This window comes from Staurois parvus, unplaced genomic scaffold (genome assembly GCF_062004578.1).
Source record: "Staurois parvus isolate SC_StPar_1 unplaced genomic scaffold, SC_StPar_1.0 ptg000248l, whole genome shotgun sequence".
In the NCBI taxonomy this organism is placed as follows: Eukaryota; Metazoa; Chordata; class Amphibia; order Anura; family Ranidae; genus Staurois; species Staurois parvus.
The window spans coordinates 2,354,206-2,476,101 of NW_028318044.1; the positions used below are offsets into that span (position 1 = coordinate 2,354,206).

Below are 121,896 nucleotides of genomic sequence, written 5' to 3' on the forward strand. Positions count from 1 at the left end.
CATTAGTGTCGTCTACTTTACATGACAAGTCCCCACCAGAGTCCTCTCTTACAGAGTCCCCCCGTTACATAAGAGTCCCCACCAGACTCCCACTTACATTGAACTCCCCCCTTACATCCAATTCCCCTCTTACATCGAGTCCCCCTTACATTAGGGTCCTCTTACATCAGAGTCCCCATCAACGTCACCATTACATCAGAGCTCCACTTACACGAGAGTCCCCATCGGAGTCCCCTCTTATGTCAGAGTCACCCTAACATCATAGTCCCCCTTACATGTCAGTTCTGATCAAAATTCCCCCTTACATGGGAATCCGCCCTTACATTAGAGTCCACCCTTACATGAGGGTCCCTATCACAGTCCACCTTACAATAATGTCCCCCTTACCTGAGAGTCCCCATCAGAGCCTCTTTACATCCCCCTTACATTGTAGTCCCTCTTACATCAGAATCCCCCCTTACATAAGAGTCCCCACCACAATCCTGCTTACATTGGAATCCTCTCCTACATGAGGGTCCCCATCACAGCACCCTTACATCAGAGTTCCCATCAAAGTCCCCCTTACATTGGGGTCCCCCATAGAGTCCCCTCTTACATTGGAGTCCCTCTTGTAGCAGAGCCCCCCTTACATTTGAGTCCACCTTACAAGAGAATCCCCATCAAAGCCTCCTTACATCAGAGTCATCCCTTACAGAAGAGTCCCCACCAGAATCCTGCTTACATTGGAGTCCCCTCCTACATGAGGGTTCCCATCAGATCATCCTTACATCAGAGTCCCCATCAAAGTCCCCCTTACATTGGGGTCCCCTGTAGAGTCCCCTCTTACACTGGAGTCCCTCTTGTAGCAGAGCCCCCCCCCCCCTTATATTAGAGCCCACCTTCCAAGAGAGTCCCCATCAGAGCCTCCTTACATCAGAGTTCCCATCAAAGTCCCCCTTACATTGGGGTCCCCTGTAGAGTCCCCTCTTACATTGGAGTCCCTCTTGTAGCAGAGCCCCCCATACATTAGAGTCCACCTTACAAGAGAATCCCAATCAAAGCCTCCTTACATCAGAGTCTCCCCTTACATAAGAGTCCCCACCAGAATCCTGCTTACATCGGAGTCCCCTCCTACATGAGGGTCCCCATCAGAGTCCCCATAAAAGTCCCCCTTACACCAGAGTCCCCATAAGAATCACCCCTTACATCAGTGTCCCCATCTGAGAGCCAGAGAAAACAGACTTGGCCCCTGGGCCGTAGTTTGGAGACCCCTGCTATAAACAATAGTAAATAGGATAGGACATTGCAGACGCTGTATGTGGTGCAGCCGCCTCTCCTGCTGCAGCAAAAGAATAGTTAATAGACGGCAGAGTAGAGGCAGGCGGCTCTCAGGTACAGTTCTAAGTCCACGCAGAATTTCATGGCCTGGAGGATGAATCTCTGTGCTTTGCATTCATCACAATCCAGATTGGAGCCCGGCCACCCCATACAATGCCAGGAATCTGTGCAATGTCTTCCACGCTGGGGCCTAGGAGCGGCCATGGCGGAGTCGTGTGTACAGGTAAGACCCACGTCTGGCATGCTGCGACTTGCTGCTGCTGCTGGGAACACTGGGCGGGGGCCATTTATACTTCCCTCACCTGGAAGGTGGCCCCTTCCTCCGTCACAGCTGGGTGGAGATCTGCTCATTCCTGGAGTCCTGTTGTGTCTCAGGAATCCAGGTAGACGGACTGACGGACGGTGCAGCTCACAGGAGGCCAAGGTGAGTCCACTGTACCTTTCTAGAACTTAGCGAGAGAACTGACCCTGGCTGCATCGCCTACCAGAGTTATCGTATTTTAATCTGCCAATACACTATACAATCTGATTGTACAATCTCCCTTAGATCTACCACAAACTGTGTGCAAAGGCCTGCCTGACTTGATACAATGTGAATGCATTGTATAAATGTGTCCTCCTACTGCATAGAATAATAAATCGAAAGTACAGTAATTGTACAATTAGATTGTACAGCCTAAGGCTGGACATAAACTATACAATTTTCTGTAAACTTTTCCTTTAGGTTTACCTTCAACTATGTAGTGCAAGGGCCCGCCTAATTGGATACAATTGAAAGCAGGGGTGGACTGACCATTTGAGCACTCGGGCACTGCCCGAGGGCCTGGGGTCAGTAGGGGGCCCCATGAGATGCCCCTGGTACCTTTCATTGGCTTTTTCATAGGCTTTTTTGGGTGTGGGCGAGGACACAGGGGCCCCAAGATCCCCTATTGCCCAGGGGCCTCATGATCCCCTATTGCCCAGGGGCCCCAAGATCCCCTATTGCCCAGGGGCCTCAAGATCCCTTATTGCCCAGGGGCCCCATGATCCCCTATTGCCCGGGGACCCCATTGTTAGGTTTGACCTCCTATTATATGATTTTTGGTAAATCTAAACCAAAAAGCAAAAGAAAATTGTATAATGTATGGCCAGCCTTAAGCTGACCGAACATTATATACAATCTGATTGTACAATCCCCTTTACGCCAGGTTCACACCTATGCAGGTGGCGTTTGAGCCGATTGTTCAGATGTGTCCTCATGAGGGGCGGACTGATCATTCGAGCACTTGGGCACTGCCCGAGGGCCTGGGGTCAGTAGGGGGCCCCATGAGATGCCCCTGGTACCTTTTTCATAGGCTTTTTTGTGTTTGGGCAAGGACACAGGGGCCCCATGATCCCCTATTGCCCGGGGGCCCCATGAGTTGTCAGTCCGCCCCTGGAGGCAACAGACAGAAATTACACTTAGTGCTCTGGATTGAAGCAAGTACACACTATAGAAGGACATGCTTTGTTCATATTTCATGTCTGAGGTTACAGCCACTTTAAAGAGGAGACAATGGGGTCAGTTTGCTAAAGCCAAATAGATTGTACACTTTGCAAGGGAATTTTCCCCAAGCTTTGTGAATGAGAGGGAGCTCTGCAGACTTCTGTCCTCCAAACATATACAAGTGAAAATTCTACTATTTTTTTTTTTTTATTTACACACTGCACCTCGTTCACTAACCTATGGGGGCAAATTCTCTTGTAAAGTGCAGCTTCCCTTGCAAAATGAACAGCCTATTTGCCTTTAGTCAATCAACTCTAAGGCTATGCAGGTTGCGTTTGAGGCGTTTCTGCATTGCATTTTGCACTTGCGTTTTTGAATGTTTTTGATGCATTGTGTGTTTGTGTGTGTGTGTGTGGGGGGGGGGGGGTCATTTTTTAAATTACTTTTCTTGTTGCTAGGCGGACTTTAAACACAAAACTCCTCAAAAACGTGGCAAAAACGCATCAAAAATGCAATACATGCTTTTCTGCAGCATTCCCATTGAAGTCTACAGAACCAAAAAATGCAACATATTGCGTTAAAAAAAAGTCCCGACCCTTTCCAAAAAAAAAGCACCGGGTGAAAACGCGGAGATGTGAACGTGTCCCATAGGAAATCATGGTAAATGGACTGTACTGCATTTCTGCAAAATGCGCCAGAAAACGCTTAGGTGTGAACCTGGGATAATGGGCTTGTTTTATTACTGCAGCAGGAAATGCTGAGCTTTCTGCACACTGTGAAGGTGTCTTCTCTTGAAGGCCTAATTGTGCAATTTATCTTGCATTTAAAGCAAGCCATAGATGGTTCGATTCTTGGTAGCTTCTGCAGGGACCGGCCATGTACAGTTGTGACCAAAATTATTCAACCCCCACTGAAATTGAGTGTTTTGGCCAGTTTGACATTGCTTTTGATCATTCAGTCATCTTGCTTACATTTACATTAAAGAGGCACTTGTAGGTCAGACAAATATAACATAACAGTTATAATGAAATAACCACAAATGTCTTTTCTGTGCTCACAGCATTATCAGTTTTATTCAACCCCCAAGTGACATTCAATCTTAGTACTTAGTACAGCATCCTTTTACAGTTATAACAGCTTTTAAACGTGAAGCATAGCTTGACACAAGTGTCTTGCAGCGATCTACGGGTATCTTCGCCCATTCTTCATGGGCAAAGGCCTCCAGTTCAGTCACATTCTTAGGCTTGCGCACTGCAACTGCTTTCTTTAAGTCCCACCAGAGGTTCTCAATCGGATTTAAGTCTGGTGACTGCGATGGCCACTCCAAAATGTTCCAGCCTTTCCTCTGCAACCATGCTCTAGTGGACTTGGAGGTATGCTTGGGATCATTGTCCTGTTGAAAGGTCCAACGTCTCCCAAGCCTCAGGTGTGTGACGGACTGCATCACGTTTCCATCCAATATCTCCTGGTACTGAAGAGAATTCATGGTACCTTGCACACGCTGAAGCTTCCCTGTACCTGCAGAAGCAAAACAGCCCCAAAGCATGATTGACCCTCCACCATGCTTCACAGTAGGCAAGGTGTTCTTTTCATCATAGGCCTTGTTCTTCCTCCTCCAAACATAGCGTTGATCCATGGGCCCAAACAGTTCTAATTTTGTTTCATCAGTCCACAGAACACTATCCCACAACTTTTGTGGTTTGTCCACATGGCTTTTGGCATACTGCAGTCGACTCTTCTTATTCTTTGGAGACAGCAAGGGGGTACGCCTGGGAGTTCTGGCACGGAGGCCTTCATTACGCAGTGTGCGTCTTATTGTCTGGGCTGAAACTTCTGTACCCACATCTGACAAATCTTTTCTCAGTTCCTCAGCAGTCACACGGGGACTTCTCTCCACTCTACGCTTCAGGTAGCGCACAGCAGTCGAAGTCAGCATCTTCTTTCTGCCACGACCAGGTAGCGTTTCAACAGTGCCCTTTGCCTTGAATTTGCGAATGATGCTTCCTAAGGTGTCTCTTGGTATGTTTAACATCTTTGCAATCTTCTTATAGCCATTGCCCTTCCTGTGAAGAGAAATCACCTCTTCTCTTGTCTTCCTGGACCATTCTCTTGCCTTCACCATGTTTGTAACCACACCAGTAAATGTCTAGAAGGAGCTGAGTATCACAGTCATTTTAAAGCTGCCTAATTGGTGCTTATTATGCTTGATTGCTGCTCGGTGACATCCACAGGTGTTTTCAATACCTGATGGAAAGCACCTGTATGAACCTCTGTTCTTCAGAGTGGTAGTCTTTAAGGGGTTGAATAATTGTGGCAATGAAGAAACCACATAAGAACCATTTACTACTGTATTACATAAACAATTGATGTCATTTTAGTTGCATTTGGGTAGTTACAACGTCCTTGTAGGATTTGATTCTGAATACAATTCCAAATGTACACTATAGTCCCTAAACCCCTTTACAGCATTGGGGGTTGAATAATTTTGGTCACAACTGTATGAGCAAGCTGAATGTACCCAAGTTGATCGACCAACCAGCCTGTTGGATTTCTCATGCGAGTATTGCCAGCGACTATAGCCACTAGTAATGATCACTGTGGTCGCAACCCATGGTGCCTCAGTGCAATGCTCTATCCAGGGCCGTGGATAAGGGGGTACCACCAGTTCTACTGTATGGGGTCCAGGCCCACAGGGGGGGGCCCACGCAGCTGGTTGAATCAGATGTGGGTAGAGAGGGTGGCTTCTTCTCCTTTCCTGCCTGCTGGCTGTCAGCTACTGCAGAGAGCCATACAGGGGATTGGTTCCAGTAATTTCCCCCGCTGCACCCATCACCCTCCCTGTGCACCATACATTTCCCCCTGCTGCCCAGGCCCCCCCAGTGTGCCTCGACCCTCCTCTCCTTTCCACAGGCAGCTGCAAGCACACAATAGGATCCTTCAGGATGGAGAGTGGGGCAAGGGTCCGGTAAATATGTCACATTTACCAGCCCCTTCCTTTCCTGAATGAACAAAATGAGTGATTGGTAATGATCACTGGCTGTGTTCATTCATAACTGAAGCATAGTAAACTATGGTTTGTTTGGGGTTTTTTTGGTGGAGTGGACCTGTCAGGTTTGCTGTATGGGGCCCCGTGGTTTCTAATAGCAGCCCTGGCTCTATCACCGCAGGTTCACTATGCAAGAGCTATATTCAAAGATTAAATCTAATTCTGACCACTCAAGCAATGGGGATTTTACTGCAAAGGTCATTAGTGTTTGGAAAGAAAAAATCAGGGACATTTTCACCCGTAAAATTCTAGGGACAATTCTACAAAACATGAGAAAGTCCCTGGAAGAACCACAATGAAGGTGTCAGGGAATATAACTCTTACATTAAAAACTGGTAAGAGTAAGGGGTCCCCAGGTTGCCAGCAAATGGTGGACTGATGACCTACCTGGGCGAGAATCCAAACCTCAGTAGACTTTGTTCCTTCTATACATTATTATGTCTGAGTTTCCTTTTAACTACTTGCCAACCGCAGATAGCCGAATGACAGCTGCACTGCGGCCGGCCAGTTCTGGGTGGGCGTCATATGACGTCCTCCCAGAACGCGGTGTGCACCGGGCGATCTCCATGATTGCTGTGTCCTATGGACACAGCTGATCACGAGATGTGGTAAAAGGCCAATCACAGCGGCCTTTTACCACATGATCAGCCGTGTCCAATGACACACTGATCACAGGGAAATGCAATTGCCGGTTCTCGGCTGCACTTTCCTCACGCTGTCAGATCGTGAGAAAAGTACTGCCGAGAACCACCAGTTGTCAGAGCAGGGATCAGCACCGATCATCAGGGCACTGATGATCGGTGCCTAGCAGTGCCACCCACAAGTTCCGCCCACCTGTGCCCAGCAGTGCGCCCACTAACTCCGCCCACCTGTGCCCAGCAGTACGCCCACTAACTCCGCCCACCTGTGCCCAGCAGTGCATCCACCTGTGCCCAGAAGTGCACCCACCTGTGCCACCCAGCAGTGTCACACAAGTGTGCCCAGAAGTGCCACCTACCAGTGCCCAGCAGTGCCACCCACCTGTGCCCACCCACCTGTGCCCAGCAGTGCCACCCACCTGTGCCCACCAGTGCCCATCAGTGCAGCCAGTCAGTGGCACCAGTCAGTGCCCAGCGGTTGTGCCAGTCAGTGCCCAGCAGTGATGCCAGTCAGTGCCACCTATCGAAGCTGTCTATCAGTACCCATCATCAGTGTCGCCTATCAGTACCGCCTATCCGTGCCACCTCATTAGTGCTGCCCATCAGTGCCACCTATCAGTGCCCATCAGTGCCACATATCAGTGCCCATCAGTGCTGCCTATCAGTGCCCATCAGTGCTGCCTCATCAACGCACATCAGTGAAAGAGAAAAATTACCTGTTTGAAAAATTTTATAATAGAAACAAAGAAACTTTTTTTTTTTCAAATTTTTTTGCAATTTTTTTGTTTATAGCGCAAACAGTAAAGCGCCCAGCGGCGATTAAATACCATCAAAAGAAAGCTCTATTTGTGAGAAAAAAATGATAAAAATTTCATATGGGTACAATCTTGCATGACCGCGCAATTGTCAATCAAAGTGCGACAGCGCTGAAAGCTGAAAATTGGCCTGGTAAAGAAGGGGGTATAAGTGCCCGGTAGGCAAGGGGTTAATTTGTCTTTGTATACTGGAAGATGTTACAGATCAATATGTAGCAATGTTAGTATTTATATAAATGATTATAATTGATAAGTGATGTATTAAGTGATGTATTATATATTATGCATATATATATTATCAATATGCATCAATGTATCACTATCAATATGTATTGCTAGAATTGATTATAATTCATATATTGATATAATACGTATTCATATAATATCAATATGTATCAATATATAATATGGATCAAATAGGGTCAGCTCAATAAATGGGATAAAGTAAAGTCATAACAACTAACCACCAGTTTAACCAAACAGCTACACAGTATTGTAACCTTTGTATGAAGTATATGAATTGTTTAAAATACTGCGCAGCGGACCTTTTATACCGGTGATTCGTTTTTATGGCCTATTAGTCACACTCTCTTTATAATCTGACCCTATGTGACCCATATAAACATACTAATCCAGAACATTTTCCAGTATACTGAAACTAAGGGGTCTACGTATAAAAATGTGTTTTGAAAATGTTGCAGTATTCATACGGAAAATACGAATACTAACATTTGTTCCCAAGAGACAAAAAGCCATAAAAACATCCAACCTAAAGAACATTCGACCAATGGAGAAAATAACCTAACACTATAGGCTAAGAACATTCGACAAGTAGGGGAAATAATATGAGGGAGACCTCAGCAATGTGTACAATGTTTATGAGCAGGGCCGGTGCTGGACTATTTTGTGCCCTAGGCAAGACCAGCTACTTGCATCCTGCCCCCCCAAAAAAAATAAACAGTAGAAAATTAAATCAGCACAACATGAAATTGCCAAATTTCTTTTAATTTGCAAAAATAAGTGCCATAAGATGCCACCTGCACCAATATTAAAGACAAAATATATATTAACCAAATATACATTAACTGTATTATACAATCAGACAGAGAAACAAAAAAACAAAAGAGACAGTTACAAAACTCCACAGTGATCAGCAGCCAGGCCGCTTGCAGTAAGGGACTGGGTCTGAGAGGAACACTGGAAGGAGCTGCAGCTCAGCTGCTACACTTTCCCCGGACACCTGGCATATTCCTCTGTCCTTTTTTCCTCCCCTCTGCTGCTCCTCCCCTCAGCTGAAGGATCATTCATGACATGCTGGCGTCCCACACGATCAATCAGAATCTGCTCCCCTCACACCCAACCATTGTCTGTCCCCCTCCTCCTCCTGTTACCTCCATGACCCGCATTCCTCCTAGGCTCAGCTCACCTCTGATGTCTCCTTCTGGGGTGCGAAGACCAGGCTGCGGCTCTCAGTGAGGACAGGCGGCCTCTCAGCACTGCATCGTTCCTTCTCATATACATCAAGCCCTGACCATCCTACTCACATAGGGTTAATCCTGAAACCAGAGCTCATCCCTATTGATTGGCTCCAGCTGTGTAGAAGATGGTGGAGCCAGCACTGGGCATGCCCCATTCGGTCAGTAGTCGGCTCCCTGTTAGAGCTGGAAAACCGTGTGTGCCAGTGTGTGTACCAGAGATGTATGGACTGATACTCCGAGACTTCTGACCGCCCATATATATATATGTACAAAATGGTCATGTGTGTCCATAGGCCACACAGAGTGCCGGCCTGTGCTGCCCCCAGGCACTCCTAGGTGGCAGTACGCCCTAGTTTGCCTAGTGGAAGCACTGGCTCTGTTTATTTGTTGCAGGTTCATTGACTATTTGGGAGCTTCAGTAGGGTTGCTACGTCAGTAGGGGGGGGGGGGCAACTTGTCGCTGGCCAGATTAAAAAGTGCAAAATGCAAAACAAATTAAAAAACGCATGATAAATACGCCAAAAACACACTGCATGCATTTTTTTTGCAGCATCTGTAATGAAGTCTATTTAACCTCCCTAGCGGTATTCCCGAGTGTAGCTCGGGGTAAAGTTTCAGTACCAAAAGCGGTAACCCCGAGCCAGGGGAGGACTGACAACTCATGGGGCCCCTGGGCAATAGGGGATCATGGGGCCCCTGTGTCCTTGCCCAAACTCAAAAAAGCCTATGAAAAAGGTATCAGGGGCATCTCATGGGGCACCCTACTGACCCCAGGCCCTCGGGCAGTGCCCAAGTTTCCAAATGGTCAGTCCGCCCCTGCCCCGAGCTACACTCAGGCTTACCATGCGGCGTTGCTCAGGGAGTCCCTGCAGCGCTTACCTTGTCCTTCGCTCCCGCGATGCGTCCCCTGCAGCATCCCCGGCCATCTCCTCCGGCCGATGCCGGCATCCGGCTTCCGTGTTCCGATCCCTGTGATGTCAGGACGTACGGGCGCCGAAACCGGCGGCAAATTTGAAATTATTTTTAAAAATTGCATTTTTTTTAAACTGATTATTACATAGTAAAACATTGCTGTTTCAAAACATTTCACATACATTTTGTCCCGAGTGCTTTGTCCGGCGCCCTGCCTGCATTTTTACTGTTCTTTCTGCCTGGAAACTTAGAAAAGTCCATGGCGTCCAAAAAGCGTCCCTTTATTTCAAAAGTGGTTTTAGACCGGCTAGAGAACAGCGATAGTAAATCAGAACCACTTGCAGAATTGAGTGATAATGATTTGTGAGGAAATTCGTCATCAGACACTGAAAACGATTCTGCGACTTTGCTCAGCGATGTGCGAACTTGGCACTCTATTTCACATTTCAGTGTTTTTGGTTTGATTATATTATATAATTAAATGTACTATTATTATTATTTTTTATGATTATTTATTAAATTATAATTTATGATTTTGCGTTTCAAGTTTTATCCTACCCGGGATGTTTACTAGACTCTTGTTCGGACAGATTTCAGTGAGTTATTCCTAAAACTACAGGCCTACAATAAAAAAACAACATATTTCCATGCAAAACAATGGTACCGCTTTCAGCACCAAAAATCTGAAATAATCAGACCGCCAGGGAGGTTAAGCAAAAATGCCCCACTCTGCGTGCAAAAAAAGTAGAACTTGGCCAGGGTGCAAGGAAGCTGTGGGATACTCCAGGAGCACAATGTAGTAACATGGGGACACTCTTCACTTTGTCAAAGCTTCTTAGTAAGGTCCCTCTAGCAATAACTAAGGGATTGAGCAACACAGGGACACCATAGGAAATGTCCCGATTCAAGCGAGCTCCGGCACTGATGCACAAGGGAGGGATAGTAGCAGCACACAGTCACTAGTGTCCTACACTTGGATGCCTCCTTCCAATATCAGCCAGACATTTCTCCTGTGAACTCTCCAGACCAGATCCTCAGTGAAGTCCCTTAATCAGTTCCAGCAAGTTTCAGCAAAACAGGCCCCCTGATGAGCACATGTAGAACTACAGCTGGACTGCCCAGAAGGGCAGCAGCCCTTCAGGCTGGGAACTTCTCCTCCCAGAGAAGAATAGGTCTGCCTCAGAACACAGACTATTTATGCACTCCCCAGCCACCTACTGGGCACCCTTTCTAAGGGACCACACAAATATTCAGGCTGAAGATCTGTCTCTTCCAGCTCGCAACATTCTGGAATCCTCCAGGAGGCAGGGGGAAGTAGTCAAACCTGCAGCTGGAGAAGCCTACAATGGTCCAAAGCAATCACAAACTGCTCCACGGATTACAGGAGAGCCAGAAAATTACTAATTTACTTATCTATCTAGGAGGGTGCTACAGTTACAAAAAATGTAAGAAGGTGAACAGAGGGGCAAAGGAGCTGGCCAAGAGGGAGGGGGCTGTGCTAGAGAACTGACCCACCCTGGAATTTTTCTACATTTTCTAGCAAGTTCAAAGACACATTGAAAGCAACTAAAATAATTTATGGAAAGGAAAAACACTGCTAGTAAGCATTTATCATATTTGATTTTTTTGTGCTTTTACCTGCAATTATATAAAGCGGAGGCCCAGTTAGAATTAAAAAAATAAACGTCAGCAGCTACAAAATTGGACATTCACCTGTACCTCGATCCCGTGGTGTCCTTACACCGGCCGGGTTGACCAACCATCCTGTCTCCTCAGCGCCGGCATCTTCAGTGTGGGCACCCGGCTGTGAATGGCCCCGTACTCTTCTGGGACCTGTCACGTGTCCCAGAAGACTATGGGGAGGAAGGGGGGAGGACAGCTTCCACTTATGATCACCTGGGCAATCGCAGCGTAAGTGGGAGCGGGTACCTGTAAAATCCGGGTACCCGTTTCCCCCCGCTCCCCAAAGGTGCCAATCCCCTACATGAGGAGAACCTTACGTTCTTCTTCAGCATTAAATCTGAAATCGGTCTGCATTTATCACACATGACGTAAGCCAACAATCGCTGTATCTGTCTCCTGATGATCTGTATCTGTCTCCTGATGATCTGTATCTGTCTCCTGATGATCTGTCTCCTAATGATTTCTGTCTCCTGACGATCTGTATCTGTCTCCTGATGATCTTTGTCTCCTGATGATCTGTATCTATCTCCTGATGATCTCTGTTTCCTGATGATCTCTGTTTCCTGATGATCTCTGTTTCCTGATGATCTGTATCTGTCTCCTGATGATCTGTATCTGTCTCCTGATGATCTGTATCTGCCTCCTGATGATCTCTGTCTCCTGATGATCTGTATCTGCCTCCTGATGATCTCTGTCTCCTGATGATCTGTATCTGTCTCCTGATGATCTGTATCTTTCTCCTGATGATCTCTGTCTCATGATGATCTGTATCTATTTCTGTCTCCTGATGATCTCTGTCTCCTGATGATCTGTATCTGCCTCCTGATGATCTCTGTCTCCCGATGATCTGTATCTGCCTCCTGATGATCTCTGTCTCCTGATGATCTGTATCTATCTCCTGATGATCTCTGTCTCCCGATGATCTGTATCTATCTCCTGATGATCTCTGTCTCCTGATGATCTGTATCTATCTCCTGATGATCTCTGTCTCCTGATCTGTATCTTTCTCCTGATGATCTGTATCTATCTCCTGATGATCTCTGTCTCCTGATGATCTGTATCTATCTCCTGATGATCTGTATCTATCTCCTGATGATCTCTGTCTCCTGATCTGTATCTTTCTCCTGATGATCTCTGTCTCCTGATGATCTGTATCTATCTCCTGATGATCCCTGTCTCCTGATGATCTGTATCTATCTCCTGATGATCCCTGTCTCCTGATGATCTGTATCTATCTCCTGATGATCTGTATCTATCTCCTGATGATCTGTATCTATCTCCTGATGATCTCTGTCTCCTGATCTGTATCTATCTCCTGATGATCTCTGTCTCCTGATGATCTGTATCTATCTCCTGATGATCTCTGTCTCCTGATCTGTATCTATCTCCTGATGATCTCTGTCTCCTGATGATCTGTATCTATCTCCTGATGATCTCTGTCTCCTGATGATCTGTATCTATCTCCTGATGATCTCTGTCTCCTGATCTGTATCTTTCTCCTGATGATCTCTGTCTCATGATGATCTGTATCTATCTCCTGATGATCTTTCTCCTGATGATCTGTATCTGTCTCCTTATGATCACTGTCACCTGATGATCTGTATCTGTCTCCTTATGATCACTGTCACCTGATGATCTGTATCTGTCTTCTGCAGCTCCAACTTCTCCCTTCTTCCCAGTAGTAGCTGCTGGACTCCGTATTTCACTGTTCCGCTACAAGCTGCGGCTTGTTCTCCTGGGAGGCTGAACACACAATCCTCGCCCTCGGGGGGAGTTTTTAGTGAATAGGAATGTAGATAAACCTGTACGGGGATTTTTGTGTTTAGATATGAAATTCCAGATTGTCAAAGCAGAGGCAATCACACGTTTTATCTGTAGTAGAGTATGGTCATAGGTCCCATGTAATATTACAGCTGTATTCTACTGTATGTACTGACACCAGACAAGCAAGGACAGTGTATGGACCATAGTGGATATTCAGTCACTTCTATCAAGAACTGCCTATGTCAATAGCGTCAATAATTTTTTGAATATAGGGTACATCACAATATATGTTTGTATTTCTGTATGTATGTATATGTGTGTGTATATATATATATATGTGTATATATATATATGTGTATATATATATATATATATATATATATATATATATATATATATATATATACATATAAAAATTCAATGTGACTAGCACACTAGAGCGGAGGTCTCCAGACTTTTCAGTATGTGACTACATTATATATTTTACAAACACTGGCAGGCTGAAAAAAATAGTGTTAAAAATAAATGAGTGGCCTTTTACATCAGCATCCCTATCAGTCCCATTTACATCATGGTCCCTCTTACATCAGAATCCCTATCAGAGTCCCTCATACATCAGGGTCCCCCTTGCCTCAGGGTCTTCATCAGAGTCCCCCTTAAATCATGGTCCCTCTTACATCAGGGTCTACATCAGAGTCCCCCTTAAATCATGGTCCCTCTTTCATCAGGGTCTTCATCGGAGTACTCCTTACATCCGGGTCTTCATCAGAGTCCCCCTTAAATCATGGTCCCTTTTTCATCAGGGTCTTCATCAGAGTACCCCTTACATCCGGGTCTTCATCTGAGTCCCCCTTAAATCAGGGTCTTCATAAGTCCCCCTTGCTTCAGGTCTGTCATAAGAGTTCCCCTTACATTCGGGTCTTCCTCAGAATCCCCCTTGCATCAAGTCAAAGCGGAGACCATAGGTAGCCTCTGATAACCTGAATCCTCAATCTTTGCACATACCACTGACCCTAACCTTGTAGTGGGCCAGATGTGGCTTATAGTTTGGAGATTCCTGCAGTAAAGTATGAAACATTAGCTATAATATTCTAAATTACTAGACATGTGTAGCTAGTGTGTATAGTTTATTTTATATATTCCACAATGTAATGCAGCTTATCAATGCCACCTATTAATGCCTCATCAGTGCAACATCATCATTGCCCACCAGGGCAGCTCATCAGTGCCCATAAGTGCAGCTCATCAGTGTCCATCAATGCCCATCAGTGCCCATCAGTACAGCCTCATCAGTGCAGCCTTATCAGCGCACATAATTGAAGCAGGAAAATTAGTTATTTGTAAAATTTTAAAACAGAAACAAAAACTTTTTTTCTCAAAATGTTCAGACTTTTTACATGTATTTATCAAAAAATAAAAACCCCAGTGGTGATTGAATACCACCAAATAAAGCTCTAACTGTCTCAAATTCAAAATGCGACAGCACAGAAAGCTGAAAATTGGCCTGGGCAGGAAGGGGTTGAAAGTGCCCAGTATGGAAGTGGATATACATAGTTACATTGGACTAGCTGAACCAATATTATTATGTAAAAATATCAATATCTGGAATTCTTCTTCAAACGTTCTTTTTTTTCTAAAAAATAAAAAAGCGTTGTAACTGCAGTGTTGGCTGGAGCTGGGCTCTCAGTTTTTGTCTCTTACTTAAAGTGCATTGAAAACTACATAGCTGTCTAATTATTCTGTATGCAGGGTGACAACACTGCTGTGCAATTTCCCTTTAGAAGTGTAGCACTACCCCCTTAGGAGTTGCTGATGATTTGGGTCCCCCTATAGTCCTGCACGGCCAGACAACACGCATTGTCATTCCCCCCTTTATCCAGGAGCCAGTAAGAAGTCCCTGAGCTTGTTTTGATGTTTTATTAGGGGATAATAAACTTGGATGGGGTGAGAGGTGTAGGGGGATGCCCAATGGAACTGGAACTGAGGACAAACTTCCTGAAACTATTTACAAGTCTTTACAGCAAAAAATCCTCTTCTGGAGAGCTAACCAGTCTTTCCTGATGTACCACCCTAGACCCCAGATTCTCCTTAATCCAGCAGCTCTGGGTGAATCCGTGGGCAGGGGATCCAGTGTCTGTCTCTTTAAATAATGAAACAGTCCTGGGTAGCAGCTAATCCACTTTCCCACCAGAGTGCTCTTTCCCCTAAGTGGCCCAGGTAGTGCAGGTCTACACACTTGGTCCCTCTCCTGTGCTGCTAGTGGGTCAGTAGCTGCTACCAGGCCTTCTAGCTGGGCTGCTCCTTCCCTGCCATACAGGTGGTCCTCTCTCAGGGGGCCGGTGAAGTCCCAAGCTTTCAGCCTTCCAAGATCCTCTGCCTGGAGGTGAGCCCCTCTTCATCTGGGCCCCCTCACAGGCTCCTGCCTCTCTTTCTCTCTCACATCTTCCACCTGATTCCCTCTCCAACCTCTCCCCTGGCTGAGCAGGCTTAGTTACTCTTAAAGGTTGTCCTTGCCCCTTTCCAAGCCTCCAGTTGGGGATTGGCCAGGATCCTTCAAGAGTACAAATAAGCCACTCCTAAGATTTACCCACTGCTTCTAGACCTTTTCCCAACATTCTAAAGCAGGGGAAAATTCCAGAAAGCTGGGCTGCAGAGCCTCTCAGCTCTTGACCAATATTTGACCCCTGCTAGCTTGCACACCCAGGCTGCTACTCAGCCCTAGCTAACAATTGGAGTCTAGCTCCCCCTAGCTAACTAAGAGGTTGTTACAGAAGAAAAAGGAGGAGATTTACTAAAACTGGAGCACTCAGAATCTGGTGCAGCTGTGCATGGTAGCCAATCAGCTTCTAACTTCAGCTTGTTCAATCAAGCTTTGGCAATAAAACCTGGAAGCTGATTGGTTACTCTGCTGAACCAGATTTTGCACTTTCCAGTTTTAGTAAATCTCCACCAGAGTGTTGTAGGAAGTAGAAAAATAATGGATCTAACGGTAGGTATAACAAGTGATAAAACTATATTATGAGACTCGGGTACAATTCAACCAAGGCTCAGTAGAAACATGTTAATGATTATTATTATTTTCCTGGGAACAGATTCACTTAAAACTGTTTCTCTATTGCTGTTGCAGAACTGTGAGCATACCACAATGGCATACACGGCGGCGGTGGGTCAGGCTTCCTGGGAACTTCGTGTAACAGTGGATCAGCAGAATGAGATGGAGAACCAAGATGTCACCATCCAAGTGGCAGGAGACCTTCATATTGGAGGGATGATGTTCAAACTTGTAGAACAAATTGGTGAGTTGATATTTTGTATACAGCAAGTTGGGAAATGTTTCAGTAATTACAAAATTAGATAATTAACTGAACTCAAACAAAACACGTCCATCACTTCGAATTCTCACAAACGGCAGTGGAAGGCCAGACAACTTCCATACAACGGACATCGGGGCCAACCTGCCGCACATAAGAAGAAACATACAGCGATGGTGTGCATTGCAATAGCCAGAAATTGCACCGGCTGTGACGTACTGGAATCGGAAGTGACGTCTGGAAGTTCCGCTTCTACGCGTTGCGTCTGAATGGCATCATCAGGAAGCTCACTTGATTATGTTTGATGAAGACAGTAGCATGTAAAGTGGGCTGAGTTTGCTGCATGGTTGAATATAACGGCAAGGTTGCCTTTTAATATGGCTAAATGACTGTTGGCCTACGTGAGGTGTAGTATACAGCCAACACCTTGGGAATTCATTTAACAGCCTGTTCTGGGAGTTTCTGGTGGCTGGGTGATGGCTGAGGTTGGTGAGGTTCCTCTGAGGCATCTGCCGTGTCAACTATGTCCTATGTCACATGGACCCCAGGTTGGGTTGCCACCTCATCCCTTTAAACCCAAACACATATTAATTACACAGGTTCTGAGGCTAATTCAATGCAGATAAGGCACCAAGTGAGCTTTATTGCCATCTTAATCAGCCACAGGACCTGTGTAATTCATATGTGTTTTTAAAGGGATGAGGTGGCAACCCTAGCCCCAAGTGAGAGATATGACCTTCTTAGAGACTGAACCTGGAACTATGGATACAATGGAAGCCTTCCATGTGAAGTTTAATAAGTGACACCTATCCCGGTATACAGGTGAAACTCGAAAAATTAGAATATTGTGCAAAGGTTCATTTATTTCAGTAATGCAACTTAAAAGTTGAAACTAATATATGAGATAGACTCATTACATGCAAAGCAAGATAGTTCAAGCCGTGATTTGTCATCATTGTGTTGATTATGGCTTACAGCTCATGAAAACCCCAAATCCACAATCTCAGAAAATGAGAATATTACATACAATCAATAAAACAAGGATTGTACATAGAACAATATAGGACCTCTGAAAAGTAGAAGCATGCATATGTACTCAGTACTTGGTTTGGGCCCCTTTTGCAGCAATTACTGCCTCAATGCGGCGTGGCATGGACGCTATCAGCCTGTGGCACTGCTGAGGTGTTATGGAAGACCAGGATGCTTCAATAGCAGCCTTCAGCTCTTCTGCATTGTTCGGTCTCATGTCTCTCATCTTTCTCTTGGCAATGCCCCATAGATTCTCTATGGGGTTCAGGTCAGGCGAGTTTGCTGGCCAATCAAGCGCAGTAATCCCACAGTCATTGAACCAGGTTTTGGTGCTTTTGGCAGTGTGGGCAGGTGCCAAGTCCTGCTGGAAAATGAAGTCAGCATCCCCATAAAGCTTGTCTGCGGAAGGAAGCATGAAGTGCTCCAAAATCTCCTGGTAGACGGCTGTGTTGACCCTGGACTTAATGAAGCACAGTGGACCAACACCAGCAGATGACATGGCTCCCCATATCAACACAGACTGTGGAAAATTCACACTGGACTTCAAGCATCTTGCATTGTGTGCCTCTCCATTCTTCCTCCTTGGTTTCCAAATGAGATGCAAAAGTTGCTCTCATCAGAAAAGAGGACTTTGGACCGCAGAGCAACAGACCAGGTCTGTTTTTCTTTAGCCCAGGTAAGACGCTTCTGACATTGTTTCTTGTTCAGGAGCAGCTTGACAACAGGAATACGGCATTTGAAGCCCATGTCCAGGATCCGTCTGTGTGTGGTGGCTCTTGATGCACTGACTCCAGCCTCAGTATACTCCTTGTGAAAGTCCCCAACACTTTTGAATGGCCTTTTCCTGACAATCCTCTCCAGGCTGTGGTCATCCCTGCTGCTTGTGCACCTTTTTCTTCCACACTTGTGTCAATGATGGTTTTCTGCACAACTGTCAGGTCAGCAGTCTTTCCCATGATTGTGATTCCTACTGAACCAGACTGAGAGACCATTTAAAGGCTCAGGAACCCTTTGCAGGTGTTATGGCTTAATTATCTGATTAGAGTGGGACACTTTGAGCCGAGAATATTGCACCTTTTCACAATGTTCTCATTTTCTGAGATTGTGGATTTGGGGTTTTCATGACCTGTAAGCCATAATCATCACAATGATGACAAATCACGTCTTGAACTATCTTGCTTTGCATGTAATGAGTCTAACTCATATGTTAGTTTCACCTTTTAAGTTGCTGCACTGAAATAAATGAACTTTTGCATGATATTCTAATTTTTCGAGTTTCACCTGTATTGCCTGGCAGATGGAACCTCAATGTGTGGTGGATTTGGAAGAGCAGAGCCAGGGATACATCTCCTGCAAGGCTTTATCATAGATCTCTGTCCAAGAACTGGCTTTAAAACCCAGTTGCCAGGGGATCCCATCTAACAGGTGAATAGTAAATACTGTGAAGATACAGTATGGTTGCCTGGCATGAGGAACAAACCTGCACACAAGCTAAAGCTTTTTTAAAATAAGGTCCAAAGAGTAAAAGGCAATCAAACCACGCGCTCTTTCAGAAGACTGTACACCTGAGGTGACCTGCTGTTTCTTTGTTCTTTACACACCCACTTCTACGATGCCACTCTTTCACCTTAAATCCTGTTCCCTTTCTACTTCTTATCTTTGTCATACAAAATCACACCCAAGGTGCTCCAAGAACAGAACCTTCTCTTTTAAAGTCAAAAACCAATTCAGACACTTTCCTGGTTAGAGGCAGAATGTACAAAGCATTTACTCAAAATTCATTTTGTCATTTGTTTTCTATAAATTATTTAGTAGTTGTATGTCATTCCAGTAGGACATGATTTTTGTCAGAGGACTAAATTATGCATGAAGTCATTTGAAGGAGCAACTAATAAAACTTGCAGATATGTATGTGAAAGTTCTCATACCTGTAGAGATATGACATTGGATTCTCACTTGTACTGCAATTGAACAATACTTAAGCAGCCCATACATGGAGCAAATTCCTTTCCTGCAACCACATGTGTGGACAAGGGAATCCCTCCCACTGGGAGAGGGGGGGGGGGGAAGCTGTCCTCACTGGGAGAAGACCGTGATTATTGCTAGCGACTATACTAGGGATAATCGCATGCAAAATTTGGCAGGCTGGTTTTACCCAAGTTGATTGATCGATCAACTTGGTACATTCAGCCTGCCCATACTTGGTTCGAATCTTGGACGTTTCCTCTATGACCGGCCTTAGTTATTCTCTGGAAAGAAAGGTTCTTGTTGAAGCATGGGGTTTGTTAGATGGCCTAAGGACATCTGGGTTGTTGAGCCAGTTCCGAAAAGTACAAATGGCAACCACCCCAATCTTTACCTAGCCTTTGCAACAAGGAGCTCATGGAGAGGTGAGGCATGTCAAAAAAACAACAAAGAAAAATTCCCAGCCCACTTACCAGCCAGCCTGTAACAAATCGAATTGTCCTGTCTAACAATTCATGTTAAAATCAGTAAGTTAGTTTGTACACATATGTGAATATATATGCGCAATCTGCAGAGGCCACTTCACGGCACCTCAGTGTACTGCAGTCCTAACTCTGTCATTTTGAGAGCCTCCAAAGTTGGAGCACATACTGTATATAATAATGGATAGATTAAGGGCAGGTGCAGTATGCCTGGATGGAGCTCACCCCTTCTTAAAGGTATAGGGATGCACTGGACACCCAGCAATAGCACAATGGCAGCAAAGGTGTCCAATGCAACCCCTCACCAATTAACCAGTTAAGCCAGTTCCCAAAGTGAGGGGCTCACAGTTTTGCAGGGGCTGACTTTTCCCTGCCAACTCCAAAAAACACTCGGGTTCCATTTCTTCGGCCCCAGGCCTGAAGAGTGGATAACTTCATGCACTCACATGAGAGGCCTCCTTTGTACCTGTGGTTCCCGGCCCAGTACTTGTGGTTCCCAGCCTCTCATGCACTCACACGAGAGGCCTCCTTTGTACCTGTGGTTCCTGGCCCAGTCCCAGAGAGGGTTGTGTTCCATAACTAAGGCCAATGTGATAAGGGGCCCAAGTGGTGTTTCAGTTACACTAGAGCAGGGGTGTCCAAACTATGGCCATCCAGCTGTTGAACTACTACAAGTCCCATCATGCCTCTGCCTTTGGGTGTCTTGCCTGTGGATGTCAGAGTCTTGCAAGGCCTCATGGGACTTGCAGTTCCTCAACACCTGGAGGGCCATAGTTTGGGCACCCCTGCACTAGAGGAACCTTACCAGCCACTGTCAATGAGTGACCCACAATCCCCTAATTTCCATACACTTCTATCCAGATCTGGCTGCTACAGTGAGTTCTCCCGGTATTGATTGTGTACAGGGGCAGATTGACCATTTGGATACTCAGGCACCGCCCGAGGGCCTGGGGTCAGTAGGGGGCCCCATGAGATGTCCCTGGTACCTTTTTCATAGGCTTTTTTGAGTTTGGGCAAGGACACAGGGGCCCCATGATCCCCTATTGCCCAGGGGCCCCATGAGTTGTCAGTCCGCCCCTGGTTGTGTACCATGTTTTACGGAGACCTATGGTCAGTTCCATACATTGAACAGCAACTTTTCTGACTGCCAGGAGACATACCGCTAACTAAACCCATTTTACATGCTGTTATCATCAACTAAAGTGGATCAAAACTCCACAAAATACTCACCTCCACCTTCCAGCGATGCGGCTACGCCCGGGTGCCAAGTTTTTCAGCCTCTTGATTGACCAGTGATGGTATGACTTATCCTGCACATGTGGGAGTCAATCCTTCCAGCATGGCCAGAGTGTTCCAGGAATGCATACTGAACTACCCATGAGCAGATCATTGTGCATTCTATAGAAGACTTCAAGCAGGTAGGTAGGAGTTTGTTATTGCAGAAGACACACTGCATGCCTCTTTTGCAATGAAGAGCCACCTGCTCATAGTTTTTTAATTTAGTTCCTTTTTAACATAATCATCAATCAAATCTTCTTTTTCTTTCTAATGCTTCTTTACTGAACGATAAGTTGGATTTATGAACATCTGAGCATTTGAATAGGTACAGACAAGTAAATTTACACAACTGTCCCAATGTTGGGTATCTAGGAGGGGTGCTGTGGTGCTCACATACTATGTAATCCTAAATGTTCCAACTCAGTCACCCATCACCAAAGCCCAACTGTGACCCCCTCCCTTCTGCAAGAGAATGCATTCTTAAGCTCCGTACACACGATGAGAATATCGGAAGAATGATTGTCCGTTTTGCTTTGCATGCTAGACTCATATTGAAAATGAAGAGATTACTCAAGTTACAAAAATTCTTGTAAAACATTAGCAGACTTGCCTACTAAAGTCAAGGTTAACTCCTTTGAGGTGGCTCCTCCTGGCGCTTTAATGGGTTTTGGATGCTGGGAGGCGGAGCAGGGTTTGTGATCATGTGACTGCCATGATTGGCGGTCACATGATCATAAAGCTCCCGACTGCAATTAGAGATCTCTCAGCACCGTTGTTTATTTTGGGTACACATATATATATGCAGCCTCTTGGTGGGCCTTATCATATATATCAGGAAGGAGTTAAGTTTACGTTTTTAGCTTTGGGCAGAGTAGAGAGGGACAGGGGCGTCCTGAGGCAGATGCGGGGGGTCCGCTCCACAAAAAGGTAAGTTGTAAAGCAAGCCGACGATCCCCGCAGGATGGGGGTTAGCATTTCAGGGCATTCAAAGGGTTAACGGTGTGCCTAAAAATGTTTACTGTGTGTAGTATGTATTGCTTTTGGTGAGCGATGTGCCAGTTTTAACTCCCTGCTTTCAATTCTGTCTGTGGAGAGTCCTCTGATGTTTACCAACACAGGGCTCTTTTCTTGCATTCACTCAGCCTATCAGCGGGTCCCAGACATAAATTATTATTATTATACAGGATTTACATATTATTATACAGGATTTATATATTATTATTATTATTATTATTATACAGGATTTATATATTATTATTATACAGGATTTATATATTATTATTATTATTATTATTATTATTATACAGGATTTATATATTATTATTATACAAGATTTATATATTATTATTATTATACAGGATTTATATATTATTATTATTATACAGGATTTATATATTATTATTATACAGGATTTATATAGCACCAACAGTTTGCTCAGCGCTTTACATTATAACGGGAGACAATACAGCAACAATACAAGAGGGATTTGAGGGCCCTGCTGCTTGGAGCTTACAATCTAGGAGGGAGGGGCAAATCATTGGCTGGGACCCGCTGATCGGCTTGTGGTGTAATAAATGACAGCACAGCCAGGGCGGTGGGCGCACAGTACCTGGAAATTTATTTATTTCAGGTACTTATATAGCGCCGTCAATTTACACAGCGCTTTACATATATTTAGTACATTCACATCAGTCCCTAACCCTCAAGGGGTGTACAATGTAAGGTCCCTAACTCACATTCATACATACACATACTAGGGACAATTTAGACAGGATCCAATTAACCTACCAGCATGTCTTTGGAGTGTGGGAGGAAACCGGAGTACCCGGAGGAAACCCATGCAGGCACAGGGAGAACATGCAAACTCCAGGCAGGAGGTGCCATGGTTGGGATTCAAACCAACGACCCTAGTACTGTCAGGCAGAAGTGCTAACCACTTAGCCACTGTGCTGCCCTAATATACCAAATCATGTACATTTACAAAATTTGGTGCAGCGGGGGCGCCCTGCCACAGTATAGGACAGTCCTGAAGTGGTTAACCCCTTGGCGCAGGCATCTCCCAGCCCTTTAAGGAGTTTGTGATGTCAGGAGGTGGGGTTTTGGGTCATGTGACCACTGTGATTGGCTGTCATGGTAGTCACATGATTAGAAAGCTCCTGACTGCAAGTAGCGATCGGGACCTGTCCGTGAGGCACCAGTAAATGTGCCGGGAACACTCTCAACACATGAGATATTTGTGGGGGGGGGGTTTTAACCCTTCGTTCTATAACAATTTTTTTTTCTCAATATATACATATACTCACAGTTCCCATCTTTGTGTTTTGCTTTAGGTATTGCTAGGGACTGGTCAGACTATGCCCTTTGGTGGGAACAGAAGAACAGCTGGCTGCTGAAGACACATTGGACCCTGGATAAATATGGAGTACAAGCCAACGCAAAGCTATTTTTTACCCCTCAACACAAGCGACTGCGGCTTCGATTGCCAAATATGAAAACGGTGCGGCTAAAAGTTAGTTTTTCAGCGCTGGTCTTCAAAGCCGTTGTTGAGATCTGCAGAACACTAAGTAAGTGATCAAAGATGAACACGTCAGGTTCCATTATCAGTATGGTGGCCGAACCTGCTTCTCAGTGGCGATTGGTCAGATAACTGCCATGGAATTGTTTGGTATCAAACTTTCCTATTGGTTTTTCCATTGTGTGGAATATACAAACATTTAGAAATCCAACTTTGACAACTTTGTTACAGCCTTGTGGGCAGGGAAAGAAAAACATTAAATTGTATCAATACTTACGAAAATTTTCCTTACCTGGTGCCTATCCATGGTGGCATCCCTATTCATATGCTGCTGTGTAGGCACCAAGAAAGTAGAATACGTCCAGGAAATCCCACCACTGGAGTCCATATAAGAGGAAACCAGCGTGTGACTCAACTTGCTTGGCCAAAACTAAGAAGTTATATTAAGGCAGGCCATACATGGGTCGAATTCCGAGCAAATTTTCAAAAATCAGAAATTTTGTGCATTTTGTAATCCGATAGGGCTACCATCGGTCTCGAAATTTGACCGACCAAACCTTCAATTGCACCTCTTGTAGCTATTATTATTATTATACAGTATTTATAAAGCATCGATAGTTCGCTCAGCGCTGTACATTACAAAGGGGGACAGAACATGTGACAGAATAACAATACAATGCAAAACATGGGGGGATCGAGGGCCCTGCTCTTTCGAGCTTACAATCTAGGAAGGAAGGGATGGTGGCACAGGAGGAGATAGCTGTGGGGGATGGGGTGGTAGGAAGAGTGGAGAAGGTTGGCAAGTTAGCAGGGGGTGGGGTAGGCTTCCCTGAAGAGATGGGTTTTCAGGGTGCGCCTAAAGGAGAGTAGAGTAGGTGATAATCTGATGGGTTGGGGCAGGGAGTTCCAGAGGATGGGTGACACCCTGGAGAAGTCCTGGAGGCGGGCATGGGAGGAGGAGACCAGGGAACTAGAGAGAAGGAGGTCTTGTGAGGAGCGGAGAGTGCGTGTTGGGTGGTACTTGGATATTAGGTCGGTGATGTAGTTCGGGGCAGTATGGTGGACAGCTTTGTACGTCAGTGTTAGGATTTCCATAGCTGGGAATCTTCTTTTATTTCCAGGCTCGTTTCTTTTTCCATTGTATTTCTCTCACGATTCTTCCATCAATGATTAGAAATTTGTTCATTTTACAATTAGCAGCATGCCCGATCACTCAAATTCGATGGCCGCATAAGAATCGGCTGATACTGCGGCCTACTAATGGTGCGAAATTCAAATGAAAATCATTTCGGAATTCGACCCATGTATGGCCTGCATAAGTTAGGTTGACTCTTTATTTATTTATTTCAGGTACTTATATAGCGCCGTCAATTTACGCAGCACTTTACATATATATTGTACATTCACATCAGTCCCTAACCCTCAAGGGGCGTACAATCTAAGGTCCCTAACTCATATTCATACATATACTTGGGGTAATTTAGACAGGATCCAATTATCCTACCAGCATGTCTTTGGAGTGTGGGAGGAAACTGGAGTACCTGGAGGAAACCCACGCAGGCACAGGGAGAACATGCAAACTCCAGGCAGATGGTGCTGTGGTTGGGATTCGAACCAACAACCTTAGTATTGCCAGGCAGAAGTGCTAACCATTTAGCAACTGTGCCACCAACTTTGAATGGCTTGTACATATACTGCAGGTGGGCCGCACAGCCAGGCAGCACAATGTACTTGTACGCCACGGCATACTTTCTGGTTATCAGTATATTGACTGTACAGATTAGTATATCACGAGCAGAACTACTATATGCTAGTGTCCCCAATAGTATAGTATTCCCAAAAATGCAGTTTTGGGTTTTAATAAAGACATGTAGAAGAATACATTTTGACCAAAATTTATGAACAAATTGTAATTTATTTCTAATTTAAATTTATTTTATATGTTTTATGGAATGTAATAAATATTGGGGGGGGGGGGTTGTGTGATAAAAATTAAAATATAACAGTGGGGATCAAATACCACCAAAAGAAAGCTCTATTTGTGTGAAAAAGTGTTGTATGACGGAGCAGTTAAAGTAGTGCAGTGCTGAATAGCAAAAAAATGCCCTGGTTAGGAAGAGGGAAAACCTTCCAGAGGTCATGTGGTTAAATTGGTGTATAGACCGGTAGATTATTATAAGGAAGTTCAGTAATGTCAACAGAGACTTGACAAAAACACTTCAAACTTTCATTAGATTTTAACATATGATTTTGGAATGAATGGAATTTCCTGAACAAAGACCACATATATTGTTAGAAATGTGTTTGTTCAAGAAAAATGTTCCATCCTGTAGTCTTCAAATTTTGTTGTCAAAAACGATCATCGATTTGATCTCATTAACAAATGGAAAAATTGAACAAATGTTCTGAAAATGACGGATGAAATGAAGGATGTGCGCAGTTACTTTTCTCAAAGTGTTACTAAACCCGGGATCCTGCATTCACTATATCCGGTCTCCCCGGACCCTGCATTCACTATATCCGGTCTCCCCGGACCCTGCATTCACTATATCCGGTCTCCCCGGACCCTGCATTCACTATATCTGGTCTCCCCGGACCCCGCATTCACTATATCAGGTCTCCCCGGACCCTGCATTCACTGTATCCCCTCTCCCCGGACCCTGCATTCACTATATCCGGTCTCCCCGGACCCTGCATTCACTATATCAGGTCTCCCCGGACCCTGCATTCACTGTATCCCCTCTCCCCCGGACCCTGCATTCACTATATCTGGTCTCCCCGGACCCTGCATTCACTATATCTGGTCTCCCCGGACCCTACATTCACTGTATCCCCTCTCCCTGGACCCTGCATTCACTATATCTGGTTTCCCCGGACCCTGCATTCACTATATCCCCTCTCCCCGGACCCTGCATTCACTATATATGGTTTCCCCGCACCCTGCATTCACTATATCTGGTCTCCCCGGACCCTGCATTCACTATATCCGCTCTCCCCGGACCCTGCATTCACTATATCTGGTCTCCCTGGAAGCTGCATTCACTATATCTGGTCTCCCCGGACCCCGCATTCACTATATCTGGTCTCCCCGGACCCCGCATTCACTATATCTGGTCTCCCCGGACCCCGCATTCACTATATCTGGTCTCCCCGGACCCCGCATTCACTATATCCGGTCTCCCCGGACCCTACATTCACTATATCCGGTCTCCCCGGACCCTACATTCACTATATCCGGTCTCCCCGGACCCTACATTCACTATATCCGGTCTCCCCGGACCCCGCATTCACTATATCCGGTCTCCCCGGACCCCGCATTCACTATATCTGCTCTCCCCGGACCCCGCATTCACTATATCTGCTCTCCCCGGACCCCGCATTCACTATATCTGCTCTCCCCGGACCCCGCATTCACTATATCCGGTCTCCCCGGACCCTGCATTCACTATATATGGTCTCCTCAGACCCTACATTCACTATATCCGGTCTCCCTGGACCCTGCATTCACTATATCTGGTCTCCCTGGACCCTGCATTCACTATATCCGGTCTCCCCGGACCCTTCATTCACTATATCTGGTCTCCCACAGTACACACAACATGGAAATGCAATTATTTTAGTAAATATAAACTGCTAAATACCTTTTCTCATCAGCAGTGTATAGTAGTCTTGTGACTTCTATCAGTGTCCAGCAGATCACTGGTTAAAGCTTGTAAGTGGAGTTTTCATTCTCCTCTGATTGTCCTATGAGGCTGCATAATCCCTGGCTCTCTGTCTGGACAGTGCTGATTAGCCCAGTGCTGATCACATGCACTCTACCCAAAAAAAAAAACTCTGCAGCAATACACACCAAACTGAGAATGTGCAGAGTGAATTCTAGAGCTCCGTACTATTGGCTGATTGATTGGGGAACAGTAGAAGAAGGGGAGGATCAGAGAAAACAGGATCAAACAGCCTTTTTACACAATGCGGAGGATTAACCCCTTAGGCCCCACAGTGAGTATAACAAGCATGCTTTACTGCATCTACAGACTGATTGTACTGTTGGGGGTTTAGTAACACTGTAACCAGTAATATAAACCCTTGGCCTCGTTAACCCTTCTGTGGACCCATCACTGTCTAGTAAACACATTTCTGCCAAGGAGGGGTTGTATATACTGCCCTTGTTTTCAATTTTGGATGTGGATCTGAATTTCGAAAAGTGAAAATTTGTTATGTCATAGGGAAATTTTAGAAATAATAATTGTGCCTAAGTAGCATTCTGAAAATGTACCTTTTTGTCTGGAATTTGTCCTGAAAATTGGTGACACATCTCATGGTATGTGAGTGTGCCTAGGCACTCCTGTCCCTACAGACTCATAGCTGTATATCTGTTGTGTGAGATCTAAGGTACTGTTGCCTCTGACTGTTAATTTCAGGGGACTTATAGTGAGACTTGGTGAGGTCACTACTGTGCTGATCACTGTTCTTGCTGGAGGCTCTGACATGAGGAAGCAAAGCCCTGCCTCTACCAAAAATGGCCGCCTCCACACAGAGGCACAGTGCAGATTACGGCATGGTAAGTCAGCAATGGGGAAAAGATCATCTGAAGGTAGTCTTTGTGAAATACTGGTGACTAGTTCTAGGGGGCGGACTGACAACTCATGGGGCCCCCGGGCAATAGGGGATCATGGGGCCCCTGTGTTCTTACCCAAACTCAAAAAAGCCTATGAAGAAGGTACCAGGGGCATCTCATGGGGCCCCCTACTGACCCTGGGCCCTGGGGCAGTGCCCGAGTTTCCAAATAGTCAGTCCGCCCCTGCTAGTTCTTTGTCCTGCCCTTTTGTGGGCAGAGTTCAATTTCTCTATTGTAAAGTGAGACCCTACAGTCAAACATGACCAGGACATTTTTTGCTTTACTGTACTGCACTACTTTAACTGGTAATTGCGCGGCCATGCAACGCTGTACTCAAACTACATTTATATAGTTTTTTCACACAAATAGAGCCTTGTTATGGTGGTATTTGATCACCACTGGGGTTTTTATTTTGTGTGATATAAATTAACCGCTTCCCAACCACCCTATAGCAGAAATACTGCTACAGGGCGGAACGGGTGCATAAAATCACACACATATATATATGATTTTGCATTTCTGGGGCCGCAGCTGTCAATCACCAGTTCCCGGCCGGTAATTACTCACCGGTGCCCGGTGATTTCCAAGTATCTCTGACGGGGAGGAGAACTGTTTTGTTTACTAACAGTTCTCCTCCCTGTCAGCTCGGGCACACTGCTTTGGATGGCTGTGCACGAGCACAGCCATCCAAAGCAGTGTGCTTACAGTGAAGCACGCTGACAATGCCCCCTAATAAAACACTCCCTACACACATTTAACCCTTTGATCACCCCTCATGTTAACTCCTTCCTGCCCAGTGCCATTAGTGCCCAGTGTTAGTGCATTTTTTTTTTTTTAGCACTGATCACTTTATTGGTGTTGCTGGGGATGTCAGTGACAGCCAGTCAGTTCCCCCCAGTGTCAGAATATAGCAAATGCAGGGTCTGGGGAGACCAGATATAGTGAATGTAGGGTCCTAGGAGAGCAAATATAGTGAATGCAGGATCCATGGAGACCGGATATAGTGAATGCAGGGTCTGGGGAGAGCAGATATAGTGAATGCAGGATCCGGGGAAACCAGATATAGTGAATGCAGGGTCCGGGGAGACCAGATATAGTGAATGCAGGGTCCGTGGAGAGCAGATATAGTGAATGCAGGGTTCCGGGGAGAGCAGATATAGTGAATGCAGGCTCCGGGGAGACCAAATATAGTGAATGCAGGGTCCGGGGAGACCGGATATGGTGAATGCAGGGTCCGGGGAGACCAGATATAGTGAATGCAGGGTCCGGGGAGACCGGATATAGTGAATGCAGGGTCTGGGGAGACCTGATATAGTGAATGCAGGGTCCGGGGAGACCAGATATAGTGAATGCAGGGTCCGAGGAGACCTGATATAGTGAATGCAGGGTCCGAGGAGACCTGATATAGTGAATGCAGGGTCCTGGGAGACCAGATATAGTGAATGCAGGGTCTGGGGAGACCTGATATAGTGAATGCAGGGTCCGGGGAGACCAGATATAGTGAATGCAGGGTCCGAGGAGACCTGATATAGTGAATGCAGGGTCCGAGGAGACCTGATATAGTGAATGCAGGGTCCGAGGAGACCAGATATAGTGAATGCAGGGTCCGGGGAGACTGGATATAGTGAATGCAGGGTCCTGGGAGACCAGATATAGTGAATGCAGGGTCCGAGGAGACCAGATATAGTGAATGCAGGGTCTGGGGAGACTGGATATAGGGAATGCAGGGTCCTGGGAGACCAGATATAGTGAATGCAGGGTCCGGGGAGATTAGATATAGTGAATGCAGGGTCCGGGGAGACCAGATATAGTGAATGCGGGGGCTGGGGAGACCAGATATAGTGAATGCAGGGTCCGGGGAGACCAGATATAGTGAATGCAGGGTCCGGGGAGACTGGATATAGTGAATGCAGGGTCCGGGGAGACTGGATATAGTGAATGCAGGGTCCGGGGAGACTGGATATAGTGAATGCAGGGTCCGGGGAGATCAGATATAGTGAATGCAGGGTCTGGGGTTTAGTAACACTTTAAGTAGCAAATGTGTATGGATTATTTGGGGAGAATGAGGATATGGTTTTGTATCGCTGTAAACTCCCAAGTCCCAATATTGAAGTCTCAAAATGATGTTCCCTCAGGCTCAGGATAAATGAATGACGGCACTACCTTCCAAGCGGCTTATACACGTAGTGTGGAATGAAGAGCGCATAGTATAGGGCCCCATTGTTTGAACAGAATAATATGGAAGGTGTTGCACATGGAATGGAAGTCTCTGGCTGGTAGTGATTCTGGCAGGCAGTGTGGATGTGGCTCGGGGCTCTGGAATGTCTCTGAGTAGAGCAGACATCTCTCCGATCTCCAACATGACTCTGCTTGTGCCTTGTAAATAGAACAGTAATGAGACGCCTTATCTGCATGCAGAGCTGCCTACAGAGTACACTGGTCTGGTGTCTGAATGCAGAATATATACAAAATACATTGAATTACCGTTTTCTTATAAACGAAGGATAAAAGTGACTTAAAGTGTTACTAAACCCACAACAGTACAATCATTCCGTAGATGCAGTAAAGCATGCTTGTTATACTTACTGTGGAGCCTAAGGGGTTAATACTCTGCATTGTGTAAATGGCTATTTGATCCTGTCTTCTATGATCCTCCCCCTCTTATCCCCTGATAAGATATATCATGTGGCGTCACTCTGCACATGCTCAGTTTGGTGTGTACTGCTAGAGAGGTTTTTTTGTTTCTTGGGAGATTGCATGTGATCAGCATAGGGCCATTCACCACTGGCCAGACAGAGGTCAGGAGTTCTGCATCCTCCTAGAGCAGAAAGAAAACTCCTCCAACAATCTTTAACATGTGCTCAGCTGGACACTGATAGAAGTCACAAGACTTCTATATACTGCTGATGAGAAAGGGTATTTAGCAGTTTATATTTACTAAAATAATTGCATTTCCATGATCTGTGCACTGTGGGAGACCAGATATAGTGAATGCAGGTTCCGGGGAGACCAGATATACCGTATTTTTCGCTCCATAAGACGCACCTAGGTTTTAGAGGCAGAAAACAGGAAAAAAAATTCTGAACTAATGGACTGCAGACACAGTACAGGAGATGACCAGAGACTGCGGACAGCACAGGGATGACCAGAGACTGCGGACAGCACAGGGATGACCAGAGACTGCGGACAGCACAGATGACTGCTGACCTTTGGGGAGGGGGGGAGCGGGTACCTGAATTTGACAGGTACCCGCTCTTACTTCCACAGAGTTTTTGTTTGATCTTACCTGTTCCTCTATCCAGCCGCGCGCTGTCTTCCCGGCTTCTGTAATGGCGCTCGGCATGACAGCCGGGTGCCCAGTGCGCATGAGCGAGAAGCACTTGCGCTTTGTGATTGGTCCGGCGGCTTCTGGGATCTGTCATGTGTCCCAGGTACCGCCTTACCATTCACAAAAAGCACCGCTTCTTGCGCATGCGCATTTGGCACCCGGCTGTCATGCCCAGTGCCCACACTACAGAAGCCGGGAAGACAGCGCGCCGCTGGATAGAGGAACAGGTAAGATCAAAGAACAAAGAAGTAAGAGCGGGTACCTGTCAAATTCAGGTACCCGCTCCCCACCTCCCCAAAGGTCAGCAGTCATCTCCATAAGGTCCCGCTGCAGAGCTGAGCGGCCGGCCCGGTATTCTGACACGGCCGCGGTGGAAATACCGGACCGGCCGCTCCATATTCGCTCCATAAGACGCACTGACATTTTCCCCCCTTTTTTGGGGGGAAAAAAGTGCGTCTTATGGAGCGAAAAATACGGTAATGAATGCAGGGTGCAGGTAGCCCGAATATAGTGAATGCGGGGTCCGGAGAGACCAGATATAGTGAATGCAGGGTCCTGGGAGAATGGATATAGTGAATGCAGGGTCCGGGGAGAGCGGATATAGTGAATGCAGGGTCCGGAGACAACGGATATAGTGAAGGCAGGGTCCGGGGAGACCGAATATAATGAATGCAGGGTCCGGGGAGACCAGATATAGGGAATGCAGGGTCCAGGGAGAACGGATATAGTAAATGCAGGGTCCAGGGAGAACGGATATAGTAAATGCAGGGTCCGGGGAGACCGGATATAGCGAATGCAGGGTCCGGGGAGACCGGATATAGTGAATGCAGGGTCCGGGGAGACCGGATATAATGAATGCAGGGTCCGGGGAGACCAGATATAGTGAATGCAGGGTCCAGGGAGAACGGATATAGTAAATGCAGGGTCCAGGGAGAACGGATATAGTAAATGCGGGGTCCGAGGAGACCGGCTATAGTGAATACAGGGTCCCGGTAGAGCGGATATAGTGAATGCAGGGTCTGGGGAGACCAGATATAGTGAATGCAGGGTCTGAGGAGACCAGATATAGTGAATGCAGGGTCTGGTGAGACCAGGTAAAGTAAATGCAGGGTCCGGGTAGACCATATATAGTGAATGCAGGGTCTGGGGAGACTAGATATAGTGAATGCAGGGTCCGGGGAGACCGGATCTAGTAAATGCAGGGTCCGGGGAGAGCAGATATAGTGAATGCAGGTTCCGGGGAGACCAGATATAGTGAATGCAGGGTCCGGGGAGACCAGATATAGTGAATGCAGGGTGCGGGGTTTAGGAACACTGTAAGGAAACTAGAATACCTAAAGGGAATCCACACAAGCAAATGGAGAGCATGTATTCCACTGGTGTACAGAACACCGCACAGAAATTTCATCTACTGCTTGTGTGATTGGCTCACTAAATTTCACTAAATTTCCCAGAAGTCTGCACTGGGACACTAAGTCAGATTTTGGTGAGATGCTCCCCAAGAGTTAAATACTTGTCAAGGGATGCCGACCCTGCAGCTTTTCACATTAGAACACTAGAGAGAGTGCAGCAGTTGATGAACCAGAGCCTCCCATTCAGAATCAGCCTGCAGAAGACATAATAGAACAAACCAGGGACAATGTGGTGGCTCATTGGAATATATGGCACAGTTCATTGTACAAGAAATAAAACTTCTTTAATTACCATGCCACAAGCAAGAAACTAACAGGGGTCAGTGGTTTATAACACTCAGGGGTCAGGGGTCAGGAGTGCATAACATACAGCCAGTAGACAAATTACAAGTAAATATTACCTCCATTCCAAAGCCAAAATTCCCCCCATCACAGATCTCCCTACCTTCCCAGTACAGCCTGCTCCCCAGTACAGATCCCCTTTCCCCCAAATACAGCCCCCCCCTTCCATACAGATCTCACCTCAGTACAGATCTCCCCAACTCCCCAGTAGAGAACCCCCTCCCCCTTCCATACAGATCTCACCCCAATACAGATCTTTCCGCATCCCAGTACAGTTCCCCTCCAGTACAAATCCCTTTTCCCACAGTACAGCCCCCTTCCATACAGATCTAACCCCAGGACAGATCTTCCCACCTCCCCAGTATAGCCCCCCCTCCAATAACCCCCCCTTAGAGATCTTACCCCAGCACAGATCTGCCCACCACCCCAGTGCAACCCCCTTCCAGTACAGATCCCCTTCTTCCAGTACAGCCCCCCCTTCCTTACAGATCTCACCCTAGCACATATCTCCCCACTTCCCCAGTACAGTCTCTCTCCAGTACAGATCCCCATCCCCCCACTACAGCCCCCCCTTCCATACAGATCTCACCCCAGTACAGATGTTCCCACCTCCCCAGTACAGCCTCCCTCCTCATACAGATCTCACCTCGGTACAGATCTCCCCACCTCCCCAGTACAGCCTCCCTCCTCATACAGATCTCACCTCGGTACAGATCTCCCTACCTCCCCAGTACACTGCCCCTCCAGTAGGGATCCCCCACTACAGCCCCCCCCCCCCTTCATACAGATCTCACCTCAGCACAGATCTGCCCACCTCTCCAGTGCAGCCCCCCACCAGTACAGGTCCCCTTCCCCCCACTACAGCCCCCACTTCCATGCAGATCTCAACCCAGTACAGATCTCCCCACCTCCCCAGAACAGCCCCCCTCCAGTACAGATCCCCTTTCCCCCCAGTACAGCCCCCTTTCCATACAGATCTCACCCCAGTACAAATTTTATCCCCAGTACAGATCTGCTCCTTCCATGAAGTCCACCAAAGCAGGCAGTCTAGAGGGGAAGTCCTCCCTCAATTGCGTCAAGTGACTGGAACCAAGGAGGAGCTTAGAAGAGCTTTCCTTGCTCTGAACTGCCGCTGCCTGTCTCTGAAGTCTGACAGGCTGAAGGACTGGGGCTGCAGTGCTTCAGGTGTACAGCAACAGTTATTGCTAGCTGAGGCACCCTGGGGATGGAATTTGGACCCCCTATCTCCCCCCATATCTACGCCCCTGAAACAAACAGCTATTTTTCCAAACAAGAAAATGGTAGGTCTCTGCTACAAAGTTTGTTAAAATCCCTGCCATGTAATTGATCACCAAGGGGGGGAATGTTTTTTTTCTCAACAAAAGTGGAGTTACTCTTTAAAGACTAGAACAATCCTCTGCTTACTATATCTACATGTTAAGTGACCTTGTCATCATTTTTAGATATCAGGCACTCTGAAGAACTTTCCTTGTTAAAGCCTCTGGAAGATTATGTAAAGAAGAAAAAGAAAAAAGAAGCAAAGGAACCAATTTTAGAAGAAATTATCAACTTGGACGGTTCACACGGCAGCTCCGGATCATTGGGTAAAAATAACTACTCTACATGGATATATCACAGCTGTGGATTATTATTATTATTATTATACAGGATTTATATAGCGCTAACAGTTTGCGCAGCGCTATACAAAATGAAGGCAGACATTACAGTTACATACAATTTGGTACAAGAGGAAACAGAGGGCCCGGCTCGTTAGAGCTTACAATCTAGGAGGAAGGGTTGAGTGATACAAAAGGTAATAGCTGTGGGGGGATGAGCTGATGGAGGAAATAAATGGCAGTTTACTAGGTAGAAGCAGGATAGGCTTTTTTAAAGAGAGAGGTTTTTGTCTAAAGGTTAGGAGACAGCCGAACAGATTGGGGTAGAGAATTCCATAGGATGGGAGAAGCTCAGGAGAAGTCCTGGAGGTGAGCATGGGAGGAGGTGACATAGGAACTAAAGAGCAGAAGGTCTTGGAAGTATTGAAGAGAGCGGTTTGGTTGATATTTTAAGACCAGGTTGGTGATGTAGCTGGGGGCAGAGTTGTGGATGGTTTTGTAAGTTGTTGTTGGTATTTTGAATTTTATTCATTGAGCGAGTGGAAGTTAGTGGAGGGATTGGCAGAGAGGGGTGGAGGACACTGAGTGGAAGCCAGTGGAGGGATTGGCAGAGAGGGGTGGAGGACACTGAGTGGAGGCCAGTGGAGGGATTGGCAGAGAGGGGTGGAGGACACTGAGTGGAAGCCAGTGGAGGGATTGGCAGAGAGGGGTGGAGGACACTGAGTGGAGGCCAGTGGAGGGATTGGCAGAGAGGGGTGGAGGACACTGAGTGGAAGCCAGTGGAGGGATTGGCAGAGAGGGGTAGAGCCTGGCAGCAGCATTCCTGATGGACTGGAGGGGGGATCGCCTATGTAAAGGTAAGCCAATGAGGAGGGAGTTGCAGTAGCCGAGTCGAGAGATTACCAGGGAGTGAATTAGGAGCTTTGTGGTATCTTTGGTTAAAAAGGGGCGTATTCTGGAGATGTTGAGGTGGCATGGGTTGGTTGAGGTTGAAGTGCACACTCACCGGCCACTTTATTAGGTCCACCTTGCGAGTGCCAAGAAAATCTCCCCCACACCATGACACCACCACCATCCTGAACCGTTGATACAAGGCAGGATGGATCCACGCTTTCATGTTGTTTATGCCAAATTCTGACCCTACCATCTGAATGTCGCAGCAATCAGTCTGTCCATTCTTCTCTGACCTCTGACATCAACGAGGCATTTTCGTCCACACAACTGCCTCTCACTGGATATTTTCTCTTTTTCGAACCATTCTCTGTAAACCCTATAGATGGTTGTGCATGAAAATGCCAGTAGATGAGCAGTTTTTAAAAAACTCAGACCAACCAGTCTGGCACCAACAACCATTCCACATTCAAAGTTACATTGTTCCCCATACTGATGCTCGGTTTGAACTTCAGCTAGTCGCTTTCACTGTGTCTACATGGATTGAGTTGCTGCCATGTGATTGGCTGATTAGCAATTTGTGTTACCAAGCAATTGAACAAGTGTACCTAATAAAGTGGTTAATCCAAAAACCTTTTTTCTAGTTTTGGATGGCATTGGGGTGGATTAAAATCAGTGTTGGGTTTTTATTGCTATCTGGTGCTCTGTTGGAGAGGTCAGTGCAGGCCATACACATATGAACATGAGAAATCCATCAGTCCTATATTCATGATAAGCAGTATGGATACAGAAATGTCACCTGCTGGCTACTGTGTTGGAAAGCAGTTGCTAAATACCTGGACAGTTCTTGTGTCTGATTGGATGCATGCTTTGTCCGGCCAAGAATTTTTGGACCTACATCTTCATCACAAGTTGATTTTTCAATGGGGGGGGAAGAGGGGCGTTGTGTTGCCAATGGGGCCAGCAGTGAACAGTGTATGGCCAGGTTTAGCCTCATTAAAAAGTTGACTTTTGCCAAAGAGGTCCAAAATTTCTTGGACAAACAGAGCATGAATGCAATCAGATGCAAGAACTGTTCTGGTATTTAGCAACATTTAATGAACTTCTCGTGCCGATATTGTCTTCTATTGTAATAGAATGTGGAACCAATGTTGGATAAATATCTATTTTTATGTTGCAGCTAGCCCTGGTTTATATAGTAAGACAATGACACCCATGTACGACCCCGTCAATGGCACGCCCGCCTCTGCCACCATGACTTGGTTCACGGACAGTCCACTGGCAGAACAGAACTGCAACATCCTAGCGCTCAGCCAGCCCATCTCCTCTCCGGAAATCCTGGCGCAGATGTATCAGCCCAGGACGATGGTGGATAAAGCAAGGCTTAATTCAGGGTGAGTTCATGTACATTTACAATGGTGAGGTTCAATTATTTAAATCTGGTCATACATAGGTGATTGCACACAAGTCAAATGTACAACATTCAGGGTTTACATTGAAGTCTATGGCCCTCAAGTCACTTGAAAGTCAGGCCAAATTAGTGCAGGAATTTATTTGAAATTGCTGGGACTTGAAGTCGTACAGATATGAATGGTACTCATTGGGAAACATGGCGTGCAAATTGTCATGCAACTTTGGACCCGACTCGTCATTCGACTTTGGACTTTTACATTGAAGTCTATGGCTTTAAGACTCATAAAAGTCAGACCAAAGTAGTGCAGGAACTACTTTGAAGTTGCTGTGACTTGAAGTCGCACAAATATGAATGGTACTCATTGGGAAACATAGGGTGCGACTTGTCATGCGACTTTGGACCCCAAAGTAGGGTTGCCACCGCATCTCTTTAAAACCAAACACATCAATTATACAGTTTTTGAGGCTAATTTAATGCAGATAAGGTGAGTTTAATTACCACCTTAATCAACCACAGAACCTGTATAATTAATATGTGTTCTGTTTTAAAGGGATGAGGTGGCGACCCTACCTCATAGTTGCATGACAAGTTGCACAAGCGTGAATGGGCTTTTAATCAATCAATTACAGGCGTACCTCAGTTTACGAATTTAATGCATTCTCGGGGACGTTTCGTATTGCGAAAATTTCATAAACTGGAACGTTGTTTCCCATAGGAATGCATTGAAAACCAACTAATCCATTACGGAGGTCAGAAAAAAAGTAAAAAAAAGTCTTTTATCTGTTCAAGACTCTTTATAAAGTGCACTTTAAAGGCATAAATACTGTACAGGAACGTGATTAAAAATTTATTTGTAAATGCATTGAAAACCAATTGATCCGTCCCGGAGGTCAGAAAAAAGTAAAGGTTTTATCTGTTCAAAACTCTTTTTGAAGTGCACTTTAAAGGCATAAATACTGTACAGGGACATGATTAAAAATTAATTTGTAAATGCACTGAAAACTAATTGATCCGTTCCAGGGGTCAGAAAAAAAGTTTAAAAAAAGTTTAAAAAAGTTTCAAAAAAAGTCTTTTTATTTGTTGAAAACTCTTTATAAAGTGCACTTTAAATGCATAAATACTGTACAGGGACATGAAAAACATTAATTAGTAAATGCATTGAAAACGAAGGAATCCATTCCAGAGGTCAGAAAAAAGTAAAAAAAAAAGTATTTTATCTTTTCAAAACTCTTTATAAAGTGCACTTTAAAGGCATAAATACTGTACAGGGACATGATTAAAAATGAATTCATAAATGCATTGAAAACCAATTCATCTGTTCCGGAGGTCAGAAAAAAGTAAAAAAAAACATATCTGTTCAAAACTCTTTATAAAGTGCACTTTAAAGGCATAAATACTGTACAGGGACATGATAAAAAATAATTTGTAAATGCATTGAAAATCAATTGATCAGTCCCGGAGGTCAGAAAAAAGTAAAGGTTTTATCTGTTCAAAACTCTTTATAAAGTGTACTTTAAAGGCATAAATACTGTACAGGGACATGATTAAAAATTAATTTGTAAATGCATTGAAAACTAATGAATCCGTTCCAGAGGTCAGAAAAAAGTAAAAAAAAAAGTTTAAAAAGTTAAAAAAAAAATCATTTTATCTGTTGAAAATTCTTTATAAAGTGCACTTTAAAGGCATAAATACTGTACAGGGACATGAAAAAAAATAATTAGTAAATGCATTGAAAACTAATGAATCTGTTCCAGAGGTCAGAAAAAAGTTAAAAAAAAGTATTTTATCTTTTCAAAACTCTTTATAAAGTGCACTTTAAAGGCATAAATACTGTACAAGGGACATGATTAAAAATGAATTCATAAATGCATTGAAAACCAATTCATCCGTTCCGGAGGTCAGAAAAACGTAAAAAAACCCGTATCTGTTCAAAACTCTTTATAAAGTGCACTTTAAAGGCACGGGGCCGGCACTATAAACCTCCCAGGCGTAGTGCATCTCGGGGCCGGCACTATAAACCTCCCAGGCGTAGTGCATCACGGGGCCGGCACTATAAACCTCCCAGGCGTAGTGCATCACGGGGCCGGCACTATAAACCTCCCAGGCGTAGTGCATCACGGGGCCGGCACTATAAACCTCCCAGGCGCAGTGCATCACGGGGCCGGCACTATAAACCTCCCAGGCGTAGTGCATCACGGGGCCCGCACTATAAACCTCCCAGGCGTAGTGCATCACGGGGCCGGCACTATAAACCTCCCAGGCGTAATGCATCCTGGGGAACTTACTTCGTATTGCGAAAAAAATCAGTAAACCGAGGCATTATTTTCAATGGATTTTCATTCGTAAACTGAAAATTACAATAACCGAGGCGTTCGTAAACCGAGGTACGTCTGTAATTTTAATTACCGGCAAGGCTAGCTGCTGTGACACTTATAAAAGGCAGAGGTGGCGAATCAACAGATCGATATGTTGAGTACCTGAAATAGCATATATTGTATATAGAAGTCACAGAAAAGTTGCATTCTGCTGAACAATGCAATAAAGATTTAAAAATATGTTTTCACAGAAAAAAAGACATTTACTATACTTTGCCTATAATTTCCCCTTTAATAAAAAAAAAAAAAAAATCCCTACAGCACATGTACTATATATAATGCACTTGGTTGATAGACAATTCTTCTGGGGCCAATTCATGAACATTATTGTCCTATTAGACTTAGTGAAGTATACCCAGCATAGAGCAACCTCACTTGTGTGACATTTACTGCAGATGACCTATTATTCTGAATGAGTCAGTCATAGGAATTTGAAACATTTATTTTACCCACTTGCCGACCACCAGCAGTACATTTACTTCTGGCAGCCAGGCTCCCTGGGACGCACAGAGGCGCAATCCTGTGACCACTGTGTCTGGTGGATCACATTGCTCGTGACCTGACTTCTGTAAACATGTTATCATGCTTACATATTAACCTGTGAGCAAAACCCACCGTTTACTATTGTGATGCTGCGATTGACCCACAGGTATCACATGGTAAAGGGATCTGTGATTGGCCAGGGTATGTGATGACCATGTGATAATGTGATAACTGTGGGTCAATAACAGCATCACAATAGTAAGCAAGCTGTCATGAATGAAAGCCATTCATGACAGCTTGCTTACTATTGTGATGCTGTGAATTGGCCCTCGGCTATCACATGGTACCTGGGCTAATCACAGACCCCTATACCATGTGATAGCTGTGGGTCAATCGCAACATCATGATAGTAAACCATGCGTCATGAATGAAAGCCATTCATGACATTTATATATTTCAGGTACTTATATAGTGATGTTAATTTACGCAGCGCTTTACATATATATAGTGTACATTCACATCAGTCCATAACCCTCAAGCGGCGTACAATCTAAGGTCCCTAACTCACATTCATACATACACATACTAGGGCCAATATAGACATGAGCAAATTAACCTACCAGCATGTCTTTGGAGTGTGAGAGGAAACACACGCAGGCACAGGGAGAACATGCAAACTCCAGGCAGGTGGTGCCATGGTTGGGATTGGAACCAACGATCCTAATACTGCCAGGCAGAAGTGCTAACCATTTAACCACTGTGCTGCTCAGCAATCACCACCGTAACAAGCAATCACACAAAAAACATCCCTGATTTTCCCCCCAGAGCAGTACAGTATTACTATGGTGACACTGAATTACCCTGATGACAGTATGTTAAAAACAATTGTAAAATAAAAAAAAGTTTTAAAAATTGAATTAAAAATTATTTAATTTGTTTGGGTTTTTTTTTATCATCCCCCCACACCAGTCATATGAAGATGCTGTACTGTACCAGTATGTTAAAAAAAAAGATTTTGAAAAAAAACCCCAAATTTTATTTAATTTCTTAATTTTCAAAAAAATTGTGACAAAAAACGACAATTTAAAAAAAATTGCCATGCCTCTTACTAAATACCTTAGCCCAGGGGCGGACTGACCATTCCAGCACTCGGGCACTGCCCGAGGGCCCGGGGTCAGTAGGGGGCCCCATGAGATGCTTCTGGTACGTTTCATTGACTTTTTCATAGGCTTTTTTGAGTTTGGGCGAGGACACAGGGGCCCCATGATCCCCTATTGCCCGGGGGCCCCATGAGTTGTCAGTCCTCCCCTGCCTTAGCCTGTCTACTTTCCAAAAAGGGATAATTTGGGGGGGCCTCAAGAAATGAGATCGCCCCTCAGTACATCAGGATTGATTCATTTTCAAACACATATTTCCTAGTTTTTGGACTCTATGACTTTCACACAGAATAAATAATATACACTGATTTGGGTTATCATGACCAAAGAAATGTAGCAGAATATAATTTGGCTGAAATTTATGAAGAAAGATTATTTGTTTGCAAAATTTTGTAACAGAAACTAAGAAAAAAACGTTTCCCCCCCCCCCCCCCCCCCCCACATTTTCTGTATTTTTTTATTCATATAGCAAAAATAAAAGAACATTGGTGTTTAACCCCTTCATGCCGGATCGTCCCGGCGTGAAGAGGACTTCCTGCGCCAGGAGGTGGGCGGGGCGGGGCTTAATGTCAAGTGGCCGCCATGACGTCACGTCCGGTCACATGATCGGGAAAGGTCCCGATCGAAAGAGCGGACCGGGACCTTTCCGTGAGTACCACACATGTGTGCTGGGAGCGCACAGAGCGCGCGCTCTCAGCACATATGTGTTTTGTTACAGGAACGTAAATGTGCGGCCGCTCGGCGTCCTGGCCCAGACGCCGGGAGGCCGCATGGCGTGAAGGTTTTTAAATACCCCCAAAGAAAGCTCTATTTGTGTTAAAAAATGATACAAATTTCATTTGTGTACAGTGTTGCATGACCGTGCAATTGCCAGTTAAAGTAGCGCAGTGCTGAATACCAAAAAATGCACTGGCCATGAAGGGAATAAAACCTTCCATAGCTCAAGTTCTGTATCATGTTTATTTCATTTTGTGATTTTGTGTAGATGGCTGGACTCATCCAGATCGCTGATGGAGCAAAAGATCCAAGAAGAAGATCTACTGTTTCTGAGATTTAAGTACTACTCCTTCTATGATCTAAATCCAAAGGTAGGAGCATTTAAATATGAATAGATTCTCTTTCAAATGCCACTTTATGCATTGACATACCTTCTTAGACCCGATCTGTTCAGACAGTATTGTCACCTGCTGACTTGGCAACATCCACAGGCAGCTTAACTCTTCAATAAGACACAGAAGCTGATTCCAAAGCAGTTTCACTTTCGCCAGCTGCAGTAGAGGATGCTTTTCCAGTCTTTTGTGGTGTAAACCTGGGTGCACAATTTACAGTTTGTTTGTTTTTTTTATTCGTTCAGCCAGTGGGCTCAACAAAAAAAACCTGACATATTGGTGCATTAACACAAGTGATGTTGATACAGCAATCTCTCCTGCTAAGACATATCCTGACAGGGGGACTCCCCAACTCCTAGAGTACACTGATCAGCACTTGCACCCATTGGCTGTGAGCACTGATTGAATTATTATTATTTAGGATTTATATAGCACCAACAGTTTGCTCAGCTCCAGGGGCGGAATGACAACTCATGGGGCCCCCCAGGCAATAGGGGATCATGGGGCCCCTGTGTCCTTGCCCAAACTCAAAAAGCCTATGAAAAAGGTACCAGGGGCATCTCATGGGCCCCCTACTGACCCCGGGCCCTCAATAGTGGATCATGGGGCCCCTGTGTCTTTGCCCAAACTCAAAAAAGCCTATGAAAAAGGTACCAGGGGCATCTCATGGGGCCCCCTACTTACCCCGGGCCCTTGGGCAGTGCCTGAGTTTCTAAATGGTCAGTCCGCCCCTGCTCAGCGCTCTACAGAATGAAGGCAGACATTACAGTTACAATACAGTTTGGTACAAGAGGACACAGAGGGCCCGGCTCGTTAGAGCTTACAATCTAGGAGGAAGGGTTGAGTGATACAAAAGGTAATAGCTGTGGGGGGGATGGGCTGATGGAGGAAATAAATGGCAGTTTACTAGGTAGAAGCAGGATAGGCTTTTTTAAAGAGAGAGGTTTTCAGGGATCGTCTAAAGGTGGATAAATTAGGAGACAGCCGAACAGATTGGGGTAGGGAGTTCCATAGGATGGGAGAAGCTCAGAAGTCCTGGAGGCGAGCATGGGAGGAAGTGACACGGGAACTAGAGAGCAGAAGCAGAAAATAGAAAACATATCAAATGTTTAACTCCTTGGCGCTGAACGTACGCATATATGCAGCCTCTCTAAGAAACAGGGTATAGCCAGGACTGAACTAATCAGCACTAAACAGGAGGGGAGAACAAAGGGAAGGACCAATGAAACAAACAAGTTGTAGTGGCCCAAAATTGGCACTATATGTCAGCATGCATCAAAGCATTGGTAACCTGATGCAGTTCAATACAACACAGAAAAATTTATATACACAGAAGAGAATCAGGGGCGGACTGACCATATGGAAACTCGGGCACTGCCCAAGGGCCTGGGGTCAGTAGGGGGCCCCGTGAGATGCCCCTGGTACCTTTTTCATAGGCTTTTTTGAGTTTGGGCAAGGACACAAGGGCCCCATGATCCCCTATTGCCCAGGGGCCCCATGAGTTGTCAGTCCGCCCCTGAACAGAATATAATTTTACTGGGATGGTGCAGAGATTTTTGTTTACCCAGGCGAAGGTGTATTTTTCTGCAACACCCCCCCCCCACCACTCCCCCCTCCGCACCACAATGCAACCCCCCCCCACCTGGTAATGTGATGGAGTGCAGTGTGAAGGACATTTGTGGCTGAACTGACACTAGTCTGCAGTGTGTAATGAGAAGGCGGGGTTATGCATTCCCCTCTTCCTCTCACTGGCTACAGACAACTAGCAGGTGGGGCAAAATAAAACTTCCACGCCGCGCCCAGTAGAAGAGGACACAGCATTAGGGAACAGAAGACAGGTATTTTTTTTAAAAATCCAAATCCCCAGTAAGTGGCTGGGGATTGGGATTTTAACCACCCATCCTGTCACATAGTTACATAGTTTGGCTGAAAAAAGACAAAAGTCCATGCAGATCAACAATTAAATAAAAAAGTGATAATCCTACACCCACAGTTGATCCAGAGGAAGGCAATAAACCCAGCAAACCACAATCCAATTTGCTCCTGCAGGGGAAACAATTCCTTCCTAAGGCAGCTGCCTAAACAGCCTTTTGCTGGTGCTGGTATTGCTCTTTACTGAGCCTCTGCAGAGAAATCTGTTCAGATAGAAGGCTGCCATGGCCACACCTGAAGATGCTCCTTGCCTAGCTGTGATGCCAGTCAAATGGTGTCAATAGTCTGTCACCTATTGGTGTGCAAAAAAATGAAGTCAGATCTTTTGATGCAGGACAGTAACCCAGGAACAGCTAAAGTCATTAGATCAGCATGGCAGCCAGGCAACTAGCATTTCCAGATGCATATTTCAGTAATGTGTGGTTGTAAGGTTGAGGAGATGGATGAAAACATTGTATGCATTTATGGCAGGGGTCTCCAAACTTTCTATACAAAGGGCCAGTTTACTATCTTTCAGACATTAGGGGCCAGTGGGAGTAGAAAATGTCCTGGCATTAGTGGGACTAAACAATGTCCCATCTTTGGTATTAGGGAAAGGAATTGTGCCTCAGCGTTGGTGTCCGTGGGAGGAATAGAACCCCAGTGTTGGCATCAATGGGAGGAATAGTGCCCCATCATTTGTGTAATTGGGAGGAATAATGGCCCATTGCTGGTGTCAGAAAGGGAAATAGCGCCCCTTCATTGGTGTCAGTGGGCGGAATAATGGCCCATTGTTGGTGTCAGTGGGCGGAATAATGGCCCATTGTTGGTGTCAGTGGGCGGAATAATGGCCCATTGTTGGTGTCAGTGGGCGGAATAATGGCCCATTGTTTGTGTCAGTGGGAGGAATAATGGCCCATTGTTGGTGTCAGAAAGGGAAATAGCGCCCCATCATTGGTGTCAGTGGGCGGAATAATGGTCCATTGTTGGTGTCAGTGGGCGGAATAATGGCCCATTGTTGGTGTCAGTGGGAGATTATTGGCCCATTGTTGGTGTCAGTGGGAGATTAATGGCCCATTGTTGGTGTCAGAAAGGGAAATAGCGCCCCATCATTGGTGTCAGTGGGCGGAATAATGGCCCATTGTTGGTGTCAGTGGGAGGAATAATGGCCCATTGTTGGTGTCAGAAAGGGAAATAGCGCCCCATCATTGGTGTCAGTGGGCGGAATAATGGCCCATTGTTGGTGTCAGTGGGAGATTAATGGCCCATTGTTGGTGTCAGTGGGAGATTAATGGCCCATTGTTGGTGTCAGAAAGGGAAATAGCGCCCCATCATTGGTGTCAGTGGACGGAATAATGGCCCATTGTTGGTGTCAGTGGGAGATTAATGGCACATTGTTGGTGTCAGTGGGAGATTAATGGCCCATTGTTGGTGTCAGTGGGAGATTATTGGCCCATTGTTGGTGTCAGTGGGGGGAATAGTGGCCCATTGTTGCTGTCAGTGGGAGGAATAATGGCCCATTGTTGGTGTCAGAAAGGGAAATAGCGCCCCATCATTGGTGTCAGTGGGTGGAATAATGGCCCATTGTTGGTGTCAGTGGGAGGAATAATGGCCCATTGTTGGTGTCAGAAAGGGAAATAGCGCCCCATCATTGGTGTCAGTGGGCGGAATAATGGCCCATTGTTGGTGTCAGTGGGAGATTAATGGCCCATTGTTGGTGTCAGTGGGAGATTAATGGCCCATTGTTGGTGTCAGAAAGGGAAATAGCGCCCCATCATTGGTGTCAGTGGACGGAATAATGGCCCATTGTTGGTGTCAGTGGGAGATTAATGGCACATTGTTGGTGTCAGTGGGAGATTAATGGCCCATTGTTGGTGTCAGTGGGAGATTATTGGCCCATTGTTGGTGTCAGTGGGGGGAATAGTGGCCCATTGTTGATTTCAATGGGGGCAATAGTGGCCCATCTTTCACGTCAGAGGGAGGAATAATGGCCAATCATTGGTGTCAGAGGGAGGAATAGTGCTTCATCATTGGTGTCAGTGGGAGGAATAGTCACCCAATGTTTGCATCAGTGGGAGTAATAATGGCCCATTGTAGGTGTCGGAGGGGTGGGAATGGTGCCTTTCATCAGAGGGAAGAATAGTTCCCCAAGAGCCAGATAAGGATAAGCAAAGGTCCACATCCGGCCCCAGGGCCACAGTTTGGAGACCCCTGATGTATGGGATGGACTGAACAATCCTCTACTGGAAATGTGAGAAACAATAATAAATATGTGTCTGTCTCCATCCTTCAGTATGACGCTGTCCGTATCAACCAGCTGTTTGAACAAGCACGATGGGCTATTTTACTTGGAGAAATTGACTGTACGGAGGAGGAGATGCTCATGTTTGCAGCTCTACAGGCAAGTATCCAAAACCTGGTCTGTGTTCCCAGACAATAACTCATATGTCCAATGTAGTGGGAGTTGTGTACTTCAAATAATCCTCCCAGGATCCTGATATTATCTGAGCAGTCAAGAAAAGCTTGACTCATAGAGCTTACCAAGCGTGGTTGACAGGACTGCTGTTAGAAACCATGGGGGCCCCATACAGCCAACCTGACAGGGCCCCCCTCCCCCCCCCCCAAAAAAACACAGTTTACTATGCTTCAACTATGAATGAACACAGTGAGTGATCAGTACTGAGGGGGCAGGTAAATGTGACATATCTACTGGACCCCTCCCCCACTCTCCATCCAGAAGGATCCTATTGTGTGCTTGTAGCTGCCGGTGGGAAGGAGAGGAAAAAAGTCAGCAGCACTGTGGGGGGCACACAAGCAAGGCCTGCGCAGCAGGGGGAAGCGTAGAGTGAACAGGGAGGGTGATGGGTGCTGCGTGGTGGGGTGGTCAAATTCTGGAACCCATCCCCTTATGGCTTGGTGGCTTTCAGCTGCTGGTTTTCAGTTGGTGCAGAAAGAGCCTTACAGGGGATCGGTTCCAGTAAATGCCTCCCTGCCGTGCTGATCAACCTCCCTTCCGATTCGCCCAGCTGCTTGGGCCCCCCTGCTGGCCTGGGCCCTGTACAGGAGGACCGGTGGTACCCCCTTATCCATGGCCCTGGTGGTTGCAATACCATACAATGATCAGGTTGGAGCAGATTTGGAGTCAGTGGAGCTTGCACTAAACCGAAAGGTCCACTTATTACATAGTGCTCCCCCCCATCTAAAATCACCCCATGCTGCAGAAACAAAAAACAAAAAATATACAGTACTTACCTTACACTGCACTGGAGAGGGTGACTTTACGATCCTTCCAACAAGATCCAGAGAATACTGGGTATCCCGGATCATCCCCCAGTATAGTGCAGGAGCATCTTCTGATGTGAGTTGGAATCCTCAGCGTTCTCAGGATCTCAGCAGAGGGACCATGAAGTCACTATGTAAAGGAAGTATACACTATATTGGGCCGCCTGCCTTTACACGCACATGAACTTTAATGGCATCCCAGTCTTAGTGCCCCCCATAGCAAGCGCAATGCTTGAGGGGGTATTCGTGTGGGCTTGCACCCAAGTCAGTTTGTGTGCATCCATAGACACACGGCGTGTGGCTCGGCTTTCTCCTCACAGGATTTGACTGACAGTAGCAGGAGCCAATGGCTATAGTAGCCGGTAACTCAGTCACAATTAAAAATATACGATCCATGAAATCCTTACATAGAAGTGACCGAGTTGCCGGATATATTACTATATACATACACGATATTGCCCCAAGTATTGGGCCGCCTGCCTTTCCACGCACACGAACTTTAATGGCCCCCCAGTCTTAGCCCGTAGGGTTCAATATTGAGTTGGCCCCACCCTTTGCAGCTATAACAGCTTCGACTGGGAAGGCCGTCCACAAGGTTTAGGAGGGTGTCTATGGGAAGGTTGGACCATTCTTCCAGAAGCACATTTGTGAGGTCAGGCACTGATGTCGGGGAGGAGGCCTGGCTCGCAGTCTTCGCTCTGATTCATCCCAAAGGTGTTCTATGGGGTTGAGGTCAGGACTCTGTGCAGGACAGTCAAGTTCCTCCACCCCAAACTGGCTCCTCCATGTCTTTATGGACCTTGCTTTGTGCAGTGGTGTGCAGTCATGTTGGAACAGGAAGGGGCCATCCCCAAACTCTTCCCACAAAGTTGGGAGCACGAAATGTCTTGGTATGCTGATGCCTTAGGAGTTCCCTTCACTGGAACTAGGGGGCCAAGCCCAACCCCTGAAAAACAACCCCGCACCATAATCCCCCCTCCACCAAACTTTACACTTGGCACAATGCAGTCAGGCTTCACAGTGCCGAGGTAGTTCTTTGAGGACTACAAGCTGACAGCCGCTAAGGCTGTTGGGACTTGTAGTCTCTCATTCACAGATGACTGTGAATGAGTGACACAGCCATCTGGGCAGACCCCTACATGGCCTACATGACCCAAGGACCAGTAAAGAACTGGCTTGAGTGAGGACTGCGATAGATTCTTGGACAGGTGAGTGTCTGCTTATTAAAAGTCAGCAGCTACAGTTTTTGTTTTTGGAACCCTGGCTGATGCTCCTCTTTAATGTAGAAGTACTTGTCTTTGGTTGTGTAATGAAGTAAATCCATTCTCTATCTCTCTTAGTGGTTGTCAGGTCCTCCCCTGCCAGCAGCCCAATTTGTGGCCATTCTTCTTAGCTCAAGCAGAGCTCTGCTACTCCCACCACCTTGGCTGTTAGCATGCCTGAATCCTGGCAGTGTGGCATATGGAAGTGAGCTACAGTATGTGTACTGAAAAGCTATTTTACCTTCCATCAGGAAAGTTTGAAAACTCTGTCCAGCTGCAGCTGTTTTGACCAAAGCCCCATACACACCGAATATTGTCTGGTATCGGTCGGTTCAACAGAAACTGTCCAACGTTCAGCCCATGTGTACACCAGCGAACAGTTGACTTCTGTCGAACAGGCATGCTGGAAAACCAACATTTGATCAGTCCTGGCAGCCAATGGCTGCGAGCACTGACCAGTGCAGGGTGGACTGACCATTTGGGCACTTCCCAAGGGCCCGGGGTCACTAGGGGGCCCCTTGACAAGCCCCTGGTACCTTTCATAGGCTTTTTCATAGGCTTTTTTGGGTGTGGTTTGAGTGTGGGTGAGGACACAGGGGCCCCATGATCCCCTATTGCCAGGGGCCCGGGGTCACTAGGGGGCCCCATGAGATGCCCCTGGTACCTTTTATAGTCTTTTTGATAGGCTTTTTTAGGTGTGGTTTGAGTGTGGGCAAGGACACAGGAACCCCATGATCCCCAATTGCCAGGGGCCCCATGAGTTGTCAGTCCGCCCCTGGACCAGTGTGTTCTGGCAGATGGGGGGGGGGGAGAGGTGGTCCTCCTTTCAGAACACAATAGCTCAGTGGGGAGATCACTTGTTCTGCCCCAATTTTCTTAACAGACATATTTTTTTTTTATATTGAGGCAAAAAATAATCCCATTTCTGCCACCCCATAGTGGCCACCACCTCAGTCTGGACTGGGTCTTGTCTCAGAGATGGTACCGATCAGGGGCGGACTGACCATTTGGAAACTCGGGCACTGCCCGAGGGCCTGGGGTCAGTAGGGGCCCCATGAGATGCCCCTGGTATCTTTTTCATAGGCTTTTTTGCGTTTGGGCAAGGACACAGGGGCCCCATGATCCCCTATTGCCCGGGGACCCCATGAGTTGTCAGTCCGCCCCTGGTACCGATAACCAATCTCTTTCTTCTTTATCCAATATAGTATCACATAAGCAAGTTATCAGTATCAAATGAGTCCTATGAATTAACCACAGAGGGGGAAACCGATGAAGTAGAAGCTGCACTTTCCAACTTAGAGGTCGCACTGGAAGGAGGAAAGTCCAACAAGATATTGGTAGGTGTTTACCCTGGACTAAAGGGATGGTATGGGGCTTTTTTTTCCAGTGGATTTATATTTTCAGCTATTATTGTGTGCATTAATGTAAATTTTAATTTGACTTTCAAATGTTTGGTCTTTTCTATTTGTATGCTACTATATTAAATGTGGGCGGCACAGTGGCTTAGTGGTTAGCACTTCTGTCTTGCAGTAATTGGATCATAGGTTCAATTCCAAACCATTGCACCTCCTGCATGGAGTTTGCATGTTCTCCCTTTTTGCTATTAAACACGTCCAGTAAAAAAAAAAGTAAAAATCTAATTTCATCATAAATTTAGGCCAAAATGTATTCTGCTTCATGTCTTTGCTGAAAATTAATTAGTTTATGTAAAAGTTTTAGCGTCTACAAATGGTGGTATATTTACTGGAATTTTTTTTTGTACTAGTAATGGTGGTGATCAGCAACTCATAGCAGGAAATTCTGAGACTGGGGGGGGGAACTGATTCCCCCCCCCCCCCCTCCTGACCAGGCCATTTTTTACAATACGATGCTGCACTACTTTAACTGACAATTGTGCGGTCATGCAACGCTGCATCCAAATGAAATTTACGGCCTTTTTCCCCACAAGTAGAGCTTTCTGTCAGTGGTATTTGATCACCTGTGCATTTTTCGCGCTATAAATAAAAAAAATGCCGACAATTTTGAGGAAAAAAAACAATATTTTTGGGTTTTTGCTATTAAACATGTCCAGTGAAAAAATTTAAAAAAACAAATTTCACCATAAATTTAGGCCAAAATGTATTCTTCTACATGTCTTTGCTAAAAAAAAATCCCAATATGTGTAAATTAATTGTTTTACGTGAAAGTTATAGCGTCAACAAATGGCGGTATATATACTGGAATTTTTTTTTACTGATAATGGCGGCGATCAGCGACTTTTAGAAGGACTGCAGTGGCATTCTGACACTGGGGGGAACTGTCTTGGTGTAACTGACATCCCCAGTGACAGCAATACAGTGATCAGTGCTAATAAAAACACTGACACTGTACTAATGGCACTGGGCAGGAAGGGGTTAACATGTGGGACGATGAAAGGGTTAACTGTGTGCTGTTTCACTATGGGGGTTGTGTGTCTGCTTCACTGTAGGCACACTGCTTTGCATGGCTCTGAATGCAGGGTCTGGGGAGACCAGATATAGTGAATGCAGGGTCCGGGGAGACCGGATACAGTGAATGCAGGGTCCTGGGAGACCGGATATAGTGAATGCAGGGTCTGGGGAGAGCGGATACAGTGAATGCAAGGTCCGGGGAGACCAGATATAGTGAATGCCGGGTCCTGGGAGACCACATATAGTGAATGCAGGGTCCGGGGAGACCGGATATAGTGAATGCAGGGTCCAGGGAGAGCGGATACAGTGAATGCAAGGTCCGGGGAGACCAGATATAGTGAATGCAGGGTCCTGGGAGACCAGATATAGTGAATGCAGGGTTCGGGGAGAACAGATATAGTGAATGCAGGGTCCGGGGAGACCAGATATAGTGAATGCAGGGTTCGGGGAGAACAGATATAGTGAATGCAGGGTTTTGGGGAGACCGGATATAGTGAATGCAGGGTTTTGGGGAGACTGGATATAGTGAATGCAGGGCCCAGGGAGACCAGATATAGTGAATTCAGGGTTTTGGGGAGACCGGATATAGTGAATGCAGGGTCCGGGGAGACCGAATATAGTGAATACAGGGTCTGGGGAGACCGAATATAGTGAATGCGGGGTCCGGGGAGACCAGATATAGTGAATGCGGGGTCCGGGGAGACCGAATATAGTGAATGCAGGGTCCGGGGAGACCAGATATAGTGAATGCGGGGTCCGGGGAGACCAGATATAGTGAATGTGGGGTCCGGGGAGACCAGATATAGTGAATGCAGGGTCCAGGGAGACCAGACATAGTGAATGCAAATTCTGGGGAGACCAGATATAGTGAATGCAGGGTCCAGGGAGACCAGATATAGTGAATGCAAATTCTGGGGAGACCAGATATAGTGAATGCAGGGTCCGGGGAGACCAGATATAGTGAATGCAGGGTCCGGGGAGACCAGATATAGTGAATGCAGGGTCCGGGGAGACCAGATATAGTGAATGCGGGTTCTGGGGAGACCAGATATAGTGAATGCGGGTTCTGGGGAGACCAGATATAGTGAATGCGGAGTCCTGGGAGACCAGATATAGTGAATGCAGGGTCCGGGGAGACCAGATATAGTGAATGCAGGGTCCAGGGAGACCAGATATAGTAAATGCAAATTCTGGGAGACCAGATATAGTGAATGCGGGGTCCGGGGAGACCAGATATAGTGAATGCGGGGTCTGGGGAGACCAGATATAGTGACCCTGCATTCAATGACCGATTTTCGAGATCATTGGTGGCACCATCGGATTACAGATTAACAATGTTTTTGATTTTCGATCGAAAAATCACTCGGAATTTGACCCATGTATGGCCTGCTTTAGTAAACCTCCCCCAATGGGGTTGATTTAGATCAATAGGCTGTTCGCTTTGCAAGTAAATTTGCACTTTGCAAGGGAATTTTTACCAGAGCTTAGTTAATGTGGGGAAATTTCGGTTTGCAAAGAATACTCAATCACCTGCAAGGAAGATAAAAAAAAAACATTTTTGCAGGAACCTGATTGGATGATGAAAGTCAGCATACTTTCACCAGGCTCTGATGAAAACTCCCTTCCCATTATGATCCAGTTACAAAAATGTATTTTATATTTTACATCCCTCTATATGATTTTTTTTTTATTATTATATTATTAGGAGGATATCACAGACATACCCAAACTTGCTGATAACCTAAAACTTTTTAGGTAAGTGTTTGTAATGTACATAGTTACATAGTTACATATAGTTACATAGTTTGTCTGGCTGAAAAAAGACAAAGTCCATCCAGTTCAACCATTAAAAAATGGTGGCCATATAGTACCTCATACTATTGCATGTATTCAGCTTCTGTCTGCCCTGCTTAATAGTAAGGGCCACGTCAGTAAACTAAGGCTGAGCTCCTGGTATGATCTTTATTGCATGGTTACATTGGTCCAGCTTGGCACAATATAAAGTATGGACCTGATGGACCGCTGGTGAGGCCGATGGTCATTGTAGTAGTTGGTGTTGCAGTGATGGCCAGTGATCTTTCAGATCCTGAGGCTGGCTTCCCCTCTGCATGCTGAAAACAAGGATTTGCTCATTTGGCACTGCCACCATTCATAGAACACCTTGCATTTTTGATTGGGCGAGGTGGGGAATGTGACATCACCACCCCTCTTTTATGCCTCATCCAATCAGAGAACACCTTATGTTCACTGAATGTGTGTAGGCAGGTGCAGTCTCCTTTCTCCACTGTAGGTGGCACTCAAACGCAGGAGGAGAGGAAATCAGGAGGAACTTAATCCTTGTTTCCTGGGTCACTGGGGAAGCGATCCTGTTGGATGCTGCTGCCCCATGTGACTCTGGTGGCCATCTTGGGTCAGTCAGAGTTTGTCTCCTAGATTGTAAGCTCCCAGGATCAGGCCCTCCTATCCCTCTTGTATTGAATTGTACTGTTGCTGTATTGTCTCCCGTTATATTGTAAAGCGCTGAGCAAACTGTTGACGCTACATAAGTCCTGTATAATAATAATAATATTTAAGACCCTGGCTCCTAGGCTTGGCACATATTTTGCGAGTGGGCAGTGCAGGGACAGATAACTTATTTGTCAGGAAAAGTGACTAGCGATACGACAAGGTAGGGACAGGATAGGAAGAAGCTATTCTTTTCAGGAATCCTCCCAATTGGGCAAGCCACATTTCACCCTCAGGGACAGACGCTGTTGGCACACTGGACCCGCTCCGCTCTGCATTACTGTTCTGAACTGTGAGTGTTCCCAGAGGGCTGGAACAAGGGGTAGGCAGGAGGGATGGCTGCCCTGGGCACTGTGGTATTATGTGAGGTGGGGGGCACCACAAGAAGGTTAGGGGGAGGGGATTTGTGTTGAGAGGGGGAATTTGTGGGGCAGCAGGGGTTAAGAATTGTTCTAGGGGGAAAATTATGGGCGGTGTGTTAGGAGTGGTGTTTGGGGGGATTTGTGTTGGGAGGGGGGAAGGAGGAAGAGGATTTGTGCTAGGAGGGGAGATTTGTGGGGGGAGTTGTGATATAAATGTATTATGGTGGGAGTGAAAATCTGTGCTAGGAGGTGATTTTTTATTTTTTGGGGGGGGGTTTATGCCAGGCTGGGACCCTGGGGGGGTGGGGGGAATTTGTGCTGGGAGGGGGAGATGAGGGGGGAGCATTTGTGCTCAGTGGGGAAATTTTAGGGGTAGAGTCAGGGGCGGACTGACCATTTGGAAGCTCGGGCACTGCCTGAGGGCCCCGGGTCAGTAGGGGGCCCCATGAGATGCCCCTGGTACTTTTTTCTTAGGCGTTTTTGAGTTTGGGCAAGGACACAGGGGCCCCATGATCCCCTATTGCCCGGGGGCCCCATGAGTTGTCAGCCCGCCCCTGGGTAGAGTGTTTGTGCTAGAAAGGGGAAAGGATTTGTGATGGGGGCATATGGGGAGAGAGAGGATTTGAGCTGGGGGGCATGGTGGGGGCAAAGATTTTGCAGGAATGGGGGATTGCAGCAGCAGGGTGGATTTGTACTGGGAGGAGGGGGAATTTATGCTTAGGGGGTGCGCATGCAGATTAGCACTCTTTTTTTGGGGGGGGGGGATTATAATGATGCCCATACTTCTTGGAGGGGGGGCACAATTTGGCAGTTTCACCCTGGGCTCTAGATGACTTTGTCCCGGCACTGGTTCCAGTCGGGTGTTCTCCTGCTGGGCAGCTTGTATCTTTGGGTCATGACTTCAATACAAATTCTGTTTTTACTGCCAAGCGAGCCCCTGTGGTCAGTCCAAAAGAACCTAGAAGATTGTGGCTATAGTGGCACCGACTGCTACAATGACTGTGAGCCTCCCCATTGGCCCATCAGGTATGAGATATGGGGTATATACTTACATTGGGCAAGCTGGACTGCAATAAAGATCAGTTCTGGAGTTCAGCTTTAATTATTGTACACAAAGGAAAGCTCCTCGCTCAGAACCCCAGCAGAACCCAGACGATCACAGCTATTATTGTAACAGCAGCCTATCAGATGTGACACATTGCTCAAGGCCGGATCAATGTAGGTAGGCAATACAAATAATTCCTGGAGGTCCGTTTAATCAGTGTGCAGAGGGGAAACCACAAATTCCATGCATGCATTAACATGCCCATCACTTGGGCCTTAGGGCACAGGTGTCAAACACAAGGCCCAAGGGCCAAACCCGGCCCTCCAGGCCATTTCATGTGGCCCTCAAACCTCTCCTGCAGCTGTGGCACTCCCTCATCTCCACCTTGTCTCAGCAGTCAACAGAAGAGAGGAGGACAGATCTCCTCTGCCAGATTCTGCCCTTCTCTATGCAGCCACAGAGGCTCATTTCAGCAACCCCCCACCCTTGGTCACAGCAATTGGCAGCAGAGTGGAGGACAGAACTCCTCCTACAGATCCTGCATGTCTCTGTGCAGTCGCAGCACCACCTTGTCTTCACCTCCCTTGCAGACTTCAGCAGCTGACTCCAGCCCTCCTTTGGTCCTCCTCCAGACCCTGCACTTTCTGCTTCCCAGCTCCACCTCCAGCTTCTTCCTGGCAGCAACAAATGAAAGGGTGGTGCCAGTGGTGTATTTAGGTTTTGTGCTGCCCTAGGCAACAGAAAAATCTTCTGCCCCTACGGACACCGACCAACACCCCCCCCTTCCCCCTCCCACAGAGAGAGCCGAACATTGACCAACAACACCCCTGCCCCCGCATATATAGATAGAAAGAAAGACACTCATCTGCACAACTCCAAACATCCCTGGGAACGAGAGTCAGGCTCTACTTACACCATCAAGCAGCCTCTCTCAAATTCCACCTGATTCCCATTGCGAGTGTCCTTTCTTCCATCTCTTAAGTTCCTTGTTTGCCTTGTGTTAAATACACCCCTGGGTGGTGCACTGTGATGAAAGGGAGGGTGGGGTGCTCTAGACATCTAGTATTACAGATACAACCGGCCCTTTGAGGGTAACAAGGAAGGCTGATGTGACCCGCAATTATTATTATTATACAGTATTTATAAAGCGCCAATAGTTCGCTCAGCGCTGTACATTACAAAGGGGGACAGAACATGTGACAGAACAATACCAATACAATGCAAAACATGAGGGGATCGAGGGCCCTGCTCTTTCAAGCTTACAATCTAGGAGGGAGGGGATGGTGGCACAGGAGGAGATAGCTGTGGGGGATGGAGTGGTAGGAAGAGTGGAGGAGGTCGGCAGGTTAGCAGGGGGTGAGGTAGGCTTCCCTGAAGAGATGGGTTTTCAGGGTGCGCCTAAAGGAAAGGAGAGTAGGTGATAGTCTGATGGGTTGGGGCAGGGAGTTCCAGAGGATGGGTGACACCCTGGAGAAGTCCTGGAGGCGGGCATGGGAGGAGGAGACCAGGGAACTAGAGAGAAGGAGGTCTTGTGAGGAGCGGAGTGTGCGTGTTGGGTGGTACTTGGATATTAGGTCGGTGATGTAGTTCGGGGCAGTATGGTGGACAGCTTTGTACGTCAGCGTTAGGATTTTGAATTTGATCCGTTGCGCAATCGGAAGCCAGTGGAGGGATTGGCAGAGGGGGGTGGCGGAGATGGAGCGGTTGGAAAGGTGAATGAGTCTGGCAGCCGTATTCAGGATGGACTGAAGCGGGGATAGCCAGCGGCGAGGCAGGCCAGTGAGGAGGGAGTTGCAGTAGTCGAGTCGTGATATGATGAGGGAGTGGATGAGCTGTTTAGTGGTTTCTGGGGTTAGGAACGTGCAGATTTTGGCGATGTTGCGGAGGTGGAGTCTGCACGAGTTTGTTAAAGATTGGACTTGGGGCTGGAAGGATAGGTTGGAGTCCAGAATTACACCAAGTACTCTGGCCTGCAGGGCGGGTTTGATGGTGGTGGTGTTGTTGGATGTGATGGAGAAGTCAATGGGGGGTGGTGTCCGGGCTGGGGGGAAGACAAGAAACTCGGTTTTGGAGAGGTTCAGTTAAGGAAGTGGAGCGACATCCAGTCTGATATGTCGCTCAGCAGGTGTGTGATTCGGGCAGAGACCGAGGGGGTGAGGTGGGGGGTTGAGAGATAGATTTGTGTGCCATCTGCATAGAGGTGGTAGTTGAAGCCGTGAGAGTGTATGAGTTGGCCAAGGGAGGAGGTGTAGATGGAGAAGAGAAGGGGCCCGAGGACAGAGCCTTGAGCGACCCCAACAGAGAGGGGGAGTGAGGGGGAGGTGGTAGCGTTATAGGTAACGTTGAAGGAGCGTTGTGACAGGTAGGATGAGAGCCAGGAGAGAGCAGAATCTCTGAGGCCGAGGGAGTGTCGTTTTTTGAGGAGGAGGGGGTGGTCGACTGTGTCGAAGGCCGCAGAGAGGTCAAGGAGTAGGAGCACTGAGTAGTGGCCATTAGCTTTGGCGGTTAGCAGGTCGTTGGAGAGTTTGAGTATGGCGGTTTCGGTGGAGTGTAGGGGACGGAAGCCGGACTGTAGGGGATCGAGGAGGTGGTTGTCGTTGAGGTGAGAGCATAGGCGGGTGTAGACGAGGCGCTCGAGGAGTTTAGATGTAAATGGGAGCAGGGAGATGGGTCTGAGGTTGTTCGGGTCATTGGGGTCCAGGGAGGGCTTTTTAAGTATGGGGGTGATGTGTGCATGTTTCAGAGGGGAGGGGAAAGTGCCTGAGGAGAGGGAGAGATTGAAGATGTGGGTGAGGGAGCGTAGGATGGAGGGGGAGGAAGGTTATAGGAGTTGTGAGGGGATAGGGTCGAGGGGGCAGGTGGTGAGGCGGGCATCAGAGAGGATCTTGGAGACTTCCTCGATGGTAGTAAGGTCAAAGGAGTGTTGGGGGGAGCTTCAGTATGAGGAATGTAGGGTGGGGTGGAAGTGGAGGTCAGAGCAGTGGTGGGGCCGTGGGAGAGGGGTGATGAGGGGGTAGTTGAGTGAGGGGGAATATGGTTGGAGGGAGTTTGAGCAGCGACAAAGTCCCTGCGGGTTATGTCGAAGGGGAGGGGGGATGAGGGGGTAGCTGTGTGAGAGAGGACGGGTTGAGAGGGCGTGTGAGTTGCGGCGATGTCCTTGCGAATTGTGTCAATCTTGTTTTTGATGTGATTGGCAATTTCAAGGGCGGTGAGTGAGGTGCTGGGTGGAGGTGGGGGTAGAGAGAGTAGAGAGTTGAAGGTGGAGAAGAGTCGGCGAGGATTGGAGGAGAAGGTCTTGATGAGGGTCAGGAAGTAGGCTTGTTTGGCTGCGTGGAGGGAGGAGATGTAGGTGTGGAAGGCAGATTTGTAGCGGGTGAAGGCTTGTTGGGATTTGGTTTTGCGCCATAGTCGCTCCAGGGCACGACTGTGTCGTTTGAGGGTTTTGGAGTGATCAGTCTGCCAGGGCTGGAACGGTCGGGGTCTGATGTTGCGTGTGGTTAAAGGCGCTAGTGAGTCAAGGGCTGTTGACAGCGCGTTGTTGTAGGCAGTCATAGCCAAGTCAGGGCAGGACAGGGGGAGGATGCTGTCATGGAGTTGCTCAGCTGCAGAGTGGAGGGGGGCAGGGTTAAGGTTGCGGAGGTTACGGCTGGTAGTAGTGTGACATTTGGAGGGGTAGGCATTGGAGGATGAGGAGATAGAGAAGGTAATCAGGTTGTGGTCAGAGAGAGGGAAGGGGGTGTTAGTGAGGTTGTGGGGAGCACAGCGGTTGGAGAAGACAAGATCAAGAATATTACCGTTGGAGTCGGTGGTGGATTGTATGCACTGTGCAAGTGCAAAGGAGGAGGTTAAGTGGAGGAGATGGGATGTGTCCAGGTTGTCGAGGTTGACAGGGATGTTGAAATCCCCAAGGATGATGGTGGGTTGCTCAGAGGAGAGGAAGAAGGGTAGCCAGGAGGAAAAGTCATCCAGGAAGCGGGGTATGGATCCAGGAGGCCGGTATATCACAGCAATCTTCAGGGGGGTTGGGGAGAATAGTCGGACGCAGTGGGCCTCGAAGGAGGAGAAGGATAGAGAAGGGGGGTTTGGGAGGACTCGGAAGGTGCTCTGCGGTGACAGGAGCAGACCAACCCCACCACCTTTACGACCGTTGGGCCTGGGTGAGTGGGTCCAGGTGAGACCTCCGTAGGAGAGTGCAGCAGGGGACGTAGAGTCAGTGGCCTGGATTCAGGTTTCTGTGATCGCTAGGAGGTTGAGGGAGCGGGAAACAAAGAGGTCGTGGATGGCGGTAAGCTTGTTGCACACCGATTGGGCATTCAGGAGTGCACATGAAAACGGGGGGAGATTTTAGGGAGCAGGGGGACAGATACTAAGTTGCGGGGGTTGCGGCGGGACGTGGAGGCGGGAGGGTGTTGTGCGGGTGAGGGAGGTGGTGGAGGCCCAGGATTCGGGAAGATGTCCCCCGCAGTTAGGAGGAGGAGAAGGGTGAGAAAGGTGGCATGGGAGCGGGATGTGCAGGAGCATGAGAAATTACTAGTGGAGGTGTTCAGGTCAGTGTGAGAGTGGAGTAATAGGAGGAGGTGGTGGGTGCCGTAGAGGGGTGAAGGAAGCAGTGAGGACACAATATACAAATGATTGGAAGAAGCAGAGGGATATAGTGAATGGATTTTGGGAACGGAGGAGAGGAAAATGAGAAGGAGGAGTGGAAGAGCCATTTTGGGGAGGTGATGAGAGCAATAGTAGGGAGATGATAGCAATGAGGGGGAGATGTACAAGTTCTGGGGTGGAGCAGAGGGGTAAAAAAATGAGATTTGGGAACAGAGGATAGTAATATGATAAGGAGAAGAGGGGCGTATTATATAAAGGTACACAGAGTGGGACTCAGACTTGTAAGAGATGTTTCCCAGGGTGTTTGCTTGCAGTCTGTCCAGCATGCAGTAGAGTTTCTTGCTGTTGTTGTGTCTAACTGCTGTGTTTAACTGCACCGCACTCCTTCAACGCAGCACTCGATCACAAGCAGCACCCCCATCAGAGGCTGTGCCCCCCATCAGTGATCTCCCCCCATGAGCTGATCTAAATTTATAGGGAGATGCTCAAATGAGCATTCAACTCCGCCCCAATTAGAAGCTGATAAGGATCACATGAATAGTGGGGGATGTTTCTCAGGAAACAGACTACAGTTGTAAACTGAGTTTGACACTCCTGGTCTAGGAGAATAGGTATCATTCTCAAACTGGGTGAGGTTTGGCACGACAGCGCTTACATAAGGACACCAGAACCACAAATCATTTGTCTCTATGTTGGCATGATGAATAGTGTGACTGATAACACATTTTTCTTTGTTTTTCAGAGCCAAAAAGTTAACTTTGAAAGCTTACAAGCAATATTGGTTTGTTTTTAAAGATACCTCAATATCATATTTTAAAAATAAAGAGGCTGGCCATGGAGAACCGATTGAAAAGTTAAATCTCAGAGGTAAGAAACTAAATAAATAGACTGCAGTTAGTGACACCGTCTTAGACTAGCCATACAAGTCTCAATTTCTTTTGTTCAGCCCCACGGGTTGAATGTGAGAAATCAATGAATTCCCCAATCGATGGTAATCAGCTATTCAGCAGCTGTTTGAATACCTGATAGGATGCAGCAACTGTTTGGCCAATAATTTTCCATCAGGCTCAGCCAATGTGGTGGCGTTTACAGGGCCACCCATGGCTCCAGTCTCAAGCCATCTATGACCAGCTTAAGAACTCCAAAGCCACAAATACCAAACTGTCTTTTTTCTGGGCTTCCACACCAGTTTAGTGGTGTAAGGATCCTCCCGATTTGCCAACACTGTGTGCATTTATAAGGCCGTGGGCAGGGCTGGCGCTACCACTAGGCAAACTAGGCAGCAACCTAGGGATCACTAGCCAGGGCCGGCGCTCCCATAAGGCAGCTTAAGCAGCCTCCTTATGGCACCATGATGGGGGGCAGTAAAATCCCCAGCCATGCAGCCACTTGCAAAGGCGGTGCTGGTGGGGGGGCAGCGATGTCCCAATCACACAGTGAGTGTTTGTATTCAGAAGGGAGGGAACACCCAGCCTCTGCCCTCTCCATAGAAGCACATTGGGTTGTTATGGAAGCACCGGCCCTCTCTGGATGGGTGACCCCTGCATGATATTGCCGGAGCTTCGGACAGGATAGCTGGTGCAGGCAAGGGGACTGTGCAGGCTATGGATGGAGCTGGTACTGGTCATTCCAGGACACCTGCTGCATGCTCAGCCCAGCAAAGTGTTCCTGGCCTCCCCTCAGCCAGTTGAGCACATGGTGGAAAAGCAGCTGGCTGAAGTAAAGGACACCTTTGAGAGTGGACGCTGGGCTTCCTAATTAACCGGGTCGGTGCTGGCATCCAGCCTGAACTTCATCACCTATGGCCAGGAGCGGACTGACAACTCATGGGGGCCCTGGGCAATAGGGGATCATGGGGCCCCTGTGTCCTTGCCCAAACTCAAAAAAGCTTATGAAAAAGGTACCAAGGGCATCTCATGGGGCCCCCTACTGACCCAGGGCCCTCGGGCAGTGCCCGAGTTTCCAAATGGTCAGTCTACCCCTGCCTATGGCATGCTGCCAGCCGCTTTCAGCTGGACATGGGCTGGGCAGAGCTTCTCCAGTGCCAGCCCCATGGAATGGGTGCTATGCAGTGCCATAGACAACAAAAGGGCCAGGTAAGGGAGCTCATCTCCAAATCCTGGGTGGGAGGACACATCAATATTAAGTCCTCATTTTTATTTGTTGTATGAACAGTAAGGTATCTCTACCATAACTCATGCTTTACTCACTGAGTTCTGCAGCACTGACATTCTGCTTTATGGCCCATATAGCTGCTCCCCTCCTGTTCCACTTCCCCCCTCCTGTTCCACTGCCCCCCTCCTGTTCCACTGCCTCCCTCCTGTCCCACTGCCCTCTCCTGTCCCACTGCCCTCTCCTGTCCCACTGCCCCCTCTCCTGTCCCACTGCCCCCCCTCCTCCTGTCCCACTGCCCCCCTCCTCCTGTCTCACGACCCCGCACCTGTCTCATGACCCCCCAACTGTCTCACGGCCCCCACCTGTCTCACTGCCCCCTTCCTACTTGCCCCACCTGTCCCACTACCTCCCCCCACCTGTCGGGGGGGGGGGGTGCAAGTAGCTGGTCTTGAAAATAGTCCAGCACTGGCCCTGGCCATAACAATCATAAATCAATTAACATTTTCTATATAATCTAAAGAGTGCTCTCATCCTGCAATGTACGTAGGGTCTGCATATACCATCATTTATCTTGCAGAACACTGTGGAGACCTGTGGACTTTGGACACTCTGCTCCAATTTTAGAGCCCCTGCACCCCTTCCTCTATGGAACTGGTGAACCAGAGTCAACAGGTAAAACTCAGGAAGAATAAGGCTTCTCTGAATTTGAACCTGGTGCCAATGTGTCAGGAGCTTATAGCAGGTATCCTGCGTCCTTGTTGACTTTAGATTCACTTTACCAGAAAAAAAAGGTTCAATGGCTTGAAAGCTTCCACTACATATATCTAAAAAAGAACATCTGTCCTGAGAGTATTGTGTATTCCATTGGGTATTTCTTCTGAAAATATTATGGGTTGCCATTGGGTTTACCTTCTGAGAATCTCCCGGCTGTTATGCTGACCTAATGAAAATAATTATCCACGAGCCACTGGTCTGGAACATGTATGCAGATCACAAAGGTTGGAGAAAATTCACAATTCATTATCTGCATACTTGTTCCAGGCCAATAACTCAACAATAACAATCAGGACCAGCTCCTGCCAACACACTGCATTATGTTGGTAAAAAGTCTTGCTTGTTACACCTGTAAGCCTTTCCCGGGGTTTTAGACTTAAGAGTATTCTCAATTGAATACTAAATGCTTGTATATATGGTAGGCTTTACCTTGGAAAATGTGAAGCATGCCTGTTATATACACAAAACATAAAATGATGAGTCCTTGGTATAAACACTGTGTCCTTTCACACACCTCCCACAAGGACACAACATTCCCTAAATAATTGCCCAAAGTGGTGACTGAGCAGACCTCCACCATCCATGATGTGTCTACAGGAATCAGACGAAAGCTCCATCACATGGCTTTTGACACATTACACAAATGTCTCTGCCCTCCCTTTTAGGTCATTTTTGGAGGACATGATGACTTGACCTCAGATATATGACCTGTAGAGGTGAACAGGACACCGTTTTAACCAATTTTACCACCCTACTATTATTATACAGGATTTATATAGTGCCAACAGTTTGCGCAGCGCAATAAAAAATTAAGGTAGACACTACAGGTACAATATAATTTGGTACAAGAGGAAACAGAGGGCCCTGCGCATTAGAGCTTGCTAAGATCCATTACGAGGTATATTTTAAAGCTGAACTCCAGGTATGGTCCTTCCTTACTGCGTACTTAGTGATTCTAAGGGCTTAGTTTTTTTAAAGAAAAAATATCAAACATGCTATACTTACCTATACAAAAATTAGCACTCACTTCCTCTACCAGAACCCCAATAAGTTACTTAACATTCCTTCCCCTGAAGTACAAAAATAATAATAATAATAATAGTAAGCAAACTTAAATAAATAATCAAAAATATAAAGTCCCATACACCTAAAGTCCAAAATAAAGTCCAAAAATATCCAAAAATTCTTGCAAGTGATTTCCCAATAAATCTTTCTCCCCGAATCAGATTGGTGGTATACTCCAGAGAATCTTCAAATGCCTCAAAGAAAAAGATCTCAACATAGTATATTACCCCAAGTATTAGAATAAAGTGCCACACGTGTCACATGCAGATACACAAAAGGTGCCACAGCAATCGTGAGATCTCAGGACTCTAATAATTCAATTAGTAACTTCACTGCACACAATATAGAGAGTGCATAATTACCCCAACATAGATAAAATCAGCATAGGATTCATAGTATAGATGAGAATGCCTCCAAACATTGTTCTACCATCTTCTCCAACCATTTCCCAAGACCTCATAAACAGACCAGGGATCAGTATGTATATTAAAAGATAAACATATTTTATTGTAGCAACTTACATTGAAATTTGATGAAAACAGCTTCCATATAGTGAGATAGTCCAAAAAGACCCCACTCCTTAGCAGTAACTCTTTTTATATCACCATACCACTCTGAAGGAGAGCCAGGCAAAAGATGGAAGTCTCCAGGGTTGGAACAGCCGCGTGTTCCAGAACCCAAACTTTCTAGGGTGATGTGCGAGCAGGACAATGCAGTGTATATCCACCCCCTAAATGGGTGAAAGGAGAAACTCAGGGTGCAAAAAACAAGAGACGATGAGGAATCCTCAGAATCCTTCACCCCAAGTGAAGGTTACCTGTGAGGCAAGACGGCATGCAAGACAACCTAGAACAGGGGTCTTCGAACTGTGGCCTGCAGGCCACATCTGCCCCTCTATGATATTTTATCTTGCCTGCAGCTAGGGTCAGAGGCAGATCACAGAATGAGGATTCAGATCAGTTGGTCTCCACTTCTTCTCGACAGTCTCCAGCACAGGTTAGATGGGGACACTAATGTACAGTTGCAAGAAAACAGATGTGAACCCCTTGGGATTACGTGAAGTTTTGCATGAATTGGGCATAAAATGTGCTCTGAATGTCATCTAAGTCACAACAATAGAAGAACACAGTCTGCTGAACATAATACTACACAAACGTTAGATGTTGCCATGGTTTAATTGCACATAACATGTAAACATTCACAGTGCAGGGAGGAAAAAGTATGTGAACCTTTGGACTTAATAACTGGTTGACCCTCCTTTGGCAGCAATAACCTCAACCAAACGTTTCCTGTTGTTGCAGATCAGACCTGCACAACGATCTGGAGTAATTTTGGACCACTCCTCTTCACAAAACTGTTTCAGTGTAGCAATATTCTTGGGATGTCTGGTGTGAATCGCTCTCTTAAGGTCATGCCACAGCATTTTAATCGGGTGAGGTCAGGACTCTGACTGGGCCACTCCAGAAGGCGTATTCTGTGCTGTTGCAGCCATTGTTTTGTTGAATTATTTGTATGCTTTGGGTCATTGTCCTGTTGCATCACCCATCCTCTGCGGAGCTTCAGTTGGCGGACAGATGGTCGTACGTTTTCCTGCAAAATGTCTTGATAAACTCTGGAATTCATTTTCCCATCAATGACAACAATCCGTCCAGGCCCTGAGGCAGCAAAGCAGCCCCAAACCATGATGCTCCCTCCGCCATGTTTTACAGTGGGGATGAGGTTTTGATGTTGGTGTGCTGTGCCTTTTTTTCTCCACACATAGTGTTGTGTGTTCTTCCCAAACAACTCAATCTTGGTTTCATCTGTCCACAGTATATTTTGCCAGTAGTGCTGTGGAACATCCAGGTGCTCTTTTGCAAACTTCAAACGTGCTGCAATATTCTTTTTGGACAGCAATGGCTTCCTCCGTGGTGTCCTCCCATGTACTCCATTCTTGTTTAATGTTTTCCTTATTGTAGATGTGTCAACAAAAATGTTAGCATGTGCCAGAGATTTCTGTAGGTCTTTAGCTGACACTCTGGGATTCTTCTTTACCTCATGCAGCATTCTGCGCTGTGCTCTTGCAGTCATTTTTACAGGACGACCACGCCTAGGGAGAGTAGCAACAGTGCTAAACTTTCTCCATTTGTAGACAGTCTGTCTTACCGTGGACACATGAACATCAAGGCTTTTGGAGATACTTTTGTCTGCAGTGTTGTTGTGACTTAGATGAGGTTCAGAGCACATTTTATGCCCAATTCATGCAAAACTCCACGTAATCCCAAGGGGTTCACATACTTTTTCTTGCAACTGTAAGAGGAGACTTTGATGGGTACCCTAATGTAAGGGGGACTATAATGGAGACCCTGGTGTAAAAGGGAACTTTAATGGAGACACTGGTGTAAAAGGGGGCTCTGATGGGGACCTTGATTTTGGGGAGAACTGTGATGGAGACACTGGTGTAAGAGGAGACACGGATGGAGGCTCTGATGTTTTAGTAACGTATTTCTCTGTTGTTCTAAATCAATATCATGCTGGTTAAAAAAGATTCAAGTAAAACATTTTCATTCATTCATTTAATTTTTCTTCATTTAGTTATAAAACTGTTTTTTTTTTTCGGACTGTGAATATATTTGTAAACCTTACAATGTGTCCCCCCATACTTAAAAGATTTGAAGACCCCTGACCTAAGATAAGTCAAACCTTGAATACGTCAAATAACTCAAACTAGAATAATTTCTAAACTGGGAATGCGGGAATGTAAAACAGAAACCATTTTTCAAGGTAGATTGCATAAACATTTTTCTGGGGATTCTATGTTAGGATCTTGGGTTTGGATGAGTTATTCTAGCTCATGCATGTCCACTATGCCCCACAGGTAACCTTCACCTGGGGTGAGGGATTCCAGGGATTCCGCATCGTCTCTTGGCTTTTGCACCCTGTGCTTCATCTCCTACACCAGACGATGTAGGATTTTGTAGCTATACATTGCTTTGTCCTGCTCACACACCACTCTAAAAATAACTCAATAGTTGGATTTTAAAAGTATTAAATCACCAAGTTATAATATCTCTGACACAATGGTTTGATATGTTTAGGTACTCAACTGTTATTCTTTGTATATAATTCATGAACATAAACCTTTTTCTAAAAAAAAATACTGTAGAAATTCAATACCTCTGATTTATTCCTGATGAAGTTGATGTGAATGTATCAACCTTCTAGATAGGTTAAATTTAGTTATTAGCTCTATTGTAATCAGTTGAGCTGCTTGTTGAGTTATTATTATTATTATACAGTATTTATAAAGCGCCAATAATTTGCTCAGCGCTGTACATTACAATGGGGGACAGAACAATAACAATACAATATAATGGAAACATGAGGGGATCGGGGGCCCTGCTCTTTGGAGCTTACAATCTAGGAGGGAGGGGATGGTGGCACAGGAGGAGATAGCTGTGGGGGATGGAGTGGTAGGAAGAGTGGAGGAGGTCGGCAAGTTAGCAGGGGGTAGGGTAGGCTTCCCTGAAGAGGTGGGTTTTCAGGGTGTGCCTAAAGGAGAGGAGAGTAGGTGATAATCTGATTGGTTGGGGCAGGGAGTTCCAGAGGATGGGTGACACCCTGGAGAAGTCCTGTAGGCGGATATGGGAGGAGGAGACCAGGGAACTAGAGAGAAGGAGGTCTTGTGAGGAGAGGAGTGTGCGTGTTGGGTGGTACTTGGATATTAGGTCGGTAAGTTGATTATTTTGGTCTGCACTGAGTCTCACTGGTTGCAGAACTGACTGCTTCCCTTTGCCTTCTGGAATGTTCTGGAAGGTTGTTAGCTGTAAGAGTCAAATCAGCAGCTGGATATTATGCAGTCCTAGCCAATCCATGGGGGAGAGTGCCCAGATGGTGGCTGAGAGGGAGCATAAATAGTTTGGGGCCTGGAAAAGAGGGGTTCTGGTCCAGTCTGGAGGGTTGCTGCCCTTCTGGGCAGTCCAGCTGTGCTTTCTACTGCTCATCGAGGTCTCAGCTATGCTAGCCGGAGGGCCTATTCTACTGAACTCTGCTGGAGCTGACAGAGGGACTTCTTTTGGTCTGAAGAATTCACAGGAGAGGTGTCTGAAAGATATTGGAAGGAGGCATCCAGTTATCCAAGGATATTAGCAAGTGTGAGAGATCCCAGTGACTGTGTGCCATTGCTATAGCTCAACCCATTATTTGCTACTACAAGGACTGTGCTCAGTATCTTTAGGAGAAGTATCAGTGTCCTCAACTACTTAACGTTGATGGAATATCAAACAATTGCACTGCAAGCATCCAAGTTCAAGTTTTCAAGAAAACATAAAAAAAAAAGAAAACCCCTAGACTAACCATTGAGCCAGAAGAGTGACTGTGACAGTGTACACCTATTGGGAAAGAACTGTGGGACCTAAACAGCAGGCCCTTCAGTGGGTGAGCATTACATGAAGTTCAGTGAAACTCTGAGGTTTGAGGCTCAAGTATCAGCCCATTTCTTAGTGTTTTGTAGACGTATGAACAGTCTACTGGGGGTCTTATTGTGTAACAACTGGCATGATTTGAGCCTAGGGGGTTTTTATTATTGTGGAGTCTTTTATATGAATTGTCCATGACATTATTAATTTAATTTTTATATTAAAAAAATGCATTTTTGGTTACGTGAGCGGTACCATTGAAAAGTCCCTGTTATATGTTGTTTCTTTTTTTTCTCTTCAATGAGATATTCATACTTACATTGTACCAAGCTGGACCAATGTAAGTAGGCAATAAAGATCAGCTTTAAAGTATACTGTATCTTGTAATGAATTTTAGCAAGCTGGTGAAATTGGTTAAAATGGTGTCGTGTGCACCTCTACAGGTCACATATCTGAGGTCGAGTTATCAGGTCCTCCCAAAATGACCTAAAAGGGAGGACAGAGATGTTTGCGTACTGTGTCACAACCTATCTGATGGAGCATTCAGCTGATTCCTGTAGACACATCACGGATGGTGGAGGTCTGCTTAGTCACCACTTTAGGCGATTATTTAAGGAATGTTGTGTCCTTGTGGGAGGTGTGTGAAAGGACAAAGTGTTTATAGTAAGGAGCCATCATTTCATGTTCTTGTGTGTATAGACAGGCATGCTACACATTTTCCAAGGTAAAGCCTATCATATGTACAAGTATTTAGCATTCAGTTTAGAATACAACTCTTGAATGCAAAACTCGGGGCAAAGCTTCCAGGTGCAAGAAACATTTTTTACCAACATAAAGCAGCGTGTTGGTGGGAGCCGTTCCTTATTGTTTTTTTTGAGTTATTGACCTGGAACAAGTATGCAGATAAAGAATTCCGAATTTTCTCCAACCTTTCTGATCTGCATAGATCTGGGAAACCTACTTCACCATTGCCTACCAGGGAAATCTCATGTACAGTGAAGGAAAGTCTTTGATCCCCGGCTGATTTTGAATGTTTGCCCACTCACAAAGAAATGATCAGTCTAAAAATTGAATGGTAGGTGTATTGTAACACTGAGAGACAGAATAGCAACAAAACAATTAATCAGAAATGCATGTCTAACAAATGATGACTGATTTGCATGTTCATGAGGGAAATAAGGATTTGATCCCCTATCATTCAGGAGGATTTCTGACTATCAGGTGTCTTTCATACAGGTAACAAGCTGAGATTAGAAGAAGTCTTTTAAAGGGAGTGCTGCTAATCTCATTTTGTTATCTGTATAAAAGACACCTGTCTTTTATACAGGTATCCCAGTCCAGCCTTGTGTAGGTCTACAATCTTGTCCCTGACATCCTTGGACAGGTCTTTGGTCTTTGCCATGGTGGAGAGTTTGGAATCTGATTGTTTGATTGCTCCTGTGGACAGGTGTCTTTTATACAGGTAACAAAATGAGATTAGCAGCACTCCCTTTAAGAGACTGCTTCTAATCTCAGCTTGTTACCTGTATGAAAGACACCTGGTAGTCAGAAATCCTGCTGAATGATAGGGGATCAAATACTTATTTCCCTCATGAACATGCAAATCAGTGCATACTTTGTTAGACATGCATTTCTGTTGTTATTCTGTCTCTCAGTGTTACAATACACCTACCATTCGATTTTTAGACCGATCATTTCTTTGTGAGTGGGAAAACATTTAAAATCAGCAGGGATCAAATACTTATTTTCTTCACTGTATACACTATGAGATCTTGTGAAATTTCTGGCAAGGGCATTTTTCCTGTCCTCATCAGAGCTCCTACAGCACAAGATGTGGCACAGATGTCATTGGGGGGCTGGAACAGGGAACAAAAAAAGAGACGGCTACCAATGGCGTTTATTTTTAAAGATGGTGGTGCAATCGTGGGACACGAAAACAGTCTGTTTTCTCCACAAAGGTGAGGAAAATTGGGTTTCTCTTTGACGTCCTCAGTCACACAGGCTGTGATTCTATTCGATGCCCTTGTCCCATGTGACCCTGGCAGCCTTCTTGGGTCAGGCAAAGTCTATTTAACTAGTTGCCGAACGCAGATAGCCGAATGACGGCTACACTGCGGCCGGCCATTTCTGAGTGGACGTCATATGACGTCCTCCCAGAACGCGCTCTCCTGCGCACCCCAGGGGGCGCGCACCCGGCGATCTCCGTGATCGCTGTGTCCTACAGACACAGTTGATCACGTGATGTGGTAAAAGGCCAATCACAGCGGCCTTTTACCACGTGATCAGCGGTGTCCAATGACACGCTGATCAGAGGGAAATGCAAGTGCCGGTTCTCGGCTGCACTTTCCTCACGCTGTCAGATCGTGAGGAAAGTACTGCCGAGAACCGGCAGTTGTTAGAGCGGGGATCGGCATCGATCATCAGGGCACTGATGATCAGTGCCCTGATGATCGGTGCCCAGCAGTGCCACCCGCAAGTTCCGCCCACCTGTGCCCAGCAGTGCGCCCACTAGCTCCGCCCACCTGTGCCCAGCAGTGCACCCACCTGTGCCACTCTGCAGTGTCACACACCTGTGCCCAGAAGTGCCACCTACCTGTGCCCAGCAGTGCCACCCACCTGTGCCACCCACCTTTGCCCACCCACCAGTGCTGCCCACCAGTGCCACCCACCAGTGCAGCCCAGCAGTGCTGCCAGTCAGTGCCCAGGGGTTGTGCCAGTCAGTGCCCAGCAGTGATGCCAGTCAGTGCCGTCTATCAGTACCCATCATCAGTGTCACCTATCAGTGCCGCCTATCAGTGCTGCATATTAGTGCCGCCTATCCGTGACCCCTAATTAGTGCTGTCTATCAGTGCCGCCTATCCGTGCCACCTCATTAGTACTGCCTATCAGTGCCCTTTAGTGCTGCCTCTCAGTGCCCATCAGTGCCGCCTATCAGTGCCCATCAGTGCTGCCTCATCAACGCACATCAGTGAAGGAGAAAAAATACCTGTTTGAAAATTTTATAATTGAAACAAAGAAACTTTTTTTTTTTTTCAAATTTTTTGCACTTTTTTTATTTATAGCGCAAAAAGTAAAGCGCCCAGCGGCGATTAATTACCACCAAAAGAAAGCTCTATTTGTGAGAAAAAAATGATCAAAATTTCATATGGGTACAATGTTGCATGACCGCGCAATTGTCAATCAAAGTGCGACAGCGGTGAAAGCTGAAAATTGGCCTGGTAAATAAGGGGGTATAAGTGCCTGGTAGGCAAGTGGTTAACACTCTGACCCCTGGATTTGGAGCACTTTATGCAAGTGGCTAGTGTAGGGACAGGTTCCTCGTCTGATGGGGACAGTGATAGTGAAAGGTTCTGCTGGAGTAGGGAGAGGGTAGGGACTACATCTAACTTCTCAAGAAGCTTCCCCTTTGGGTTGTACCAGCAAGGCCGCACTCCGCTGCTTGTGGCAGAGGCTGATGCATCCTCGAGTCTTCAGACTGCTGTCTCTGCTGCACAGTTGTAAATGGCACCTGGTGGGTGAGCCTCCCCATTGGGAGGGTTGGTAGATGTAAGTGAACTTGTTTGAAATAGCAATTGGTGGTTTTTAAAGAGGGATGGTGGGATTGTCTGCTTTAAAGCTAACTCAACCATTGAACAAAGCTCCTCCTTCCCCCCTCTTCCACACCACCATCTTTCAAAATGCTGTGCATGTGCAGATGTGCCGCCGGTCTTTACTATCTATTTGGGACCTTTGCATCTGTGAACACACAGAGGATTTTTGCATGTGCACACAAGTGCCCCCATTTCTGGCAGCTGAGCAGTATAGCTGTCTGCGGCATTAATGACAATGACAATTATTATTATACAGTATTTATATAGCGCCTACAGTTTGCTCAGCGCTGTACATTATAATGGGAGACAGTACACGAGACAGAACAGTAACAATACGATTCAATACACGAGGGGTTCGAGGGCCCTGCTTCTTGGAGCTTACAATCTAGGAGGGAGGGGATAGTGGTACAGGAGGAAATAGCTGTGGGGGATGGAGTGGTAGGGAGAGTGGAGGAGTTCAGTAATTAGCTGAGGGTGGGGTAGGCTTCCCTGAAGAGGTGGGTTTTCAGAGTGCGCCTAAAGGTGAGGAGAGTAGGTGATAGTCTGATGGATTGGGGTAGGGAGTTTCAGAGGATGGGTGACACCCTGGGGAAGTCCTGGAGACGAGCATGGGAGGAGGAGACCAGGGAACTAGAGAGTAGGAAGTCTTGTGAGGAGCGGAGAGTACGGTTTGGGTGGTATTTGGATACCAGATCGGTGATGTAGTTTGGGGCAGTATTATGAACAGCTTTATACGTCAATGTTAGCATTTTGAATTTTATCCATTGGGCAATCGGAAGCCAGTGGAGGGATTGGCAGAGAGTGGTGGAGGACACTGAGTGGAGGCCAGTGGAGGCATTGGCAGAGGGGGGTGGCAGATACAGAATGGTTAGTAAGGTGGATGAGTCTGGCCGCAGCATTCAAGATAGACTGAAGCAGGGATAGCCTGCGGTGAGGTAAGCAGATGAGGAGGGAGTTACAGTAGTCGTGGCGAGATATAATAAGGGAGTGAATGAGTTGCTTAGTGGTTTCCGGGGTTAGGAACGGACGTATTTTGGAGATGTTGCGGAGGTGAAGTCTACATGAGTTTGTCAGCGATTGGACCTGGAGCTGGAAGGACAGATTGGAGTCTAGGATGACACATAGTACTCTGGCTTGAGGGGAGGGACTGATGGTGGTGTTGTTGGTCTTGATGGAGAAATCGGAGGGGGGGGGCGCGGGCTGGGGGGAAAACTAGGAGCTCAGTTTTGGAAAGATTTAGTTTGAGGATGACAAGGCCACCTAGAGCTCAGGGTTAAGATGCCAAATGGCCACCCCCCCCCCAAAAAAAAATGTATGAATGTTGTATGTCAGCAAAAATCCCCTCCCTCCCCTCCAAAAAAAAATCTGAGCACTAGTCTTCACACTTACCCCCTAAGTGTTAATTCCCTTAGCAAACCAAGACAAAAATTCCTCCTCTTCCAGTACAAATCCCCCCTCCTAGCACAAAGCCTCTATCCCTCAAATTCCCTTCTGACCATAAATCCTCTTCCCCCTCCAAATCCCCCTCTCCCAGCACAAAACCCCCCAAATCCCCTCTCCTAGAGCTAATCCTGCGCCCCCTCCCCCATGTCCCTTAATAGCACAAATCCCCCTCCCTATCCCCTTTCGTAACACAAATCCACCCTCCTAATTCGAGTCCCCCCTTCTAGCACAACCCCCAAATCCCCAACGCTCCCAGAGCAGCCCCCCTCCTGCCCACCCCTTGTCCCGGCCCTGCTTGTGGAAACTGCGCTCAAATTCATCTTCCTTTCAATAAATACATTTTACTCTTTTTTGTATATTATAGGTTGTGAAGTTGTTCCAGATGTCAATGTATCGCAGAGAAGGTTCGGCATAAAGTTGCTCATACCATTTGCAGAAGGAATGAATGAAATATATTTAAGATGTGACAATGTAAGTAGAATAATGCTCCTTTATCTTCCCACTTAGGGCCAATTCACACCACTGTGAAACCTCAGTCACCCCTACGACACACAGAAAACAATTGTGTGAATAATTGAATGAATGGCACCCCCACGCATCAGCTAAACAGCAAAATGAACAGTTTCACCTAGCCTTAAATATTTGAACCTAGCCTTAAATATTTGAACCTAGCCTTAAATATTTGAACCTAGTCTTAAATATTTGAACCTAGCCTTAAATATTTGAACCTAGCCTTAAATACTTGAACCTAGTCTTAAATATTTGAACCTAGTCTTAAATATATGCTGTATTGTCAAATGTTTTCAGCTACCTAACCATCATATCTGTATGGGCTTGGTGGCCATCCCATTCCAAGACCATGGGCATTCATTTATAGTTGGCCCCCTTTGCAGCAATAACAGTCACCACTTTTCTAGGAAGGCTTTCTACAAGATTTTGGAGTGTGACTTGAAGAACCTGAGTCCATTCAGCCAAAAGGACATTTATGAGGTCAGGTATTGATGTTGGATGAGCAGACCTGGCTTACAATTGGGGTTCCAGTTCAACCCAAAGGTGGCATCAGTAGGGAAATTGTATCAAACACTTACAATCATTTTCTTTCCTGGTGCCAATCCATGGCACATGGCAGCATACTTACCATAATGGGGGTAAATAAATGTGGTAGTAAGCTGCCATGTTGGCACCAGGAAATAGTTTTAGGTTTAACAAACCATAACCAGCCATTCCCCGTTTCTTCCAGGAAAGTCAATACGCCAAGTGGATGGCAGCGTGTATACTTGCTGCGAAAGGGAAGACGATGGCAGACAGTTCCTACCGATCGGAGGTCCAGAACATCCTCTCATTTCTGAAGATGAAAGACATCAACACAACAGCGCAAATCCCTTCCAACATCGAAAACGTGGACATTAAACCTGAGTGTTATGTGTCACCGAAATACGTAAAGAAGTACAAAACCAAACAAGTATGTGATGACCCCTTTCTAGCTGCATTCATCACCAACCCCTTCATTTAGGAGCCCCTCCACTGACACGGGTCCCAGTGCTGTGATCAGGGCTGTGGGTAAGGGGGTACCACCAGTCCTCCTGTACGGGGCCCAGGCAACTGGGGGAATCGGATGTGTGCAGGGAGGGTGATTGGCATGGTTGGGGGGTAATTACTGGAACTGATCCCCTATATGACTCTCTCTGCAGCAGCTGAAAGCTGGCTTCTTCTCCTCTCCCTCCCACTGGCTCTAAGCTGCTGCAGAGAGAGCCATACAGGGGATTAGTTCCAGTAATTGCCCTTCTGCTGCACCCATCACCCTCCCTGTGCACCATACGTTTCCCCTGTTGCTGCCCAGGACCCCATGTGTGCCCACCCCTGCCAGTTTCTCTCCTCTCCTTACCACAGGCAACTTCAAGCACACAATAGGATCCTTCAGAATGGAGAGTGGGGGAGTGGACCAGTAAATATGTCATGTTTACTAGTTCCTTCCTGAATGAACACAATGAGTGATCGGTACTAATCACTCAGTGTTCATTCATAACTGAAGCATAGTAAGCTTTGTTGATTTTTTTTTGGGGGGGTGGCCCTGTCAGGTTGGCGGTATGGGGCCCCATGGTTTCTAACAGCAGCCTTGGCTGTGATGTCACATTTACAGTCCTAGACAATGATGTCATCATTTCAGCAAAGTGGAAAGCCAGCACTGGACCCGCAGGTATACTCCACTGGCACTATCTTAATAATGTTGGTGTGAATTATTATTATTATACAGGATTTATATATTATTATTATACAGGATTTATATGGCGCCAACAGTTTGCTCAGCACTTTACAATATAACGGGAGACAATACAGCAACGATACAGTTCAATACAAGAGGGATAGGAGGGCCTGATCCTGGGAGCTTACAATCTAGGAGGGAGGGGTTGATCTGGTTCCTGGGCAGGCGTCTTCTACACCCCAGAGGATCTCCACAGTCTCCCTGGCTTGTAATGTATTGTAAGAAGAGTTAAAATGGAAGCGCCACACCACTGTTAAGAGGTCTAGATATTGCTTTATTCCTTTAAAAGTCAAGGGTATCATTTGCGAAATATCCAACGCGTTTCAGGGGTCATCATGATGGGTCAAATGATGTCATCCTATAAGCTACTAGGACATCGTCTCTCTTGCGTAAACTAGCAGAAGAGACTCACATCAGCTGTGGGTGTTAGGTTGCCACCATTCCTGTTACATGTGTCTCTGATATCTCTTGCGTAATGTGCAACTCTTAGCTTGTAAGCTCCCAGGAGCAGGGCCCTCCTAACCCTCTTGTATTGAACTGTATTGTCTCCCGTTATATTTTAAAGTGCTGAGCAAACTGTTGGCGCTATATTCATTCATTCATTCATTCATTTCAGGTACTTATATAGCACCATCAATATATATTGTACATTCACATCAGTCCCTAACCCTCAAGGGGTGTATAAATCCTGTATAATAATAATAATATATAAATCCTGTATAATAATAATAATAATAATATATAAATCCTGTATAATAATAATAATATATAAATGCTGTATAATAATAATAATAATAATATATAAATCCTGTATAATAATAATAATAATAATAATATATAATTCCTGTATAATAATAATAATATATAATTCCTGTATAATAATAATAATAATATATAAATCCTGTATAATAATAATAATATATATATCCTGTATTATAATAATAATATATAAATCCTGTATAATAATAATAATATATAAATCCTGTATTATAATAATAATATATAATCCTGTATAATAATAATATATAAATCCTGTATAATAATAATAATATATAATCCTGTATAATAATAATATATAAATCCTGTATAATAATAATAATATATAAATCCTGTATTATAATAATAATATATAATCCTGTATAATAATAATAATAATAATATATAAATCCTGTATAATAATAATAATAATAATAATAATAATAATAATAATAATATATAAATCCTGTATAATAATAATGTATATAAATCCTGTATAATAATAATATATAAATCCTGTATAATAATAATAATAACTCCACTCAAACTGGAACTAATCTTGACAGGGAAAAAAATGAGCAGAGAGGGGTTTTTTATTGCAATTAGGACATTTACCTGCCTTCTTGCAGTATTCCATTGCACGCACACTTAGCTGCACATGCGCAACTCAGGCATTCCTAACGCACTCCAGCTGTACCGGAATGATGGACTCTCTCGCACATATACGCAGGATGATGTCATTTGCCGGCCAGCCACAGTGAGTATAACAAGCCTGCTTTACTGCATATACAGACTGATTGTACTGTTTCGGGATTAGTAACATGAGACAACAGAGACAACCTCTGGAGGAAAAGAAATGTAATCTCCAAACACGGAAAGGTTTCTTCACAGTGAGAGCTGTGAAAATGTGGAATAGACTCCCCCAAGAGTTAGTTCTGGCCAGCTCAGTGGATTGCTTTAAAAAAGTCCTGGATTGTTTCTTAGATACACAGAATATAACTGGATATAACATTTATAGGTAAAGTTGATCCAGGGAATATCCAATTGCCTCTCGGGGGATCAGGAAGGAATTTTTTCCCCTGCAGGAGTAATTTGGATCGTGCTTTGCTGGGGTTTTTTTTGCCTTCCTCTGGATCAACTGTGGATGTAGGATTATAACTTTCTTTTTTAGTGAGCTTCCCCCATCCTCTGGAACTCTCTACCCCAATTTATCAGACTATCGCCCACTCTGCTCACTTTTAGGCGATCTCTGAAAACCTATCTCTTCAGGGAAGCCTATCCTGCCCTCATCTAATAATGGAATCTTCTACTCCTCCTACCACTCCATCCCCCACAGTTACTACCTTTTGTACCACTAGCCCCTCCCTCCTAGATTGTAAGCTCCAAGGAGCAGGGCCCTCCTATCCCTCTTGTATTATTATTATACAGGATTTATATATTATTATTATACAGGATTTATATATTATTATTATTATTATTATTATACAGGATTTATATATTATTATTATTATACAGGATTTATATATTATTATTATTATTATTATTATTATACAGGATTTATATATTATTATTATTATACAGGATTTATATATTATTATTATTATACAGGATTTATATATTATTATTATTATTATTATTATTATACAGGATTTATATATTATTATTATTATACAGGATTTATATATTATTATTATTATTATTATTATTATACAGGATTTATATGGCGCCAACAGTTTGCTCAGCGCTTTACAATATAAGGGGAGACAATACAGCAACAATACAGTTCAATACAAGAGGGATAGGAGGGCCTGATCCTGGGAGCTTACAATCTAGGAATTGAACTGTACTGTTGCTGTATTGTCTCCCCTTATATTGTAAAGTGCTGAGCAAACTGTTGGCGCTATATAAATCCTGTATAATAATAATCTATAAATCCTGTATAATAATAATAATAATCTATAAATCCTGTATAATAATAATAATCTATAAATCCTGTATAATAATAATATATAAATCCTGTATAATAATAATAATCTATAAATCCTGTATAATAATATATAAATCATGTATAATAATATATAAATCCTGTATAATAATAATATATAAATCCTGTATAATAATAATATATAAATCCTGTATAATAATAATAATGGTTGAACTAGATGGACTTGTCTTTTTTTCAGCCAGACTATGTAAGTATCATAGGTGAAAGGCACAAAGCCAATCATCACACATAGATGGAGCCAGTGGTGTATTTAGGTTTTGTGTTGCCCTAGACCCCTCCCCCCGCAGAAAGAGCCTGACATTGAACAAGAACACCCCTGCCCTCCACTCAAGCCTTCCACTACCACTGCCCCCCATACACCAGCCACCATCCCCCATGGTGAGAGAAAGACATTCACCTTCTCAGCTCCGGACATCCCCAGGAACGAGAGTTGGGCTGTGCATACACCATCATGAAACCCACAGCATCTCTCGGAACCCATCAAGTTCCCATGCCACATGTGTCCCTTCTTCCGTCCCTTCTTCCAAGGGGCATTGCTGCCCCCCCCCGAAAAATGCCGCCCTAGGCAAATGCCTTGTTTGCCTTGTGGTAAATACACCCCTGGATGGAGCTGCTAATCATAGTAAAAAAGTAATTATTTCTTACAATCATCAGCTCCATCAGTTACTATTGTCTTGTTAGAACCTGCCTATATGTGTATTATGTTTGTTTTGCTAACACCGGAGCAATGACAGTATTCCTGGTCAGGGGTGGACTGACAACTCATGGGGCCCCCAGGCAATAGGGGATCATGGGGCCCCCGTGTCCTCGCCCACATTCAAACCACACCTAAAAAATCCTATCAAAGGTACCAGGGGCATCTCATGGGGCCCCCTACTGACCCTGGGCCCTCGGGCAGTGCCCAAGTTCCCAAATGGTCAGTCCGCCCCTGATCCTGGTGCCCCCATAGCAAGCACGGTGCACTCATGCGAGCACACTCCTGACCCGGGCTGTTTGCATCCACAGTCACACACAGAGCAGCTCGGCCCTCTCCCCCCATTCCCTCCTCACAGGATTTGAGTGACAGCCGCAGCTCCATCTAGTGACCATAAGGCGGTATTTTTCTGATTAATTCTATTTTATATGAAGCATACCATTCGACCTGGAGAGCGAATGTCCTAATACCATTCGTTTTTGCCCTCATTTTCACAGAACAAATGTACATGCAGTTTCACAGGACGAATAGCTCTGCAAATGTTTTATAAATACAAGACATAGCGTGAACGAGCGATAAATGAGGCATCAGCTTGTCGTTTTCTGAATTTGTGGTGGTTTGTGAATCACAGAGAGAAGGCCAGACTTCCAGATTGGCATTGCTACTATTGTTATTACATCAGTTATCACTGCCTGAGGGCCCGGGGTCAGTAGGGGGCCCCATGAGATGCCCCTGGTACCTTTTTCATAGGCTTTTTTGAGTTTGGGCAAGGACACAGGGGCCCCATGATCCCCTATTGCCCGGGGGCCCCATGAGTTGTCAGTCCGCCCCTGGTTACAAATATGTAAAGCAGAACTCCGGTAGAAGCAAATATTGTTTAAATCCATTGGTCATCTATTCTTCTAGAGTCTTGGTGAGCTTTTTGTATTTCTTCCAGATCAGTGCAGTAATCCAGTGTGAAACCATGCTCCCTCTCCTTGTGCAGAGTGACTGGTCTTGTCTCCGCCCCCTCCTGTAGTTTTCTGCAGGCAGCCTGTAATGGGTGGAGCTTCTTGGGCACCTCCCACAGCTCTGCTCTCTGCACAGGCCATGTAAAGCACAGCCCTGATGTCACTGCTACTTTTACAAAGTAATACCTGGGTTTGCAAAGACATTTTGTGTACGAAAAGCTATATAGGAATATATTTATTTATTTCAGGTACTTATATATGGAAAGTAAATGAAACACAGAAACATAGAAAAGCGACGGCAGAAAAAGACCAAGTGGCCCATGGAGTCTGCATGTTTTTTTTTGATGGGGGGTTATTTTTTTACACAGGTCTTTACATATATATTGAACATTCACATCAGTCCCTAACCCTCAAGGGGTGTACAATCTAAGGTCCCTAACTCACATTCATACATACACATACTAGGGACAATTTAGACAGGAGCCAATTAACCTACCAGCATGTCTTTGGAGTGTGGGAGGAAACCGGAGTACCCTGAGGAAACCCACGCAGGCACAGGGAGAACTTGCAAACTCCAGGCAGGCTGTGCTGTTTTTTTTTGTTTTTTTTTGGGAGGGGGGGTATTTATTTTATTTATTTCAGGTACCGAAAGCCATTCATGACAGCTTGCTTACCATTGTGATGCTGTGATTGGCCCACGGCTATCACATGGTACCTGGGCTAATCACAGATCCCTATACCATGTGATAGCTGTGGGTCAATCGCAGCATCATGATAGTAAACCATGCATCATGAATGAAAGCCATTCATGCATTTATATATTTCAGGTACTTATATAGCGCCGTCAATTTCGTCGTCAACGCAGCGCTTTACATATATATTGTACATTCACATCGGTCCCTAACCCTCAAGGGGCGTAGCTACTGACTATATTTTTTGAGCTGGAACTCCACTTTAAATTTGGTATCTCTAGAATATTATTTATAATTTAATTATTTATTTATTTATTACAGGTACTTATATAGTGCTGTCAATATACAGTATATTGTACATTCACATCAGTCCCTAGCCCCCAAGGGGTGTAAAATGTAAGGTCCCTAACTCACATTCATACACATACTAGGGACAATTTAGACAGGAGACAATTAATCTACCAGCATGTCTTTGGAGTGTGGGAGGAAACCCACACAGGCACAGGGAGAACATGAAAACTCCAGGCAGGAGGTGCTGTGGCAGGGATTTGAACCAGCAACCCTAGTACTGCCAGGTGGAAGTGTTAACCATTTAGCCCCTGTGCTGCCCCTATATATCTAAATTAAATTGTTTTCAGCTGTAATGGAATTTCATTCCTATTTTATTAAGGTCTTGTTGTTTCTGTTTCGTAGTTAGTATCTCGTATTCTGGAGGCACAGCAGAATATTTCCCAGATGCCGCTCATAGAAGCCAAGATGAGATTTATTCAGGCGTGGCAGTCATTGCCAGAGTTTGGCTTGGCCTACTACATTGTCAGGTAAACATTTTTCTGTTTGTTCTGATTAATAAGCTCCAACCTACAATTCACTGAATGGAAGAGGGTGGTGCAGCTGCTTGGATCCCTTTCATTGTAAGTCCCATTATTTAAACTAAAAATAAGTTGTCAGGGGTGTTCACATGGCAGGAATTATACCCCCTGTTGTAAGATATCTTCCTGCGCCTAGTGAGACACTCTACTACAGGTACTATCCTGCTGCTGTGCAATGTGAACAACACAAATATATGAAAAAATAAAATAACAGCGCAAAACATAGACCTCTACATAAAATCAAAAAAGTGCAAAAAAAATTTTTTGTAAAACAAAATACAATTTAAATGGTGCAGTCCATCAAATTCTTATATAAATAGTGAAATCCATCAAAATGAAACAAAAGTTCAAAAATATTCAAAAATATATGTGCAAAAAAAGAAAAAAAGAGAAAGAAATCTTTTCACATTCTTCTTGTAAAGAAACTTCCACCTTCCACCCGTGAAAACCAATATCAAATGCACTCACCAGATATAGGTGAATAAAACGCCTTTTAGGAATTTTATGGGATCCTACACCCTCTTTCGTATCCACTCTATAGGAATCCTCTCCTCCAACATGGGCAGATATAGGTGAATAAAACGCCTTTTAGGAATTTTATGGGATCCTACACCCTCTTTCGTATCCACTCTATAGGAATCCTCTCCTCCAACATGGGCTCCACCATCCGACCAGGGAGAAAAAAATCTCAAATAGTGTGATATTGTAAGACACCATTTCATATGTGAAATCAAGGATTAAGGCCACTCACATTAATTTCACTTTAAAAAGGCATATTTATTAAGGCAAGCTTCTCTCCAGATGAACAGTAGATGCAAGGTAACCTCTCACAGAATCTCACATCACAGTCCCAGGTTCCACTGTGGAACCTGGGACTGTGATGTGAGATTCTGTGAGAGGTTACCTTGCATCTACTGTTCATCTGGAGAGAAGCTTGCCTTAATAAATATGCCTTTTTAAAGTGAAATTAATGTGAGTGGCCTTAATCCTTGATTTCACATATGAAATGGTGTCTTACAATATCACACTATTTGAGATTTTTTTCTCCCTGGTCGGATGGTGGAGCCCATGTTGGAGGAGAGGATTCCTATAGAGTGGATACGAAAGAGGGTGTAGGATCCCATAAAATTCCTAAAAGGCGTTTTATTCACCTATATCTGCCCATGTTGGAGGAGAGGATTCCTATAGAGTGGATACGAAAGAGGGTGTAGGATCCCATAAAATTCCTAAAAGGCGTTTTATTCACCTATATCTGGTGAGTGCATTTGATATTGGTTTTCACGGGTGGAAGGTGGAAGTTTCTTTACAAGAAGAATGTGAAAAGATTTCTTTCTCTTTTTTTCTTTTTTTGCACATATATTTTTGAATATTTTTGAACTTTTGTTTCATTTTGATGGATTTCACTATTTATATAAGAATTTGATGGACTGCACCATTTAAATTGTATTTTGTTTTACAAAAAATTTTTTTTGCACTTTTTTGATTTTATGTAGAGGTCTATGTTTTGCGCTGTTATTTTATTTTTTCATACCCCCTGTTGTGCTCGGTGGGCTCTACTGCCTGCTGAGCATGGTCCATTCAAGTGGGTCACACTACAACTGCACCGCAAAGGTGGACAGCACACACAGTTGCAGCGCGGTAGTCCAGCAATTAGGAGGTTAAAACAGGCAGTGAGGAGGTGATGCAATGCCTGCTCACCCCTTCTCAAATGCTGTCTAAAGAGCAATCTGAACACAGATTGCTCTTCAAAGAGCAAAACGGGTGTAAATGAGGCCTTAGTCAGGCAGCAGTCTCCTTATGGCGCTGATCATTCAGCAAAGAGACATGTAGTTCCAGTTGTAGAAGCCTTGCATTCAGTGAAAAGAGTGCAAGGTGCTCTGTGATTGGAGGAGGGTGGTATGGACTTCACAATCTCTCATCCTTCAATCACAGACTGCATTGCATTTATTGTAAGGAAAGCAAGGATTTCAGTGTTAGGAGTAGGGATGGGTGAACATCACATTGTCCCCTCCTTCAATCAGAGAAGGCATTGCATTTATTGAAAAGAATGCAAGGCTCTCTGTGATTGGAGTAGGGGTGGGTGAATGTCCCGATCTACACTCCCAGAATGCACTGCATTTGTTGAAAAAAAAACACAAGACTTTCTGTGATTGAAGGAGGGGTGGGTGAATGTCCGGATCTACACTCCCAGAATGCACTGCATTTATTGAAAAACAAATGCAAGACTTTCTGTGATTGAAGGAGGGGTGGGTGAATGTCCCGATCTGCACTCCCTAAATGCACTGCATTTATTGAAAGAAATAAAATGCAAGACTTTCTGTGATTGGAGGAGGGGTGAGCGAACATCATGATCTTTCCTCCCTCACTCAAAGAACACTTTGCATTCACTGAAAAGATTTTCCTACACATAATGTACCCGTGACACCCATATAGGAAATGAAGGCATGTTCTAACCCTTCTCCACTCTTCTAAAAATGTGTTTTTGTCTGTGTACTCATTGCACACAAGGCACTCTGGTATTTGAGGATGAATGCAACTATGTCCCCTCCTCTAATTACAGAATGCCTTGTATTCACTGAAAAGAATGCAAGGCACTCTGTGATTGGAGGAAGTGACAATGAACATCACAATCTTCCCTCCTACCAACACAGAACACCTTGCATTTACTGAAACAAATGCAAGGCTTGCTGTGATTGGAGGAGGGGTGGATGACTGCCATGATCTCCCCTTTTTCCAGTTACAGAACACCTTGCATCCACTGAAAAATATGCAAGGTGCACAGATTAGAGGAGGGGTGAATGAAAGTCACAATCTCCCCACCTCCAATCACAGAACATCTTGCATTCATTGAAAACAACACAAAGCCTTTTCCAAGGCAGTGTGGGAATGGGTAACCTCCTTTGATGTCTATACTGCAGCCGGAAATACAATTTTCAACCAGACATTTGGCAGCGACAGGAGAGTAAAATGAGATATGTAATAAATGCTGCAGCAGCCAAAGACGGACAAAAATCACTTTTGACCATTATTCAACTAGTTGGTGACTTCTGCGCACTGTGCGCTTCAGCATGCGCTGACCCCGCCCTGTCATGTGACGTGGCCTACCACTTGGTGGCTGAGTTGCTGTTGTTCCCAGTTGCTTCCACTTTGTTATAATCCCACTAACAGTTGAGCGTGGAATATTTAGTAGCCAGGAAATGTCACGGATGGACTTATTGCACAGGTGGCCACCTATCACGGGACCACGCTTGGAGTCACTGAGCTCCTGAGAGCGACCCATTCTTTCACCAATGTTTGTAGAAGCAGTCTGCATGCCTAGGGGATGGATTGTATACACCTGTGTCCATGGAGGGGATTGGAACACCTGAATCACATGATTGGGAGGACTTTTGGCAATATAGTGTGTGTATATATATATATACATACAGGTGAAACTCGAAAAATTAGAATATGGTGCAAAAGTTCATTTATTTCAGTAATGCAACCTAAAAGGTGAAACTAATATATGAGATAGACTCATTACATGCAAAGCAAGATAGTTCAAGCCGTGATTTGTCATCATTGTGATGATTATGGATTACAGCTCATGAAAACCCCAAATCCACAATCTCAGAAAATGAGAATATTGTGAAAAGGTGGAATATTCTCGGCTCAAAGTGTCCCACTCTAATCAGATAATTAAGCCATAACACCTGCAAAGGGTTCCTGAGCCTTTAAATGGTCTCTCAGTCTGGTTCAGTAGGAATCACAATCATGGGAAAGACTGCTGACCTGACACCATCATTGACACCCTCCATAAGGAGGGAAAGCCTCAAAAGGTAATTGCAGAAGAAGTTGGATGTTCCCAAAGTGCTGTATCAAAGCACATTAATAGAAAGTTATGTGGAAGGGAAAAGTGTGGAAGAAAAAGGTGCACAAGCAGCAGGGATGACCGCAGCCTGGAGAAGATTGTCAGGAAAAGGCCATTCAAAAGTGTTGGGGACTTTCACACGGAGTGGACTGAGGCTGGAGTCAGTGCATCAAGAGCCAGCACACACAGACGGATCCTGGACATGGGCTTCAAATGTCGTATTCCTCTTGTCAAGCCGCTCCTGAACAACAAACAACATCAGAAGCGTCTTACCTGGGCTAAAGAAAAACAGACCTGGTCTGTTGCTCAGTGGTCCAAAGTCCTCTTTCCTGATATAAGCAACTTTTGCATCTCATTTGGAAACCAAGGACCCCGAGTATGGAGGAAGAATGGAGAGGCCCAAGGACCCCGAGTATGGAGGAAGAATGGAGAGGCCCAAGGACCCCGAGTATGGAGGAAGAACGGAGAGGCACAAGGACCCCGAGTATGGAGGAAGAACGGAGAGGCCCAAGGACCCCGAGTATGGAGGAAGAACGGAGAGGCCCAAGGACCCCGAGTATGGAGGAAGAACGGAGAGGCCCAAGGACCCCGAGTATGGAGGAAGAACGGAGAGGCCCAAGGACCCCGAGTATGGAGGAAGAACGGAGAGGCCCAAGGACCCCAAGTATGGAGGAAGAACGGAGAGGCCCAAGGACCCCGAGTATGGAGGAAGAACGGAGAGGCCCAAGGACCCCGAGTATGGAGAAAGAACGGAGAGGCCCAAGGACCCCGAGTATGGAGGAAGAACGGAGAGGCCCAAGGACCCCGAGTATGGAGGAAGAATGGAGAGGCCCAAGGACCCCGAGTATGGAGGAAGAATGGAGAGGCCCAAGGACCCCGAGTATGGAGGAAGAATGGAGAGGCACACACTGCAAGATGCTTGAAGTCCAGTGTGAAGTTTCCACAGTCTGTGTTGATTTGGGGAGCCATGTCATCTGCTGGTGTTGGTCCACTGTGCTTCATTAAGTCCAGGGTCAACGCAGCCGTCTACCAGGAGATTTTGGAGCACTTCATGCTTCCTTCTGCAGACGAGCTTTATGGGGATGCTGACTTCATTTTCCAGCAGGACTTGGCACCGCCCACACTGCCAAAAGCACCAAAACCTGGTTCAGTGACCGTGGGATTACTGTGCTTGATTGGCCAGCAAACTCGCCTGACCTGAACCCCATAGAGAATCTATGGGGCATTGCCAAGAGAAAGATGAGAGACATGAGACCGAACAATGCAGAAGAGCTGAAGGCCGCTATTGAAGCATCCTGGTCTTCCATAACACCTCAGCAGTGCCACAGGCTGATAGCTTCCATGCCACGCCGCATTGAGGCCGTAATTGCTGCAAAAGGGGCCCAAACCAAGTACTGAGTACATATGCATGCTTCTACTTTTCAGAGGTCCGATATTGTTCTATGTACAATCCTTGTTTTATTGATTGCATGTAATCAGGAGCGGACTGACAACGCATAGGGCCCCCAGGCAATAGGGGATCATGGGGCCCCTGTTTCCTTGCCCTCACTCAAAGCACATCCATAAAAGCCTATAAAAGGTACAAGGGGCATTTCATGGGGCCTTCTACTGACCACGGGCCCTCGGGCAGTGCCCGAGTGCTCGAATAGTCAATCCACCCCTGCATGTAATATTCTCATTTTCTGAGATTGTGGATTTGGGGTTTTCATGATCTGAGTTTCACCTGTGTGTGTATATATATATATATGAGTATTTGTTACCTTGTTCATGTTGTTTTTTCATGTATTCATTGTCTCATATGAACTCTGTGAATGAATTCTTTCTATACTCTTACATATTGGAGTGTGTTATACGATTCTACATTTAGGGCTTTTTATTTAGTATGTAGGCCCTGTAGTCATTAGCTGGTTCAGGCCTTTTCCAGAAATGGAACACCGCAGTCTATGACCGATGTAACCCGAGAAATAGCAGGGGTGTCTTTAGAAGAGAAAATTCCGAGGTGTAAAAAAAGAACAAAGGCCGAGAAGAAGAGAGGGCTGAAAATAATGGAAGTCGGCTGCTACAAAAAACAGCATGAAAAAGGAGAAGGATGTGAAAGTTGCAAAAGCTGTTTCTAAAGTAGGAAGGAGGTTACAAAAAAAGATGAGAATAAAATCTGAAAAATGAGAATCTGAGAATCGGACAAAGGGGAGTCTGAATAAAAGGAAAGAGGTTGCTTTTGAAGTCTTAGCTGCATTTTATTTTTGTTTCTCAGATTTTGTCTTTATTTGATGTGCAGATAAAGCTAAACTTTAGGTTTAGGTAGATACAAAAGACACCACGGGGCTGATTTACTAAAAGCAAATAGTCTGTGCACTTTGCAAAGTGCAGTTGTTCCAGAGCTTAGTAAATGAGCAGAAGCTCTGCTGAATTCCGTCATCCAATCATGTGCTGCTTTTTTTTAATTTTGCTTCCACATGATTGGGTATTCTTTGCAAAATGACGCTTTGCCTCATCTACTAAACTCTGCAGCAATTGCACTTGCGGAGTGCACAGTCTGTTTGCCTTTAGTAAATCGCCCCCCATGAATGCAGCTCTGTAATTGTTAAAATATATTTTTTTATTCAACATTAACGTGGTTGTAAACCCTTCCATATACCCAGTGAAGTGACTGGCCTCAGGTGATACGCAGAGATTAAACAAATCCTCCTACATAGGTTGTACCTGTTTATCTGCAGTATTCTCTTCTCTACAGCCTTTCCAAGTCCGGAATATACAAAGATTGTCTGAGCTTTTGGAAATCAAGGGGCGGAGAGCTAAAATTACACACTGCAGAGCTCAGTAAGGAGAGCTCTGGGAGCTGATTGGAGGAAAGGGACCCCCCCCCCCCTTCACACAGCACACGGGAACAGAGTTGAAGCTCTCAATCACAGGATGTGCCTGCCCTGTCACCATTTCTCTCTTGGTGTCAGGAAAATCTGTCAAAAGTGATTCATGCTGATAGCAGAGGAATGAAACAGCAAGCAGAAATGACACTTATTGCTCCTAATTGAGACATGTGCACACTATAGAGGGATATGCTCTGTTCATATTTCATGTCTGAGGTTTACAACCACTTTGCACTGGCAATAAAAAAAATGTAAAGTACTCATTGTTTTTCCCTGAGAGTCAGCCTGTTATACTAAGACAACCAAAAAGAACCAACAATAGTTAACTGAATCTAGAAATCCAGTGACAAATGAAGATAGGACATTAAAGTGAAGTTAAAGGCTTTTTTTCCCTAAAATAAAAAAGATGTAATACCTGCTCTGTGCAACGATATTGCACAAAGTGGTCCCTTACCTCTTATTTTTCAGTCCCCCGCCAGCGCTTCCTCCTCCTTCTTCTTCCAGGTGCCCCTATAGCAAGCACAATGCTTGAGGGGGCTTGCACCCAAGTCAGGCTGTGTGTATCCATAGGCACACACAGCGTGGCTCAGCTTTCATCTCACAGATTTGACTCTAAGTGTCTCCTATGAATCCAAGAAGAGGGAGCAGTGCTGCTACAGACAGGCACAGTGCTGGATCAGTGATAGGAGATAGGTAAGTACACTGCTCACAAAAATGAAAGGAACACTTTGAAAACACATCAGATCTCAATGGGGACAAATTTCCTGCTGGATCTCTATACTGATATGGACTTCGTAATGTGTTAGGAACATAAGGATGCCCCATCATTTGATGGAAATGAAAATGATCGAACTACAGAGGACTGAATTCATAGACACCCTGAAAATCAAAGTGAAAAAATGATGCAGCAGGCGAGTCCATTTTGCCTAAAAGATAATTGCAGCAACTCATAATGGTCCTCAGTAGTTTGTATGGCCCCCACGTGCTTGTATGCATGCCTGACAACGTCGGGGGAGGCTCCCAATGAGAACACGAATGGTGTCCTGGGGGATTTCCTCCCAGATCTGGACCAGGGCATCACTGAGCTCCTGGACAGTCTGAGGTGCAAGCTGGGAGGCATAGGATGGAACGAAACATGATATCCCAGAGCTGTTCTAGTGGATTTAGGTCAGGCAAGTGTGGGGGCCACTCAATGGTATCAATTCCTTCATCCTCCAGGAACTGCCTGCATACTCTCGCCATATGAGGCCGGGCATTGTCGTGCACCAGGAGGAACCCAGGACCCACTGCACCAATGTAGGGTCTGACAATGTGTCCAAGGATTTCATCCCAATACCTAATGGCAGTCAGGGTGCCATTGTCTAACCTGTAGAGGTCTGTGTGTCCCTCCATGGATATGCCTCCCCAGACCATCACTGACCCACCACCAAAACAGCCATCCTGAACGATGGTATAGGCAGCAGAATGTTCTCCACGGCTTCTCCAGACCCCTTCACGTCTGTCACATGTGCTCAGGGTGAACCTGCTCTCATCTGTCAAAAGCACAGGGTGCCAGTGGCGGACCTACCAATTCTGGTGTTCATTGGCAAATGCCATTCAAGCTCTATGGTGCCGGGCAGTGATCACAGGGCCCACTAGAGGACATCAGGCCCTCAGGCCACCCTCATGAAGTCTGTTTCTGATTGTTTGGTCAGAGACATTCACACCAGTGGCCTGCTGGAGGTCATTTTGTAGGGCTCTGGCAGTGCTCATCCTGTTCCTCCTGCTGATGGGTTAAGGACCTCCTACGGCCCTGTCCAGCTCTCCTAGAGTAACTGCCTGTCTCCTGGAATCTCCTCCATGCTCTTGAGACTGTGCTGGGAGACACAGTAAACCTTCTGGCAATGGCATGTATTGAGGTGCCATCCTGGAGGAGTTGGACTGCCTGTGCTACCTCTGTAGGGTCCAGGTAGTGCCTCATGCTACCAGTAGTGACACTGACCCTAGCCAAATGCAAAACTAGTGAAAAACAGTCAGAAAAGATGAGTAGGGTAAAAAAAAGTCAGTGGCCTCAACCTGTAAAACCATTCCTGTTTTGGGGGTCAACTCATTGTTGCCCATCTAATGCATCTGTTGGTAATTTCATTAACACCAAAGCAGCTGAAACTGATTAACAGCCCCCTCTGCTACTTACCTGACCAGATCAATATCCCAGGAGTTTCATAGACTTGATGCTATACTCTGATTAAAAAGTGTTCTTTTAATTTTTTTGAGCCGTGTATATACCATACCTGGACGATGCCCCTGGAAGATGGAAATCACCAAAATGCTTGGCACGGGCGCCATTCAGAGAATATTTTTATTTTCTGAATGAATGCAAAGTCTCAATAGTTTTAGTGGGAAGTGTTAATAGTTCTTAGAAAAACTCTTAGATGGGCATCTTAGCGAATTAAATATACAGGGATATGGGAAATGGTATTGACAAAAACACACACACAGGCTGAACTGGATAGACTGATTTATTTATTTATTTCAGGTACTTATATAGCGCCGTCAATTTACGAAGCGCATTACATATATATTGTACATTCACATCAATCCCTAACCCTCAAGGGGTGTACAATCTAAGGTCCCTAACTCACATTCATACATACACATACTAGGGACAATTTAGACAGGATCCAATTAACCTACCAGCATGTCTTTGGAGAGTGGGAGGAAACCGGAGTACCCAGAGGAAACCCACGCAGGCACAGGGAGAACATGCAAACTCCAGGCAGGTGGTGCCATGGCTGGGATTCGAACCAATGACCCGAGTACTGCCAGGCAAAAGTGCTAACCATTTAGCCACTCTGCTTCCCTGTGGGGTTCCAGGACAGCTGAATATCAAAAGAATTGTCAGCATTGCCCGACAATTAATTTTTTTTTTTTTTTTAACAACGTGGGGTCGCCCCTTCCATCCATACCAAGCCCTTCGGGTCTGGTATGGATTTTGAGGGGAATCTCCAAGCCAAATTTTTTTTAAAAATGGCGTGGGGTCCCCCCCAAAATCCATACCAGACCCTTATCCAAACATGCAGCCCAGAAGGTCAGGAAAGGGGGGGGGGGACAAGCGAGCGCCCCCACCCCCCTCCCTCCTGACCCATACCAGACAACATGCCCTCAACATGGGAGAACCCTCCCCCCCCAAAGCACCTTATCCCCATGATGATGAAAACACGGGCCTCTTCCCCTACAACCCTGGCCGGTGGTTTTGGGGATCTGCGGGCGGGGGGCTTATCGAAATCTGGAAGCCTCCCTTAACAAGGAGGCCCCCCGATCCCAGCCCCCCCAATATGAATGAGTATGGAGCAGGGGCGGACTGACAACTCATGGGGCCCCCGGGCAATAGGGGATCATGGAGCCCCTGTGTCCTTGCCCAAACTCAAAAAAGCCTATGAAAAAGGTCTCATGGGGCCCCCTACTGTCCCCGGGCCCTCGGGCAGTGCCCGAGTTTCCAAATAGTCAGTCCGCCCCTGGTATGGAGTTTTTTACAAGTCCTTTAATAAAAACAAAAATTTAAAAAAATGTCCCCTGAAGTAGATCCAATGTCCATCATGATGCCTGCCGCCACTGCCTCCCCCCAAAAAAAAGAAAAAAAAATTGCTCTGCTCTCGACACTGGCTCCTGCCATCTGACAGGTGTGATAATAGTTCTTAAATACTGTGATGGCATTACAAGGGGGCAGGGTTACCCCCGCCCCTTTGTGACATCATTATGCTCTGTGACTGTTGTGACATCATCATGCGCTGTGACTGGTCAAAGCATTGCCCCTGACCTGCGGTCATGGGCACTGCTTTGGCCAATCACAGTGCACTGTCAGGGCGCATTGCATTGTGGCGCCCTTACCGTTCGTGTGTGAACGGCCCATGCTCGAGTCGAACTTACATTTGACTAGAACATGAAGCCCATCACTAGTAAATATAATAAAATGTATGTTTGCTGTACATTGCAATTTTATATACTTTGCCAAGATCCACCCTTGTTTTTAGACTCCCTGTAATGAGACGGATTGCTTGTTCCTGCATCCATACGGCTGTCTTGTCTTAACATCATAAAATAAAAATGTGTTGCTGTGTTCTGTTTTATGGGCGTAATAAAATGTTTTCCTTCTATAAAGGTTTCGGGATCTCAAGAAAGATGAAGTACTTGGAGTTTCCTACAACAGACTTATCAGAATAGATATGACGACTGGAGACCCCATTTCCACCTGGAGGTTCTCCAACATGAAACAATGGAATGTCAACTGGGAAATACAGCAGGTCAGTTGTCTTATCTAAGCCGGTTCACCTAGTCATTCCACTGACGCTTAAGCAGGCCATAGACTATGTGAGAACCAAAGGAAAATTTTGAATCATTCGTTTTTCACATCATTAGTGTGCCAGCTGCGACATACAATTTTCATACCGCAATCAAAAGTGCTTGGTCCAACATGATGGATTTTTTTTTATTAGAAAAACAAAACAATTGATGGCACAATCATATGAACTATTTTCATTTTGTCGCTCAACAGAACCTTCGGATTTCAATTCGTCTATGGCCTGCCTTAGCACCAATTCACACATGAGTATGAGTGTTTTTTTTTTTTAACTTTTTTTGAGAATTTTACAACCTCATTCACACAGAGCAATTTGAAACATGTTGGCTTAAGTGGTTCAACACTCAACATTCAGTTTCTCACTATATTTAATGGTGCCCCTTCACGCTTGAGTGCCGTTTAAAAGTTGTAGCTTAACCCCTTCACGCCGGCGCCTCCCAGCCCTTTAAGAATTTCAGAAGCCAGGAGGTGGGGCGGGGTTTAGGGTCATGTGACCGCCGTCACGGCGGTCACATGATCGGGAAAGGTCCTGATCAAAAGAGGAGATCGGGACCTTTCCGTGAGTACCGGACATGTGTGCTGGGAGCAGGGGCAGACTGACAGCTCATGTGGCCCCCGGGCAATAGGGGATAATGGTGTCCCTGTGTCCTCGCCCAAACCCAAAAAAGCCTATGAAAAAGCCAGGTGCTAAGGGGCATCTCATGGGGCCCCTTACTGACCCCGGACCCTCGGGCAGTGCCCAAGTGCTCGAATGGTCAGTCCGCCCCTGGAAGGGCGCATGCTCTCGGCACATACAGTGGGGATCGAATGTTTTGGCACCCCAGCTAAAAATTTGTATTAATGTGCATAAAGAAGCCAAGGAAAGATGGAAAAATCTCCAAAAGGCATCAAATTACAGATTAGACATTCTTATAATATGTCAACAAAAGTTAGATTTTATTTCCATCATTTACACTTTCAAAATAACAGAAAACAAAAAAATGGCGTCTGCAAAAGTTTGGGCACCCTGCAGAATTTATAGCATGCACTGCCCCCTTTGCAAAGCTGAGACCTGCCAGTGTCATGGATTGTTCTCAATCATCGTCTGGGAAGACCAGGTGATGTCAATCTCAAGGGTTTTAAATGCCCAGACTCATCTGACCTTGCCCCAACAATCAGCACCATAGGTTCTTCTAAACAGTTGTCTAGAAAACTGAAACTGAAAATAGTTGACGCTCACAAAGCTGGAGAAGGCTATAAGAAGATAGCAAAACGTTTTCAGATGTCAATATCCTCTGTTCGGAATGTAGTTAAGAAATGGCAGTCATCAGGAACAGTGGAAGTTAAAGCAAGATCTGGAAGACCAAGAAAAATATCAGACAGAATAGCTCGCAGGATTGTGAGAAAAACAATTCAAAACCCACGTTTGACTGCACGATCCCTCCAGAAAGATCTGGCAGACACTGGAGTTGTGGTACACTATTCCACTATAAAGAGATACTTGTACAAATATGGTCTTCATGGAAGAGTCATCAGAAGAAAACCTCTTCTACGTCCTCACCACAAAAATCATCGTTTGAACTTTGCAAATGAACATATAGACAAGCCTGATGCATTTTGGAAACAAGTTCTGTGGACCGATGAGGTTAAAATTGAACTTTTTGGCCGGGATGAGCAAAGGTACGTTTGGAGAAGAAGGGGCACAGAATTTAATGAAAAGAACCTCTGTCCAACTGTTAAGCATGGGGTTGGATCAATCATGCTTTGGGGTTGTGTTGCAGCCAGTGGCACAGGGAATATCTCACGAGTAGAAGGAAAAATGGATTCAATAAAATTTCAGCAAATTTTGGATGGTAACTTGATGCCATCTGTGAAAAAGCTGAAGTTAAAGAGAGGATGGCTTCTACAAATGGATAATGATCCTAAACACACCTCGAAATCCATGGGGGATTACATCAAGAGGCGTAAACTGAAGGTTTTGCCATGGCCTTCACAATCTCCTGACCTCAACATAATTGAAAATCTATGGATAGACCTTAAAAGAGCAGTGCGTGACAGACAGCCCAGAAATCTCAAAGAACTGGAAGACTTTTGTAAGGAAGAATGGGCAAAGATACCTCAAACAAGAATTGAAAGACTCTTGGCTGGCTACAAAAAGCGTTTACAAGCTGTGATACTTGCCAAAGGGGGCAGTACAAGATATTAACTCTGCAGGGCTCCCCAAACTTTTGCAGACGCCATTTTTTTGTTTTCTGTTATTTTGAAAGTGTAAATGATGGAAATAAAATCTAACTTTTGTTGACATATTATAAGAATGTCTAATCTGTAATTTGATGCCTTTTGGAGATTTTCCATCTTTCCTTGGCTTCTTTATGCGCATTAATACAAATTTTTAGCTGGGGTGCCCAAACTTTCGATCCCCACTGTATGTCCTTTTTTAATAGAACGCAAATGTGCGGCCGCTTGGCGTCTAGGCCCTGACGCCAGGAGGCTGCACATTTTCGTTCGGCCGGCGTGAAGAGGTTAAGAAAGTACATGGGCTGCTGTGGGGCAGAGTCACACTTTTGGACCTTATAGACTTCAATGGGAGCATGTAGGACAGGGGTGTCAAACTGGCGGTCCTCCAGCTGTTGCGAAACTACAAGTCCCATCATGCTTCTTCCTTTGGAAGTCATGCTTGTAGCTGTCAATCTTGCAATGCCTCATGGGTCTTGTAGTTTGGCAACAGCTGGAGGGCCACCAGTTTGACACCTGTGACATAGGACGTTACATCTTCCTCTCCACCACTCCAAAGACCAGAATGAAACCTTGGGTGAAGAACTTTTCCATAGACTTGCTGAAGGCCAGATCTGAACCCCCTTTCAACCAATGAGGTCAAATGTAGAAAACAGAAAAGCCAACTTTGCAATAGGCAGAAGAACCTGTTTAAAACACCTTATACCTGATAACTACACTTAAAGTCTATAAGGACTGAAAAGGTATGTTTTGTACTAATTCTTGCCTCCCCTCCTTCTAGTAACTAGCATTCCATTGGCTTAGAAAAAAAACATTCAAGCCTGAAAACACCCAAAAAACATGTCTGAAGAGAAAAAAAAGCTCCAAAATCACTTGAAAATACTCCTGCTTTGACCAATGGAAAGCAGTTTTACCTATGATATCATATGTTGTTGTCATCCTTATAGTAACACGAAGCAGCAAATGCTTAGTAGATTGCAAGTTCTCTTTAATATCTGATCATGCTGCGTCTGTTAACAGGAATAAGAGACTCCATTCTGGACAACGGATCAAATAATAGCCTCCTACCCATTCATTATTTCAGGACTGACTTAAGTCAATGAAGTCAATCCTGACGTAACACATAAGGAGGAGTCTATAATTCGATCCATTGTCCAGAGCGGAGTCTTAATTTCTCTTTATGAGTCACAGGTTTAAAAGTTACCACGTAGATCTCAAGACTTACGTGTTTCAGCCCTGTGTGGGCCTTACTCATAGCTATGGGCTGTGACCAAGACCCACAAAAGGTTGAAACGCATAAACGTTGGGATCTACATTGTAACTTTTTAACTTGTGACTAATAAAGAAAACTTGTGATCTTCTATGTGGGTGCCGCATTATGTCACTAAGATGGATGAGCAGCTGACAGAAGCATTCAGCAAGCACCGTCAATCTGCACGAGAGTTCACAGTTACTGTGGATGAGCAGCAGTGAGTATTTTATGTACATTGTAATCCTTGTGACGGCTTCATGGCTTTTTTATGTGGTTTTGTGGTGTCTTTTGTTCAGCGCTGTGAACAAATGGGTGCTATTTACCATTTTATTTTCTCCATCAACTCATCCCCCACAGTTATTACCTTTTATATCTCTTGACCCTCCCTCTTATTATATTATTATTATTATACAGTATTTATAAAGCGCCAATAGTTCGCTCAGCGCTGTACATTACAAAGGGAGACAGAACATGTGACAGTACAAAAACAATACAATGTGATACACGAGGGGTTCGAGGGCCCTGCTCTTTCGAGCTTACAATCTAGGAGACTTAGATTGTAAGCTCTAATGACCAGGGCCCTCTGAATCCTCCTGTATTAAATTGTATTGTAATTGTACTGTCTGCCCTTATGTTGTAATATAAATCCTGTATAATAATATTAATTTTCTCAATGAATGCCAAGTGTTTTCCAAATGGATGCGATGGTGATTGTGAGATTACCACCCCGCCTCTCCACCTTGTCCAATCAGAGAACGCTTTGCATTCATTGAGGATTTGTCAATTTTCTGTTTATAAAATAGAATATACAGTTGCAAGAAAATGTATGTGAACCCCTTGGGATTACGTGGAGTTTTGCATGAATTGGGCATAAAATGTGTCATCTAAGTCACAACAATAGAAGAACACAGTCTGCTGAACATAATACTACACAAACATTAGATGTTGCCATGGTTTAATTGCACATAACATGTAAGGAAGATCGTAGGTCTTCTGAGAGCTCTTTGCTGCGAGGCATGGTTCACATCACACAGTGCTTCTTGAAACCAGTAAACCCAAAACAGGTGTGTGTTTTTTAAGGGCAGGACAGCTGTCAGCAACACATCCAATATCATCACACTGATTGGAGTCAAGGTTGGCTCACTCCTGGCTCCAATTAGCTCTGGGAGAAGTCATTAAGCTAGGGCCTCACATACTTTTTCCTCCCTGCACTGTGAATGTTTACATGTTATGTGCAATTAAACCATGACAACATCTAATGTTTGTGTAGTATTATGTTCAGCAGATTGTGTTCTTCTATTGTTGTGACTCAGATGACACATTTTATGCCCGATTCATGCAAAACTCCACGTAATCCCAAGGGGTTCACATACTTTTTCTTGCAACTGTATATTACCCATACCCATTGTTATCATTTATTTTGTATCAAATTGTATTGTAACTGTAATGTCTGCCTTCATTTTGTAAAGCGCTGCGCAAACTGTTGGCTCTATAAGTCCTGTCTAATAATATTAATATATATTAATGAAAGTGTGTTTTGTTTTCTGCCTTTCAGGTTGCCATTGACTTTGATCCTAATATATCTATCGCCTTTACATGTCAAGGTGCAAGTTGCAAAGTGGTCCATGAGTACATAGGAGGGTACATCTTTCTGTCCACCCGCTCCAAAGACCAGAATGAAACCTTGGATGAAGAACTTTTCCACAAACTTACTGGAGGCCAGAACTGAACCCCGTTTCCACAAAGGAGGTCAAATGTGGAGAGCAGAAAAGCCAACGTCATTCTCTGGGGATCTAATATTTGCAAGTACAGACCTTGTAATAGGCGGAAGAACCTGCTCAAAACACCTTGTAAGAACGCTACAGCTACAGAGAAAAATATTTATTCAGATAGACATTGAATTAACAAACCAAATTTTATACTCCTAACCTGTTTTTCCTGATTAGCAGTTGTGCAATCTAACTATGACTGCATAGACTAATAGACATCAGAGTCTGACCACACTAGGTAGTGGACTCCGTGACCGAGAAGACCTTGGTCAGACACACCCAACCTTTATACCCCAGCTCCTCAAGTATGTGTGAGGACATTTGTGCAAACAGGTGTAGCGTTTTCCCGTCTACTTCAGCATGGTGCACTCGAGTAGGAGGGCAAGAAGTGCTTTTTGTTGGTTAATAAAAAACAGTATTTTAAGACACTGTAATGCTTGCCTCAGTATGTATGATCAGGGAATATAGCTGGAGTAGTGTAGCTTCACCTAACAAAGCCTCTGTTCCCTTAAGGTAAGCAGCCCTATTGGTACTTAGTTGCCCCAGACATTATACACAATGCAATGTTCACTGGCCAGGAAGTACAGGAGGCTTAGCAAAGTGTGAACACAGAGAATCTGTGGTACCAGGAGTATAGATGTCTGCTGAGGATGGCTTGTACTAATGCCTTGTCAAGAACATGGTCAATGGATCATACAAAAGGGTCAGTACAGGCAGAAGATTGGTCCAGGCAGCAGGTAGAAATGCGGTTGAGAAACAGCCAAAGAGGCAGTCTAGACACCCAGACAGCAGACAAATATGTGTTCAGTATGTAGGCATAGGGTCAGTCCAGGCATCAAGGAAGAAGACCAATATATGGTCAGTATGCAGGCAAAAGGTCAGTCCAGGCATCCAGGCAGCAGCCCCATATGTGGTCAGTATGCAGGCAAAAGGGGTCAGTCCAGGCAGGAGGCACAAACATGGTTGATAAATAGGTCAGTCCAGGTGACAGTCAAGTATATGGTCAGTATACAGGCAAAGTGTCGGTCCAGGCTGCAGACAGATACATGGTCAGTATACAGACAAAGGGTTGGTCCAGGTGGCAGACAGATAAATGGTCAGTATACAGGTAAAGGGTCAGTCCAGATGGTAGTAGAGTACATAGTCAGTATACAGACAAAGAGTCTGTCCAGGCTTCCAGGCAGCAGACTGATATGTGGTCAGTATGCAGGCAAAAGGGGTCAGTCCAGGCAGGAGGCACAAACATGGTTGAAAAACGGGTAAAGGGTCAGTCCAGATGGATGTCAGGTACATGATCAGTATACAGGCAAAGGGTCGGTCCAGGTGGCAGACAGATACATGGTCAGTATACAAGCAAAGGGTCGGTCCAGGTGGCAGACAGATACATGATCAGTATACAGGCAAAGGGTCGGTCCAGGTGGCAGACAGATACTTGGTCAGTATACAAGCAAAGGGTCGGTCCAGGTGGCAGACAGATACATGATCAGTATACAGGCAAAGGGTCGGTCCAGGTGGCAGACAGATACATGATCAGTATACAGGCAAAGGGTCGGTCCAGGTGGCAGACAGATACATGGTCAGTATACAGGCAAAGGGTCGGTCCAAGCGACAGACAGATACATGGTCAGTATACAGGCAAAGTGTCGGCCCAGGTGGCAGACAGATACATGATCAGTATACAGGCAAAGGGTCGGTCCAGGTGGCAGACAGATACATGATCAGTATACAGGCAAAGGGTCGGTCCAGGTGGCAGACAGATACATGGTCAGTATACAGGCAAAGGGTCAATCCAGGTGGCAGACAGATACATGGTCAGTATACAGGCAAAGGGTCGGTCCAGGTGGCAGACAGATACTTGATCAGTATACAGGGAAAGGGTCGGTCCAGGTGGCAGACAGATACATGGTCAGTATACAAGCAAAGGATCGGTCCAGGTGGCAGACAGATACATGGTCAGTATACAAGCAAAGGGTCGGTCCAGGTGGCAGACAGATACATGGTCAGTATACAGGCAAAGGGTCGGTCCAGGTGGCAGACAGATACATGGTCAGTATACAGGCAAAGGGTCAGTCCAGGTGGCAGACAGATACATGGTCAGTATACAGGCAAAGGGTCGGTCCAGGTGGCAGACAGATACATGGTCAGTATACAGGCAAAGGGTCGGTCCAGGTGGCAGACAGATACATGGTCAGTATACAGGCAAAGGGTCGGTCCAGGTGGCAGACAGATACATGGTCAGTATACAGGCAAAGGGTCGGTCCAGGTGGCAGACATATACATGATCAGTATACAGGCAAAGGGTTGGTCCAAGACACAGACAGATACATGGTCAGTATACAGGCAAAGGGTCGGTCCAGGTGGCAGACAGATACATGATCAGTATACAGGCAAAGGGTTGGTCCAAGTCACAGACAGATACATGGTCATTATATAGGCAAAGGGTTAGTCCAAGCGACAGACAGATACATGGTCAGTATAACCATTTGAAGGTCCCTCTTGAGAAAAAGTCCATCATAACACAATAAATATAAGCAGCACTATCCACATTTAAGCCAGCATCTTAAGGTGTATTAAATAGTTTATGTGTTTTGCTTAAAGTGTATCTGTAGCAAAGACAAAAATATTTTTATTTTTTGATATTGTAGGGAAGGATTAGATCCTCTGTAAGATTTCCATGCTGTCTGGATCTACCCACCTGGGATATTCACCCTCTTTAGCTGTCCTGGAGACCATTCTTACCGGGACAAAAATGTGTGTAAAATTCAAAATGTTACAATTGTCTCCAGGACAGGGACATTAGGACAGAGTACATTTTCCAATGGGGACACTTGTGCTATAGTTAGAAATCAAGTTTTCACTGGCATTTAGGGATGACTTGGTTATAAAATCAGGAGTATGCGTCCAAACCAGTAGTGTTTATTCTATCCAAGGTTTTGGTGGATTGCAGTCTGTCTTTGTCCAGATGTGACTTCAACAAGTCTTCATGAAGATGGACTGTGATCCACTGGACAGTATTAACTCCTCTTGTTTGGACACATACTCCTACTCAAAACCCAAGAGTACCACTTTCATTATATCTACTGATGTTACTTTGCTGCACCTAAGCTGATATTCCCTGAACAATGTGCAGTGACTTCCAATGGATTTTGGTTATCGGGTCAAATCTTAGCTTTCATTGAAATTCTGAAGCTAGTGAATTCAAGAAGTCTTATTTAAAGCAGAATTCCAGCAAAAAGGGGAAGCTCCGCTTCCCTGCCTCCCCCCCCCCTCTGCTGCCACATTTGACACCTTTTGGGGTGGAGTGGGTACCTGGTTTTGACAGGTCCCACTCCCACTTCCAGATCAGTTCGCTGCTGTGAACTGATCCATAAGTCGTCCCCCCCCCTCCTCCTTCCCCCGCAGCCCTATGGGACACTTCACAGGTCCCAGAAGACGGTGGCCTATTCACAAAGCGTGAAATGTGCGTGCTTCGCACATGGGCAGTAGGTGACTGGATGTGAAGCCGCAGGGCTTCACTGCTTGTTTCCTTTAGTCAAGATGGCGGCGCCAGCACCCGATGGCTGATTGAAGAATCATCTCGGGTGAGGACACCACTGGATGCCCTAATATTAAAAATCAGCAGCTACAGTATGTGTAGCTACTGACTTTAAATTTTATTTTTTATTTTAAGGGGGGGTTTGCATGTCAGCCAATCAGAAACCACCTTTTACAGTTCTGTTATAAACCAATGAATGCTTATTGTAGATCACAGTGTATCTTGGCCATTTGTATTCTATTATTAAAGAGTATGTTTAGTTTTGGATAAAGTATGCACTATTGGGGAAAATTCCCATTACGTCCTTTCCCAGAGATAAAATGTGAAGTTAGCGAAGGGAAATCTTAGACAGTTGTTCCCGAACAGGTGTCCCTATTGGCCGATTTCCCCTTATTTTGTTTGTTGGTGACAACTCTAACATTTTGGATTTCCCCTCATTTTCCTACTCAGCGACAATGGTCACCAGTGTAAATAAAGAAGTAAATCTCCCCAATAAAAACCCAACAGAGGGTCTAAACCCTGTACTACTCAATCCAAAATTAAAAAAAAAAAAAGGATCAGCCTAGAGGTCTGCACTACCCCCTCCCCCACCCCCAATAAAATCTGTACTGCCTCCTTCTCTGTATATAGTCATTTTAAGTTTTGGGAACCTCTGTGGAAAAACAAAAGCCACAACCAAGTATATTTGTTTTATTATAAATAACTTAACAGACTTCATGATCTCTTTTCAGTGAGAGATAAAAGGCAAATTTTGGTGAAAATACAAATACTGGGAGCAAAGTCAATTTCTGTATAAAGAAAAATGAAATGTATATGTACTTTTTAAATACTGTAATAAAATATTCACAAATGAACTGTCAGTGAAATTAATCCATAACTTTAGAAACAATATACTGTGTGTATGTGTATATATATATATATATATATATATATATTTTATTATTATTATACAGGATTTATATATTATTATTATACAGGATTTATATATTATTATTATTATACAGGATTTATATATTATTATTATTATTATACAGGATTTATATAGCGCCAACAGTTTGCTCAGCACTTTACAATATAACGGGAGACAATACAGCAACAATACAGTTCAATACAAGAGGGATAGGAGGGCCTGATCCTTCTAAGATATATCTCCAATTTAAGATATATCTGTATATACAGTGTGTGTGTATGTATATGTATGTATATATAAATATATATATATGGTCTTCAAAAAGTTTCTGCACTTTTATATATACACTCATTGGCCACTTTTTTATGTACACCTGTTCAATTGCTTGGTAACACAAATTGGTAATCAGCCAATCACATGGCAGCAACTCAATGCATTTAGTCATCTAGACGTGGTGAAGACGGTCAGTCTGGCCGATTCTAGGTATACCAAACTACTTAATTTTTATGTAGTATTTATTTATCGCCAATAGTTTGCACGATGCTGTACAACATAAAGGGTGACCAAGGGCGGACTGACCATTTAGAAACTCGGGCACTGCACGAGGGCCCTGTGTCAGTAGGGGGTACCCTACTGACACAGGGGGTGCACTGTACCTTCATTTGTAGACGATATCATTTTCACAACCAATTAATATAAACTTATTGGGATTTTTTTTAAACCAAAAACATATAGCAGAATACAGTTTAACCTAAATTCATGAAGAAATTGTATTTTTTAACATTTTTTTTTTATTTGATATTTTTTTATGACAAAAAAAAATATCTTTTTTCAAAATGTTCGGTCTTTTTTCATTTATAGCATAAAACATAAAAAACTTAGTGGTGATCAAACACCACCTAAAGAAAGCTATATTTGTGTGAAAAAAAAATGATATAAATTTAATTTGGGTACAGTGTTGGAGTCAGTGCAAGGGGTGGACTGACCATTTGGAAACTCGGGCACTGCCGAGGGCCCGGGGTCAGTAGGGGGCCCCATGAGATGCCCCTGGTACCTTTTTCATAGGCTTTTTTGAGTTTGGGCAAGGACACAGGGGCCCCATGATCCCCATGAGTTGTCAGTCCGCCCCTGAGGGTGACAGTACAGTTAGAATACGATAGAAGAAAAGTTAGGAGGACATTGCTCATAAGAGCTTACAATCGAATTATTTTGCCATGCATTGTCCATGCTTTTTTTTTTTTACCATGAAATGTAAAGGGGTTCTCTGAGATCTCAAAATAATTTCAAGATCTACTCCAGGGTAAAAAAAATTCAGAAAGGATAAATTAATACAAAACATTAATGACTTAAAAGCCATTGATGAAACAACTTGTACAATCTCAGATCTTACAAGATATTGAACTTTACCGCTTTAACAAAGAATTGTAAATCACATCAGCACCCCATGAGCAATACCCCTCTATCTCTCCTAATCTAATATAAATCCCACCATCCCGGGATTTCAGCTTGTTTAGCCCACACTGACCATTTTGTTCTATGTCTTTGGGTGCATCTGGCCCTGCAACCTGAGCTGGAGACAACAAGGCCTGGTACGGTTTCCTGCATGTGTTTCATGTCAGGCTCTGCTTATCTCCCCTGTCAGTCAGGAATCCTTGGCTCATCCTTAACATTCCGCAGATTCAGCTTCCTTTTAATGTGCAGGCCACAGGGTATCAATTCATAATGACGGTGCAATATCCAAACACCCTACAGACAGACAGGAGACACAGTTGAAGTTGGCCTGGAAAGACCCTTTAAATATTTTACAGGTTTGTATTCAGGAACAATACATTGCCAGCTTAGTAATACCAGAGATATATTTTCTACTGAAAGCATTGATATAGCCACCAGTATGGAAGAGATCCTTATAATAAGAAACCAATATCATGGGGTAGTAAGTTTAACAGAATAGTTCAGCCGTTCTGAACCAGGGTTCCTCCAGAGGTGTCTAGAGGGTCCTTGATCTGTGGCTGATTGACCTCCCATCTAATAGTGTTTGCATAGTTGCGGGGCCAATGCTATTTGGCAGAACCAGTGGTATGACACCAAAGATCTTTGTAGATGCCCATAAGGGTGGCATTCTGACCACCACTGTAGAGGGACATTCTTGCCACTGGACACCAATGGATGTGGTATTATGCCCACTGACTGCCAATGAACTGTTTACATCAGAGGTTCCCAAAGACCTAAAATTATTTCAAGGGTTAGTCTGCAACAAAAAGGTTGAAAAAGGCTGGAATAGGTAATAGGCTGAATGATCACAGTTAGAGATGAGCGAATTATTCAAAAATTCGATTCGGCTGATTCGCCGAATTTGCGGAATAAATTTGATTCGATGCGAATTTATTCGCTGCGAATTTAACTTATTAAAAGGGTTTCTAGGCTTCAGAGAGCCTTTATATTAGTGCAGAACACTGTACCTTTAATTTAAATGCCCTTGGAGTCTGCTGGGGAAGAGAAATAATACTGTCAGTCAGTATGACATGCAGATGAGTGCCGTCGATCTTAGAATCACCGCACACTTCACTCATTTGGGCAGTCACGGGGCACGACGAAGAAGATGAAGAAGAAGAAGAAGAAGATGAAGAAGAAGAAGAAGATGAAGAAGAAGAAGAAGATGAAGAAGATGAAGAAGATGAAGAAGTTGAAGAAGAAGATGAAGATGATGAAGAAGAAGAAGATGATGAAGAAGAAGAAGATGAAGAAGAAGAAGAAGATGAAGAAGAAGATGAAGAAGAAGAAGATGAAGAAGAAGATGATGAAGAAGATGATGAAGAAGAAGATGATGAAGAAGAAGATGATGAAGAAGAAGAAGATGATGAAGAAGAAGAAGAAGATGATGAAGAAGAAGAAGAAGATGATGAAGAAGAAGAAGATGATGAAGAAGAAGAAGATGAAGAAGAAGAAGAAGATGATGATGAAGAAGAAGAAGAAGAGGATGAGGAAGAAGAAGAAGAGGATGAGGATGAAGAAGAAGAAGATGAGGATGAAGAAGAAGAAGAAGAAGATGAAGAAGAAGATGAAGAAGAAGAAGATGAAGAAGAAGATGAAGAAGAAGATGATGAAGAAGATGATGAAGAAGATGATGAAGAAGAAGAAGAAGATGATGAAGAAGAAGAAGAAGAAGATGAAGAAGAAGAAGATGAAGAAGAAGAAGAAGAAGATGAGGATGAGGAAGAAGAAGAAGAGGATGAGGATGATGAAGAAGAAGAAGAAGAAGAAGAAGATGAGGATGATGAAGAAGAAGATGATGAAGAAGATGATGAAGAAGAAGATGATGAAGAAGAAGATGATGAAGAAGAAGAAGATGAAGAAGAAGAAGAAAAAGATGATGAAGAAGAAGAAGAAGATGAAGAACAAGAAGATGAAGAACAAGAAGATGAAGAAGAAGAAGATGAAGAAGAAGATGAAGAAGAAGAAGAAGATGAAGAAGAAGAAGAAGAGGATGAGGATGAAGAAGAAGAGGATGAGGATGAAGAAGAAGAAGAAGATGAGGATGAAGAAGAAGAAGAAGAAGATGAGGAAGAAGAAGAAGAAGAAGATGAGGAAGAAGAAGAAGATGAGGATGAAGAAGAAGAAGAAGAAGAAGAAGAGGATGAGGAAGAAGAAGAAGAGGATGAGGATGAAGAAGAAGAAGAAGATGAGGATGAAGAAGAAGAAGATGATGAAGAAGATGATGAAGAAGTTAGAAGAAGAAGAAGATGAAGAAAAAGAAGATGAGGATGAAGAAGAAGAAGAGGATGAGGATGAAGAAGAAGAAGAAGAAGATGAGGATGGAGAAGAAGAAGAAGAAGAAGATGAGGATGAAGAAGAAGAAGAAGAAGATGAGGATGAAGAAGAAGAAGAAGAAGATGAGGATGAAGAAGAAGAAAAAGAAGAAGATGAGGATGAAGAAGAAGAAGAAGATGAGGATGAAGAAGAAGAAGAGAATGAGGATGAAGAAGAGGATGAGGATGAAGAAGAAGAAGAAGAGGAAGAGGATGAGGATGAAGAAGAAGAAGAAGAAGAGGAAGAGGATGAGGATGAAGAAGAAGAAGAAGAAGAGGATGAGGATGAGGATGAAGAAGAAGAAGAAGAGGATGAGGATGAAGAAGAATAAGAAGTAGGATGAAAATAAGAAGAATTCCAGTACAGCAAAAAGTGTATCTGCAGAGAGCTCCGCTATTTCTGACAGTTCTCTGACAGTTCCTTCACATTTACAGCGGTTGAAACATTGTATCTATTTGTTTCCGAATAAAAACATCTGTATCCTAAATGGAAACAAATAGATACAATGTTTCAACCGCTGTAAATGTGAAGGAACTGTCAGAGAACTGTCAGAAATAGCGGAGCTCTCTGCAGGGACACTTTTTGCCGGCTGTAGAAGGGATGAAAATCGGCCGATCGGGAAAAATTTGATTCGTGCATCCGAAGTTTGCTAATTTTCGGATTCGGTGCGAATCGAATTTTTCCTAATATTCGAAACGAATTCCACTTCGCCAAGTTCGATTCGCTCATCTCTAATCACAGTGTTAGGCCTAGTTTACCCTTGCAGTCAGGGTGGAAACATAAAGGCAGTTGAGCTGCAGTGCTACCAGTCCCTGACTGCCCCATAACCTTTACACAGGATCCTGGGGGCAGGGGCGGACTGACCATTTGAAAACTCGGGCACTGTCCGAGAGCCCGGGGTCAGTAGGGGGCCCCATGAGATGCACCTGGTACCTTTTTCATAGGCTTTTTTGAGTTTGGGCAAGGACACAGGGGCCCCATGACCCCCTATTGCCCGGGGGCCCCATGAGTTGTCAGTCCGCCCCTGCCTGGGGGCTGTACATATGCCAAGAGTGTGGCAAAAATCCATTGCATTCAAAAGGCAGTACCACCCCCAAACAAGATCCAGTCAAGTGATTGTGACCTCAACCATATGCAATGCACATGATTTTGGTACTATGGTGTGGATTTTTCTTGGTTAAAACAGGCAGTGATAAAATGATATATCACCTTGCAAAGGACTGTCAACCACCCTCTGAAAAGCCATCCACCATGTATCATTCCTCAGAGGGGCAGCAATGGCTGGCATATGTGTAAACAAGCCCAAAATGTAACCAACAGTTTACTAAACAAGTGCAAAATTTGAAGCAATAATGCAAAACAGGATCAGGATAGCAAATAAAACAAGCATGCACCACAGAATAATGAAAGCTGCACAAACATGGACTCTTGACAGCAATGTCTCTTTGACTCATTCGGAGTAATATGGCAGCCTGTAGGAGGGCCCCCTAGTGTCCAAGTTGTTAAGCCAGTTCCTAGGTCTACAGGGGGCTTCTTGGTCAACAGCATTGCACGGACAGTAAGCTGAAGCACCACTTCGCCCCAACGGTTTCCACTGTAGTCTCATAATGTTTCTTTTGGCAGCCCCTAGGCCTGTATAGTAGTAATAATGTCTTGGCAAAACCTTATGTACTATGGTGGTCCAAACTAAATTATCATCGTTCAAGTCCACAGCTGGTGCTGGTGACCAGGCATATTGGCTGCTGCTCTCGAGAGGTCTAACCTATTACTTCTCCAACTGATCATGATTGATCACCACCACTCCTATCCCATAAACAGCTGCTAAGGGATTTCTCCAGGTATATGCTGGACATGAATGCATGACAGTTCTACATCCTTCATAGGGCTTTACTTCTGTCCCCGACAGCTGCCTCAACCCTTATGAGATTCTACCCACTTCACATGCGGTTCATTACACACAATTGTTTTCCTTAACTTGTTTACTGAACAGTGTTGCTTGTAACAAGTAAAGATGTTGTATATAAAGACATGCTGGTAGCTTATTTGTCTCCTGTCTAAATTGGCCCTAGTATGTGTATGTATGAATGTGAGTTAGGGACCTTAGACTGTACGCCTCTTGAGGGTTAGGAACTGATGTGAATGTACAATATATATGTAAAGCATAAATAGATGGTGCTATATAAGTACCTGTAATAAATAAATATATCTCATAGCAACATGCTATATATGCATTATAGTTCATTCCTAAACATCTGATACCATCAGTCCTGAATAGGTGGATAAAGTCCGTAACTATGGAAAAACTCCCAATCTAAAACTTGTTCAATTCATGGGTGTTAATAAGTAGGGTGATATATTATGATGCACCAATGTTCCAAAAGTCATGGTCATGGTCACCCTTTTCAGTCCATGGATATTGGTATGTGGGCCCCTATGAAGAGGTCCACACTACTCCTCCATCTCTTTATTTCCAGGCCCACAATCCCCCTTTTCTACTGGTCCTCCCTCTCTATATATGGACCCCCCCCCCCCCTAGCTCCACACCAATGGACAAGTAAAAAGTATCAAGGGCAATAGCTCCCTCTTACATGCATCGCCTGGTCACTATAAGACCATAACTCTCTATAATAACAGACAGTGAAGAGAATCACTGCTTCATTAAAATAGTACAGAACACAGCTACTTGCCTTATCCCCCTGCACAGTGTCCCTCACAGTAAGGTCCAGGGTAGCTCTGGTAACACAGGTGAACAGCTGGAGGGATCCAATGCCCAGAGACAAAGGACAACCCTATTATAACTAGAGTACACTGGTAGCAATTGGGGAGGGGCTCTCCAATGTAGCTGGATCTGCTAGAGAAGCTATCTTCACACTAGTTCTGACAATAGAAGGCCGTCCACCTACCCCCCTAAACAGTGTCCCTCACAGTAAGGTCCAGGGTAGCTCTGGTAACACAGGTGAACAGCTGGAGGGATCCAGTGCCCGGAGACAAAGGACAACCCCATTATAACTGGAGTACACTGGTAGCAATCGGGGAGGGGCTCTCCAATGTAGCTGGATCTGCTAGAGAAGCTACCTTCACACTAGTTCCAACAATAGAAGGCTGTCCACCTACCCCCCCTAAACAGTGTCCCTCACAGTAAGGTCCAGGGTAGCTCTGGTAACACAGATGAACAGCTGGAGGGATCTAATGCCCAGAGACAAAGGACAACCCCATTATAACTGGAGTACACTGGTAACAATCGGGGAGGGGCTCTCCAATGTAGCTGGAACTGCTAGAGAAGCTTATCTTCACACTGGTTCTGACAATAGAAGGCCATCCACCTACCCCCCTAAATAGTGTCCCTCACAGTGAAGTCCTGGGTAGCTCTGGTAACACAGGTGGACAACTGGAAGGATCCAATGCCTGAGGACAGAGGACCACCCCACTATAACTGGAACTCTGGCAGCAATCAGGGATGGGCTCTCCAATGTAGTTGGGTCTGCTGGAGAAGCTGCCCGGACACCAGTTCTAACAATGGAACCTGACCTGGCCCCCTGAGTAGCTTCCCTCACAGTGAAGTCCAGGGTAGCTCTGTTACCACAGGTGAACGTCTGAAGACAAAGGACCACCCCACCTAACTGGAGCACTCTGGTAGCAATCAGGGATGGGCTCCCCACTGGAGAAGCTGCCCGCATACCAGTTCTGATAGTGCAAGTCCACTCACCTGGCTGCAGATCACTTGCAAGCTAGCTTTGCCTCATCAGTTCTTACCTCTTCGAGGTGCTGAGGGAAGGAAGCAGAGAGACTTATCTTATACCTGGGGGTGTCCAGGAACCCAACGAGTTGTGGGAAATGGCGTTAAATGAGCCTACATCTGAGCATGGTTGGTAAATGTACACTATGCTACAGTAATGGCAAAATAATGGAGTAGATCCTTTTTGAATAGCACTCAACTTGCCGATTTCACCAATTTTCGGTTTGTTAGACCTCATTATTGTCATCCCTTCATGTACGCATTGATAAAAAAAAAAACTAAATTCATGATGCCATCAAAATTTGTGGTAACAGTAAAAACACATTAAAACACATCTAAGAGGTACACCACTGAAATTAGGGCTTTTTAAAGAACATGCAACTTTATTTTTCTTATATTTTATTTACTTTTTTTAATATATTTCTTATATTTCCTTAATGGATTTTTTATTCTCGTTACTATATATTTTTTTTTCTTAAATCAAGTAAATATGAAGTATTCTCTATCAGCATTTCATATTTACCACTTGCAAGCAGCAGGTAGATAGGTCAACGCAAGAGCACTAGCTCAATACCTATACATATAAAATGATCAAATCATGCAAATCAACACAATAATAGTCCTGAAAAGGTGCTCATTAATTCCCAGTGTCAATGGAAAGAATGCAAACTAACCAGAAGCGCATTTAAAGTACGCATGTGTGTAAGAAATCCTGGAGATTCCCCTCTCTCCTTCTGGTCAGAAAATAGATATGTGCTGAAATGGATGATGATCACGCCCTCTTGTGGAAAAGCGAAATCCTGCAGGCCAGGAAGCTCCCAGGATAGGATATTCCTCTTCAATGGAACCAGGGCTGGGATTGAAATCACTCTGTGGCTGTGAAATTGGGAGAGAGACGCCTCACAGAGGACACAGAGAGATACTCATAGTGTAGTATATTACTTCAATTTATTTCAAAAAACCAAGTACAAAACATGTAATCAGGTGGCAAGTGAAAGTGACCCACTGACCCTCTTAAAATTAAAGGTGGCCGCCGGGCCTCCACATGGCACCGGCGGCGTAGTGTCAACGACGTCCACAGGCTCCCTCTGACGCGTTTCGTGCGCACGCACTTCTTCTGAGGTAGAGCAAGGACCATCTTTGAGAGCGCTCACTGTGTGTCTTTTACCTATACTAGCTCAATACCGATTTTTACAGCCAATGCTTTGAAACTGGAATAGCAGAGAGATCAGATTATACAGAATGCATAGTGAATCAAAGAGGTGGGACACCCCTCCCTTCCCCTACCTTCCTTCCCTGGGTCTATGAACCTTGGTCAGTTATTCACAGGCTGCAAAAAAGCAAGTGTTAAACTTTATTATTAGAAGGCCCGGCATGCTTTTTTGATTGACCCCTCGTATTTAATGTTTAATTGTAAATTACAGAATTTTTCAAAATAAATAAAACAGTTTATAAAATGGAAATTAAAAGTAGCCAAAAACCAGTATGCTTTTAAATGCCTTTACAACATAAATGCGGAGAAGGAATTTTTGTGAGTAATGAGCTACATATGTGGTTGATTGCACCTGAGGTCCACCTCTGTTTTTTTAGGCGGCATTAGTATGTGATTTATTCTGTGTAGCTCTTCCTTTAAGTCATGGCTATCTTGTTCAACTGCCACTCCCGCCTCATGAAGTGTCTTACTAAGCATTAATCATCTCCATAGATAATAATGTAATGTATTGGGAAACACATAGCTGTACATATGATCTCATGTAGAACCTGAAGGATCTGTGTTTGAGGATGCAGCTGCAGAATAATTATTTTTAATTTTCTCCCTAGCAATTATTTTTTCCTAGATTAGAATATGTTGCATGTTCTTTTTCAAAAATACCAAAAACGAATTGCATGAAATCAAGACATAATAACATACTGACGTCTCAGGCATATATGAGGAAGGACTATGCAAAGCTGACCATAGGCATTACAGTCTAATTGTACAATTTCTGTACAGCTGTTGCCAAACTACAAGTCCCATGAGGCATTGCAAGATTGACAGTTACAAGCATAAAAAGAATATAAATCAGTGAGCGCTCTAGGTGAAAGCAGCTATGCACTAAAAGGTAACAAAATAAAAACTTTAAAAAATTTATAAATCCAAGTGCAGCGCTATAAAATATAAAAGCGTCCGTTTGTATGACCAAATATAATATATAAAACTCAGGTATAATGAATAGGATAAAATAAATAATAAAAGTTATTAAGGTGACAATCTGTGCTAAAAGTGCCAACTGCAGCGATGCGTCAGTGCTTGTGCTTGAAGGTGTGGTAAAATTACGCACTCACCAGATGCGCAATGGAAATGCACATGTAAATATACATCCAGAGGTCCTCTTTAAGGAAGCAAGGTAAGCCGGGCATAGGAATATCCTCCCTCTGGGTGGCGGGCAGCACAGCAAATGCTCCTGGTTTGTACGGTAATTTTTATTATACAGGATTTTTTATAGCGCCAACGGTTTGATCAGCGTTTTACATTATAGTGGGAGGCAATACAGTAACAATACAGTTCAATACAAGAGGGATTTGAGGGCCCTGCTCCTTGGAGTTTACAATCTAGGAGGGAGGGGTGAATGGTACAATAGGTAATAACTGTGGGGGATGGACTGGTTGGAAGAGTAGAGGATTCCAGTATTAGGAGAGGGCAGGATAGGCTTCCCTGAAGAGATAGGTTTTCAGTGATCGCCTAAAGGTAAGTAGAGTAGGTGATAGTCTGATAGATTGGGGTAGGGTGTTCCAGAGGATGGGTGACGCCCTGGAGAGGTCTTGGAGACGAGCATGGGAGGAGGAGATAAGGGAGCTAGGGAGTAGGAGGTCTTGCGAGGAGCGGAGTGTACGGTTTGGGTGATATTTAGAGATAAGATCGGTGATGTAAATTGGGGCAGAGTTGTGGACGGCTTTATAAGTCATTGTTAGTGTTTTGAATTTTATTCGTTGGGCAACTGGGAGCCAGTGGAGGGATTGGCAGAGAGGGGTGGCAGATACAGAACGGTTAGGGAGGTGGATGAGTCTGGCAGCAACATTCATGATAGACTCAAGAGGGGTGTCAGCGACCGACTGGCGGTAGCCTCTAGCAGCCCACTGGCCGGAATCCCTCAGGGTGCGGAGTCTAAGCCCCAGTCTGCTGGTTCACCAGAGCCCCTGATGGTGGGGATGGACTTGAAGCAGCCTGAGACCAGGTCGCGACCCCCGAGGAACACCAGATGTGGTAGAGGCGGAAGCCAATGGCGTAGAGCAGGTGAGAGCCAGACGTGAAGAGGTATGCGTGGTCAGACGGGCCGGGTCAGTAACAGCGGAGCAGACAGTGCAGAGCGGCAGGCAGAAGAATAACAGGTCACAAGCCGGGTTCAGTAACAGGAGGTCAGGCAATCAGGAACAGGTAGAGAATAGTCAGGACTTAGCCAGGGGTCAGAGCAGGAGAAGGCAGCAGTATCAGGAACAGGCTGGGTCGGCAACAAGGTATCAGGAACACAGGAGTAATCAGGAACACAGGAACAGGACAAGACCAGAAGGCGATTTGGAGATGCACAGGGCAGGTTTAAATAGGCCGCCCTGTGCTCTCATTGGTGTGGCCGTGATCGCTAGTGCGCATGCGCGGCCGCCGCCGCGATCGCCTAGGATTCAGTGTTCGCTTGATCGGACGAGTTGGCGCTCTGCGCACCGCCGAGGCGCCGAGATCCCTGACAAGGGGATAGCCTGCAATGAGGTAGGCCAATGAGGAGTGAGTTACAATAGTCGAGGCGAGATAAAACAAGGGAGTGAATGAGTTGCTTAGTGGTTTCCGGGGTTAGGAACGGCCGTATCTTGGAGATGTTGTGGAGGTGAACGCTACATGATTGTGTCAGCGATTGGATCTGGGGCTAGAAGGACAGATGGGAGTCTAGGATTACACCTAGTACCCTGGCATGAGGGGAGGGACTGATGGTAGTGTTGTTGATCTTGATGGAGAAGTCAGGGGAGGGGGCACGGGCTAGGGGGAATACTAGGAGCTCAGTTTTGGAAAGGTTGAGTTTGAGGAAGTGGAGTGACATCCAAGCCGATATGTCACTTAGTAGGCTAGCAATGCGGGTGGAGACTGAAGGGGTGAGGTGAGAGGTAGAAAGATAGATTTGCGTGTCATCAGCATAGAGATGGTAATTAAAGCCATGGGAGTTTATCAAGTGACCAATCAGCCAGAGGTCCCCGTCAAGGGATGGATGGGTGTTGCAGCCTGTGTTTACAGGGACTCCCTCCTCTGGATACTGAGATGGATAAAGCTGTTTGGTGGGCTCTAGAAATAAATAGCTCCACAAAAGAGCCAAACAAAAGGTGCCCATAGTGTAGTATAATTAAATAAATATTTATTCCAAAGGAGATTCAATAAAACAGATGCATCGATAATTCCAGGATAAAAATAGGACTAACCATCCATATACTAAGATGGCCGCCGGACCTTCACGAGGCTCCGGAAGCGTGCCGTCACGGCGAATTGGCTCCTCCTACAAGCATGACTTCCAAAGGTAGAGGCACGATAGAACTTGTAGTTTCACAACAGCTGGAGGGCCACCAGTTTGACACCCCTGGTCTAGGGGTATCTTTTTTAACGTTATTGCTGAACAAAATTGGATGGGGTTCAAGGAGCTGTGGAATACTCCAGGAACCCTGTACAGTAGCAAGGGGACACTCTTCACTTTCTCAAAACTTCTTATAACAGTCTTTCTAGTAAAAGCCAAGGGCATGGACAGTACCAGGACACCCTTAGGATTGTCCCAGTCCCAGCAAGCACTGTCACTGCTGCACAAAGGATGTAACAGCAAACAGTCACTAGGATCCTAGACTCAGGTCTGTACTCACAATGTCCTTTGATACTTGGATGCCTCCTTCCAAAATCATTCAGACATTCACCTGCTCTTCAAACCAGACTCCTAGTGAGACTCCTTGATTAGATCCAGATGCTCTCAAAAAAGTAGGTCCGCCAGCTCCAATTTAGCTGAAACCTCGATGAACTCCTGTAAGAACTTCAGCTGAACTACCCAGAAGGTCAACAGCCCTTCAGACTGAGAATTTCTCCACCTGGACAACAACAGGCAGCTCCAGGCCCTTTATTATTTATGTACTCCCCAGCCACCTACTGAGCACCTTTCTCCAGGGATTGGCTGAGATGGCATACGCGTTCAGGTTGCTGATTTACCTTTCCAGCCAACTACATTTTAGAAACCTCCAGAACACAGAGGGAAACAATCAAACCTGCAACCAGTGAAGTCCAGAACAACCCAAAGCAATCACACACTACGCTACTGATTACAGAGGAGGTAAAAAAATTTAATTTACCTAACCGACCTATCAACCTGTGATGGACCGCCTAGCATACTGCCTGGGTTGTCCACCAAAAAGTGCCTCCTGCCCCCCAAAGTCTTCTAGCAGACCAAGAGAAAATACCAGCCCTTTATCCCAAGCATCGTACACAGACAAGATGTTGAGGTAAAAACCAATTTCTTTTGAACAGAAATACGTTTGTATACACTTCAGAAATAGGGGCAGTCCCTACGTGAACAATAAAAACAAATATTACACATTGGGATAAACATCCCAAAATAATTAGGTAACGAGGTAAAGTTGACACATGACTAATCCCATCATGTAGGAACCTCCAGGAAGATTAGCCAACAGACAGAAACAATGGGTGAGTCAATTAACTCAATTACCAATGGGAGAAAGACACAACAGTAAACACATAACACCATAATAAACAGATTACAGCAGGATACCTCAGCATCAGGTTGTTTTGAGCTGATTATATTAACATCTCCTGTGAGTCTCTGAGTTCGGGAGGGGGTTGAAGCAGTCAATGCTGGTTTGGGCACAGAGGCCCCAAATCTGTATCCTGGTCCTCCAGCTCTCAGTCTCAGAGTCTGAGAGTCTGTCTTGGTGTCCAAAGACATGGACTTGAATCCAAAGAAAAACTACTCCAAAAGGTCCCCCAGGCACACACCTCCCATAGAATACAGCCCCTTCATATGCCAGGGCCCATAGTCAGTAGGCAGGAAGCTAGCCTGCAGTCCCCTCTAAAAAAACATTTATTTTTCTCCTGGTAACTCAATGTCCGCCAGAGGCTCACCCACTGCTGCTCTTCTGCTGCTTTGATTGAAGTCTAGCGTCATTCAGCCCATTTCCTATTGGACCAAGGTATTAAGGGCCCACCCCTTGCCCTGGACTCACAAACAAAGAATGATGTAGAAAACAGGACCATAAAATTATGTAGTGCTGTTTCCTGGGATCCTCCCAATGGCAGTGGAAGAAGAAATGTGATGTCACATGACCAGACTAGAGACACTGGTTCAGAGTAATGTTTTTAATGGGTGGGGCGAGGGGCATTCAATCCTGGAGTTGGCCTTTAATCCATGTGGCAGTAGAGGACTTCGGATGGTGAGATTTCTGCGCAAGTTCAACATGAACAAAAAGGAGTCTCACTTCACCTGTTGGGTTTTAGAAAGAGGAGCGAAATTTTGCAGTGAGCAGAAACAGAGCCAGGAATTATGGTGAGTAGACATTTATGCTGCCATAAAACAAATATAAAATAAGAAGTGGGCAACTCAGCCTCTTGAAAGGTCAAACCAAACCACTTCTTCAGGCCTTTTATCTACTTTCCCTACATCTCATGGCCACCCTTATTATTATACAGGATTTATATAGCACCAATAGTTTGCTCAGAGATTTACAATATAACGTGAGACAATACAGCAACAATACAGTGAAATATAAGAGGGTTAGGAGGCCCTGCTCCTTGGAGCTTACAATCTATGAGGGAGGGGCTTGTGGTACAAAAGGTAGTAACTGTGAGGGATGAACTGGTAGGAGGAGTAGAAAATTCCTTTATTAGCTGAGGGGAGAATAGGCTTCCCTGAAGAGATAGGTTTTCAGAGATCGCCTAAAAATGAGCAGAGTAGGCAATAGCCTGATAAATTGGTGTAGAGAGTTCCAGAGGATGGGGGAAGCTCTAGAGAAGTCCTGGAGACCAGCATGGAGGAGGAGACAAGGGAGCTAGAGAGCAGGAGGTTGTGCAAGGAGCAGAGAGTACGGTTGGGGTGATATTTGGAGACAAGATTGGTGATATAATTTGGGGCAGAGTTATAAATGGCTTTATATGTGATTGTTAATGTTTTTAATTTTATCTGTTGGGCAATGGGAAGCCAGTGGAGGGATTGGCAGAGAGGGATGGAGGACACTGAGTGGAGGCCAGTGGAGGGATTGGCAGAGAAGGGCGGAAGACCCTGAGTGGAGGCCAGTGGAGGGATTGGCAGAGAAGGGCAGAAGACACTGAGTGGAGGCCAGTGGAGGGATTGGCAGGGAGGGGTGGAGGACACTGAGTGGAGGCCAGTGGAGGGATTGGCAGGGAGGGGTGGAGGACACTGAGTGGAGGCCAGTGGAGGGATTGGCAGAGAAGGGTGGCAGATATGGAACAGTTAGTAAGGTGGATGAGTCTGGCAGCAGCATTCATGATAGACTGAAGAGGAGATAGCCTGCGATGAGGTAGGCCAAACAGCTTCAACTCTTCTAGGAATGCTGTCTCACCATTAGGAGTTTCCAGCATTATTCAAGAAGAAGATGCTGCCCTCCTTTGTGGGTTGGACAAGGTAAATGATTTTTTACACTCAATGTGTTACTGCAATGGTTCATTAATGTTATGGATGGTTTCTCTGCATGGTAGGGGTTTCACCAGGATGATATCAAATTCATAACACGGTCATGCCATTGACCAAATTGTAACTTAACTTAAATTTTATGTCATTCTGGTGGAACCACTACCATGCAGAGGAACCATCCAACTTAATTACGTTCATCAGGTTTTTTACCATTACAGTCCCCCGCCAGGTTTAACCCCCCTGGAGGTATTCCTGAGTGTAGCTCGGGGTAAAGTTTCAGCACCACAAGCGGTGACCCCGAGCTACACTTGGGAATACCTTTCAGCGCTGTTCCGGGATCTCTTCATCACTTACCTTGTCCTGCGCTCCCGCGATGTCCCCCCTGCAGTGTCCCCGGCAATGTCCTCCAGCCGATGCCGGCATCTGTCTTCCGGGTTCCGGTCCCTGCGACGTCAGGACATACGGGGGATGGAACTGGCGGGAAATTTGAAAATTGTAAAAGTGACATTCACAAAATACACTAAAATCACATAGTATAACATTCCTGTATCAAACCATTTCACATACATTTTGTCCCGAGTGCTTTGTCCGGCGCCCTGCCTGCATTATTACTGTTCTTTCTGTCTGAAAACTGAGAAAAGTCCATGGCGTCCAAAAAGCGTCCCTTTAGGTCAAAAGCGGTTTTAGACCGGCTAGAGAACAGCGATAGTAAATCAGAACCACTTGCAGAATTGAGTGATAATGATTCGTGGGGGAAATTCCTCATCAGACACTAAAAACGATTCTGCGACTTTGCTCAGCGATGTGCGAACTTGGCGCTCTATTTCAAATTTCAGTGTTTTTGGTTTGATTATGTTATTGAATTCAATTTTTTATTATTATATTATTATTTTTTATAATTATTTATTAAATTATAATTTATGATTTCGTGTTTCAAGTTTTATCATCCCTGGGATGTTTACTAGACTCTTGTTCGGACAGATTTCAGTGAGTTATTCCTAAGAATTACAGGCCTACAATAAAAAAACAACATATTTCCATTGAAAATAATGTACCGCTTTGAGCACAGAAATATGGACATAATCAGACCGCTAGGGAGGTTAATAGTTGGCAACAGATATTATACTGTATACTTATTTTACTTTTCTATATCATTCAGGCTTTCAGGTCCTATACTTTGCAGCCCAGACTGTGTACCTTTGTACATTGACTTTAGGAATAAGTCGTCTCTGAACACCAGCCTTGCCATGAATACTAGCTTTGTAAAGAACATGGCACCTTGCCATGCTGAGATCATTTTGGAGGCTGTACATTTGTCTTTTTACCTCTATTATTAAGCTTTGACTTGTGACCCCTCTTCCTCTTCAAGCATCCAATTTGTCCTGTTGTCATTATATTTGAAGCTGCATCCAGGATGTTACTTTGTTTTTTTGTTTTATTTGATCAGGGCACCTTCAGTCTGAGCACCGTGTGTTTGCCTTCTTTAGAACTCTTTTGGGTTCCTTGGGTTAGGATGAGTATTCACATATCAAAGTGATATTTGATACATCTCTTTTATATTGCTCATCAACAGTCAGCCTAATATCTAATCTTCGGAAATGTGTTTGTTATTTTCATTTATTACAGAAAAATTGAACTGTTTTTAGGTGTATGGTGATGCCTCTCAACCGACCCCAGGAGTCAGGTATAAGGGATAGCCTCAGCCGCCACTATGGCCACGCCCACTGACACGTTTCGCCTCTGCCCACCGAGGCTTGATCACAGATGAAAGGAGGGAGCAGGTGTCCCAAAGCGATTCCAGTATTACTAGTTTGGTGAAAGAGATGGACGCCGCTCAACCGACCACAGGAGTCAGGTATAAGGGATAGCCTCATCCACCACTACGGCCATGTCCACTGACACGTTTCACCTCTGTCCACCGGAGCTTGATCACAGATGAAAGGAGGGAGCAGGTGTCCCAAAGCAATTCCAGTATTACTAGTTTGGTGAAAGAGATGGACGCCGCTCAACTGACCCCAGGAGTCAGGTATATGGGATAGCCTCAGCCCTCGGTACGGCCACACCCACTGACACGTTTCACCTCTGCCCACCAGGGCTTGATGACAGATGAAAGGAGGGAGCAGGTGTCCCAAAGCGATTCCAGTATTACTAGTTTGGTGAAGAGATAGACGCCTCTCAACCGACCCCAGGAGTCAGGTATAAGGGATAGCCTCATCCGCCACTACGGCCATGCCCACTGACACGTTTCACCTCTGTCCACCGGAGCTTGATCACAGATGAAAGGAGGGAGCAGGTGTCCCAAAACTATTACAGTATTACTAGTTTGGTGAAAGAGATGGACGCCGCTCAACCGACCCCAGGAGTCAGGTATATGGGATAGCCTCAGCCCTCGGTACGGCCACACCCACTGACACGCATCGCCCCTGCCCACCAGGGCTTGATCACAGATGAAAGGAGGGAGCAGGTGTCCCAAAGCGATTCCAGTATTACTAGTTTGGTGAAGAGATGAATGGCGCTCAACCGACCCCAGGAGTCAGGTATATGGGATAGCCTCAGCCGCCGATACAGCCACGCCCACTGACATGTTTCGCCTCTGCCCACCAGGGCTTGATCACAAATGAAAGGAGGGAGCAGGTGTCCCAAAGCGATTCCAGTATTACTAGTTTGGTGAAGAGATGGATGGCGCTCAACCGACCCCAGGAGTCAGGTATATGGGATAGCCTCAGCCCTCGGTACAGCCACGCCCACTGACATGTTTCGCCCCTGCCCACAGGGGCTTGATCATAGAGGTGATCAAGACCTGGTGGGCAGGGTGAAATGCGTAGTCGTAGCGGAGGCTGAGGCTATCCTATATACCTGACTCCTGGGGTCGGTTGAGTGGCGTCCATCTCTTTCACCAAATTAGTAATACTGGAATCGCTTTCGGATGCCTGCTCCCTCCTTTCATCTGCTGGCGGGGTGATTTTCTTTCTATCTCCAGCTTGGAGCAGTGCCATATGGTATTCTTACAGTTTTTTTATGCAGTTGTTTCAATTTTTTTACACATATATGGAGTCCTTGATTAGGAGTGAAGCAAAACATTTCTTTCCTGGCAGACTAAAGCGGTCAGCTATGAAGTATGCCTGATGAATTATAGTTCTGGTACCATCCATCCATGAAATATCATATAGAAGTCATGTAAGCTCTGATAACATACAAAACAAGTTATAAATCTCCTAGATTGTAAGCTCCCAGGATCAGCGCCCTCCTATCCCTCTTGTATTGAACTGTATTGTTGCTGTATTGTCTCCCATTATATTGTAAAGCGCTGAGCAAACTGTTGGTGCTATATAACTCCTGTATAATAATAATATATAAATCCTGTATAATAATAATATATAAATCCTGTATAATAATAATAATATAAATCCTGTATTATAATAAGATATAAATCCTGTATTATAATAATATATAAATCCTGAATAATAATAATAATAATATATAAATCCTGTATAATAATAATATATAAATCCTGTATTATAATAATATATAAATCCCGTATTATAATAATAATAATATATAAATCCTGTATTATAATAATATATAAATCCTGAATAATAATAATAATAATAATATTAATAAATCTTTCTAAGCCAATTCTCACATCCCTTCACTAGCTCCTGGAGGATATAAATAGGAATATAAAAATTGATAACATTTGTCTGGGTGTGACTTCTGATATCCCATTTACTAACATCAACAGTGAGCTGCTTACCTCTTGAGGGGATTAAGCCTTTTCAACCCCACTTTACTTAAGGAGCAAGTACTAGTATGAAGCTCTGGCTGTCTGGTAGGGGTCCACGAAGTTATCTAGAATCCCGCTCCAAAGAGCATGACATCGGTGTTATGGATATTTTTGTTTTGTTCTTTGAGAAGTTTAGGCGCTTTTCCAATTTCCGCCACTGTCGTGAATCATATTGGATCTCTGCATTCAGAACCTCAATAGATCAGCTTATGCCCCATACACACGATAAGAAAATCATACAAATAATTTGCGGAACCGCTGATCGAACGATTTTCTCTTGGTTGATGAGCAGGATGTTTTAACCGATAACGATATTGTGAACGAAAAAATCCGGTTGAACAACAGTGAAAAATTTTGTCATTTTGCATACGAGCGACCGATTTTCTATGCAGTGGTATGACGGTCGTATGAAAAAACATCTATCGAGCGCTATCACGCATGACCCGAAAGATGACCCGGATGTTTATGTCCAAGGAATCTTTGTCAACACAAACGAAAAATGCAAATGTTAAAAGTAGATTGGCCGAATGAGATTATGAAACCAGAATTCTGCAGATTATATTTTATGTATCACTATTTATGTATATAGGTCATGTAATAAACAATATTATACTCATTGCTGGTAATCGTTGTGTATATCGCTCGTTCTGGCCGGAAGGGCGTGGCTACAAGGTCACATGCACACCGCATCACTTCCACTTGTACGGAAGACGTCAACACTACG

The 121,896-nt window shown here is 45.0% G+C and overlaps 1 protein-coding gene across 1 annotated transcript; it reads left to right on the top strand.

Annotated features, from left to right (window-relative positions):
* The first annotated feature begins 1,634 nt into the window (after positions 1-1,634).
* On the top strand, positions 1,635-102,131 carry FERMT1 (FERM domain containing kindlin 1). The gene is made up of 15 exons (XM_089680626.1): positions 1,635-1,741; positions 16,246-16,414; positions 23,514-23,747; positions 34,859-34,999; positions 37,083-37,296; positions 42,317-42,419; positions 46,645-46,752; positions 50,101-50,232; positions 53,030-53,079; positions 60,584-60,708; positions 73,590-73,696; positions 74,466-74,687; positions 81,279-81,403; positions 92,310-92,451; positions 97,529-102,131. The coding sequence occupies exons 2-15, from the start codon at positions 16,264-16,266 to the stop codon at positions 97,700-97,702; spliced, it is 2,028 nt and encodes a 675-aa protein (XP_089536752.1). The 5' UTR covers positions 1,635-1,741; positions 16,246-16,263; the 3' UTR covers positions 97,703-102,131.
* Positions 102,132-121,896: the final 19,765 nt, after the last annotated feature.

Bases quoted from the DNA above. Each gene is read 5' to 3' on its own strand.
- FERMT1 (XM_089680626.1), top strand. From the start codon at position 16,264: ATGGCATACACGGCGGCGGTGGGTCAGGCTTCCTGGGAACTTCGTGTA. The intron at 42,420-46,644 runs GTAGGAGCATTT...TCCATCCTTCAG, and splicing joins TCTATGATCTAAATCCAAAG to TATGACGCTGTCCGTATCAA. The intron at 50,233-53,029 runs GTAGGTGTTTAC...TTATATTATTAG, and splicing joins GAAAGTCCAACAAGATATTG to GAGGATATCACAGACATACC.